The sequence below is a fragment of the Simochromis diagramma genome, unplaced genomic scaffold, assembly GCF_900408965.1.
Source record: "Simochromis diagramma unplaced genomic scaffold, fSimDia1.1 OVJJ01000031.1, whole genome shotgun sequence".
Classification (NCBI taxonomy): domain Eukaryota; kingdom Metazoa; phylum Chordata; class Actinopteri; order Cichliformes; family Cichlidae; genus Simochromis; species Simochromis diagramma.
Window position 1 is genome coordinate 1,124,223 of NW_024386983.1, and position 142,731 is coordinate 1,266,953.

The 142,731-nt window shown below is 43.6% G+C and overlaps 5 protein-coding genes across 10 annotated transcripts; 4 read left to right on the plus strand and 1 right to left on the minus strand.

The window, feature by feature from the left end:
* The first annotated feature begins 10,734 nt into the window (after nucleotides 1-10,734).
* On the plus strand, nucleotides 10,735-48,832 carry si:ch211-137a8.4 (neurofilament heavy polypeptide). 3 transcript variants are annotated; one of them, XM_040039698.1, is made up of 4 exons: nucleotides 10,735-10,981; nucleotides 39,740-41,311; nucleotides 43,508-44,041; nucleotides 48,031-48,832. In XM_040039698.1, exons 2-4 carry the CDS (start codon nucleotides 39,949-39,951, stop codon nucleotides 48,051-48,053), a joined length of 1,920 nt encoding a protein of 639 aa, XP_039895632.1. In that variant the 5' UTR covers nucleotides 10,735-10,981; nucleotides 39,740-39,948; the 3' UTR covers nucleotides 48,054-48,832. The 3 variants fall into 3 exon arrangements, with proteins under 3 accessions (XP_039895632.1, XP_039895631.1, XP_039895634.1); XM_040039697.1 differs by lacking the exon at nucleotides 10,735-10,981 and adding an exon at nucleotides 26,101-26,979; XM_040039700.1 differs by lacking the exon at nucleotides 10,735-10,981 and adding an exon at nucleotides 28,474-28,914.
* Nucleotides 48,833-59,231: 10,399 nt separating this feature from the next.
* zgc:162698 (uncharacterized protein LOC560165 homolog) lies at nucleotides 59,232-77,581 on the minus strand. 2 transcript variants are annotated; one of them, XM_040039674.1, is made up of 21 exons: nucleotides 77,386-77,581; nucleotides 73,137-73,209; nucleotides 72,604-72,698; nucleotides 71,067-71,180; nucleotides 70,914-70,970; nucleotides 70,614-70,667; nucleotides 69,930-69,968; nucleotides 69,707-69,827; nucleotides 68,822-68,883; nucleotides 68,532-68,715; nucleotides 68,347-68,446; nucleotides 66,302-66,395; nucleotides 64,766-64,834; nucleotides 64,273-64,381; nucleotides 64,140-64,198; nucleotides 63,838-63,941; nucleotides 63,678-63,751; nucleotides 63,205-63,266; nucleotides 62,555-62,607; nucleotides 62,435-62,465; nucleotides 59,232-59,762 (listed from the first exon to the last, which is right to left on the minus strand). In XM_040039674.1, exons 1-21 carry the CDS (start codon nucleotides 77,521-77,523, stop codon nucleotides 59,721-59,723), a joined length of 1,734 nt encoding a protein of 577 aa, XP_039895608.1. In that variant the 5' UTR covers nucleotides 77,524-77,581; the 3' UTR covers nucleotides 59,232-59,720. The 2 variants fall into 2 exon arrangements, with proteins under 2 accessions (XP_039895608.1, XP_039895607.1); XM_040039673.1 differs by lacking the exon at nucleotides 64,766-64,834 and adding an exon at nucleotides 66,140-66,214 and having other exon boundaries at nucleotides 77,386-77,580.
* A 2,053-nt stretch (nucleotides 77,582-79,634) lies between these two features.
* On the plus strand, nucleotides 79,635-87,545 carry LOC120738473 (calpain small subunit 1-like). The gene is made up of 11 exons (XM_040039742.1): nucleotides 79,635-79,767; nucleotides 81,176-81,234; nucleotides 81,317-81,353; nucleotides 81,740-81,832; nucleotides 84,862-84,919; nucleotides 85,050-85,114; nucleotides 85,264-85,332; nucleotides 85,426-85,504; nucleotides 85,722-85,838; nucleotides 86,467-86,525; nucleotides 87,246-87,545. Exons 2-11 carry the CDS (start codon nucleotides 81,188-81,190, stop codon nucleotides 87,270-87,272), a joined length of 651 nt encoding a protein of 216 aa, XP_039895676.1. The 5' UTR covers nucleotides 79,635-79,767; nucleotides 81,176-81,187; the 3' UTR covers nucleotides 87,273-87,545.
* A 1,530-nt stretch (nucleotides 87,546-89,075) lies between these two features.
* Nucleotides 89,076-102,440, plus strand: zgc:101731 (SNARE_SNAP25N and SNARE_SNAP23C domain-containing protein). 3 transcript variants are annotated; one of them, XM_040039708.1, is made up of 8 exons: nucleotides 89,076-89,157; nucleotides 92,425-92,581; nucleotides 95,978-96,019; nucleotides 96,690-96,738; nucleotides 97,013-97,130; nucleotides 99,157-99,303; nucleotides 99,588-99,732; nucleotides 101,173-102,440. In XM_040039708.1, the coding sequence occupies exons 2-8, from the start codon at nucleotides 92,498-92,500 to the stop codon at nucleotides 101,236-101,238; spliced, it is 651 nt and encodes a 216-aa protein (XP_039895642.1). In that variant the 5' UTR covers nucleotides 89,076-89,157; nucleotides 92,425-92,497; the 3' UTR covers nucleotides 101,239-102,440. The 3 variants fall into 3 exon arrangements, with proteins under 3 accessions (XP_039895642.1, XP_039895640.1, XP_039895641.1); XM_040039706.1 differs by lacking the exon at nucleotides 97,013-97,130 and adding an exon at nucleotides 98,120-98,231; XM_040039707.1 differs by lacking the exon at nucleotides 97,013-97,130 and adding an exon at nucleotides 98,120-98,231 and having other exon boundaries at nucleotides 89,081-89,144.
* Nucleotides 102,441-102,645: 205 nt separating this feature from the next.
* On the plus strand, nucleotides 102,646-111,472 carry LOC120738456 (uncharacterized serine-rich protein C215.13-like). Its single transcript, XM_040039705.1, has 7 exons — nucleotides 102,646-102,774; nucleotides 106,202-106,471; nucleotides 107,094-107,188; nucleotides 107,643-107,799; nucleotides 108,949-109,128; nucleotides 109,389-109,436; nucleotides 109,898-111,472. Exons 2-7 carry the CDS (start codon nucleotides 106,330-106,332, stop codon nucleotides 110,773-110,775), a joined length of 1,500 nt encoding a protein of 499 aa, XP_039895639.1. The 5' UTR covers nucleotides 102,646-102,774; nucleotides 106,202-106,329; the 3' UTR covers nucleotides 110,776-111,472.
* Nucleotides 111,473-142,731: the final 31,259 nt, after the last annotated feature.

Consider the following 142,731-nt stretch of genomic DNA (forward strand, 5'->3'; position numbering starts at 1 on the left):
CCCTTTCCCATGTCCTCCACCTGTTCCCTCTTCCTGCTTCCCTCTTCTTCTCACTGTTATGCTACCAGTCAACATTGATTAGATATTGAAGTTAATCTCGGCTAAACTCCTCCACTTACAGCCCGCACGTTTCAACCAGTCAGAGACCAGCTTGCTGCTGACTGGAAATCTAAACTGCATCCGTATTGGTCTGCAACAGCTGCATCCTGCTGCACGTGCGCACCGCATATCTGAAAATAAGCGAGCATGATAAGCGAGCGGGAAATTAATTTGACGGGTAGCACAAAGAGCTTGATGACACACACACAGCCCAACCCTCGACGTATACATGAGCTCACTGATGAGTGCACAGACATGTAGCCGAGCGTGAAGAGGCCATAGGTTTATAATGTACGCTCTCACCGACAGCTCGGTCTCACAGCTGAAAACCTGTTTGCTCATCTCCACAAACACAAATTAAGTGTAACAATGTTTCCATGACTTTTTCTTAGGACGCATCACCACACCAAGCCAGAAAATACAAAGGTCTGAAAAGGTTTCTGTTATATTTTCACCTAAACTGTGATGTCTGTCTATTGCTGAACTTAGTTTTGATTGATTAACCTGACAGGGAAGTTTTTATTGTCTAAAGCTTCTTCTTCTTGTTTCGACTGCTCCCTTTAGGGTTCACTACAGCGGATCGTGCTCCTCCATCATCACCAATAGCTGGTATCTATTAATGCAACAAGAACCAGACTGTCTCATGAGGTCTCTGTGGTCTTCCTCTTAGTCCCTGTGGTTAAAGTTCCTCCTCTCACTTCCACACTCTGGCGTTCCTTCTCTCTTGTTGCCTCCTAACACACCTTCCTCTTCTCCTCTTCCTTTGTCTTTGGTCATCAGCAGCACAGTTTCCACCCTGCTGGCCACCAGTGAACCCGGGGCGGGTGGTTCTGGAATGAAAATCTCACTCTTGATGATCCACATCATTGAACTGGCAAAGATTTTATGCATTTTGCCCTCTCTGACCCAATCCTAGGATCACCTTGCTTCGTGCCCCCTCTTTTAGTTTGGGACGTGGCGTGTTAGTGCACCTTAAATCTTTTAGATAAACATCAGTGAACAAATCTTGAAACCAAATGTCACTGAAATCACGCCAAAGTTCAGAATTATATCCATCAAAAGATTTGCAAGATACTGCATAACTGTTGCTTTTTGCCACCAGTTCAGCTCCGCCCACATGACGTGTCATCTCAGCTTGTGAACATAAAAAAAGCTCTACGCCAGAACAGTGTGGTGGGAGGGGCTTATCCAATTACTTTTCCTAACAGTTTGCCATCCCTAGGACCACTGACCGTCCCTAACACCGTTTATCAAGCCTGTCTGTCTCTGTGTCTGTCTGTCTCTCTGCTGTATCCATTTCTTTCCTGACATCCCAATGACTGTTATTTATTACCCGGCAGTGTCGGCTTTAGCCGAGCATGCCAAGGCTGGTCGCTCTGTCCTCAGGCAAACTCTCTCCCTCTTTCATTACCCATCTTTCTCACTTTATCGATGCCTCCCTCTCTCTCTCTCTCTCGTTTTATGCCACTGTCTGGCACATTCTGCATCTCATTTCTTCTTCCTCTGTCTTGCCGTCTGTCTGTTGTTATTCGCCTGTCGTGCTCCATCCTCTGTTTGTGTTTTTTCCCCCTCCATCGGCATCACTGTTTGCACACATACAGACACAGACTGCTGTCACCAGAGGCAGGAGGCTCTCTCCAGACACCTCTCTGTCTGGTGACATCCAGACGACATTGGATTGTGTGTGTTTGCTACGGGTGTGTGTTCACCCCCCTCTCTTTATTGAGATGGATGGATAGATAGATAGATAGATAGATAGATAGATAGATAGATAGATAGATAGATAGATAGATAGATAGATAGATAGATAGATAGGAAATAAGGGCTGTTTTCACTCATTAGAGATGGTATGTGGTAATGAAGAAATCAAAGAATGGAGTCAGGAGGTGGTGAGTGAGGGGAAGTGAGATGAAGTTCATGAAAGGGGGGATGAATGTGGAGGTGTGTGTACAGGGGGGGATGAGGGCAAGTAAGAAAGAGAGAGAGAGACTTGAGAGGGAATTAAAGATGAAACATGTTGGCATGTTTGTCAACTTTACCCTAAAGCTGTGTGTGAGTGTGTGTACAATTACAGCCACTTACAGCTGTGCAGCCCTAATTAGCCCTCAACACACACTCATTAGTCTACAGTGGAAGACCAAAAGAAGGATAATGTGGGCCAAAGTGGGATGGTCCCCTCACAATCACAAGGTCAAAGTGGGAAAGTCTATTCTCCTCTAGAGGGGAACATCCTAACGAATGTAGCTTCAATTAGGAAGACTTTCAGTTACGGTGTGCCAACCAATCCAGACACATCAAACATCATCCAGAGGCTTCAGGCTTGACCAAAGGGAAGCTGAATTATTAGGATAACAAGACACTTTTTCCTAAAATCATCTGTTACATCACCAAAATCAGACAACTGCTTGAGGATGACATGAAAAGGACCAAAAGCATCAGCCTTTCAGCCAAAAACCAAAAACTGGTTTCAGTCATTATGCAAATGTACTGTTTATAAGATTGAAACCTGCAGTCAGCTGAGACTGAAGAAGTCACCTGGATGAGTGACGAAACGTTTCTCCCACAAAACGCTACGTCCAGATGAACAGAATCAACTTTTGGAAAAACCGCAGTTCCTCTAATGTCCACATGAGGCTCCATAAATGTCATTCATCATTGCAAATATTCACCACAGTTTTAATCTTCGTTTGTAAGTTGTTCTCCTTCCAGCCCACAATAATACAAGCCCAAACCTCAACAAACCAACTTCATTACAAATACATAAACACCTCGGGGACTTTCTTCGCCCTGAAGTCATTTTCTCAAACACAGTGGAGTGCCAGACTGTGTGTCTCCTCCAGCAAGTTCCAATTTAGCTCTCACCTTATTTACTTTTCTTACCTAACCCCTTTATCGATTGATTTGGCTTCTTGGGAGCCAAAGCATGAAACCACCCAAAAATGTTGATTATTTAAAGTCATTATTTAAGAAAAAGTCCAATTCTATTTTTTTTCTTTTGCTTTGACATACACTTGAAATCTTCCTGCCGCTACTATAATTGTAAGAACCTTACCTGAGCACCAGTGAGCTTGTTGTGATCATAGACATAATGTACTTTACACAGTAAAGGATTCCCTGTTTTTATGTCTATTTAAACACTAATGGAGACCATAACTGAAAACAAAAACATCATGTTGTATTTAATAGGGCTTTAAAATATACATATACCCATGAAGGAAGTGTTTGCTAATGGAATAAATCAGATGAGCTGTTGGGTAATATTTTTTTACAGGCTCCTATACATTTTTTTAAACAAGCAGAGGAGTCACCCCCTATTAAAACTCTTAAGAGTAGTTTTAGTTTACTAGTTTTAATACTTAAACTTAAAACCACAGTAGAAGAAAAGGCAGAGTCAAAAACAAGAGCAATTAAAAATTCAAATAAGTAAAAAGAAGTGGTCCAGGTGAGAGCTTGAATTCATGCGATTGTGAATTCTGCCACCCAACTTATCTTTTAGTGTTGACACTTTTAGATTATTGTTGTTCCTCACAATTAAAAATCAGCGATAAAAAGACACACATCGCGCTTTTTGAAACCAAAGAAGTCGCCCCCTGCTGACCATTACTGAGAAAGGATGTTAACGGTGCTTCTGGCTTGGCTGCATTTTTCAGACCAGAAGCCATCTTAGCCTTTGTACTCAGAGTTTGCTTTTAATGCATATTTTAATTATGAAGGGATGTTTTTGTAGTTTTAGTGTCTAAATGTAACCAGACAGACAGAAAATGAAAAATGGCACGTTATAGCCAAAGGAAGATACGATAAAAGGTTATACAAAAAAGGTGATTCCTAATATGACTCAGACATTTTACTTTGAAGGTTATGTGACACAACCAGCTCTTAACATGCACCTTGTAGATTTTGCTGTGGCTCACATGGGAAATTAATTAACTTAAATTCAATTTAATTTTATTTATATAGTGCCAAATCACAACAACAGTTGCCTCAACGTGCTTTGTATTGTAAGCTTAAGGCTCTGCCTCCAATTGTACTTTTAAAGACCCCAGGAACCACAAGTAAACCTGCAGTCTGAGAGCAGTGCTCTGTTGGGTGATCTATAAGGACTTTCAGATAAAAATGGCCCTGATTATTCAAGATGTTATGAGAAGGATTTTAAATTTGATTCTTGATTTAACAGGAAGCCAATGAGAAGCCAGTATGGGTGAAATCTGCTCTCTCTTTCTAGTCCCTGTCAGGACTCTTGCTGCAGCATTTTGGATCAGCTGAAGGCTTTTCAGGGAGTTTTTAGGACTTCCTGATAATAATGAATTACAGTCGTCCAGCCTGGAAGTAATAAATGCATGAACTAGTTTTTCAGCGTCACTCTGAGACAGGATATTTCTAACTTTATAGATGTTGCACAAATGGAAGAACGCAGTCTTACATATTTGTTTAATATGTGCATTGAAGGACATGTCCTGGTCAAAAATGACTCCAAGGTTCCTCACAGCATTACTGGAGGCCAAGGTAATGCCATCCAGAGTAAGAATCTGCTTAGATACCATATTTCTAAGCTTTTCAGGGCCGAGTACAATAACCTCAGTTTTATCTGAATTAAGAAGCAGAAAGTTAGCGGCCATCCAGGTCTTTATGTCTTTAAGACATTCCTGCAGTTTAACTCATTGGTGTGTGTCATCTGGCTTCATGGACAGATAGAGCTGGGTGTCATCTGCATAGCAGTGTAAATGTATGCTATGTCTTCTAATGATGCTGCCTAAGGGAAGCATGTATAATGTAAACAGAATTGGTCCTAGCACTGAACCCTGTGGAACTCCATAATTAACCTCAGTGTGTGAAGAGGACTCTCCATTTACATGCACAAATTGGAGTCTGTAGCCACTTTTCCATAAGTACCTAGTCACAACACTCGAGTTGGATCGACTGGTTTTCCATTACAATCCGGTACTACCTAACATGTGTGGTTGTCATCATAGCAATGTGTCCAAGCATCATGCAACACGAACGCTACAAAACAGGTGGATGTCGAAGCAAGAATATACCTGCTGCTCGGTCTGTGGCTTTTCATCACACTCAGGGGAAAACAGCGTTGTTTCTTGTTCGCCGGGTTTCGAAATGGCCGTTTTAATTTTCATGAATGAGAAACTCTCATGAGTAGTGAAGCTACTGACCAGCCAGTCGGTGGCATGCAGTCTGGCAACATCACATTTTAGTACCTGCTTGGATCGCCTGGAATCCTGGGCGGGTACTAAAAAAGTACCTGGTACCAGGAACAATGGACCTAATGGAAAACTGTGGCCAACTGTGCTGAGTCGATCCGAATAGGTACTTATGGAAAAGGGGCTTGTTAGACAGATATAATTCTAACCACTGCAGGGCGGTGCCTTTGATACCTACAGGATGTTCAGATCACCGTAATAAAATATTATGGTCGACAGTATCAAACGCTGCACTGAGGTCTAGCAGGACAAGCGCAGAAATTAGTCCACTGTCAGAGGCCACTTGTAACCTTCACTGACGCTGCTTCTGTACTGTGATAAGCTAATGCTGAAATCCGACTGAAACTCTCTGCAGATGGTCAGTCGTTTTACAGCTGCTCTTTCAAGAATGTCAGAGATAAACAGAAGTTTGAAGGATACTGGCCTTGTCAGAGCAAGATCTTTAATCCCAAAAGTGTGATTAAAGTGGTGGGTTGGTTGAAAGTGCCTTGTTGTTTTTTTGGTGCCAAAAATGACTATATGTGGACCAATTCAGTTCAATTCAGTTTTATTTATACAGCATCAAATCACCAGAGAAAAACCAGAGAAAAACCCAACAATCATATGACCAAACATGAGCAAGCACTGTGGCGACAGTGGGGAGGAAAAACTCCCTACAGGGGCCTCATTCTGCTTTCTGCTACTACAGGAAGAGTCGCCCCCTGGTTGCCGTCAGACCGACTGCAGATTTCAGTTGCTTGCTTTGCGTTTTACTTCCCCAAACTTAAGACACAAAATCTGTCAGCCCGACAGACAGAATCAGACTCTCAGATTTTAAACCAGGTAGACATTTCTGGCGTAAACTGTACACGTATAAGTAGGACCTCCACACGTCAAACGTAACGTGCCCATCCCTCTGCTCTGAGGAATCCCACGGAGCAGCTGTGAATGGAATTACACGCTCACCTGAAAGCATCAGTGCATATTTATGTGTGTGTCAGTGCTCCTGGTCTCAAAGGCTCATTAGGTGAGCATATGGAGTGATGAGTGAAAAAGGTCTGCCGGTGATGGGGAACAGAAACAAGCCTGACTCAGCACTCCGGCTGCTGAATTACAGCTCGACGGTTTTACCTCTCTGCTTTTAATAGTAGAACACACTAAAACTCGCACGACCTACCTTCGAATATCCGAGATTTGTTTTATTGGTCCGCAGAGATTTTATGCAGTCTTTAAAAAGGTAGAAAATGATTTTAATTTGCCTTTTAACCTTTTTTTAATATACAGATAGGAAGTGTCCTCCGAGAGGAACGGACCTGTTACTGTGGGTCGCTGTGCAGGAGCAGTCAGGTGAAAATGATTTTTCCTCGGTTCAGTCGGGGATTTCAGCATGCTGTGACCCTGCAGGCAGTCTGAACCACTGGTAATAAAATGGAGACACATTAATTCCTGAAATGTTTCGAGATATCAGAGCGTGCAGTAGAACATCAATATATCATTACCACTTAAATGTCGAGACAGCAGTGTAATTACTGCAGACGAGAAAGCTGCCAGCCTCTATCAGTTCAGGAGATGTTTATATTCCCTCATGAAGATGCAGGATACTGAGAATGTGCTGCACATTTTAACCCCTTAAATCCAGCCACCGCTGATGATACTGCACCTGTTGTAGAGGTTCTGGACTCCAGATCTGATGCAACAAAAAACAACAATATTGCAAACGTTCCAGTCACAGCGGTGTTAGGTGGTAGAGTGTGCCTCACAGATTAGCTTTTTTGTTTCCTGTCAGGCTATTTGACCGGTAAACCAACATCACACTAATGACTTTCTCATCGGTACACACTAATAAGACAGTGTGTCACTTTGACTGCGAGGTTTATTTCTTGTTAGCCGACATATGAGCCAAAGGAAAAGGCAGCTAACATGATGAGTTGACTTTAAAAATGTCAACCAAACTTGCTACCTCAAAAAAGACTGACTGTGTAGGACTTCAAATGGATACGTTAAATACACTTAATATAATGATAATATAATATAATGAATACAAAACGTTACCTGATGAATCGTGATTTATGCTGAGACATTCAGAATTTGGTGATGTTGTCATGTCAGTATGGACTAAAAAGTTTACTTTTTTAGTCTTTTTCTGAATAATTAAGGACACATCAGATACACTTCATCTCCATCTATCTATCTGTAACATTTTTTTAATAAATAAACTCAGAAATTCACATGATTAAATGTGATCTATAAACCTAAGCCTGTGAGTCCACAGTATTTAAATTATGTTCTAACACTCTGTGATCTCACACTTTGCCTCATTCACATGCCCCATAACACCACAGTTACAGAAACACTACTTTTAATTAACATTTAATCATTAACCCTGAACACGAGCACTGACCAGGAGCCATTAACGGGCACGGTCCTGGTGGCCTGTTGCTGCTCTCGCTCCAAAAAAACAATGGAAAGCACAGTTAAACACATAAACATGACTAAACTAAGGCAGGTAAATATGAGTATTCTGTACTTTGAAAAACCAAGTATGAGTCACTGACTCAATATGAGTATAAATAAAGTTAAAGGCAGTCCACTGTGTGCATTTACAGTGTGAGGTCCTGTTTGCTCTGCTGGACTTTATATTGCTCACATTATGGCATGTTTGGCATCGTTAAAAAGACTGTCACGTTTTTTATGGTCAGAAGCTGTGGGCTGAGACATCTGCAGTCATGTTTCAAGTCTCATTGCTGCCAACGTCCAAAAACTTTGAACATTTTTTAGAACATCTTGTCAAAATGGCCAGATGTGCACCCCAGAAAACGGGGCTAGATCAGATTTTATGAGGGATACAATTCATGTGGAAATGTGCAGTCAAATAATACGTCTTCATCTGGTGACTTTTCTTAAACTATGAAAAAACAAGTTTGATTTCATCCACTAGGATCCTCTGTTGAATCTCCTTTGTTCTCTCCTTGGTACTCCTCCTTTGCCCATCCACTCCTTCCCCATGTCTCCTCTCCTCAGAGGCACAGAGGGGGGATGAGGGCAGAGCAGAGGTAAAGGAGGAGCAGGAGAAAAGGAGGCTGCTGGCTGTCATGTCAAATCATCATCAGCATCAGACTGCAGAGTCAACGGCACACTGAGTGACACATCCCTTTTCTGCTCGCTCACTCTCTCGTCTTCTTCGTGTCTCTTTTAAGATCCTTTAAGGGGTCGGCGTTGGACCGCGCTGTGTCTGCACGTGACAATTAACCCAGTCCCAAATGCTTTAGGCTTCAGAATAAAACAGCTACATTTCTTCTTTGCTCTGATCTGCAAACGAATGCACTGCAGTGTTGGGCAGTGGAGCAGACGTTTGTTTTTAAACTGGACTTATTTTTCTCATTAACAGCTCCTCATTTCAGAGTAGCTTTGCATGATCTTCTGTGGAAAGCAACCCATGTGAAATCTTTTTAGAATGAGCATGAGCATTTCTGGTGGGTCAATAGAAACTCTAAAAATTCATGCAGGGAAATTAAAAATCTTAACTGACACACAGCAGGGTCACTGAGTTGGGATAAATGGGATCAGTTGTAGTCAGTTCCAGCTCTATATTTTCATGCTCTTGCTAATAGATTTGCTTTGCATGATTCACAGTTCGAAATGATCCTTATTTGATTATACTGGGACTCGGTGCAGCCCCTCAGTTTATCAGCTGTCTGAAATAAACTGTTTTAGCCCCTCCCATTTTAAGCCAACAGCTTTTTTAATTGGCTGTCCCGCATAAACAACAAGTTTAAACAACAGGTGGGTGGAGCTTTGTGAGATGATCAGATTATGGATGGTCTCACTTTGTGATATCATCCAGAGCTAAGAGCAAAAAAACAAATAAACATAAATCTGTGTTTAGAGCAATGTCCAACAATATTCAGTTATAACTGTTAAGATCCAATGAATGCAGCTTATTGAACAGTTGGCATGGAGTGAATGTTTAGCAGAGACTGTGATTTGGTTTGGTCTGTGCAGAAATTCAGAGTTGTGTTATCAGTTAAGTCTGTGAAGCAGCTTTCTTATGACTCTCCTACATAAAATAAAGCTGGTGTGTCACACTACTGCAGTAGTTACAAGGAGTAAAGTGCAGTTGCTGTTTATTGCTCTGCAAACACACTTGAAATGCTGTAAAACCAACCGTATCATCCGTCGCTGCTGGACACTCCCCCAAAATGTCACATCAGGACAGCTTCTTCAGAAGCAGAGCGCAGTTAAAGGATGAAGATTATTAGACTGTGGTTGTGCCAAGTCTGTTCAGGTACATTAAAAACTAGAAATTTCGTGCCCAGAAACAGAAATGTGAATCTTTTGTCCTGTCTTGCTCCCCTGAACCCAACTGCTGAGGATTCTTCCCGGTAAAAGGGAGTTTTTCCTTCCCACTGTCACCAAGTTTTTGCTCATGAGGGTCATTTTTCAGTTTTCTACCTTTACTGCTGTTTACTGTAGATGCGATTTACTGCTATCTAAATAAAACTGAACTGCCTTGAATTAGTAAATTAACACTTGTGAATATTTTACAAACTGCTGTGAGACTGTTATTATCACAGTACAGCCAAATATTTTTGACACTGCCCCCTTCTGACAGCAGATCCTCTCTGCAGTCCGTAGCTTCCAGCGAGCTACCAATGAGCTGCCTCCACTGAGCTATCATTTCCCCTTAAAGTGGACCTCAGAGCAACTGCAGTTCTGCAGGTTTCCAGTTGTGCTGAAAGAAAAACTGCAGCCATAATGTACACACAGTAAAGATGCAGTGTGGACACAAAAGGAGGAAATCCAGAGAAGATCCGAGCTTTTTGTGCATATTTTAAATTTAGGAGGAAGGGGCCACCTCGCCCTGCACCCTCCTCTCTTTTTCTTCTTTTCTTGCATTGATGCTTTGCCCCCATTGTTCTCCGGCCTACACACACACACACACACACACACACACCTACACACACACACACACCTACACACACACACACACACACAAAGATGGAAAACAATGCGTGAAGCGTGAATGGAGCAGCCACCACAGGGAGAGTTGTAAGCTGCTGGCGCACAGAGGAGCGCCGCTGACTATCTCACTCCATCTGCTCCCTTTGTCTCTCACTCATCTCTCTCTCTTTTAATTCAAAGTTTGCACGCGCATCCCTCGCACGAGGGATGGAGAGAAAAATCATTTTCACATTTTCTCAGAAACATTTTTTTGGGCAGTCTAAGGAGGTGGAGTCGGGTGAAGTGATGGTGGTGAGGGTGGAGATGATGGGGCTCCTGGACAAGGGGCGCAGAAGGGGTGGTGGTCTTCGTGGTTGCTAGGGGCAACCAAATAACGTTGAGAGGTGAACGGTGTGTGTGTGTGTGTGTGTGTGTGTGTGTGTGTGTGTGTGTGTGTGTGTGTGAGTGAGAGAGAGAGAGAGAGAGAAGAACCTGCCAACGTCCCGCTGCTCAACCCCTCGCGCCAATTTCATCTCACACAATTGGCTGAGAGAGAGAGAGAGAGAGAGAGAGAGAGAGAGCGACGACGCAGGCAGACGCGCGAGCGAGCAACAGAGAGAGAGAGAGAGAGAGAGAGAGAGGATGGCTGGTAGGATTTAGCCCCGGCAGCGTCTTTTCCCGTCCAACACAACAAGCTTATTACCTTTCTGTCCACGCGCCTGGAAACGGATTTACGCACACGAAAGGAGGTTTGTTTGCCTCTTTTATTTCTGCATTTCTCCACTCTGACCATCACTCTGCCGAGTGGCACATCTCTGGCGTCTTATTCATGCTTTCCTGCTCACCTCTTAATGAGCGGAGGCTTTTATTTCGGCTGCAGTTGGAGGCTACAGGTCGCAGGAGTGTGTTTAATGGCGATTAGCCGGCGGGTAATTAGCCTTTAACGGTCATATTAACCTGGTAGTAGTAGTGGTGGAGGTGGTGGAGGCGGCGTGCGGGGCAGTGAGGGTGTGCTGATCTGGGGTCCTCGTGCGAGGGCTTGTTTTTGTCGGCGGTGACGGTTGCGGAGGGGGACAATGAACGGGGGCTGTTGTTTGGCGACGTCGCGCGCGCTTGTGCCCAAAAAGCCTTTGATCCAATTGCGTCTGTTTGCAAAGAGACACGTTTATATATATGTATTTACATAGATTTTTTTCTTTAATTGAGTGGGGGGGAACACAGGATGGTTGGGGTGTTTTTGTGACGTTATGGAGCCTCACAGGAGCTGTGTGTGATAGGTGATGATACTCGCGCGGGGCTTGCGGTTGATACTTTGATGTCACACGGAGCTGTTAATGTCTCTTCGTGCTTCCACGCGGCTCCAAGGGGCGTTTGTTGCTCTCCGGGACGGACGGTTAGGTCGGTCCCTGTGGCTCTGACATGTGTGTCTGTCATCTTCTCCTACTTGCGCGCGCGCGCGCCTGTGTGTGTTTCTGTTTTGAGCGCGTGCAGTCTGAAGAATATCCTACCACAAAAATAAAATCAGTGAATTAGAACAAATAATAATAATTTAAAAAACAACCCGTCGAGGCGCGTGAGGTTGTTTACGCGCCCGGGCAGCAGCGAGCGCAATAAACACAGAATCTCAGTCTGAATGCGCGCGCAGGAAGAAAAGAGACTGGAAAGGGGGCGGGGAGGGGAGAGGGCGCGTGAGGGTCTTTAAGCCATTTTCGATGAAGCGCGTGTTTAAAAAAAAAATGGTGCGCACATGGCGACAGACAGAATCACATCACAATCAGAGCCCAGCGTGCACGTGAGAAACGTAAACGAGGTCAGCGCGAGGAAAGCGGGAAAACTCGTGTATGTAGTGTCACTATCGGCTGTTTCCCGTCCTGTTGGCCCTGATGTGTCGAGGCTGGGGGTTAAAAGTGAGAAGTATGCCACTCTTTCTTCCTCCAACAATAGACAACGACGTGCTTGTTGGGAATCTGGCGCTTCACTTGTTTTGCTCAGTGATGGATTCTCTGCGAGCCCCCCTCTCTCTGTTGTTGTTGATCGTAAAGCCATGAACCCCTCACTCATTTGCTGCTTGTCTTGATTATGATTAAATTACCAGGTGGTGATTAATCGATCATTTAGCGGTTGTTTTGGGGGCCCATGTGCCGTCCATTGTTCCCCGTGTAAAGCTTTTCATAAAGACAAACTGAACTGGGTCCAGTTGGAGCTGAATGCGAATGTTTGCGCTGATATTTTTCTGTCCTTCCTGCATCGATGTGAAGTGTGTCTGCAGCAGGTGTAGTAAACACTGAAGTCTGCTGACCTTCTGGATCATCATGTTTTTATGGCTTTGTTCATATTCTGCAGTGTTTCAGCTCTGATTTGGATTTTTTTTTAATAACTTACAGAATTATCCTTTAAAACTGCAACATGGTGGTAGGATTTTAAACGTTTTCCCCTCCTTTGGTGTGTTTGGGAGGAAAGACGGAGGGGCACACGATTTAAAAACATGTCGCCATATTAGAAGCTTTTTTGCCCCCCAAAATGGAGGGGGGAGGAGGCTCAGAGAGGAGCTCATTAGCAATGCAAATTAGTTTTTTTCCCCTCTTCATCGGGGGCTCGGGCACCTGCTGTCTCGAGCATGCGCGCGGCTGGCTGGCTGGCTGGCTTCCTCCCCTCGTCGTCCTCCTCGGGCCTCGTGTGCGCGCCTCCCTCCCTCCTTCCCCCTGCCTCCTTCTCATTAGACTTATGTTCCATTTTCCACTGCGCGCACACGCTGCAGGAGCTTTGACGGATAAAGAATAAATAAATAAAATAAGAAGGAGGAGGAGAGCTCGTGCACTCCTCTCTCTCATGCAGCTTCTAGCAGAACATGGTGGAAATAAACGGAGGAAAAGAGGGGAAATAAAAATGTGGGAGGAGGGTTAGGGTTCAAGTTAAACTAGAAAAGGAAGAAGGACACAGAGCTAGGAGAGAGGAAAAAAGGAAGGAAAAGTGAAGAATGAGAGGTCACCTTATTTTAACTCAAATTTCACATTCACACAGCATAAAATATAGATAGTTGTGGTCTAACGCACATGTAGGGTTGTTTTATCTGCTTGGAAAGTCTGACGTCATACATTTACGGGTCCAAACGCTCCTTCAGGTTCTAAAATCAAACCAACCCTGAGACAGCACGCCAAATCCTTACAGCTCCCTCTGACTGAAAGATGCTAAAAAAGAAGAAATTAAAGCATACAGCTGTGCTACAACTCTGCAGCATTTTTATGTGATTTGCTCAACACTGTTGCCTATTGTTACACCCATTTTTATATATTTTAGGGTGCCGTCAGGTGGTCTGGTGCACTGCTCCCAGCTAAATGGCGCTAGGAGAGCCAAGCGTCTCCTCGTTCAGACGGCTCATGTCTGAAATGACTGATTTGTCACAGCAGCAGATTAAATTTAGAGTTTGGTGTTTAGACTCCGGGCTTGCTGTTTTTTTATGATGGATGTAAACATTGGTGCATGATGAGTAAACGTCTGCCCGGAGGCTACAGGTGGATGCTGGGGTGGTGGAGGGGTTGAAACAAGTCAGAGGAAACTTTCAGTGTGAGTTTTTTTGGAGTTGTGATCAAAGTGAAGTGGGCAGTATTTTCTATGTATTTCGTACTAAATTTAGCTTCCATAAGTTTATTAAGTACATTCAGTTTTAGTTTAGTTTTTAATAGATTATTAGATTATATATTGGTATTTATCAGGGAAAAAAATGTAGTAGATACTTTAGTCTGAATATTAGTCATAAACTGAATTCTCACATAGTTTCTCCTGTTTCTGTTATATTTTTCTTTATATGTCTTATTTAATTTAAATGATACTCTTCTTATGACACATTGTTTAGTTTTATTTTGTTCACCTTTAGTTTAGTTTCAGTTAAATAGATTAATCTTCCTCACACAAATGCGTCAGTATATCCGTCCAACATCTATAGATTTATTGATTTTAGCGCCTGATATTTACCTGATGTTGCCTGGATTTTGTGGCTTTATAATATTTGCACATTACATAAAGAAAGAAGTAGAAGTGGAAAAACTAGAAAACCAAAATAAACATGAAAAATTATCAGAACTCAACAGTCAAAGTTAAAATATCAGCATCCAACCCAAACTCATAGTGTTTACATTTTACCAACAGGTTTAGTTTGCTTTTGTCGATGGGAGGAAACTGTTGTACATACCAGTATGAATAAATCTGCAGAGTATTTGTATGTTTGCTGATATGGTTAAAGAATAAAACTGATGTCAGAATCTGACATTTATCACGTAAATTTTTCATGAGATAAATGTTTAAAGATCTGAAAAAGCTAAAAGGCTGCAGTTTGGTGTTTTTACATAACGATCAAAGGGAGGAAAAATGTCGCCATTAGCTTTGGTTGTTTTAAACATCGACGCTGGGACAGAATTCATAGTAAACACTGATTCATTGACGCACAGAAGATGGAAATCTGGACTAGAGCCCTGTGTTTTGATCGGTGTTGGCCTTGTCCACTGACATCGGCACAGAATAAAACGGCATTTACTGAAGTCAGAGCCGATGTCAGTTGCGTTACATCAGTTTTTCACCAAATTAATGGCGTTTAGTAAATATTTATGATTAAGATTTCTCTGTTTGTCTGCAGGAAAGGGGGATAAATAATAATCACTAATAGAGAGAGAGAGATGTCAGCTATTGGTCCAGTTGTGATGTCACACCCAGTTCTGATTTTTCTTACAAAAATCTGTGTATAACATGTCGAACGTTTAGTTTGACCTTTGACCCTAGGCTGCTCATCGTTGCACAGTCAGTATAACGTTTAAAAACATATTTCAAGTTTTGACTCAGTACCAACACGATATGGTCACCTTCAGCACACACGCAGTCCCAGCTTGTGTCAGAAAGAAGACTAATTAGCTGATAAGCAAAGGTTAATGGGCTGAATGATGAATGGGAGATAAATGAACGAACGCAGGAGACGAGAAGACGGGACGACAAAGATGAACGATAGACAAAAAAGACAAATTATTGTTGGGGTTAAAATGGCGAAAGTAAGAAGAGAAATGGGCAGGAAGCAATGACGAGGAGCAAAAGGATGGATGATGGCTTATAAGTGGAGGAACATGCATAAAGGAAAGAAGAGACCGATGCAGAGGATGGCACGGCAAATTAAAGAGACAGAAAAAGAAGAAAAGGGTAAGAATGAGGAGAAGAAATGAGGTTAAGAAGGAGAAAGAAGGCACAAAAGGAAACAGGAAGATGTTAACAATGAAAGATGGAGCAGAAGGATATTAGGAGCCAAAGAGACAGTGAAGAAAGGAGTGAAGAAATAAGAGAAGGGTAATAAATGGAAGGAAGGGAGGAATGAGAAGTGGTGAAGGAGGTCGCATTTAAAGGAAGATTAAAGGAGACAAAATAGTTGAGGGTGATAATGATCAATCAGTGAGTGAAATATAAATGACAGAAGTTTTGTGGGAACCCAGGAGGCAGCGTTCAGCATCACGTATCGCAGCTAACCGCGAACAATCAGCGAGGAAAATGGATGTACAGATGCCGAACGCGGCGAGCGCGATGGGAGAGCAGAGGAGGGGATTGTTTCCTCTGGTCACGCGTGGATCATGTGGTTGTTTTAAATTCAGTGAAATGCACAACATGTGCAAAGTCTTCGCTTTACTGTCATGCAAGACTACAATGGATCCACGAGTTTCTCCGTATACGCTCATCTTTACCGTTAAAAGGTCACCTGTTTAGCATCGATGGGAAATCCTTGGGATATGGCTAAACCCTGATTTCTGATTAGCTTAGTCATGCTCATTTTTTAAACTTCTCACCTTACAGCGTGTTTTTTTCAGCATGTTTGATTTATGTAATGCTCTGCATGTCTGCAGCGATGTATCTGCAGCATCGCTCTGGTAGGTCAGAAACAGAGTTTAGGATGTGAAGTGTCTGACCAGCGCTGCGTTTCTGGGTCGGATGCTGGTTGATTGATATGTTAGCTTATGCATTGCTCATTTTTTGGTATTAGCATTGTGATTGCGAACTAGTTGGCACATCACATACTCCCCCTGAAGTGTGACATGATGACAGCTTTTGTCAGACATCACCTGTGGCTTAGCAAAGGTGCCAGCTGACACAGCAGCGTTGGCTGCAGGGAGACCTACAAGGTGCACACTGGAAAGCTGTAGTAGTGGTGAGGACGTTTTGGCTCTAAAAACTGCCTGGTCAGGTGGAGGAAACAGTACTGGGTTAGATTGTAATGTTGTAGGCTGCATATAAGAATTGGACATAAACATTAGAGGACCTGCATTAGCTTCATTTTTCAGTCAAAAAGGTTGCTGTTTGATTCAAATCTGCCCCTTTGATGAAAAATGATGAGTTTGGAATGACCGCCCTGTCACCTTAACTCCCCAGAACGAGAATGGGCTGGTTAGCAACTTAAGGTGAAGACGCAGCTCGACTCACTGTCGTCTGAGCTGCAGATTCCAGCGTGTGCTGCAGACAAGTTAAAGTTAAAGAGTTAAAAACACTGAAGTGAATGGACGTGGATGTGACAGCGCCATTTCTAAAGCACCCCAGTCATAAGGGTTTTATATTGGCACATACTGGATGACACAGACACTCAGGTGTCTGGATTTGGGCTATAAATAAACTGGATTTTCAAAGCTGAAGAATATATGAGTAAGGAAATATTTAACTTAATTTAACTAAAGTCCAAACACGATGTCTTTAAGGAATGCTCTGCTGCATTTTGTTCACATTTCTCTGAGAATTTAACATTTTAAGAAGAGTTAAAATCTTTTGAAGAGATAACATTAGAAAAGGTGCAGAATTAACCAGAAATTCTCAAACTTTCTTTTAATAATCACCCCCTTGTTTCTTTGAATATTTGTGGCTGCTGAGACTGTTCATCCAACAAAACAAGTGATTTGGGGAAGTTTTGAGATGTTCCAGAACAAACTGGGAATAACTAAAAACAACAGCAACCTGCACCTCCGCAGCAGGTTTTGGCTCGTCGAGGTGGCTGTTGACTCGCATGTGTTTGTGTGTTGATGCTGAATGGCTGATATGAAGAGATTATTTGACCAGAAAATAAAATGTGGAGGAAAAAAAGAAAACCTCTGCTGGAAAGACTTAAGAGATAACATCAAATCGGTATTAAGCTACGCAGACAGATAGCGCTGCCATGGATAAAATATTTAGCTGGATTTCCAAATCAGCCTTTTCCCCCCACATTACTCTGAGAGTGTGTGTGTGTGTGTGTGTGTGTGTGTGTGTGTGTGTGTGTGTGTGTGTGTCTCCCCCCAAATCCTACCCAGCATGCCTGCGGAAAACAGGGTCAGGCCGGAGAAAAAAGAGAACGAGAGCGAGCACATGATGGGCAGATAAAGGCTCGTCTGTGTCAGAGGGAGAAGAGAGCAAGGAGGAGGAGGAGGGCAGGACGATGAAGGGGCCTCTCTGTTGAAGGAGGGAGTTCAGGCTCTATAGAAATCTCCCATGGCGGACAGAAACAAGGCATTTAGTCTGTGAGTCGGCCTCTGGAACGCCATAATAGGCTCTTATAATGATGCCACTATGGACAGGGACGAGAAAACACAGAATGTCCCTTTAAACTGAGCTTTTGGTGAGAAATGCCTGTAGTGTGAAGGAGGTGGATGAGCTGTTGGAGGGCCTGCAGTAACATGGACTCTCTGTTAAAGTCGACTTATCCTACTTTTCCTTACTTCATGGGCAAAGTTTTAAATACTGAGGTCAGAGTATGTACACGTAATCCCTGAAACCGAAGGTCAGACTTCTCTCTGCTCCCAGTGCTCAGTTTTTTACTCTTAGATGTCACAGACAGCAGATTTCCTCAATATGATCATTCACGCAGAGAAGCCACGCCCACCTGCAGTATAGACTTGCTTACGAGGGGCAGCCAATGAAAGGAAAATATGACAGATTTTTCTCCCAGGATTCAAAGTTTAAAAAAATATGTGAGTTATTAATTATGGGTGCCTAATGAATGGTCTTTAAAAATGCATGGTGAGTAAAAAGTGGATTGAAAGAAAATGATTAAAAAAAGAGGATAGAGTCTGAGGAAAAACATAAATCTACCCAGATTAAATTTATCTGTAAGTGTATCAAAGATTAATTTCATGAGTTGTGCTGAAATAACACTGAGCGAAGAAAAGAAAATCTTCCACTGTGACTATTAAACCATTAAATAGACCGAATATGCTTTTCTCTGTGATTTTTGTGAGGCACAGCCAATCAGAAGACAGTCGGCTTAAAGGAGGAGGAGCTAAAACAGCTTGTTTTAAATAGAATGTTCTGAGTTCACGCAGAACTGAGAAGGATTATTTTGAACTGTGAATCATGCAAAGCTACTCTATTAGGACTTCCAAGCATTGTTTTGGGGAATTTGGTTAATGCTCACACGTGAGTTCTCATATATTCACTTAATGAGCAACTGGTCTCTTTGGAAGGGAACTTAATTGGAAGTTAATAAGTGTTAACTGGAAATGTTATAGGTTTGCAAAAATTACATATTAAGTTTGGATTCCTGTGTTGAACCTTGAATATAAATCATTCTGTCGTTAAAGACGAGAAGCAGGGCTGATGGTTGGGGAAACTTGCCTATTGTTCAGATAATGTGGGAAGTAGTTTCACAGTTGGAATTGCAGTGGATGTTTTTCATTGTCCACGATGCATCTGTGCTTCCAGTCGCCCACGCTTCCTTCACGCCAAGCTTCAAACAGAAGATGCTGTCGTTTTGGTCTTTTCTGCAGCTTCGAATTTGAACATAAAATAAAAGCCTGACTTCTGAGAGAACGTCACATCTGTACAGCCTGGATTTCATTTTGACTTCTATAAAGAAAAACCTTTATTCTTCTCAGACTGTCAACAAATATCTGACCAGATAGAGGAAAATTCCTTCTTCCCAACTAGTGAATGATATGTTTTATTAGGACGAGCAGACAGCAGCTTCAGATCCAGGTATCCATTTAAATGAAGTCAGGAAATATACGACTTATTATCAGTCACGTATTTCATATGTGAAATATCGTCAACACTTTTCACAGGATTCTACATTAAATGTGTGTTTGTAACATGGTGAAAAGCTGTTTTCCTATTTAATTCAATTCAGTTCGGTTTAATTTACACAGCACCAAATCACAACAACAGTCGCCTCGAGGCGCTTTACATTGTAAGACCCTACAATAATACATACAGAGAAAAACCCAACAATCATATGACCCCCTATGAGCAAGCGCTTCCAGGTGTGCCTCAAGATTTTATGACATATTCAATATAATGCATCTTAAAGATAATGATATATGTATAGAAAACATTGTTTAAATCACTTCTGTCAGAGGGAAGTGTGGTCTGTTGGTTCACTGTTGGATGGTGGGAATTATGGGAGGGTAACACACATGCTCTGAACCACAAATAAGGTGCAGATGATCCACTGCCTAAAGAACAGAAAGGAAGTAAGTCCACTAAAATGGAATATTAATGCTTTGATCGGACATTTGAATGGGATATCAGTCCGATCCTGTCTTAAAAAGTTGGTTCAATTGACATTATTTGATTTCGTCACCTCGGATCAGCTCCACAACGTGTCTGTGAGGAGCAGTAAAGGAAGGTAAACTCCGAGTCAGAGGAGGAAAGTCAATAACAGCAGTTTCCTAATGACTCTCAAAGTTGAAATCAAACTATCAAATTTGTTGAATAACATTAAAATATTTTTGTTCCTAGTCTCTGCTTCACAGTCGGGGTTACAGCTTTTTAATTTGACACCATGATTACAGAACCCAGCATGAGCAGATACCAGAAGCAAAGGTATCAGTATTGGACCTGGAAGAAAATTGGATTGGTGCATCCCTAACTTGGACACCAAACATCCTTTCTATTCATAGGAGGGCTGAATCTGAACCAGACACAGGAAGATTGTGAATTAGACTGTGTCAGAGTGTGAGGTGATGCAGGCAAAGAGGAAGGCATCAAATCTGAATTTTGCATATGTGAGTACTGGTGTGATATGGTCAGAAAAGGTTTCACCTTTGTTGTGTCAGAGTTTAAAATATTGACAAATGATTAACAGCAAAGACGGAAAACACCGGGTCCAAATTCCAAGAGGGTCCATGCGGAGTGTTTGAGTCGGCCTTTCAGCTCTCCTGTGAAGGACTTCATCAGCTTCTAAAGCTGAAGATGCCGTTCGGATGAAACTTTTGCAGAGGACATAAGAAGTCGCCCAGTTTGTCTTGAGTCAAGCATATTAGCCCATCATGACCTGCATGGACCTACACACATATGTCTACAAGGAGAACCTCACACAGCTCTAACAGATCAATACAAACAATGAGCCGACAGCTCTGTTTCTTTTTTGTCTCCCAGATTGTGTGTTCATACTCTCCGGGTGTGGTGCAGATAAAATAAAACTCCTGATTTCAGCGTGTAAGAGAACCAGGAAGAAAAAACAGACCTTAAACTCTGACTTCACTGTGCATGGACAGTTTGGCCTCTGAGACTTCCTCCACTTGGCTAAATTAATGAATAACTTTCTCAAACAGAAACCGTCGCTGTAGTTCTTCAGTTAAAATGTAAACCGTGCTGTTAATCAAGCTGCAAGTGAAACAGCAGAGTCCAAAGTTACAGCGGTGCCCCGGGGATATAAATTAATCTTAAATACTGTCCTTACTCCTTGCTTGGCATCAGCCCAAATTAGTCTGGATTAGGACTGCTGGCTCCATCCTTCTTAAGATGGTGTGACAGAGACTTCCCCCTTTTAGGTTTTACTGGCTGTCAGAAGATTTCAGTGAGTTCAGACTCTAATGTCTGTGCCGTCTCCAAAAACTGCGTTTTTCTTTTAGTGGGTGCATAACAGTAAAGGTAATTATTCAGTTAGCTTTACTGGTATTCAGTTATTCAATTCCATATTTTTATTCATGGACTGTATCAGAGCAGCTTTGCATTATTCACTGTTCAAAATAATCCTTGTGTGTCTTGTGCTCGGTCTAAGTGCAACCACTCAATTCATCTTCTGTCTGACAGAAGTTGTTCTAGTCCCTCCCCCTTTTGGGATAACTTTTTTTCTGATGGGCGGTTCCATTTGTGCCTGAGATGACCATATTAGGGATATCCCCTCTCTATGACATCATATAGACCCAAAAGTCAAAAAAAGAGTTATAAATTGAGTGTTTAGAGCAGCCTGAGCTTTTCGCTCACTGGGATTGTTTTCATGTTAACCTTTATGTTTAATATGAGAGTTGACAAGTGGAACAAGATGCATATCTCCGTAAAAGGCTGATAAAACCAAGCTTCTACTTGGCCTCCACCAGTTTGGCTGAATGCTCTGTTTCTGCACTGTGCAGTAACAGTAACTTTGACTGGTTTTGATCATTTTAAATGGAGGCACCACGCTTTTATATCTACATACCTGCCAGTCCAGACAATAGTGTGGTTGAGCTGATGTATCAGTGTGTCCCGACAGCTAATATACAACAAAAAGTCATTATGTCCGCTTTTCTTCATCGAGTTCTTCGCCTTTCTCAACAGAACTCCACCTGGAACTGATTTAAACACAGAATGACTACAAGTTGCAGCTTTTTAACCTCTAGTGTCGAATCACTGCAAAAAGTAAACGCAGCACGACACAGATTTCTGTGCCATGGGTCTGAGTCTGGACACTGGTGACATTAGTTTGACTCCACTGTGGCCTTTTCTGCTGCTACCAGGGTCACAGCTGCCACAGAGGACTTCACGTTCGTGTCCTCTGAAAGTTTCTGGCAAAGCGAAAATGATCCATTGAGGTTTTTAAAGATGGTGAAACATGATTAAACAAAAGGCATTTTAGTGTTGTCTGCTAGGATAATGCACCTGGCTTTGAAGACGAGCCCCTTCTCACCAACTTTTAACCAACCTGCAGGCCCGAAAAAGCCAACACTGAAGTGCAGTTTCTCTAATGACCACTAGAGGCTGCCTCCAAATCTTCAAAATGCTACCCTTCAGCCTTCTAGTAGTTGCACCTGTGGTATCAATTGAAAGTCCTTGGTAACCTTAACACAGCTGAAGTGCTAAAGTTCAAAGTAATCCTTATTTACCGTCACATTAAAGGCTTTAATGGACCTTCATGAACTGCTGTGAGAGTTTGTTGGAATGACCCTGCTGCACAAATGTTCAAGAAAGCTGAGCAAGGGTCACATATCAGATGATTTTCAGAAACATTTTGGATCAATTGTGTTTGTTAGACTTGATTTTGATTAAACCAGCAGGAACTGCTGGTTCTGCTGCAAATCCATTTAAACAAGTTTTTATGTCGACACTGAAGATGTGTGAGGGAAGTCCTTCACAGGCAAACCCGTGTGAGGACACTGTGTGTGGTCTCTGCTGCTCCTGCAGATGGATCTAACATGCTTAAAGCATGTGCCGTGTCATTTGAAACTTTATGGCTCAGCGAAATCGTCCTGTCTCTTGACCCTCTGCACTCTGTGGTCAGAGATGAAGGTTAGTGTCAGAGCCAGACACCTGCCTGGAGTTGAACTGTTTTACCTTCGGCAGACAGGGTGGAGGTGACGGTGGTCCCGCGGCCCCACCGTGCATCAGGGTAGCATTTTAGATCAGAGAGCTTGTTTCATGGTTTTAATTTTAACGGCAATAAGGTCTGCGCTCAGTGGCTGTAAGGCCGGTGGTGGGGTATAAGAATAAGTCTGTCCTTTCTACTTCAGGTTCACCGGAGGCTTTAAAAAAGATGATGGTCTGGGTTAAAACAAACCCCGTGTCACAAACCTAATCGTCCATCTGTATACGTGTGGTTACACATGTGCAAAACAGCACTAGCGTAGCTTTTTAAGAGTCTTCTTCATAGACGTGGCCTTTTCAGTTCAGTTTTATTTACATAGCACCAAATCACAACAGCAGTCACCTCACGGTGCTTTACACTGTAAGGTAAAGAACCTGCGATAATGCAGAGAAAACCCCAACAATAAAAAAGGGGCTTCCATTGAGCAAGGCGACAGCGGGACAGAAAAACTCCCTTTTAACAGGATACACCTCTGACTGAACCAGGCTCAGGGACTCATCTGCTGCGGGACAAAGGACACTAAACATATTCTCTCATATCTTCATTTTCTTTGGTAAAACGTTGGCTCTGCCTTCCTGGATTTGATTATTTCTCACTGAGAGGCGTTGCTATCAAATCCAACAACCTTGAGTTTCAGGGCAAACTGTTTAACATGTCAGCATTCGGGGGATATTTACCCTCTTTTGTGGGCTCTTTTAAACTGAAGGATGAATCAGGAGGACAGCGGTCTCTTGTCTTTCTCTGCTCTTGTAGTGGTTGAATGTGTTGCTGTGTTGTTATTGCATTTCTGCAGATGTCACGGCCCTGTGGAGACTTAACACTGTACGTGTGATCTGTTTTTAATCCACAGTAGTAATGTGTTTTCCCCCCTCTCTCTCTTTATCTGCCTTGTAGCTACTCTCCTTTTTGCAGCTCTTTGGCAGATTGAGCTGAATTGAAGGGTTTTTGATTCAGCGTTGTGCCCTCATTACCATGCAGACCTATATTTTCAAAATACAATTCCCTAATTATCCGTGCTGTCGTAGTTCTGCATCAGGAGCAGGAGGGGTGCTCTGAAAAGGCTTTCATGTGCAGCGCAGTGAGGGTCCCGTTATTCTCAACTCCTTCATCAAAAAAGAAAGAAAGATTTGTGTGTGCTGGTTCAGATGAGAGCGTTTGTTCCTGGTTATTCAGGGAAAGAAAGAGCAGGAAGTCTTGCATTTTTGGGAGGATTGTTGAAGAACTGCAGCTGTTTTTTTTTTTTTAAAGGACCACCTATGAAAGCACAAATGAACAAGGGCCCAGCCAGCGGTGCATTACATGGATGGATCGCACTAATAATTGATATTTAGGTTCAAACGGTTAACTCATTGGCCAAGCTTCTTCTTCTGTAAATGCACCACCCTGAGAACTTTCTCATTTTCCTGACACGGGTGGATGCAAGGCTAGAAGATGAGCAGCCAACTGTCCTGCATGGTGGTGTGACCCTTTAAAGTTTACCCAGAATGCATTTTTTGAGGTGAAAACAGATGAAATTGGGTGACAATGCTTGTTTCTATTCCTTTGCTGACATTAGGGGCCAGATTTACTAAACGGGGCAAAGTATCACAAAAAGCCCAAATAGTTGTGATTTTATGGGGGATTTAAAGAAATTGTGCCGTTGTCTAAATCCAGGTGCTGTCAGTTCAGTTCAATATCAACAAATAAGTATTTAAATCAGTCTGCACACTGGATTTAAATATTCTTCCCTTGATATTTCGCAGCTTGAGAAAGGAAGTCCCAGAAACACACATCCAACAGGGTCAGCTGCAGAAAGCTCTGAATTCTCAGCTCTTACAGTCTTGTAGCTGCGCTGTCTTTGTAAATACAAACTTCTGCTTTTTGTCCTGGCACAGTGCGCTAGGAAATCCTAAACATTGTTCTTGTTTAACTGCGTTGTATAGCACTAAATTTTGAAAGACCAAAACCAACAGTGTGCTCCTCTGGTATTCACCCTGCAGGTTTTCCTGTTGCTTTTCATTCTTGCTGTTGAATTTACAGACAGGACGTCACCACACATATCCTTACAGTCAAATATTCAAAAACAAAGGGGAGATAAAGACATAAATGGAGGCAACTCTCAGACAGCAGCAGAGAGACTGTGTGGTCCCATGGGCTGAATCCAGTTTAAATTGGCTGCTTTCCTCGCTCAGGATTAGACCTGGGCTTAATACCTTTACACTAAAAGGCCTTTCCGTCCTCTCCGAGGGCAATCTGCTGCAGGAACACACCCGGCTTTTAATCCACAACAACAACAACAAGTGCGTGGCTGAAGCTGGCGGAGGCGAATCGCACCACGACGAGCTCAAAGTCTAGTTTAAAAAATAACAGAAATCTGGGAAATTATTAGACAGAGTAAATCGGTTCTTATGCAAACGAGGAAGCAGTTTCTGTTTCTGGCAGCCATCTTTGTTTTGGTCAAGGAAGGTGCAGCTTATGGGGAGCTTTCAAGTTCTTTAACAACAACCGGGTACGGGAGACTGGTGCCAATTAGATAAGTTCATTGACACAGATTGAATCAAGAACTGGTCTAAAAGCAGATTATTTCTTCTTCTATGGTTCTTTAATGTGAAGGTGCTGTTTTCCTCGCTGGTAACCGGAGTATCTTTGGATTTTGGTTGGATAAAATGGAGAATCTGAAGACTCCAGTTTGTTTTTATTTGACTTTATGATTGTGTCATGCAAAAACACCACCATGTCCAACTGTAAACCCCCCCCAACACACAATCAAGAAGAAACTGCAGCCATGCTATGAATATTACAGAGTACTCACACAACCTGCATGTTTGTAAATCGGATGATTTTATGGGTAAGAGGAAGGATTCCTGTTACAGACCATTATCTTATTAACAACTTGCCGTAACGTCACGTTCGTGGCTGAAGTTTTACTTGATCCAAGTACGTTTGTTATGTTGTTAAAAAATATTTCAACAAGTTCTCTTAAAACAAGTCAATAACTTTATCCTAATTATGTTTCATTTTAAATTATTAACACACTGTAGCAGAGCAGTAATGTTGCTGCGATTCACGCTCAGCTCCCAGGCGACCTGTGAATCCTCCAAAAAAATAAAGACTTGCTGTTTTTAAATGTTCATATTCATACAGTCGTGGGCAGCAGCCTGCAGTTAATTGCATTGTTGACCAGTGACGTGAACTAGCCTTCGAAACATTTCAGAATCGGTACGAAGCAAGCGAGCTATGCTGAGCTTAAGTCCGAGTACCGGAGGAAGCTGTGCAGTAAAGCTGCAGCAGTGCAAACTGGAATATGACTGAATTTTTATGTTTTCATTTGATAACTCGGAAAATGCATATTTACACTTTTCTGTTTGGTCCTAATTGGCTGTTAAGCCTGTTTGAACATGGATTGGAAAATGTGTTTGTCTCTTTCTTGTCCGTTTATCGCAGAGAATATTGAAGCTGCATTTCACGTTGATCTTGATCTTCTCCATCTTCAGGCTCTCGTCTGAAGCAGCAACTGAGCTGTTTTTTTGCTGTCATAATTTTAGTGGTTGTGATGTCTGTGAAGTGCAACACTCAGTTATTTTGCAGGTGAGCAAAATGATGTCACATCCTGCTGTTATGTGAGCGTGCTCAGAGCCTGAGGCCCGGGTTAGCAAAGGAAGCCGATGCTCATGTTTGGGGTGCCGTCATCTCTGACTGGGTTTTAGATTTCAGCAGCAAACCAGTGTTTGAAATTATTACTGAATATATTACCAAAATTATTCAGACTAATTATCATAAACAAATAGTTTCAAATGTATTAAATTAACCAGTAATGCTAATCCAACCAAAGCACCTTCAGACAGCAGAGGCAGGGTTCACTTTCTGTTCAGACTCACAGGAAACACCTCTGAGGAGCCTCCTTACCTTAAACCCTCCCACTGTGAAATCAGCTCCTGGCTTTACAATCAATCAACATGTGCTGCTTTGTGTTTTGCTTTGATCTGATTGGCTCACAGTCTCACAGTATGGTGGCCAGCAGGGACAAACTTTACAACCAGCAAGGAACAAAGAAGCAATTAGTCTCAATCAAGTAATCAAGGTGATCAGAGCAGCTGATTGAATTTAAATTCTTCTGTCATGTGTTGGGACGCGGTGTGGGATTTTTAGGCTCTGATTAATCCACCAAATGCTCTGATGTTACCTGCCGACACACGAAACGAGGCAAAATGAACTCCTGAGGTAAAGTCCTTGTTTTTGTTCAAATAATCCATTCGAGATTTTGGTTTCAGTTTCCCTGGTCCTGTTGAAATATGGCTCAAGGGTTTGGGTGCAACAGTAAGCTGCGTATTTGTGAAGCGTGATATGTTTGCTGCTCTGAAGCCAGAAATGAAATGACCACATGTGTGCCGGAGCCGGTTTTATACACACTTCTACTCCGGCCGCTGGTTTAAGCCCAGGTAGCTTCGCTCTGTGGTAGCTTTCAGTCGTTCTGGACTACTTCTATATTTTCTCTCGTGTTTAACAAGTGGACAAAACAACACTTTTATTCTGTTTAATATAATAACAATGAAAAACAGTTTTCAGTTCTTTATCTGTGGTGAAAACACAGTTTCTTTCTTCCATGTGATCCCAGCATCCTCCTCCGTCACACCAACCCTCAGCACGTCCTCCATCACTACATCCATCAGTCTTCTCTGAGGTCTTCCTCTTTCCCTCCTGGCTAGCTGGAGTCCAGCATATCCTCTCTCCCTCCTCCGCACATATCCAAGCCATCTCAGCCTCTCCGACTTTGAGCCGTCCCTGTGATGGACTCATTTCTGATCCCGTCCATCGTGGTCATTCCTAATAAAAATCTGGACATCTTCAGCGCTGCCTCCTGTCTTTCCGTCAGTGCCGCCATCTCCAAACCTTCCCTTTCCTTTTCTCTCTGCCAGTCACAAATCACCCGCTCCACCCTGCCTGCATGCTCTTCTTATCTGAATTTAAAAATTCAGTTTTCCATTATTTAATATTTTATCTACAATGAAAACAGAGGAAACTGTCTGGTGTTTGATGATGGATGCGTGGTTAAAAACGTACACCTTTTTATTTAATGGAATACTGATACCATTAAATCCCACCTTATCCTTGGGTTTTTAATGGTATGCGTGGAGTGAAAATACAAACTATACACGCCTGTGACGATACGAGGTTTTTGCATGAGGGACAAATCCACAGCCTTTAATTTTGACTTTACATGTTCCCTCTGTAATCTGTCATCCTCAGGCTGTTGATTCAGCAGGCGCCGGAATTTGTTGTCAAATGAGGTTGAATTGGTTTTGTCTGTACAGCGTTCAGCATATTAAAGACAGAGTTTTCTGTGACGTTATCAAGGTTAGTTCCTGATTTTTGCCACTTTCAATGCATCACGCTGTGTAAAGGCTGCTGTCCTGGGAAACGTCCCTCCCTGATCATCTCTCTGTTGTCGTCTTCCAGCTGTTTGTCTGAAGGCAGTTAAATTGTGAATGCTTTTGCCTTCGTCTCAGCCGCTATGCTCGGCCTCCGTCTCAGAGGTCACAGGTTCAATTCCCTCGGCAGCTGCTGTGTCCTGGAGGAAGATTTCGGCTCGTTATCGCTGTACTTCTGTCAGCTCTGTAAAGTGGACCTTTTCCTGCAGGCCTGGTTTCATTTAATGGTTTTTATTACAAAGCGCTGCAGAGTGCTGGAGTTCAGGGCTCGATATTTCATGAGTGTAACCTCACATCACCTGGAATGTCACCTTCACCGGTACTTTCACACAGTGAAGCTTATCGCTGTTGCATGACTTAACCTGTGAATGTCTGTTTGCTTTGTTATCTGTTATACTGTTACACATCTGGCTCCTCACAAAGTTTCAAGAAATCAAACAGAGGTTTTTTTTTTTTTTTTCCTGACCCTGCAACCTGATAACTTAGACAGTGGATTTTACTAATATGGTCATCTGAGACCCAGAAGCCCCGCCCACCTGTTTTTCAGACTGGGCAGCCAATCAGAAGAAAGCTAGCTTTCACTAAGGGCATGTTTTATAAGAAGCTTCTGCTTTTTTATCAGAAAGTTTATTTTTCTACCCCAACACATCCACTGGACAGTAACGAGTCTGCACCACGTGATTCTGAAATGTTTTCCAATGAAGTCACTCTGCTGGCGTCAAACTGAGTAAGCAGAGGTTTTTACTTCTAAGTGTGTGCTAACGTCGCGCTGTCAGACTGGGCTTTTGTCACTTTGGACTGAATAGTGTGGTGTTTGTGAGCAGCAGGAATTGTGGCCTTCAGCTGTTGGAGATGTTTGTGTTTGTGTGTCGGACACTTTGCTTCACATGCAGCTCAAACCAAGTTACAGTAATTTAATTTGCTGTAAAACCAGAAATAAAATGAGGTCAGGGGTAAAATCTACTCCATTACTAACAGAATTATGTAAATTAGCAGTGTGACGGGGAAAATGGTGGCGCATCTTATTTTTGCTGTTGTTTTGCTTCCCTTTAACAACAACTAACCTCCACAAAAGCTTCCAGGTACAGCGGCGACTGCTGAGTCAGTTATTGGACAGGAACCTGTGTTTCCATGTCATCTGTGACTTACTAAATAGATTACCCACAAATCCTCTCTGATCAGACGTTGAGCTGTGGACCATCTTTGTCACCGATAACTAAACAATAACCAGACAAATAAGAGAGCGAGCGACGAGCACCTGTATAAATATATTTAAAAATCAAAGTTAAGTTGTAAAGTCTTCAATGATCAGCATGTTATTTGTTGAGATTATACTTTAGAGATTTCCAACATAATGTCCCAGGGACAGAAAATGAATGAATAAAACATTACTTTATGTTAGGGCTGCAGCCTTCAACTATTACAGTAATTCAATATTTATTCTATCAATGAATGAGAAAGCAATAATAACTATTAAAAAGAGAAACACAAGCCTTTTAACATCAATTAAATAGTTTAACTGCACATAATAATGTTAAAAGCAACTAAACCTTTTGTTGTTACTTAATATTTTTGAAAGAGAACATTTTCATAAATGCAAAAATAATGACAAATGCAGTAAAATGAAATGGCCATTACTTTGTCTTCTTGGAGAGCTTTCTTACTAATGCAGGAAAGCATGTTGTACCTCATCAATGGGGTGTGTGTGTGTGTGTGTGTGTGTGTGTGTGTGTGTGTGTGTGTGTGTGTGTGTGTGTGTGTGTGTGTGTGTGTGTGTGTGTGTGTGTGTGTGTGTCATGAATGATTTATATTAATCTAAAAATTGCAAATAATATTACTAAAGCCTTGAAATGAATCCAGTGCCCCCCGTGCCCCCCTTTAGATGCTCCCCTGATTATTGGAGGTATGACAGCGATGGAAAGTGGGACGGCTGCTGATTTAAACACGTAACAGTTCATCTACATACATGCACTTATATTCTACTGTAGGTTTACTGTAGAGTTTTCACTGTGTAAAACAAACAGTAACGTGTACACAGACTCAGCCTCGACATTAAACTAGTTACAAGCTGACAACTGAGTCGTTTGCATCAAGTTTTTAAATTTTTTTTTATTTTAAATAGCTGAGTAATTCAAGTCACGCGACGAGTCGTTGGAGCCTTTTTTATATACTCAGCTTTATGTATAACACTACAACATACTGTAGATTTATGTCGCCTGTTTAATCTGTGACACAGCTTTATCATAAATGTGAAGGCTACACCGCGCCCTCTTTAGAGTCCCTGCTGCATGCTGCTGTCTTCTAGAAAAAGAGAGGAAGGACATCTGTATTCTTGCGTTTACAAAAAGTAAGATCAACTTAAACTAAACCAGCAGTTTATCTGAATAAGCAGAAGTTTAGTTTCAGGTTTTACTTCAGGTTTGCCGTCTCTATAAAAGAAAGCAGTGCTGAATGTGAAGCGGCTCCACCAGAAGCTTCATCTGCACTGCTGCTGTGTTATCAACCTTTCTGTTGAGCAAAACAAAGACTGCTTGAATCTTAGGATATGTCCTGGTCACACATGTGCCCCTCAATACATGTAACGGTCCATCTGGTTCAAATGTGAGCGACACGCTGTACGGCCCTGAATCATCAGCGTCGGCTTCCTGCTGTGTTTTCTGCTTCACTAAGAACAGTCTCTTTATTTCATTAACCTCAGGCATTTCCTTTAATGTGACAGCAGGAAAAATCTAATTGTTAACAATGAAACTCTACTTAAACTTAACGTTGAATTTTAATTTATATAGCGCCAAATTAGAACAACAGTCACCTGGTACAGACTTGGTTATGCAGACAAATCAAATCATAATCAGCAATCAAACGACTAAACATTTGGCGACAGTGGGAAGGGAAAAAAAAACTCCCTTTTAACAGGAAGCAACCTTTGGCAGAACCAGGCACAGTGGGCGGAGCCATCTCCTGCAACAGGGTGGGTGTGGACTGAGATTGCTATGCCTACTTAGGTGTTGCAGGTTGGAAAATGTCTTGAAAGTAAAAGCTGGTTTAGTCTTTGTGGGCAGTATTTGTGTTGTTGATCATGTTCGTACAGATCAGAACAGAATCGGAGTGAATGGCAGCTGCATTGAACCATATTTTTGTCGTTACTGGAAGTAAAAGTATCCACGAGCGCTTCAGTTCCTCAGAAGGTTTAAATGTGGAGCTTGACAGTGAGTGTGAAACCTGCGAAGGGTTGGCTGAGGAAGCTGAGTGGTGTATTTGTGTGTGGATGCAGCACTGAGTGTTTTTACGTGTCCATGTTGGCATCAGGAAGGTGTGAAGAGGAGGGCTATTATCGCAGTGTGAAGTGGAAAACTGTGATTGGCCATTCTGACGCTTCCCCATTGACCCCCATTATAGCTGCATTAACGGGCGTCCTGCAGGATTAGATTGCCATCACAGAGAGTGAAAACACATGCAGCTGGAAATGCACCCGAGAGACGCCGAAGGCCCTCGCATGATGACAAAGTTATCTGCGCCAGCGACGGTTTACCTCCAGAACTTTCAAACTTTCTAATATGAACAGAGTAAATCTCTGCAGACAGGTGAGAAGGGAGACGATGGTGTTCACTGTAGGGCTGCCACAAACGATTATTCTGATAGTCGACTGGTCACCGATTATTTTATTTTATTTTTTTTGCGATTAGTCGACTAATCAGATCATCATCCATTGGACGTAAACGTACAGCTTATTGCACCAGCAGCATCTGCTCTTATATAACTATCATTAGCTTACAGCTTTAAGTGTGTAAGGTCTGTGCTAACTAAAAATAAAGACAAGATGATAGTTTATTAAATTTTAATGAAGTTTGCAGATTGTTTCGGTGAAGTTTAATAAACTCCTTGCTATCTAAAATATAACAGGACACCGGAGTATATTCTCGAGCATCTCACACTTCTGATGATCAGCTGTCTGCTTGACGTTTATTCAGCTGTGTAAAAACTTTAATCTCAGCCAAACAGATTTACTCAGGAACAAATAAAATACTGAAAAAAAGCCAAACAATAACATTTTTAAGTTATCTAAGTGACTTATATATGTTTAACCTGAGTAATGAAAGACGGCGGTGGGTTTGAAAACGATTTGCTGGGAGTCCGGTGTTCTCACGGCTCTAGTGAGCCTAGCCCCCGGCTAGCTATCGAGCTAGTGGGTAACAGACGTCTCCGAAAACGTCGGAGCGCTTTTGAAAGTATGCGGTGTCTTGATAAACTGAGCAGATATTTGAGGTTTACACAGCTACATTCTCGCCTGAACATATATGTTAAACGTTTATTTTGTGACCCAGAAAGAATAATAAGAGTAATATTAAAACTAACTAGCTGCCGCCATTGTTGGAAACTGAGCTGGGCTGCGCTATGAATTCTGGGACACAGCTTCTTCTTCTTCGGGGTTTAACGGCAGCTGGCATCCTTGTACATGCAGTGCTGCCATCTTCTGTTTCAGTCCGTTATTACACTCTTAAATCCTGCTACTTATTCCTGCGTCTTTTGGGATCTTACAAAGCTTCAAACGACGCGTCGACTATTAAATTAGTCGTCGACGATTTTGATAGTCGACGTAATCGTGACTAGTCGACTAATCGTGGCAGCCCTAATTCACTGGTACATAAATATTAGATTTCTGCTTCAGTTGGCGTAGATGATGGATTAAATGTTCCCTTTCTGTCAGGTAATCTACAAAATGTACATACTGAACATGGACAGAGCCACTGATTAGTGAAGTCCAACCTCTGACTCCTTAACTGAGCATTTTCACAGCCGCCATGTTTGTTTTGTGGTAATCTAAACCAAAATGTGTAAAATGAGGATCATGTTGTTTTAAATAAGACTTGAAACCATAAACCAGGCTTTACATAAACCTTTGGATTAATCATTGATTGGTTAGCGTGAGCGTCTTACTGCTTTCAGTTCGAGTCACATGGTTTTCTCCTTTCCTGCTCTCAGTCTCACTGCGAGCACACCTCCGTGCACAAAGAGTGGAGCAGATTTTAATCACAATGAAGATGCAAGAAAAGCTGTTAGCATGTTAGTGTGAAATGCTTTCTAACTGCTGATGCTTTGCTGTTAGCTTCCGTCATGCAGTGTTAGCTCTCCTCTCACCTACAGCATAATCATATAAAGCTACAGAGGCAAAATTGATTCCACTTTTGTGTGGACACGTGTTTAAATGTTGCGTCCGGCTATCTTGCCCTAACCTTAACTGTGCATCGAGTTGGCTCTGAAATAATAAAGATGTTTGTTGCAAGTTGCCAAAGACTGATGGAAAACAAATCAAGTAAATTGCTAGTGAACACTACGCAGCTTTCGGATGTATTCATTAAAATGTTTTCTCATTACGTTGATAAAAATGAATTCATTACATCCTCCCAAACTGTATTTGCTGTTCCAAATTGGTAGTTCATGAATTAGAAATATGCTTCAGCTCGCAGCAGTGTTGCTGTGTTTACGGTTACGATACAAAGAGGTTTCGAGTCTCATGCGTCTCACTCAGTCAGTGTTGTGCGTTGACTCCACATATTACACACATCCTAAGCTCTGACTGTGCAGCTGTGCTTTTGCTTTCTGTTGGAATTGAAGTGCAGTTGTGTGTTTTCGGTCTTTTGCATGCAGTTAAACTTTGACTCCCGGCCGTACGGTGCTCACAGACAGACTGCATCATAGAGTCTGTACCAGCCCGGCACAGAAGGTGACTCATCCCAGCTGCTTCATGTGCCTAAAATGTATTATTATCGACAATGCTCAACTTAACTCACAGCTGCACAAATGCAACACATCATGTTGGTCCTTTGAGTCTTCACTTGACCTTGACAAACTACACCGCATCCACTCCCTTCGTTTAAACCTTTCCAAGATGCCGGCGTCACGATAGCGGTCGTTGCTCATGTTAAACGAAGACGGTCGTTTTCTCGTACCAGTCAGGAGCAGTGTAATCAAAAGAGATTTTATTTTTTCATATTTCCCCAAGACCTCAGAGCAGAACGAGGCAATGAAGGCAGATATATTTATAAAGTCAGGAACAATATTTTAAAAAGGGAGGCTGGGGTGAGGTGGGCTGCACAGCTGGTTGCAGATGTGACTGTAGGTTAAATTAACATTAATAGATCCCAACTGTGGCAGGTCTGAACCAACACTGTGGTCGATTCCATTCTCTTTACTTCATTAGACCAAATTTTAATTATTTCTTCAAATACTTTCCGGAGACACGAGCTTCAGGACTTTTCTCAGTTTCCAGAACTTGTGGTGTTGAGTTTTTACGCAGTGGTATGGTGGTGGATTGCCAAGCGGCTTGCAGAAGCAAATGTAGGTGGTCTTAAGCATCTTGGCTCAGTGTCCTTTATGATATTTGCCATTGATATGTCTAGAAGGAAGTCGGCTAAACCACCAGATGATGTGGGCTGAAACCAGATGAGCTGATCTGCCGAGCTTGACTTCATGGCCTGCCTGAGTGAAGGTTATGCTTGATTGAATCAATTAGATTTTAAATGTTGCTGAAATGTGTGGCTGACTCCTACTTCCTGTGGCAAACATTGAGGACATCAGCATTTAAATGTATCATTTGACTAGTTATGGGGACATGTGCTCTGTTACAATAAATAAAAACGGTGAATTTGGGTCTAACAATCAGAAAGATGAATATAAAGCTGATAAACCGGGAGAGATGAAGACTGACAAACAGGTTGGAGGAAAAAGGTGAACGAGAACAAACGTGATATAAAAGATGCCGAAAGAAGAAGCTGGCATCACAAAAGACACGAAGGCAAAAACGAGACTGTGACGGCAGGAGAGACGGAAAGAGTGAAATGAATAACTGAATGTGGCTGAGAGGAAAAAGGAAGGAGGATGAATTAAAGTGAAAAGGAAGAGACAGATGACAACACAAAGGAGAGGCAAAAACACCCAAAGACAAAGATTTAATGAGAGGGAGAGAATAAAGACGAGTGCAAGAAGAGAGAGGAAAACAAACGAGAACGAAAGAGACGGCCGAGAAAAAACCAGACAGACGGAGGTGAATGGTAAGAGGCAAACGAACAGAAAGAGACGATTCACAATCAGCCCATGTCTGCGCCACTCCTCCTCCTCCTCTTCCTCCCCTTCCTCGCTCCCTCCCTCCATTTTGTCGTCGTCCTCTGTCTGATGCTGTTCCAACACCTCGGGGCTTCAGCCTCACATCCACCATCCAACACGCTAATGCTCCTCTGCTGCAGCGTAATCAGACGCCAGCAAGAAACACAACAAAAACACAATCCATCCAAAATAAAGAGCGACTGAAACAAAGCCCCGGCTCGTCTCGTGTGGGCGAACGTGCCTCAAACATCGAGGTAGAACCCAGCAGAAAGTTGGATCAACTGATGCTATAATGTCTGTTTAAAGCTGCAGTGATGAGGATTTTTATTCTCCCGTGTCGCCGTGCAATTAATCCTTAAATCCCGTTTAATGAATCCGTGGTTGAGATGATCGGTCACCTCTAATTCACAGCAGAGCAACTTTTTCTCACCGGTCCTGTTTTATTTGAAGCACTTGTCCGCTCTCTGAAGGCCTTGGCTGAATGCTGATGTTCAGTGTTCTTTGAATCAGTTTATTAAAAATGTAAAGAACGGTCTGTTAGGTTATGTCAGTTTTGAAGCTCAGCGTTACGGCAAATGAGGAGCGTGAGACGAGTTTCAGACTTTGTTAGAAGCTTTAAAGACGGGATTGAAACGGCTTTCAGATGCAGACATGAAGGGTTAGGGTTACCCCTCTCTGGTCTGCTTAAACAATCAATAAATAACAATTAATGTGTGGCCCAGGTGTGCCCCACATCTGCATTTCTGGTAAGTATTGAGACCTTTGTGCCAGACCTCCCTCACGCAGGTAGATCCCCTAAACTATAAAGTCCAGCTCCTGACTTTTTAGGGCTTGTTGGACCCTCGTGATACCTGCTGTATTCCAGCTCATGAAATCTAGGGTAGGGGTACGTACCATAACCTCATGTCATGTCACAAAACACATAAATAACCTGGTAGCCTAGAACACAAAACCAGTGGCTGACACTACTACTCTTTGTTTAAAGTCCAGTGGATTTGATTCGATCCAAAGAACATCCCTAAAATCCCACAGGTCTGATTCTTTGGTAGATTTTGTAAGACTCACTTAAATGATTAATAATGATCAATATTAAAGTGAAAACAGCCAAAACAAAGCAGCCTGCAATGGAAAAACAGATGGTGGTGCCAGTGTCCATCAGTCTGTACGACTTGTTGTACTTTGGCATCAATCAGCGGCGCATCAATGAAATTATTCTATTTTTCATCCTGTAAAAACACGGAACTGAAATGACATATCGAAGTAAACCCGAGTCGATGTTTGCTTGGGAAGTATTTTGATGAAACCAAGCCCATCGGCGTCTGAATTATTGATAAGCAGAATATTTGATCAAGAGCTTCTTAATCTCTGTCCAAACTCAGCTGCTAATGTGATGTTTCCAAACAGTCTGAGCGAAAGCGTCGCCAGATGAAGGAAAGACAAACCAATTATTGGAAGAACGGGACCAAGATGGCTGATATTTGACAAACCGTGATGAAGTCCAGAGAGCTGGAGTTAAATCAGTCAGCTCCAGCTGGGGGGGTAGTATAAAGGTGAATGCATGTGCTGAGCGTCATGTGGCTGCTAGCCTAATTTGTGTTTATTTCGGCTAAATGACGCAGTGATTTTAATATTGTGTGATAGCGGAGGTGTATGTGTTTCTATCCCTAGGCTACAACCTTCAGGGGCTCAGAAACCAGCCACATGGTCACATTTATTTCTGCCAATGCTTTTATTTTGTCTCTTGGATTTTAACTCTAATGTTGCTGCTTTTTCCAGTCACTTCATATAATTTGTGTATATTTTTTATTTTTATTAAATGCTGCCCTTCTTTAAAATGCACCAAATAAATGAATAACAGCCAGTCAGGCCCATTCTTGACATTGGTAAAGGTGAAAAAATATTCACCATTTGAGCTTCCAGATTCAATAACTCAGACATGAAATGATACAAAACCTCTTTCTGACTGCGGTAAAGTCCAGTACAGCATGAAAAACACGAGTAAGAAGTGACCATTGTGGCTAAGGCAGCCACGGCTATAAAAGTATTTATTCAAATATATTTTTGCATAATTCAGGGCAGTTTTTATTGCCCGACTGTACGGCCCACAGCTGCACACACAGTCTGGTGCCAAGCTTCCTAGCTGGATAATTTTGATGTCGATTGTTACAGCTTGGACATCATAGTCAGACTTCCAGGTCTGAGGCTGGAACAAGGCTGATTGCTCCCTCTTGGTTAAGGAGTTGTTGTCCCAAGCAAGGAGCTGAAGTATCCTGAGTTCTTGTTAATGAGTGATGGGAAGGAAGGTGCAAGACCGACGGACTGACGTGCCATCCGACGTTCGCAGTCAGTATATTTGTGGCAACGAGAGAACTGAGCTGAGCTCACACGACCACCAGCTGTGGGTCGCGGCCAAAAGAGTATAATCTCAGCTAAGAGTGCAAGAAAGGAGCTTCCTCTGAAGGGCGTGAAGGTGACTCTGATGAAGGAGATGGCGAGAGGAGATCCGGGCATCTCTGCTGAGACTGCTGCAAGCAGCAAAGAAGTGATGCATGGATGAAGCACTTCGACGCCGTCCTCTGTCGCCACAATCTTTTATTACAACGATTAGTTTAGCAAAAAAGGGCTTTTATCACCTGCTCTCACCAAACCTTTGAAGCGTCAACACTGGCAGGCATGAATATATAAATGAGTGAGTCGGTCAGGCCGGGACACAGCACTTTGGGGCAAAGCCACATAATGTTGGTATCAAATGTCACAGCGAAGGTAGTAAAGATAACACGTCATTTAGATGTGGCACTATGTCGCAGGGAGCTCTTTGCTCTTCCCACAGATTTCCTTTCGTTCGTATTTCCTCCGAGCAATGTCAGCGAGGTCTGTCGCAGGTGTGCAGATGTGCACACATCACTCAGTAACTGCTCTCTGTGATTGCCGTCCGTTATATCTGAGAGCCCTCGTGGCTTTTTGCTGCATTGTTTTGTTTCTAGTTATTGTTTCTGCATAATGACGGGGTTTCGCTTTTTGTGTGCGTAGGTATGAAATTGAACTTGATTTGAACTAAAACCAGCAGCAGTTTATGTCATTCACTCTAGAGTAAGATGGTTGCGACAACGTGCAAAGGTAAAAGCAGTGCTGTAAAATTAGTGATTGGGGTGGCCGGGTAAACCAAGCGTCTAACACAAACGCTTCGTGTCGTCCTCACCGGGATTTATTTATGTAAATCCAAATCTTTACTACAGAGGTGTTGAACAACAAATCAGACGGCCCGTAAATCTGCCTCTCGCGCCGCTCAGCCATCACGGGATAATGAGCGCAAGTCATCCGTCCCATCAGCAAGCCAGAAAGACAGGCAGTCGACCAGTAAGCCATCCAGTTGGCCGGTCAGTCAGTTGTGGCAACAGCATAGTGTGAGATTATCTGGAGCATGTGATGTATGTGTTTACACCTCGCTCCCCCCGTCTGCCTCTCCTCTGTGTGATTGTCTCTCCACCTGAGTGCCTCTCCATCGGCGTCTGACTCACTCTTTTCACCTTCTCCTCTGAGAGTGTGCGACTGTGCGCACTAAACGTCTGGACTCTCAGAGCTGAAAATTACTCTGCGTCGGCACTCGTGCACCCGTGTGTGTGAGTCATTGATCTGCTGATTCATTCATTAAACTGTCAAAATGTGTTACAACCGAGGAATGTTTGGAAGCAGCAGTCTGGTCGTGTTTTATAGTTTTCCTCAATGAAAACAAACCACACCAGCAGCACACTGATCTCACCAGCAGGTGTTTCATGTGCGTCTCTCAGAACAAGACGGACAGTGTCTAATTGGTGCCACGTACCAAACATATAAAATACACGATGATTACCCAAAATGTACTTTTGCTGAGTCAGTGCTTGTGTTCTTATACATCATAAAGAACACAATTGGTGTCAATTTATGATTGAAGCTAACATCCCGTCCCACTCTCCTGTGATGCTGATGGCTGATGGGGTTGTAAAAAAAAATAAATAAATCGTGCTGAACGACAACAAGCAAAGCAACAAATGCGTTACAAGATCCTGTGAGCGCGACACCGAGGCCTTCCACTTCTGTGTAGGTTTTGCATTTCATCCTTTTCAAGGTGTGTTGCGTGTATTTATATCTTTGTGTGGCCCAAAAATTGCAAGTTTACTGTACTTATAGGGACCAAAATCCAAGTCGCACAAGTTGAAGGAATTTTAGAGACAAAATATGTGGTTTTAGTGTCAGGGTTACAGTTAGGCTATGTTTAGGGTAAGGTTAGTGTGTGTGTGTCTGATTAGGAAACATGCCTGTATTTTGTGTCCTGCTGAGATTCCTTATCATGTTACACTTCATTCCTCATTCGGTGCACAGTCCACACCAGACTCATTGAGCGCCTATGGTGTTGCTTCAGACTATTAACCATCTGTCTCTCGCTCTCTCTCCCTTTTTTTTTCCTCCTGCAGGAGTTTGGAGGTCTAGTAGGATGCTGAGTATCTTTCCTCCTCGCCACTGCTCTCAACCCTGCTCTCCATGACCTGAGAGCGCCACCACAGCGGGAGGAACGAAACACTAGAGAGAGAGAGAGGAAGAGGAGGACAGAAGGCCAGGGAAGAAAGGCAGGCCGGAAGGAAGAGACTTTTTTTGTTGTTATTGTTTGGTTTCCCTTTCTGAGATGGCGGCAACGGAGGCCAGCACAGCACCAGTGGTCCAGGAAGATGGAAAAAGCACCGAAAATAAGCCAGCAGAGGTGGAGCAAGCGGCCAAAAACGCCAACACGAGCTCAGAGACTGTCAAAGACGAGGCTGTCGATAAAGACGGCACAGCCGTCAACAGCGAGGTTGTCGAAAACAAAGAGACTGTGAATAACGACACAGCGGTGGCGGACACAGTGGGAACTGAGGAGGGGGGAGCCGCGGCGGCAGGCGAGGATGCGCCGCCGCCTCAGAGCTCCGAAAACACCACTTCCTCTGAACCCAAGACCTCGTTCCTGGACTCCTTCCTCAACAAGAGTGGCCTGGGAAAGGTGATGGGTGGAAGGAAGAAGAAGGAGCAGAGCGCCCCCGCGGCTGGAGGCGAGGAGGGCGCGGCTGAAGGAGGGGAGAAAGAGGCCGACAAAGGAGGGGAGGAAGCTGCAGCGGCAGCACCGGAGGGAGGAGCAGAAGGAGGTGCAGAAGGTGAGGCGGCGACAGAGAAGGCTGCGGAAAATGGAGAGAAGGAAGACGAGAAGAAAGCGGAGAAGGGCAAACCAGCGGAGGCGAAATCCACAGTTCGAGATTTGATCAGGAAGCCTGTGGCGAGAATCTTCTCCCATCGCAGCACTGAGAAGAAGGAGGGCGCCGCTGCAGAGCCCCAGAAACCAGTAAAGGTCCGGTCCAAGTCTCTGGATCGGCTGGAAGATCCCGAAGCACTTAACACCACTGCAGACTCCATCGTAGAGGAAGGAGGAGCAGTGGGAGGTGCAGAAGGGGAACAGAAAGCCTCGGCCTCTTCAGCAACCACTAAGCACATGAAGCGCTGGCACTCCTTCAAGAAGCTCATGGCTCAGAAGGCACACAAGAAGACTGGAGGAGGTGAGGATGGGAAAGAGGAAGGAGCAGAGGGAGAAGGAGGTGGCGGAGACTCCTCCACACTTGACTCCAAAGAGTCAGGCCAGAAGAGGTGGAAGCTCAAACGCTCCTGGACCTTCCAGGGCTTGAAGAGGGACACCTCCATGTCCGGCATCAGCGGCAAGGCCAAGGGCTCCGACAAAGACTCCGCTGAAAACGCCAAGCCCGAGGAGCCTGCAGGAGGAGCTGAGGGAGGAGAGGAAGCAGCTAAGGCAGAGGGAGGAGCAGAGGAGGGCAAGACAGAGGGAGGGGAGGAGAAGGAGAAAGCAGAGGGAGGTGAGGAGGAGAAGGCGGCGGCAGCGGGTGGAACAGTGACACAACACGCCAACGAGATCTGGACCTCCTTCAAGAAGCGGGTCATCCCCAAGAGCAAACGCACCAACACGGAGTGCCACCCCGGAGGCGAGGAGGAGGCGCCTGCGGCCTCGGGTGAGTCAGCGCAGAGTCGAGCGCGCGAACATAACTGGTCTTTACGAAGTCTTCATCTGACCTCAGTCACCCTGACGTCAGCCAGCCAAAGCAGTCGCAACCGTCTTTATCCAGGCTGTCTGTGAAGCATGTGCAGGTCCAGTGGCTGCAGGTGTGTAACTGCATTCTGCAGGTATGTGGGCGTTAATGTGGGAGGAGCCAAGGCTGATAAGTTAGCCACACTCGGCAGACTCTTGCTTTAATTTAGGCTTGTTTTACTCATAAATGCAGAATTTTAACGGCTTCAACTCTGCACATCAAGATGTTCTTCTAAAGGACAGGGTGTGGGCATGTTGGTGGTTGTTACGCTCATCAACTCTTGAAACTTTAGAGGTTCCTCTTTAAAACCCCTCCATCCATCCATTCGCTTCTGCTCAGACAGTTTTTAAAATTATAACCAAATGAAACTCATTTAATATCTCGCCAGTTATCACATGACCTGCACTGGGGGTTTGGCCTTTAGATTGAGAATCGCTGCACTTTGGGCGTCGTCATTTCCAGGTTTCTGCTTCATGATCTTTTGGAGGAAGTTAAAGCGAGCAGAGATGTATTAAGAGTCTGACTGCAGGTCTTAAGCGTTGCTGTGTTTTTGTCAGCGCCACAGTTGGACACGTTTAAAAATTCAGCTTCTGAAGCCGGCAGCTTGTTTGCACTCGTTTCAGTCTGTCGCTCTCCACCAAGGACACGCAGGAGTTAAAGGCTTGCTAACTCTGGGGGAGGTAATGTAATTGAACATTGTCCCAAATAAAATATTCAACGGGTGATGTGAAATTCAAATTACAGCCTAACTTAGGTCAACAGAAGAGACTAAATTAAGCTTTACTTTCTGCTCTTTCTTCACAAGAACACAGCAGAGTGAAAATGAGAGATTTGTTTCTTTAATGGCTCAGAAAATATTCCACCTTCTTTGGTTCAGAGTTGAAATTTCATGTTGTAATTTTAAAAATCTCAAGTTTGTTCTTGTTTTTTTTTTTGCTTTAAGATAAGAAAAACTTTATTCATTGGGAAACATGGCAGCTCAAATATTCACCACAACCTGAAAAAAACTTAAATAACATGATGTCATTGTTATCCAAAAGGGCTTATTCCTGTTCCTGCCTTTCACAATAAAAGACCTCAACAGAAACAGTGTAATGATCCTTGGATGATCTGATATCGTCATGATGGTGTTGTTCCCAGATCATCATGAAAATGTTGTTCCAGGATCAACATTGCAAGTGACCAATCACATTGTTGTGACGTTATTCTTTTGCGCGCCAAGCCATTTGTGCATTTATGAAATTCCAAATTTTGCAAGTACAATATCAGTTCTGCTTACCGTTTACCGTTTATTAAAGGGTCAGGGTCAGGGTCCGTTGATCGGCGGGCAGAAGCTTCTCGCAGCTTAAGTACAGTTTTTTGTTTTACGTCGGTTTTTCCCGAAGTCGCAAAAGTATGACGTCACAACATTCTGATTGGTCACTTGCAATGTTGATCCTGGAACAACATTTAGTATGATGATCTGGGAACAACACCAACACGACGATATCAGATCGTGCAATGATCCTTAACGTAGAAGAAGGAAAATCTTAAAAAAGAAACCAAACTACAGAAATATCAGAAGCACTTTACAAAATAGACTCGACAGCTTATCTTTGGTTTTACTACTTATCAACTGTTTTCTTCAAAAGGAAATGAACATTTGTCTTTTTGTTTGAAGAATGTGATTGAATGAATTTCATGAATGTTTGCCAAGTGTAAGAAAGGACCACATTAGCAAAATTAATGAAATCCTAAAACAAGAAGAAAGGGATGTATTTGATAAGACGTGATATGATAAGGACTTACAGTCTTCAGTGTAATTAGATTAAATGTTGGCACCGCGCTGGGTGAGCAGCGGCGTGAATACGATAACGTGAGAATGAGGCTACGTGGGATTTTTACATTGATGCCATAGGTGGAGCTACTAAAAATATCGGACAAGTTAGAAGCTTAGAGATCTGGACCTCAAAGACGAGGTCAGACTCTAATATTTTTAATCAATAAATTTGTTTTTAGTAATATAAATATTTGCTAACACTTGATAAACACTTCTTCCACTCACCTGCTGTAATCCTGTGCGACTAATTGATGCACACCCTGATGAACTTTAACCTCAAATGCTTTTTTCCACTCCAGGTGAGGAAGGCGCCACAGAGGACGGCAAAGACGGAAAGTCGGCCAAAGCCAAGCGCTCACATTTTGGCCGTGCGGTTTCCCTGAAGAACTTCATCATGCGAAAGGGCAAGTCCACCAGTGTGGACACGGGCGAGGGCGCCAAGGAGGAGGAGGCCGCAGAGGGAGGAGAGGCAGCGGCGGCGGCGACAGAGGAGGGAGGCGCTGACGGCGAAGCTGCCGCAGCGACCGCGGAGGCCAACGACAAAGATGCAGCGACGGCAGCTGAGAAGACACCAGCGGAGGAGAGTGGAGCGGAGGTGGCGAAGGAGCCGGAGAAGGAGCCGGAGAAGACGACGGCCGAAGCTCCGGTGACCAACGGGGAGAACGGCTGCTCCAACGGCACAGAGGAGGAGAACGCCACACATAATCACCAGGAGGAGGAGGAGGAGGAAAAGACGACGGGGAGCAGCCCCATGAAGAAGAGCAAGGAGGCGGGAGGGGTGAAAGATGAGGCCAACGCCAAGATCATCAACGCCACGGCGGCCGTGAACAGCGGTGAGTTAGAGCACGCCGACCGGGACTCTGACGAGCCTCAGAACAGCAGCAGCAGCAAAGACGGAGAAGCTAACGGCAAACGGCAAGAAGCGCTAACAAACGATAGCAATAAACGCGCCGCACACAGGGACCGCCAGACGCAGATAGCATTAGCTGTTAGCGGGGAGAAGGGGGAAGGGCAGGGGGTGGCGGAGTCTCCGCAGAATGGAGGTTGTCACGATGCTGAAGATTCACATGACCAGAGAGAGGGTGAGGAGGAGGAAATGAGGAAGAGGGATCTAAGAGAGGTGGCCGTGGTCATTGTTCAAAACGTGATGTCAGCAGCAACCGACCAATTAGAGAAGGAGCTGTGTGTGGACAATGGGTTAAACGGGTGCTATGATGCCGACGCCCGATACTAGGAACACACACACACGTGATACAGTGAAATGTGACAATGTAAAGTAACACACACGTTAGCACAGATTAGCACAGACGTGGCGATCATGGAGCTCTGAGGGGAGGAGCCTATCTTTGTGCAACGACTGAAAGCAGGAGGAGGAGCAGTCTCCTCAAATGTCACAAATACAAAAAAATCTGATTCAGAATGAAAACAAATGAAAAGCAGGAAAACAGCTGACGCCTGCAGGCGCTCCAGAGTTTAGCACTGAGATGTAAACTGAACTTTGTCTGCGGTGACTTAACAAACATGCAGTTACTGAATCTGAAACAGGATTTCCTTTGAACTTTGAAATTCAATAAGAAGACACGATTTGAAAGAATTGAATTTAATTTATTTAGTTTAAGTAATAAATTTTTTTGGTGATTAGACTCAGATGAAGCTCCACAGCAGGTCAGAGTCGTGGTGAAAGATTGGCCTGGAGCAGAGTCATGAAGACTTAGCTGAGTTTAATAGTGTGGTCAGAAGAGATGATGTATAGTCTAGCAGCCCAAACACCTGAGAGCGCAGGTAGATGAGTGAATACAGATGTTTCTTACTGAACCTGTACAATAAGAGGTTAAAGAGCTGCAGGTGGCTGTTTGAAGCCCCAATCCAACCAGCTGCTGGCCTCCGTGGTGACAGAGACCTGCACCGCAGCCGGGGTAAAATCTAGCCTATGGTCACCGTTTGCGTTACACTCTGATATCACCACAGCCCTGTAACACTGGCGCTCGACTCACTGCAGTCTCCTGCTGAAATACAGGTGTGACGGCAAACTCGAGCTGCTGGGACTGATGGTTCAAAGCTGTTTGAAAGGTTACCGTTTCACCCCGCCTGCATTCAGTCGTTAAGCTAAGCTAGGCTAACCGTGACCAGCTCCATATTCAGCCCACGCACTGACTGACGCTGTTTACCTGTACGTTGAAAGGTGCACGCACAGAACCACGCACTGTATTTATAGGCATGCCAGCTTTTCTGGGCGATCGCTCAGTAAACATAACAGTTCTTCCTGAATCCCTTTAAGTAAGTCGTAGAGTAGATGTTTGCTCAGCAGCGAATCACCTGCGAGTGTTCAGCAGAGAGGGAGAGTTCATGCACAGATGAGCAGCAAAAAGCCATCAACGGTGACCGGGACTCAGGTGGCGAGCGCGGGAGGAAGCCGGCTGCTCGTGGACGTGTATGAAAATGTAAATATCAGATCATCTGCTCTGCGGCACATCCCGTTAGAGCTAATTTGATGTTGAAGTCGCTTTGGTAGGTTTTGACCCACACACGAGAGGATCGAGGACAGGCACGAGGAAGTGTGACGATGGAGGTGAAATTTAGCATCTCCTGACATTTGGAGCCTTTTCTCTTCTTTACGTGGGGGCGGTCTGCTCCCTGGACTTGCTCTTTTCCTTCCTGTTCCCACCACTTCCCCCGTTCCCACCAGGGGGCCGGCAGGAGCTGCTGGACGCTGAGCAGTAGGAGGTGAAGTGCCTGCGAACCAGAAGGTGCTCTGTTTCCTCCTCCATTATTTATCACTTTCAGCCTCCTCTTCATTCAAGCGCTACATGAGGCTCGGTGTCCAGCGAGCGCCTCGCTTTGATCTCTTGCAGCCCGGCAGATGCTCGCAGAGAGGATCGCAGCTCCTCCTGCTGCTGCTGTGCTGTTCACGGGGAGTCTCTTTGAAGCTCCAAGTCTTTTGCTAAAATGAGCTCGGTTTAACGCCCAGTGTTTAGGACAGTGTGCCGAGCTGTCTGCGACACCAGCAGCTGGGCTCTGCTGAAACGCTCGGTGAAGGGTTTTTATTTGGTGGCACAAAGAACAAGCATGGAAATAAATGCCATACCAAAACAGATGAAAATTTCAGCTCTGATAATTAGTTCAGATTTTTGGATGAAGCATCTAAAATTTCACTCAGCAAAACTTCATGGACCGTCTGCTAGCATGAATGACCTCACAGCAGCCGTATTATTGGTCACATGATGCCATTAAAAATACTCCAAAAGGCTCCAACAGCACAAACGCGACCCAGAGGTCCAGTTCAGGGACTCCAGTTAGCTGAGGTGAAGCCTAGCAGACCACTAGCACCTACAGCCACCTGTGTCACCGTCCACCTGTCAGTCAAAGAGGCCACGCCCCTAACCCCTAATTGGTGGTGAGACCAGTGTCTGTATCAGCCTGTAAACGTGCTTCTTTCTGATGTAAAGTTGCACATTTTAACACCGACTCTGTTTTTGGCACTTCGGCGTTGTGCTTTCAGTTTCCAGCCCTCTAACTGGCTGCTTGGTTGACATACTGGTGGAGCTTCCAACTGAAAATGCTGCAGCTTTTTAAGGCTAAGTGTGTGATGAGCAGAGAAGGTGAGAGGTTTGGAAACCAAATAAATGATGTGGCACAGCTCTTGGAGAAAGACTCAGATGTCTTTACATCTGTAGTAACAGAATTACCATGTTTGTGCATTTAAACCTCCTTTCTTCTCCGGCCAGTGCAGAGTTGGTTTCTCTGTTATTTTCCTTATGGATGCTGTGCAAGTCCAAACTGCCGTCGATAACGCAGGAAGATTAATTTGTGGAAAGTCTCAAGTTCAGTGCATGAAGTGTTATTGTAACCGTCACTGCATTGATAATATAAAAACGCATCTTTTGGGTCTGAAGTGAAGCCAGTGCACAAGTGCCTTAAAGCTGCATTCTTTCTGCAGGGGGCTGCAGCTCACACTTCGGGAATCAGTGATGCAGAAATGTTTTAAAAGCCTTTTAACGTTGGCAAAATAAAGCAAGGAGTTAATTTAGTAATTTATGGCCACGTTGGACTCAGAAAAGGATGTTAATCCAATGAGCTTGCAGTGTGCTTCAGTTTGTGTGCTCACTCATCACATCTGGTCTCAAAACGCAGAGGTGGCGACGGTGAAAAACGTCTCGAGGCGTTAAACAGGACTTGATGTGCTGAGTCCGTCTTTCGTACGTGTGCTGGATTCGGATCAGATTGGATACCGTGCTGACTCGCGGCTCCATCTTGTGGTTCAAACTGGAATAACGTGAAAACGCAGCTCCGTGATCGCACAAGCTTCTGTGCATCCTGCTGCTAGTTTTACACGAATCACGTTTAAGGCACCGGTTTTGTCACAGCGCTTCGACCTCTGACCTCGATCCTCAGGTGGCTTCTAGCTCTCACTAGCTGTAGCTGAGACAGCAACGGGAGAGAAAAGCTGGGTCTGGACAGACTCTCCTCCCTCGCTCGCTCTCGGAGGTTTTTCTGTGTGAGCGAGGCAAAGACAGGCTGCGGTGGGTGGTCGGGTTTATTTACTAGAGGGCAAATCTCCTCCTCAAGGTCACGAGCACAAAGAGCACAAGCACAGGTAGAGTAGCTGTCACGTGATCCTCCATGATGTGACGACTCATTGTTGTCCTCGTCAGCTGTCGTTGTGTTGTGTTGTTCTGCTCTGTGTGCGTCCTGTGAGACCAACCTCCTCGTACTAAACCACTGAACACACGCGCAGCATTTAACCCTTTTATGTGACTGTTGCTTCTTCTTTTTTCCAATTTTTTAATCCTTTTTTTCGATCTCTTCTGTTATCATTTACCAGACAAAAAGGCGGGAAACGTGTGAGGCCACACAAAGAGGATTAGAACTGCCCGGGATTCGCTGAGCAAGGAGCTCTGAGCCCCACCCCCCCCAACTCCTCCACTTTCTTGTCCTCTTATTTCCTCCCCGTCCTCCTCCTCTCTCCCTTCATCCCTCCCAATAAATGGAGTAATCACGTGTTATCAAACCAACATGAGAAACGAGAGACGGAGAGAAAGATGCAATTCATGTAGATGAGAAGAAAAATGATTACTCGGAAAGCAATAATTCAAGCCCTTCTTTTTGTCCATCCATCCTTCATCCATCCTTCATCCATCCACCCCCTCTGTCCGATACAAACATCCAGTCTTTTCTTTTCTTAATCCTTTCTTTGCTTGTCTGTGAGATTTTATATTGTCTACGAGAGAAAATGAAGAATAAAAAATGAAAATCGAGACATTCCACTTTCCTCCCCCTTCTCTTCCCGAAGCTCTACCGACTCCTGATTGGTGGATTACATAAAAAAAAAAAAAAAAAAAAAAAAGAGAGAGAGAAAAAGACTGTTAGTTTTATATCGACGGCCATTTTGGTTTGTAGTCCCCCCTCTCCTCCTCCTCCTCTTCCTCCTCCTCTTCTACTTCTTCCTCCCCATCTTTGCCCCCCGTAGATATTTGACAGTACAGCAGGACCATGTTGCTTCCATATATAAACCGCCCCAAGGACTGCCACTTCCCCACCAACACTGCAATGTCTTCAGCTCTGTGTGTTTAATGTTTTTAGACTGTTATATTGTGTACATGAATTTAAAACGAAGAAAAAAAAAAAAAAGGAAAATCCGTCATTGAATATTAAAGTCAAACTGTTTCTTTTTGTTTGTTTTGTTCCCGTTTGGTTTCAATTCTTCTTTTGTTTTTATTTTTTAAAAACATCTTCTCACTGTTACCGACGATTATGCTGTAATTAAAATAATAATAATAATAATAATGATGTTTTGTTGGTCCAAGTTTTCACATGTCCGCTAGCAAATTGTCAAGAAAAGAAATAGTACAATAAAGACTAAAATCTAACAACTAAACTGCAGGTTTCTATTTTTATCTGCACGCCTGAAGGCTCCTATGGTTTGAGGGGAGGGCGGGGCGATATGCTGAAATATGATTGGGCGCTCGTTAATCTGCATATCGATAATCTCATCCTTTTACGTAACGGGTGGAATAATACGAGATTTCTTTGTATTAAAGTAGATCTGCGTGTATTATCTGGCAGCAGGCGGCTGCTGCTTCCTGTGGACGGTCCAGGACGTCCGTATGCCGGACGCTGGTGTCGCACAGGTGGATCAAAACTTTATAAAGGACTCGGCGACCTCTGCAACATCTTTATCTTAAATAAAGCATCACGTTTGTGCAAGTAGAGTGAAAGCAGTCCACGCTGTCAGTAGCCATTTAGCGTATTCATTTTAGTTCTAGTTAATGAAGCTGTGCAAAGTTTAACTGTCACGTTCCCTCAGTTACACAGAAGGGCCTCATAGTGGCTGAAATCCAGGATGAAGCAAGAATGCAGATCATAAAATAATGTTTGTTCATGAACAACAGAAGCAGAATGAATGTTTTATATAAACGTGCTTAAACTCATCACACAACAGGTGAGGGCTTGCAGGACCTGACACCATCACACAACAGGAAACAGGCTAGTTCATGATCCTATCATTTGGGGCTTGATACCCATTCTCAGGGTGGGGGTGATGGCGTCTCCCCCCTGACCTGCCGTCCTGGCTCCTCCTCGCCGTAGCGTGATGTCCCTCATCAATCTCTAGCCGTGAGAGTGGTCCCCTCCTCCACACAGCTGGAATTGAACTTGCAACTCCCACTCCAAAGGCATGTAGTCTTACTACTACACTATCCAGTAGGATCCAATCGGTTCACTCTGAGGGAAAACTAAAGGACATAAATGTAATTTTCCATGACTGATGCTGGATTGTGATAACTGCTTTGGTGTTTTAAAACAGGAAATCATTTTAGCTCCATTCACTCTCATCATCGAGGATTTGGTCCTGCTGAGTTTCAGCCAATATCTGAGCAACATTTATAAAAGAAAGTGGAATGTCGGAGCAGCAGTGTAGATCCCCTTTGTAAGAACAGCATTTGACTTGCCTGATGTTGTTACTCCTAAATCAAATGGGTCTCAAAGGGTGGAGGGGAGGGGCTAAGAGACGAGGGCCGTGCAGCAGAAAATCGTGTGCTGTATATATGTAGAAGGTTTACTGGTGGAGATTAGAGAGTCGAGCTTCCAGTGTCCGGGTGAAGGTCCGCGGGCCAAACGTTGACACTCACGGCAGCAGTAATAACACATGTCTCGCCGTCTGTGAAGTGTGTGATGGTGATAATTCCCCGCTGTCAGTTAAAATCGGCAGCATACTGTCTCGCTGTCAGGCCAAATCTCTGGGATTATGTTATTACAGCCATAATGTGGGAGTACAGTAGCCGAGCGTGTGCACACACACACGGAAACACCCTGAGGAAAACTGCTGCTTTGTCATTTAAAGACATCTTAATGGACGGCGTGTGTTAATACCCGCTCATGTTGGGAACAGCTCTGAATAGCAGATGGAGACGATGTCGGAATAACAGCTCGGTGGTTAAAGTCGTCTTTTTCTGAGTTCAGGTCAAAGACGGGAAAAAACAGGCCGAACAGACGGATTACAAATCGGGATTATAACGCAGAGACACCAGCTGCTAATTACAGAGCAACACCTACACGAACGGGGCCCACAGGCCTCTGCTTTTAGGATTAAAGTAACACCAGCGCACAGACTAACATCCAGGCTCCAGCAGCCGTCCTCAAGTTTGGACGAATTCTATTCTTCATTTCATTAAAGACAGATAACCCAAATTTGAATGTTTTATTTAAAGAAACCCTTTCTGCTCATGCTCAGTGCCAGTTTTTCATGCTTTGCATGATTCACAGTTTGAAACTAATTGAGGCTTTACTGGCTTTTTAAAAGTGTACTTGGACACAAATTCTTTAGCTTTCTTAGTTCGGACTCTGCTAGAGCAGCTTTGCATAAGTCCTTGTTCAAAATAAACCATCTTATTCTGAGGCTCGGTGTAACTTTTTAGTTCATCGTCCGGGTTCTCTGCGCTAACTGTGCCAGAATAAAATAGAAATAGCAGACAGCAGGAATAAATGACATACAGTGTAAATATATACAATCAAGGAGGAAACAAAATAGTTGTACTCAGAGGCGAATAGAGTCTGAGTGGCCTGAGTGATGATTCGTGGGTGGGTGGAGAGGGGAGGGGTTTGTTAGCAGTCTGATGGCCCAGGGGAGGAAGCTGTTAGTGAGTCTGGAGGTGTGGACCTGACTGACCTCAGGTGCATCGGGTCAAGCAGGCGGTGGGCGGGGATGCCAGGGCTCTGTGATGGGCCTGCTTTACCTGAAACAGGAAGATGGCAATGGTCCAGGTTAGAGCAGGGGGACATGGCCAAAAATATTTATCACGATATACATTTGAAAATTTGCGATAACAATATAACTGACAATATAACTGACACGAGACAAAATACTTTACAACGCCACAACTTTATTAGTGCACCATCAGTGCATTTTCACTTAAACAAGCAGCTGTTTTTTATCTGCATTAAAGTTATATAAAAACGTAACAGTGCAAATGCAACTTCCTCGCTGACAGTTTAACCAAAAGGCATTTCCAGTGGAAACTGGCCGACATGTCCTCAGCATAACCATGTGTAATATCCACAAAACTTAAAAAGAGGTTAAACACACACAATATGGTAATATCAGGGGTCGGCAACCCCGGGCACGCCGCAGCTGGCACACGAAGGGTTAACTGATGGCACGACCATAGCTGGACTGTGATTTTTCGTTTTTATGGGTCAATGATTTTTTTATTTTATTTTATTCTTTGGTAACGGTATAAACAGTGAGAGGTGGTCGATTGGCCAGATGCTGGTCAATGTGTAACAATAACTCAGTTGTTTGGTGGTGGCTGTGGCGGAGCTTCCACTCAGGCCAGCGGGTGGATGAGGGAAAGGGGAGGCAGGAGGAGGAGAGACCCGAGGCGGCCGCTGGTCCGAGTGTCAGGTGAACTGAACTTCAGGTAAGAAGTTCTGACCTGCAGTCCCTCTGGGTCAGATATAAACCAAGTTTAGGTGGAGTTTATTTTTGTTGTGCTGACTTTTTACAGTCAGTTACAATAACTCGTACTGCGTGAGCTAGCATGACGGAGTTTCTATACAGCTGGGTGGTGCTATGATGTCACTGATAGTGAACTTTATTTTATTCATAAGGTTAGTTAGTAGAGTTGCCAACCGTCCTGTACAAAACGGAATCGTCCCGCATTCAGAGAAAATATTACTCGTTTTGTGTTGAGCTGAGAAGGAACACAGTTTGTCCCGGGCCAGGTAGGATGGATTCCCAGAACACCGGACTTCAGCTACAATGAAAAAGACACAAAGCTGGAGTTATTCTGTGTTTACGCTGCACAGATGCCTCTTCTCCTCTCTCTCCTGTTCCTACTTCAATCATGAAACTGATCAATGATCAGCTGATCGGCTTTTCTCTCTTGTTTGTTTATCGCCCACTTTGCGCCAGAAACAGGAAACCAGCGGATGTTGCGCTAAACAACAGCAGCACGTTTAAGCTTGATCAGCTGTTGTTAGAATTTATTTCATATTAATTTCAATTATCAGCTGATGTTTGCTGGAGCCACAGCTGTAAAAACTGCGGGCAATAGCGCACTGCTGGCACGTCTCTGCGCACAGAGAATCTGCGTTGCACACAAACAAAATCTGACCTGAATTGAAATTAACATTAAAACTTTAACAATTGTGTTTTGCAGTGTTAGTCAGTGAGTGACTGGCTGCTCCTGTATGGGATCAGAACGATGCCACCTTATCCCACAGTCCAGACTCATGTGATTCACATCCGTATATACGCAGCTAATCAACGTCGCTGACAGGCTATGACGCGTCCTTATGTGCCGACACCGGTGTTTTAGCAAAGCGGCTGATGTGGAGTGAAGCCACGTTAATGACAACATGAACAACCATTGGAGATGTGAGCAGGACAGACGGAACAACTGACGGGAAAAGTGTGGACTTTATACCAGTTTTTAAATTGTGTTGATAGAACACGTAAAACCAGAGTTATGATAAAAATATCTGCAATGTTTGTTTTTCTTCCTGAATACTGTCGTTGTTTATATTTGGAAAACGCTCGAAAGCCTGTGAGCAAAACCAACCCCCCGCCCAGCCTTTCCTATTGGTGTAAAAATGTACCATGTGGACCAATCAATGGCAACATGGTATTTAGTTGTTTAGGGAGGGGGAAGTTTTAGGAGTGACGGCGTGTTTTGAGATGTGAGAGATTTGCAACGTTTAGCGCAAATCTTGTGTAGTTAGTGTGTAGTTAGTGTGTAGTTAGTGTGTAGTGTAGTCAGTAGTTTTGTTGTGTGTGTCAGAACAATGAGGCGACTGCTGAGTGTTACAGGTGTTACAGCAGTGATACGTCTGCTGCTGTCAGGCCTGCAGGTATCAGGCTGTTGTTCTCCTTCATCTCATAGTGGACAGAAATGATTTTTTGGAGCGGCACAAATAATTTGTGTGGCATCAGATTTGATGCAGAGCAGCTGATTGTTCTGTAAATAGTTTGAAATGTTTATTTAAAAACACCTTGGCTGCATTTTTAGGTAAAAGCTGCAAAAAACTTTGTTGTTTGCATGACTCAGTAACTTTTTTGAAGAAGTAACTATATAATTAATTGCCCAACATTGGTCATTATTTACTGTATTTTGCAGACAGAGTTACAGACTCTCTCCTAGACCACAGACTCACAATACAAGTCAGAGCTTTATTTAAAAAAAAGAAAAGAAAGAAAGTTGTGTTTTCAAAATTGGAGTTCAAGTTATTTTTCCTTCCAATAGTGTTAACATGCTACACAGGTCAGGAACTAGATTTGTTTAAATTGTCACTGTAACTGGGCTAAAGCAGTTAATTAAAAGTTGTCTAACATAAATGTAAACGCTGTAATGTGATTATTTTAATAAACATGTAACTTGGATGCTGGCGTGACCACAGTGCACACGTCTGCTGTTGCTCACAGTGGTCCAAGTGTTCGCTCAGACACATGAAACATTAGAGGGAACATTGGTCATGATGTCGGTTTGGATATGTGGTGAGAGGGAAACATGAAGATGAAACCAGGAGATGTCCTTACTGAACCATCAGAGCTGTGATGGAGAAACAGGTTTACCTTTTAGGTGACATGAATGAGTTGAAGTTATGAACTGTTTCTGAGAGACAAATAACACCAGGATCTGTTTCTAAGTAGCTGACAGCTGGTAACTGTGCAGGGGCGGGTCTAGCAAAGTGTTGCCAGGGGGGCAGGTAGGGCATTAACAGGGAGAGGGGGGCACAAAGAAATACTTTTCTTTCTTATTCTCATTTAAAAAGTCTCGCTTTTATTAAATAATTATCTGAATCTTACAACCAAAGCTTTTATCTGATGTAAAATGCATAGAAATCATACATATACCAACAAGACAGCGTACATCACTGTCACAACAGCGTTTGCTTTCATTCAAAGGCTTTATGGCTTTAATACCTGGGGGGCCGGTCTCTAGTCAAAATGCGCGGGCTGTTTTTTTGTCCCAGTCCAGCCCTGGGCACGACAGGCAGTGAGTTAATCTGAGAAGGTGCATTAAAAAAATAAATGGCCGGGCCAGCGGTGCACATTGCAAATCAGCTCGCATAGACACATTAGTTGTGCCGCTTCTTAATGACGGTATCTTAGCTAACAACCCCAACTACCAGATTCAACTTGTAATTGGCTAAAAATCACTTTGAGCGATGAAATTTCCACATTCCAACACTTCAAATGCTTCAGCAGCTGTGCGCTCAGCGCAGCATCAGCACCACGGAAACACACGGATACATCCGTGTCAAAGTTTGCAGAACTACAGACGCAGCTGGAATCCACAGCTGTGCGTGTTCATGGAGCTGCATGTTCACCTGCTGGACGTCACTACCTGACAGGTTTAACTGTCTTCAGAACATTGCAGAGGCCTTATTGACAGTATTTGGCTCTACATGTCTGTGTGAGCAGATTTTCTCTCACGTGAGTCCTCAGGTAGCCTCTGAATGCTGGACACTCTGAGACCCGTGTCTCTGAGTGGGAGACCAGAGATCACATTAACATGTGTATCCCTGTATTAACAAACATGCCATATTGGCCCAGTTTATTTTTCTTATCATTGTTGTGAGGAGACCATAAATAGCATTTGCATTTTCTGTTGTACAGTTCATTTGCTGTTATGGATAAAAAGTCTGTTTTTGTTTCAAAATAGCTGATAACTATTCGCTGACAGCTGCCAACATCTGCAAACAAATATAATTCTATAAAGTTCTATATAATGTGTAACTGTTAATATAGAGCGTTATTAAATTTATTGCTAATGCAATCATATGGCACACTGACTGCTGAGCAAATTGTAGATGCACTCGTCATCAGAAAGGTTACCGACCCCTGCGGTAACATTATGTTGAAGCACAGTACATATCACTCTGCGAGGCTCCGCCTACGACAGCCGTAACGCTCCGACAATCCATCAAGCGGTGCGGCTTCGTAGCTTAGCAAAGTCGTACTAAAACATTTGACAGATTTTCGAGCGCCGTGCACATAAAATCGTTTCGAGGTCAGTAAACACGACCAGAGTTCATACATAAGGCACACGGGGTTATAAGGGGCTCTGTCGACTTTCAGAAAAATCAAAGGATGATTTTAAGTGTGCCGTATTTTCCAAACAACACGGTAATAACGACGGCCCGCTAGCATGCTCTACCAAAAATAGTGCTTTGTTGTGTATCTGACGGACGAAAGCTAAACCAGTTCCACACCACTGAAGCTGCAGCATTTTTACAAACCAGTTCAGGTTCATCTGTTTAGTTCAACGATCCGCTTTCTCCGCCATGTGCGTATGAAAACAAAGGCACAGCGCATGCGCGTTTTACCCAAATTGATATTTCATTTTCTTATCGTTGCCCAACATTATTACTGTGAACGGTATGATATGGCCCAGCCCTACACCAGGTGAGGTCATATTCCACCTGTTCTCCATTTACAGTGAGAGTTGAGTGGACCTGTCTGTGCCTGCTGACGTCCATTATGAGACGTCAGCTTCAGGTTATTCTCTTTGCAGCAGCGGGACAAGTTCTCTACCTCCACCCTGTACGCCGTCTCATCTCAGAGGGGGCAGAACGCAGCTCTGCAGGGATCCGGGAGGTGCGGGCCGAGTCGGGCTGATTGAGGCCGGTTTGTTTGGAAGATCCAGGAGCAGATGGTGGTGGTGGTGGCATCCTCCATGGAGGACTACCCGGTTATCCCCCTCGAGGGAGGGGGGTAGACGGGTAGTCTATTCTGTGTAAAAGTCATTAGACAACCAATCAGAACAACCAATAAAGCCAATAAACAATAAATGTCATAAGATGCAAATATCAATAAACACATAAGAATTGAAATATGTGAGTAAAATCAGAATTTAGGGGCAAAGCTCATAACTTACTTTTTATTAACAACTTCTGATTTTTTTTAAAAAGCAAACGGCAAAATAATTTTACAGACTGAAGTGGAAAACAAAGTTTCTCCCCAACATCACAGCTGATACAAAAACACACTTTTCAAAGAGACAAACGGTCATCGCCGCAGACGACTGAGCGACTCCTGCGTCCACAGTTCAGCAGGAACAGATGTTTGGTTTTTACTTTTCATCTAAATTTAACGGCCCCGTAATCACACACTGCTGCACGAACGCTGCGCACATACTCCAGTGTAAAGCTCAAAGCCTGCATTACATGGATTTTATTTATGTGACGCACTTTTCATCTGTAACAGCTGCTGCTCGCTGGATTTAAAATGAGACAATGCTCGCTGTCAGACCCGTCTTATCTGCTCGGGATTTGCTGTAGGTCCACTTCATGAGAGCAGCTGCATTATGTAAGAAAACACAAAACACTGAATATGACTCGGGATCAGCAGCCCTCCAAAATAAAAGTCCAGCCTCAAACCTCACTGAGAAAAAGATGAAAGTGGAGCTGATTTCTGTGAAAGCGAGCGAGCGCTGCAGGCTGATGGGAGCGGGCAGCACACAGGGAGAGTTTTCCTGCAGCTGATCCGGGCGATTCATGGAGCATTTAGTCCATCCAGACGAGTCAGCGTCAACACTTTAACTGAAACACACACACACACACACACACACAGGGCTGTGTAAAGAGTGTGTGTGGCTGAGAGAGAAGACACTGCAGGCGGCCGAACAGACAGATAAAAAGATGGTGCAAAGTTTGAATAGGAGACATTTTCCCGGGGCTGAAGCACAGACTGGATATCTGGAAATAGGAAGAAGCCTCCAGGGTTTCTTCCTGTTAAAAGGGAGCTTTTTCTTCCCACTGTCGCCAAAGTGCTGCTCATAGGGGGTCATATGATTGTTCGGGTTTATCTATTTATGTATTATTGTAGGGTCTACCTTTCAATATAAACCACCTTGAGGTGACTGTTGTTGTGATTTGGCGCGGTATAAATAAAACTGAATTGAATATAAAAGATGGATGCAGCCATTGTGACATCATTAGCCAAGTCCTCCAAAAGCTGCAGTTCCTCCAGGGTCCACTCGAGGCTCCAAAAGTGAGTCAGCGGCAGTTTTGTTTCAAACGCTTTGCCTTTAAAAAAAAATTCTCTTATGCAGTGAAGAGTAACCAGAGGTAATTTTACCGGCAAACAAATCAATTTGAAATATACTGAAAGAATCCTCAGAGACCGACTTCCTGCAAATATCCAGGAACAATCTGCTGAGAACCTGTGCACCTTCCAGCATGATGGAGCTCCATGTCACAAAACATGATCTGAAGTTTGCAGAAATCTTGAAACTTTGGATTCATGGGCAGGAAAATTCCCGTGTCGTAATCTGACCCAGAATCTTTGGTCGGTGGTTGGACGAGGAGAAGCCGACAAAGCGACCAACAGGCTGAAACACTGATCGGGCAAGAATGGATCTAACAAGTCGTGACAGTGAACCAAGTGTGGGGACTGGACTGGTTCTTAACTGCACACTCAAAGGGCTTCATCCAGCGTGTCTCACTGACACGAGCACCGTTTCTAACATTCACACTGCCGTGGATGCATCTGAGAGCACTTTGGGGTTCGGTGCCTTTCAGAGGAATACTCTGGCATGCAGACTATCAACCTTCCAGGTAGATGACCATAAATTTGTCGATACAACCAGAGTTTGGAGAATTTACTACTTTGGTGTGTCTGAGTGTTTGCCAGGTTCATTTAGACTTGTAAAAAATCTGACAGGGGCTCCGCGGGGCTGTGATTCATACATTCAGTTGGCAGGAGAAAGGTCGCTGGGTCAAGCCAGAGCCACAATTCCCCTGTGAGGTTGCATCAGGAAGGGAATCCAGCGTAAATCTGCAAAATCAAACCACCTGCTGTGAAACCTTTTGTGGCAGAGGATCAGCAGAACTAGCTTTAAACTTCTCAGTCTGACAGAAAACACTGAAAGGAGCCGAAACAAGTAAATCGACAAGTTAAAAACTGCCACAGGCAGCTCCAGCCTGGCACCTCGGCTAATTCCAGTCCCTGAACTGGACCTTGTTTGTACCGTTGGAGCCTTTTTAATGACATCATCTGACCAATTATATGGCTGCTGTGAGGTTACTGTAGTAACCATGAAGTCTGAGTGAAAGTCGAGGACTTTATTTGGATGTGACTCAGCGCTAATTAGCAGGTATCTGTGATGTGAGCGTGTTAGCCATGTTAGCTAATAATGCGGCACCTCAGCTCTCATCCAAATACAGCCCCCGCTGGCTCCAAACAGACAACATTTAGGAAAGCATCTTTTATATACAGTCTATGATTTTACCCCCAGCCAGACTCTGAGGTCTGATTTTTGGCGTTATGATCGAATAATAGACCTAAATTATCACCAAAGACAGACCGCGCCGTTTCGTTTTCCTGCTCCTTTCTGTGCAGTAGCGAAACTCTGTGCGTCGGGGCCTCGTCGCACGTTTACGGCATCTGAACCGGAGCCTGCAGAAGGCGTCAAACTCAAACAAGCCGTCTCAGCACAGGAAGGACGTTAAGTTATGAATTAATAATGAGAATTAAACGAGCTCCACGAAAACACAAAACTGGCATGAAAGACAAACTTCAGCTTCATCAGAAATACTCCATGTTTACTCACATTTTACTTTTATGATTCACAATTTAAGTCTCTGCAGGTTGAAGAAATCAAAACACAATTTTTTCATTCAGCTTAAAAAACCAAACAAACCAAAAAAGCCCCCAAAACCCACTGCAGTGAGGAGACAGACACCTGCGCGTGTAAACGTGAAAAATCCAACAAACACAAAACATTTAACGCTAAATCGGTCAAAATATACTGTTCGTGTATGCAGAGTATACAGAGAGGCGTATAAGTACAAACAGGAAATAAAAGGATCTGAGCATCAACTCTGCTCCCAGCGTATGTACAGGTCAAGGCTTACAAAGCTCATAAGTTCAGGGATGAAATCACACGGCGACAGTGAGCTCTCGCTCCCATCGGTTCCCTCCTTCATCTCTCCCTCCTCCTCGTCACGTGGGCGTACCTCTCGGTGATGCCACAGTCTCTTGGTTTTTAAAAAAAGCTCCTCTTTTGTGCTTCACTCCATCTTGGACATCTCAAACTTGGTCGTCATCGTTTCCTGCAACAGAAAACACACCAGCACGTTTATAGTTTCAGGAGCTTTAACCCACAGACTGTTGAAGCGTCCACCTTAGAGCAGACGCACGGCCTCAGAGCTCCTGAAAATCATCTATATCATATCTTACAGAAAGACAGATTTATGAAGGATTTACATCCTTTTGACTCGACGCTGGAATATCGTCTGCAGGCTGCTCCACTCCTGCACGGCCACACGGGGAATTTTGTGTTTTTGTTAAAATTACTGGAGCTGACCTCACTGAAATTTGCACCTTTTGCAGACTCAGCCCGGCGAGCTGGACTGGACCCTCTGGTGGTTCTGGTCCCACGTGACCCCTGCTTTACATTCTCAAGCAGTCAAAATGTTTCCACAGCAGGACAGTGGAGCTCAGCGTGGACGTAAACAGCGATGGTCCTGAGTGGATCTACAGCCTAAACCTTCTGCTCAGAACCGGCCTTTCTGACAGCTCGGTGCACTCTCTGAGCGACAACCTGCAGAGGTCAGCACCATTTACAAATATTAAAAAGCTCTTTTACATCAGGTTATTTCAGGCTCGGGGATTAAGGAAGGTCAGAGAGCAGCTTCTGTCTTCACCTCCGTGTTTTCATGAGAGACACTGAGGAGCGTTTCAAACAAAGCAGGAATCTTCACACGCTGGCTCAGCTGCCAGAATCCAGGTTAACAGGATTTATTCAGGTAGCAAAACAACACAAAGCGTCGGGGTGACGGCAGGTGAGGCAGAATTTCCTCCTCAATCGTGATGAATTGCGTAATTTACCATAACAGGCAGGTTGGGTTCAGATTCAGCCCTCGTTTATCTCTTAAATAACAAGAACGCGTTACATAATCTACCAAAAGGAGGTGACGAGCAGGGAGTTAAAGGCATTATTTCCCCTTAATTTAACCCTTTGATGAGCCGGCTTCATTACGTACACGCCCATTATCCTCGCTGGCAGAACGAAGCCCGCTCGCCCTGCGGGGAACAGAGCGTGTGCACACTTCATATCTTCTGTGGGTTTTAATACCCCTCTGCGTTCATATGGCCGCTTATGTAAGAAATTGATTTTACATAAGAGGCACTTTGTTGATTGCCGGACGCCTTAAAGAGGCTCGGTTTGGAGACGAGAGAGTAAATAATTTGGAAAATGGTTTGAATGAACAGCCAACAGAGGACACGAGGAAAAACACAGACGGATATTAAAACGAGCGCGGCGTCTGCTGGACGTCAGTCTGAGGCCACGGGAGCATTTTTACTGATCACACAAACAATGATGAGAAAAAATACAAATTTGTTTTTATTCAGAGGATCATTAACAGCTGCAGCGCACACACACACACACACACACACACACACACACGTGTCTGTCGCGTCACATCTTTCTGCTCACCATGACAACACAGAGGACGATAAACAACAGTATGACGTAACCAGCAGCACAGGGTGTCTACTGTGGGTCTGCTGCCCCCTGCTGCTCATAAGCTCTGTCTGTGTGTGTGTGTGTGTGTGTGTGTGTGTGTGTGTGTGTGTGTGTGTGTGTGTGTGTGTGTGTGTGTGTGTACACCTGTCTAGAGATCTTTGTGGGGACCAACAGTGGCCGTCCTCACGAGTCTGAGGGCATTTTTGAGACTCAAAATGTGGTTTTAGAGTCAGGGTTACAGTTAGCCTGAACCTATCCATAACCTGAGGGTTAGGGTTAGCAGCTAGGGAAAGCATTATGTAAATTAGATGTCCTCACAAACAAAACATGAAAACGAGAATGTGTGTGTGTGTGTGTGTGTTTCTCAATAAGTTCGAGTTTGTTCACCGAGCTCTCCGAGTAAACTCAGTAAGACTGCAGGTGAGAACAGTTTGACGCTCTGTGGTCTCCAGAGGGAGATCCACCCAAACCACCACAGCTTTACTTCACAAATGAATACAAAGTGATAATGATGATAACGTGGAGTTTCAGGGTGAATCACAGAAATGAAAACACTATTTAAACCCTGCAGCTTCGTTCCACTGGTTCAGTTTCTCTTTTAAATGCAAATATATTTAATATGTTAAAGTTGATTTTTTTAGCCCTCTATAACAGAAACATAGTTTATAATAGAAACATCTGCTTGACTTTGCACCTGATCCCAGAGGAGCTGGGCGCCTTGTACTCTAAAGTATAAAAGATGTGACCTTTAAAAATGATATATTCCTGTGGATTTCAAAGTTTTACAGACTTCAGAATTTCAATTAACTGGAAAAGAAACTGTTTATTGACATTAAATGAGCTCTGATGGCTCAAATGCGATACCTCGCAGCCCATGAGGGGACCCCACACTCTCTGGGGACCTTTCGGGACTTCTCATGTCCAGAGACACTTCCTGCATTTCTCTTTAACGCAGATAAACAGACTCAGGTGATAAAGCTGCGTGCTGCTTGATTTTGTCGTTGTTACCTGCAGGTTATTGTCAGTAACGATGACGATCTCATTTATTATTTATCTGTTAGCGGCCTCAAACACAATTTTCAAACTGTGATAAAGTTTAAACTTTAATAACTAAACCATCAGCTGGTCAGATCCCAGTGCGTCTACTCCGGGTACCATTTGTACCTTTGTGCTCTAAATTCTCCACAGTGACGGAGAAAGTTTCATTTTATGTTTGAAGTGATGTCAAATTTTTTCAGTGAAGTGAAAGTTTACCTCGTCAGAGTCCAGCAGGGGCGGCAGGGCGCTGCGAGGAAGGGAAAACACGTTCAGTGTCACATTTCTGATTTACAATAATCAGCAGATTCACACTGATTAACGCTCGTCACGACTTACACATCTGCAATAGATGACGGGATGTTCTCCTCAACCCACTTCAGGTCCTCATCCTAAGGAGATTAAACATGAGGGATCATGCTGCATGATGCAAATAGAAGATTTTCCTTTGAACACTAAACATGGGTTCATCAGCTGTTACAGAAACTGTGACTGAATGCAGTAAAATAAGCAGCTACCACGACTGAACAATAATCCGTTTAGTAAAAACTTTAGTGAGTAAAGTTAAAAAAAAAGGATATAAAAAAAGAAAAATAAGTTTTAGTTTCTAATCCATTCAACGGATCCAAAAAAATTAAGATAACGCTGGAGCACCAAAAGCTGCAGTTCCTCTGACGTCCACCGGAGGCTCCAGCTGCTGACAGTCATGTTAAAACGTTACAGCACAAATGAAGCACGTTTACAGCCTGATACAAAGAAATACGCTTTTGTCTCCGCAGCTAACTTCCTCCTTCATTACTGTAATTTTTTTAAATAAATCATTAGTTCACATTTTATTGAGCAACTTTTCTGGACTGTGTTTGTGCTGTTGGTGCCTTTAGGACCATTTTAATGCCACAATCTGACCAGTAACACAGCTGCTGCGAGGTTCCTGTACAAACCACTAACACGGGCTGATGTCTGGCGGTGTTCGGATTCCTCTGACTCACCACTTTGTTAGCTTTGGCTGAGCCGTTGGCCTCATTCTTCACGCCCCTCATCTTCATCCCCTCTGGAGACACAAAGGAGTGAAAAACAAACAAACCGTGAGAAAAATAATAAAACGTAGACGATCGTTTACCAGAGGTACCTCACACATGTGCAGCATGGCTCCTGTTCCAATGATGGAAACGTATTTAACATCGTTAACGTGTTAAAAAAGAGTTTCTAATAATGAGGTCACAGCTGCTCCTCAAAGCTCTTGTTAATGAGGGGCATCCAATCAGAAGTAGGCTGGTTTAAAGGGCTAAAAGCTAAAACGGCTCGCCTTAGACGGAGGATGGACTGAGTATCAGATATCGGATTATTATGAAGAGTGAATCATGGAGTTGAAGAATAAACCGAACGAATCCACTTTAATGGATTCATTTCATCTCAGGCTAAACAGAAAGAGGAGAGAAGTGAGGCGGGTGTGCATTCTGACCAAAAGCCTCGTTCATCATGGGCTCCTTCTCCTCTTCATCGCTCTCTTCATCCACCAGAGGACTGAAGGCGTACCTGTTACAGACACAGAGGACACGGCTTTACTTTACAGACACAAACTGGAGACTGGGGATTAAAAAAACCCCAAAACAACATCCCACCTCTGGTTATTGGCTGACGGTCGCCATAGAAACATAATGACCAATAGGATGATGGAGAACAAGAAACGCCAGAAAGCGTCATCTATCCACAGCTCCCTCCAGTCCTGCAGAGAGAGAGAGATTCAGCAGTGAGGAAGAAAAAACAAACTCTGTTCAGAGAATAAATCGAATTAATCGTAATTCTTCTCATTTTTGCAGTTAAATATTCTCCAATGAAATTTACCAACCAAATGAAAGCAAGAAATGAAAGAGAGAGAAGCTGGAGAGCAGCTTTAACTGAATCCAAGCGCTGAAGAACTTACAGACTGACATTTGGACATCCTGAAGGTCTTCGTGGTCCAGATGATGAAGATGACCGACGCTGAAAAGCACACAAACAGCCTTAAAACAAGGACATGAAAATAAAATGTTAAACACAAAGAGAACTTTGAATACCTATGACAGCAAAGATGAGCGTGTTGGTGAAGTGTCTGTAGAGCAAGAGCTTCACCACGTTCCTCCTGAGGCGCAGCAGCTTCATCGTCTGAATCAGGCTCACAAAGATGTGACGACACGGTCAAGGAACTTCACCAAGAGGAAGACTGAAACTTGTCATGCAACATTCACTTCACACGCAGGACAATTTAATACTTTAACACTCAGCTAACATCCACTCCCTCCCTGCCACTGCACAGGTAGGAACAACCCAACAGCAGACGCACCTGTCGGATTTTCTCTGTGCCGATCACGCTTTGAGTTCTCCTGGTGCTTCAGGGTAACTCTCAAAACGGACCCTCTGATGTTTAAGGACACCTCTGATTCAAGGGTCCATGTATCAGTTAGCTCTGGCTAAATATGTAACAAAGCAGCAAGGTGGAAACAAGTGAAAAAGAAAGGGAGAGAAAGCCAAACTTTCACTAGAAAGGGGGGAAGGTGCAGCGGCGGATATCCACCAGCAGAGGGTAGAGTCGAGCACAGCCAGAGGAATAGCAGCCAGGAGCACTACATCATCTTCAGCCTGGAGAGGGAAAGACAGGAGAAGACACGGAGGATGAGGCGAAGGAGACAAAATGAAGAGGAAGAGGAGGGACGCAAGAAAGCAGGAAGGGAAGGAAAAGAACGGAGGAAGTAAACAGAAAAGAGAAGGGTGAGAGGAAGAAGAGAAATGCACACACAGCCCACCCACACGCAGCACAGCGAACAGCTTCTGTTCAGTCTAAAAGGTTTGTTTTGCTCATCAGGGTGCAGCAGGTGGGTGGAGTTTATTCATCATCCCTCATGTCGCTCCATCATTGGATATTTTAGTGGGTCGGACGCATTTACATCCCCCAGCAGGGAAAAACAAACAGGAAGAGACAAACAGGAGGACCCGGTGTGTTCAGAGATGTATCGCCCTCTGGTGGCTGCAGCTGAAACAGCCGCTTCGTTTGGACTTTAAATTTAGACTTAAATGTGTCATAAAATATTAAGTCAGTTGAATTCTGTGGTTTTTTTGCTTTGCTGAATTTTTTATTATAAATTCAGTTTTTACTTTAATTTATGCTTATTTTAGTTTATGGGATGGTCCATTTTTACCTCATTGACGTTTTCATTTTGCTTATTGTTATTTTTATCTGATTGGACTCGTTTCAGCTATTTCTTATACATCCGGTGTGTTTTACTTCATTTTGACTGCTGTAACTTTCCCCCCCACAGTCGAAGACTTTTGGTGACCTGCCACTGACGAGGGCTCAGGCTTCTAAATAAAATAAAATCTTGTAAGAAATGTGTTTGTCCAAGAAAAGGCATGAAACAGGAAAAAGAAACCTTCACTGCCGATGCTCCCTGGATGCATTTGACACCTAGTTTAGGTCCGTGTAGCTCAAATGTGCAGAGCAGAAACATTTGGGGCTCAGCTTTAAGCCTGCAGAGATTTACCGAACCAAAGCTTCGGCACGGAGCTCGCAGCTTTGAGCCGTCCACTCAAACCAATTATGCACGGACACCTCGCTCTGGCATTTCAAATAAATTAACGCTCCTAATGGAAGCTAACACGGCCACAACAGGTGCAAAAGAGACTCTTGTCTGCATTAAATTAAGAAAAACCCTCGGCATGATTCATTTCAATACTCTCCTCCCAAAACGATGACTCTGAGAGGAAAACCCCTACAAACACAAAAAGATGCCTCCCCACGCCGATGCCTCTTTATTAAATCCTGACAGTGTGGTCATTAATACATTCTTCAGTGATTTATGTGCACTTATGTGTGACGGATTTTATTTAGTTTTCAAAAGATTAATTAAGCGTGAGAGGATGATTCTCTTAATACACGTTAAAGGATATCCACCAGACAACACAGGAATCAGTGAAGGCCAGCACTATGTCACACAAAACTCTACTGCTGGTGTCCCCTCGATCCTGCAGAGAAAAACATGTCAGACACACACACACACACACACACACACACACACACACACACAGTACTGCAGCGCTCTTGGGACTCACAGCGTTGACTCTTAAGAGTCCCTCGATGATGGAGAAGATCAGGTAGAGCAGACCAACGCCAACGACTCTGTGCAGCAGAGCGCCGAGTCTCGGCCTGCGGGAGAGAAACGAGAAATGTCACTGTGTGTGTGAACTGTACCTGGAGATAATGACCGCTATATAAAATGAGTTGGATCAGGTGGCAAGGGATGGCGCTGGACAGACCTGTCACGCCAAAATGTATAGTGAGGGTGTGTTGGTAACGCCTAGCAGAGGCCCAGTCTGCGAGATCTTCAGCTTCAACAGCATTCTGAGGGAGACTGGGGACATTGAGTCCGGATGGACCACGTTCAGCATCTCCACTGTCGAAGCCGCTGCACTGAGCTGCAACTGCAAGGTAGTTGGTGCCTGTCGTGGTGGTAACCCCCGCACCAAATGGTGGACACCAGATGTGAAGGAGCCACCAAGCTCTGATAGGAGTATGAATGCATCGGGGAGCAAGTGGGGAGCAAGTGGGGAGCAAGTGTATTCGGCATGCAGACAGGAGCCAGGGATCGAACCACCAACCGATCAACAGATGACCTGCTCTACCTCCTGAGCTACCCCAGTTGTATTCCAACTACAGGGGGAATCACACTCCTCGGCCTCCCTGGGAAAGTCTATGCCAGGGTGCTGGAAAAAAGAGTTAGTCCATTAGTCGAACCTCGGATACAGGAGGAACAATGCGGTTTTCATCCTGGTCATAGATCACTGGACCAGCCCTTTACCCTCACAAGGATACTTGCGGGTGCATGGGAGTTTGCCCACCAATCTACATGTGTTTTATGGACTTGGAGAAGGCATTCGACCGTGTCCCTCAGATGGAATCAGAAACACTTTCAGTGGATCTCAAAGTTCTTTCAGTTCGCCGCTTGACTGCATTTCCACAGTGGTGACATTAATAGAAAACTATGGGAGGATTCCCCATCTGCAAACATGGCGGTTATCCCTTAAACCGCGAAACACAAGCAAGTTCTGGGATCTGCTACAGAGACTCTTATCTTCCTCCTTGTTTAAAGCTGGAATCAAACTTTTTTTGTTTAGTGAATGAAATTTAAAAAATGCAAAGAGTATGCTTTTGACATGACATCGATTCTGAGCCAGGTAAACAAACAACAACCTGTAACCCAATCACGTAGCCGCACTGATCTGAGGATGGAGTTGTGCGCCATTTCTTTTTGGGTTTTCTAACTTTCCTTGATGCATGATATAAATTTTAATGGAGTCCGTTCAGTCCTCTGGTTGGATCAGCAGAACTGACAATAGCATCAGCGGTCTGCATTTAAAAGTAATGTCATGTGACGCTGCACAGAACAGAAAGGGGAGGAAATCGTATTTTTGAGCAAAGTCAGCAAAATGTTTTGATTATTTTATGAGACTTGACTGGAGACTCGACACAAGCAATTTTTATATCCTGTTATTATGTAACTAAAGGTAAGACTTTCTCCTTTACGTCGAGGATTCAAAATAATACGAAGCACTCTGGACCCATCCAGGACTTCATAGATGTAGTTTCAGGGCTGAAAAGCGACACCATCGCATAAGAGCCTCAAACCTGCACTCTTTCTAAAGACCAGCAGGGGGCTCCTCTGGTTCCAAAGACTTCTGATTACATAGAACAGCGTTTCCCAACGTTTTGGAGCCACAGCACATATTTCACATTAGTAAAATCACATAGGACACCACCAGACAAAAATGTCACAAAAAGCTTTTTTGTTTCCCAGTACACCTTTTTTGCAACAACAACAAAACAATTTCCAGGCCTAAATGAACATTTATGGTATTTTTCTACGATGATGCTGGGCTACAGCTCCATCTGGTGGCAAACGGGTGCATAACATTACCGGCACTAGGCTCATAAATCTGCTAACTGGCTTCAGCTAAGCTGCTGGGTTTTTAACTGCACAGCTGGAGGTTTTCAGACACATCAGCCTCAGAGTCGGTCCTTCCTTCTACTACAGAGGAGGTTCTCACAGTGGAAACATATAAAGCACCCGCCAGCCGTCAGTAACAGCTGTGAAACTCACTTGACGATGCCGTATCCCAGACTGGCGATGATCACCAGCACTCTGGCCAGAGTTCTCTTCACTGCAGAGAGCACCTCAGCAAACACCACCGCCCCGGTGACTGCAGGAGGACACGTGACACAGGATATTCATCACAGCTCTGTCACGCACCACGTGGGCCACCACCTGTGTGCGTCTTTGTCTACCTGACACGCCTTCATATCTGAGGCTCTGGAACTCGGCATAGTAAACGGCTTTCTCCAACATGCCCAGGAAGATGACACCTCCGATCCAGAACTGAATCCGGAGCAGGTCCCTCCAGTAACACGCGGACAGAACCAACCAGAGCACGGCGAGCAGCACGTACACGATGCACATCACCATGTAGAACTGGAAGAAAGGAGCGACAGGAAGTAAATGACTTATTGCTGCATTTTAAATACCAGAGCAAATAAATATCATTTTAATTTCTCTGCGTGCACGTGTTTGCTCTTACCATCATCAGAGGCCATTCGGACGCCGATATAAAGCCATGTGGACCCTTCATACTGATCTCGACTGCAAATACAAACAGAGTGGGTATCAGACGGTGGCTAAAAGCATTATATAAAGTAGCCTCTGCTCACTGAACATCAGAGCAGACCATCCAACTCCTCTCAACATAGCTCCATGTTACAGTCCTCTACTCGACCAATCAGCCTCCTTTAGCAAATACTAGCTTTAAACACAAACAAACAAACAAACAAAAAAACCCCAAAAAACAGGCAGAATCAGCCTCACTCTAAAACAAACTGAAGGACATGAAAGTCATTTTATTTCAGTTTGGACGTGTTATGGATGCTGGATTTGAGAAAAACCAAATCAAAGATGTTCTTTTGTTGTACAGAAGCAGGTTTAAATGGTTGTTTTTCACCAGTTTAGTTTCATTTACACCAGGGGTGTCCAACTCCAGGCCTCGAGGGCCGGTGTCCTGCTGGGTTTAGATGCGTCCTTGATCCAGGATGTGGATTTAGATGTGATTCAGGAGTGTTGACCCAGGGTGAGATCTAAAACTTGCAGGACACCGGCCCTCGAGGCCTGGAGTTGGACACCCCTGATTTACGCCTTTGATTGAGGACCAGCTCTCGAGCGCCCCCTGCAGCAACACCAGGTGAACTGCAGTTGATGTTTCTCAAATTCGCTCTGATTAGACTTCACTGACACGCTGGTTGAAATGTTTTATTTAAAAAGCCTGTTATTGTGATTTTGAATGATTTCATTATGAGACACAGACTTAACATATTTTAATTACAATTGTAAATCTCATTGATTGTTAACTAAATCCTGAGACTAATGCAGACAGCTGTCTGTGTTTGTGTTTTATGTATGTGCGTGCACTGACGCTTCAGGTTCCATGGATTTTTGGGACTAGACTGCTTGTTCTTGTCTTCGACTTTGAGGATGAACATGTAGGGTCCGTCATCCCAGCTCTGAGCCACCGCATCGAAACCAGGATTCCCAGCCTGAGCAACAGCGGAGAGAGAGCAGCTTTTACATCAATTTAAAGAAGCCTCCACCTGGATGTCCTGGGATCACAAGATAATCTTTCAGGAATAGCAGCTGACCTGTTTTTGATCTTTGACGGTGTCGTTCGTCTTTGCTGACTGTGAGACAAAGAAGAACAACGTTAGTTAAACTGACTCAAACACTCGACTTCGTCCCATGAAGCGTTTCGTAATTTGGTCCAAAACATGAACAATGACATCATTTCCTATTCTTCCATTAACTGAAGACAACAGATAAGCAAACACACAAATCAGGACATCACAAAGCTTTGTTTGCTGCCACAGCAGAGAAAGTAAAGGTACTTTCAGCTGCTCCCACAATTATTTAAATTTATTATCAACATAATTTCCTTAAATGTTAAGGAGCCCTGGTTCCAGACCGGGCGGAGGCAGAAGCCCAGGCTCAGAGGGGCACAAACTAGTGTAGCTCTCATACTGATCCTAGATGAGGAACAGGAGCGTGGGGTTAGAAAGGGCGTGAGGTAGGGTGCACAATCTGTGGAGGGTGAAGCTGAGAGCAGCAGCTGTTTGTACGAGCGTGGAAAGAGCTTATCTCAGCTTCTGCTGTTCGTTATTTTACACATTAACTGTTGGTCTGACACTGTGTATTTATGCAGGCATGCAATTACATTTTCTGCATGCTCCCCTTTATGCTCAGTGAATGCGCATTCATATCTTTGTGGGGACCAAAATCCTTGTCCCCACAAGATATGAATACCCAACGCGTGTGCATGATGTGCTCACCTGTGGCTTTGGAGCCTCTCTCTTTCGTCTCCCTGAAGCGTTTCCTGTGCTTGGCTGAAATACAAACAGCAGCTTAAACCAACCGGACAAACCAGAAAAGGTGTGTGAGCAAAGCGGCCATGATGATTCTCATCAGACATGCAGAGCATGTAAAACACGCGCAGTCTGAGACACACCTCAAAGGGTCAAACTGGGAGTACAGTCAGTACACGGAGCTGAAGCTAGCTGCCGAGACAAAGGGCCGTAGAGCTTCAGGTGTTTGGCTTTTTTGATCGTGAAGAACAGAAGGAAAAAGCTCACCTGTGCCTGCTGCAGTGGTGTCAGTGGATGTATCGCCTCCGATTGATTCAGGTTGAACTGAGTCATAAAACAAACACGCCCGTCTTAGCGTTCAATCACCACACAGACACTTCATTCAGTATTTGCACTGTATGTGCGCGTGTGTGTGTTCACCTTGGGGTTCTGATGGTCACAGTGGATTGTATCATACGTGTGTGAAGAATAGGACCCAGTTCCTCCTTCTCTCTTGACGCTCTCGGACATGGAGTACTCTTTTGCCAGGTCTTTCTGCAGATGGCACACATGTGATCATTTGACATGTTGGATCCTGAGACGAGACTCAGTGTTGTCACACTTATAGCAGTCCGAGGATTATGAATTTAAAAAAAACAATTAAAACTGTGATTGTTGTTATTGCATTTCAGTGGGAAAGCAACTAGATGACAGAAAAAAGAAAATGAAACGTGAAAACTGAATCCTGATTGTTTGGGAACGCTCCTGTGTGGAGTGTAAACAGAAGGAGGACAGACGCAGCGAGGCCCAAAGGTCTGGGGTAGGGATGCCATCTTTGTAGTCTTTACCCGCAGACCATCAGATTACACGTATATGTGGGGTGTGTGTGTCAACTCAAGCATATCAACATTGTCTGAGGTTTGCAACACTTCCTGTTGGAGAAGTGTTGCATCAACTCGTCTGCAGCAGAGCCAAAGTTTTACTGCCCTTCAAAAAAAGCATTGTGTTTGTATTTTAAAATATTAATGCAAATTAACTAATAGAATATATCCTTTCACTTTAAGTCAGAATGTTATGACATCCTGGAAAGAAATATGGTCTTATGCACCCCATGCCCACCTTTAGATTCACCCCTGCTTCTTGCAGGTATCACTGCCGTAGACAGTTTATCATATCAGAAGAAGTTTACAGCTCATCTGCATATTTTAATGCAGCTTCTTTTTTCTCTGTGTGGATGAAGCATCTACAGAGTTCTCCTTCCTTCACGCTGAAGCTTGTGGATCAGGTGCTTTGCTTTAAAGGTGACTACGGGAACAAGCACCGCTCGCTTGGATCACCTCTGCTTCCTCGCTGTGTTCCTGTGTGTGTGGACAGACTCCACATTAACCTGCTTGCTCATAGGAGGTCATGTAATTGGTGGGTTTTTCTCTGTACATATTACTGTAGGGTCGACCTTAAAATATAAAGCGCCTTGAGGCGACTGTTGTTGTGATTTGGTGCTATATGACAACATCATCCTCACTGCTGATGTTGTGTTATCAGTGTTGCTGTTAAGAAACTGCAGCCTGTGTGGTCAGAGCCGTAAATAAAGCACAAAAAATGTGCACTGAAGATCCTTTTTTTTAAAGTCAAGTTATACATCACCTCCTTACTGATCCTGTCCCGTTATTTGTATTATTCAATGAATAATGGTTGGAGTTAATACGTCTGTTAAACCCTTAAAGCTGAACGTCTGCACTTCACGTGACTGTCTGACTCGGGGTAGTGCACAAAGGCAAAACTGTCCACAAACTTCCAACCCTAACTGTTAATCAGTAATGATGTTGGGACTCTGTGTTTTTGAGCGTCTGTGTGCGACAAAGTTACAGGTTAAAAGAAAATACTCAGATCATCTGTAGAAGTTTGCAGAAGTCCAAAACATGGATGTAGTGAATACTCCAAATAAGCAGTTTCCAGAGAAGAAAGCAGAGCGTCTTACGTTCAGGTTGAAGACTTCGTCGCTGCAGCGCGAGCTCCTCAGATACCAGGAAATGTCCAGGATCGGGTGAGACGAGGTGCAGTCTTTTGATACAACTGCACACACAAACAAACCAAATTAACTCACTTCTAGGCCGCAATGCTGTTCCACTTGTTATTTTCTTTATTTCACTTCATAATTTTAACCTGACCCAGTGTTTCTAAACCAATGCTCAAAGTCAGCTTTCTTCTGATTGGCTATCCTTCATTAACAAAACATTTGAAGAGTGGGTGGGTGGAGCTTCTGTCCTCTCAGACAGACACACAGGTAAACCTGAAAGTGTCTGCCTACATTTAATATGAACACGTGATATGTTCTGTAAAATAAAGTTTAATAAGTCCACTTTAAGTAAGCTTTATGTTTCAGAATGTGAGACATTACAGTTTCTGCTTCTGCCTGCACAGCAAACATAAACTGGACTTTTTGGACAAACCCAAACGTTATTATCCAACTCTGTAAAATAAAGATTTAAGAAAGAAGAAACATCTGCTTACATTTGATACTGATAAAGCTGTTATTGAACAGAGTTTTACTGTAGAAGAAGTACGTCTGGTCCTCCAGGACAGCCTGAAACAAACAAAGAAAATCCATTTTTATTCTCTGACAGTTAATTAAGTCACAACTAGGGCTGCCACAAACGATTATTCTGATAGTCGACTAGTCAGATCATCATCCATTGGACGTACAGCTTATTGCACCAGCAGCATCTGCTCATATATAACTATCATTGGCTTACAGCTTTAAGTGTGTAAGGTCTGTGCTAACTAACAATAAAGACAAGATGATAGTTTATTAAACTTTTAATGACATTTGCAGATTGTCTCGGTGGAGTTTAATAAATTTGTCCGTCTGTTCTTTCTATCTAAATATAACAGGACACCGGAGTAAACTCTCGACCGTCTCACACTTCTGTTTAATCAGTTTTCTGTTTGACGTTTATTCAGCTGTGTGAAAATTATAACTTTAATCTCAGCCAAACAATAATATTTTTAAGTTATCTAAGTGACTTCTATATCATGTTTAACCTGAGTAGGCACAGATCTGAAAACCATGTGCCGGGAGGTCGCTGTTCTCGCCGGCTCTAGTGAGGCTTGAACCCGAGCTAGCTACGAGCTGGTGGGTAACAGACGTCTCCGTGTGTTTCGTGGACGTTGTCGTGTTTGTCGGGGAGAAAACTTACAAACTTACAGTACAGCACTACAGAGTCACACTGCTGGTGATTGATGTACTGTACAGGAGAGACGGCACGGAGGAGATCGACAACGATCTACAGCCGATCGGGACGCACAACACAATGCGCTTTAAAAAAAAAAAAAAAAGCATGCAAAACTGCACTAAAATAAAATCAGCGCGACCGCGAAAGGTGGACCGCGTTATAGCGAGCGACTGCTGTAACTGTGAAGATAAGTCACAACATACCCTTCATAAATAAAACATGTAGAGACCCTGACCAGCAATCATTCATGCATTTTTATATTCTGTGGCTTTTAAACACTTTGATCACTTGGTCAGGACCAGATATCTGTTTCATTATGTTCTGATGTGAAAAACCTCACAGCTAACACAAGGTGGGCTTTGTTTTTACATGACTTGTAAAATGTGTTGATTAATTATGATCTTTACTCATCTCCTGGCAGACTAAAGCCTGTAACCTGCAGGTTTATTGTTTGTAAGCGGTCCCAGTCCGATATTTCCAGCTGCCCACACAAACACAGTGCCCTCCATCCAGCCGTGGTCCCTCCCTAAAGTCGATAAATTCAGGGTTTTTCTGCATACAAGTTCCACCAAAGGAAAATCACCAGGACTGTGATAAAACTATTTCGCTATACTCCTAAAAACACTCATTTGCAGCCCCGTGTGTGAAGCATTAAAGGAAATACAAATTTCAGCCCCTGAGCTGGGAGATGCCTGTTATCGTGTTACTCTGTGTTAACCGATGATCTGAGGCCTTCGCTTTGGCAGTTGATAACAACATCAGTGGTTCATGTTCCTGTTTTTGGAAAGGTGGCTTACAGTGTTTGGGAACTTTGTGTATTTAATTCCACACCACTGCTGGTTGTGCAGATTAAAAACTGTGGTACAGTGTCAAGGCTCGCAAAATTTCTAAATCCCTGGCAGCCCTTCGGGCCGGCACTCTGCAGTTTTTGTAAAAATAAATTCAAGTAGCCCGAATAAAAAAGAGAGCATTTTTCTATGTTTTGTTTCCCGTTTTGTTTCCGTTGTAACAGAAACAAAAATTAATCAAAAAATTGTTACAATATAAATCACAACAACTGTATAAAAATGACAATCATCAACTCAAACACTTGGTTCTGATTGAACAGAAATTCCTATGAACTTGTAAGAACTGCGTAGGACATGAATCTGACATTTCCACTGGAGTCACTGGTAAGAGGCAAGTGGAACCAACATCTGGGACATTTGCTTTTTGAAGTTTGCTAAATCTGGCCAGTGGTAGGTCACTCTTTGCTACACAGCACGCGGCTCTAAACAGCTTTGTCAGGACTTGTTCTTGTGCTCGGTTCATTTTTAGAATATTTTTTGCAATTGCTGTTCGTTCTGGGAAAGATACTGCAGACTGGGCAATAATGCATTTCTTGCATTTCTCATGGGTTCTAATGGGGTCTTTCTTAAAATTACTGGTCCCAGTAACAAAGGCGCTTGTCGACGACTCACAACACACCTGCAGAACATCATGTTATTTAGCTCGTCATGTTCCAGCCACAGAAATTCTTTTGTCCATTTTGCCTCATAGTCTGATTTGTCATAACTTTTCCGTTTCGTGGTCGGCTTTTCTTTGGCTGCCCCCTCTTCACCCTGACCTGTCTTATTTGGCTGAGCAGAACTAAAATACCGGCTTGAATCCTGCTGCTTTTACACAGGCACTCACATAACGCTCAGCGATTCTCTGCGCGATCAACCTCTCACATGTTTAAGCTGCGGGAGATTTCACTTGTCATGTTTGCGTAGTAAGCTAACGATTGATAAGACGATGTCAGAGGAATTGGTGCGCAATTAATCGTCACCAATCAGTGCTGTCGCTCTCTACACGCCGTTCGCGCGATCGCAAAGTGAAAGTAAAAAAACAAGCGCAAATTCAAACGCGATTTCAATATGTCACATAGTGACAGTGGCTCACCGATGCCAATGACATAATTACTCAGCTACATTTTCCAAAGAATGCAAAAGCATTGACATATATTTTCCTATGATACCCTGGGACGTGGCACGGTGGTTAGCACTGTTGCCGCACAGCAAGAAGGTCCTGAGTTCCACCATCAGGCCGGGGTCTTTCTGTGTGGAGTTTGCATGTTCTCCCCGTGTTTGTGTGGGTTCCCTCCGGGTACTCCGGCTTCCTCCCACCGTCCAAAGACATGCAGCTTGTGGGGATAGGTTAATTGGATAATCCAAATTGCCACTAGGTGTGAATGTGCGAATGAATGTGAGTGTGAATGGTTGTCTGTCCCTGTGTGTTGGCCCTGCGACAGACTGGCGACCTGTTCAGGGTGTACCCCGCCTCTCGCCATATGACAGCTGGCAACCCTGAAAAGCGGAATGGATGGATGGATGGACCCCGGGACGTCGGGCTAGTGATTTTGCGAGCCCTGACAGTGTTGTCTTTGTGCATCAGCTTTGATATTAACCCGCAGCATTGATGACTCTGGTTTATCATTAACCTGCATACTGTAAGTCTGGGTTTCCAGTGCACAGTCACAGCTTTACAGTCTTCTGCAGACTAATGCATGTAACAGGTGGACAGACTGTGCTTACAGCCCAACCAATGCAGGATTTCTCAGACCCACAGCGATTAAAAATCGGATCTATCAGCAGATATTGTGTCCTTTAAGACACACAAAACTTCGTCTCCTCAGACATGTCCTGCTCTCATACTTCTCTGTCACCTCCTCACGCAGGTCTTCTGCATCTGCTTTTCTGGCTCCACAGACTCAAACATCACATGTGTGGAGCTGTTTCTCAGCATGAAGCCATACTGCTGCTCGCTGATTATCACCTCTCTTTAACCTGCTCACGACTCTTTCCCACACTTTTTATTGTTTTGCTCATCAGCTGTATTCCACTGTAGTTACTGCAGCTCTGTACATCACGCTTGTCCTTGAAAAGTACCAGCACCGCTTCTGCATTGCTCAGGCATCTTCTCATCCTACAGGACTGTGTTGAACAGTCCGGTTAAAAAGCCTGCTGGCCTCCACGTGTGTCATCTGAAGCGTCCACTTGCAGTCTTCAAAGCTGCCGTCACTGTCTTTCTTACCAATCCTCTTCCCGATTCACCAACTGTCCTCCAGTCTCTCTTCACGATAACTCAAAGTACTCCTTCTGTCCTCTCAGCAGAATCTTTACACGAGGCTTTTTATCAGAGAGGACCACAAACACACACGTTAAATCCTATATTAGCGGCATCAGACGAGCGGCTGGTATCGGCCTGTTTCACATATACGCGAGTAACTGGTGATTTTAGTTGATATCAAACGTCTTCATGGCGCAGCTGGTTATCACAGGATCGTTCGTGTTGAGTGACGCGCCACTACTTTCACTTTAGCTAACGTTAGCCGTTAGCGGCGTAACGATTATGGCGCAGGGCAAACAGAGCGGCATTTTAGCGGCTGCTTCGCAGCTGAAACACGTTTTATCTGCTCAAAGCTCCTCTCCGCTCCAACCCGGTCATCACAGAACCTAAATGAACCATCACAGAATCACAGCGGGAGGTACGAGCAGGAAACTCACGCTATTGATGTTCAGGTCCCACTTCCCCGGTTCCGACACGGCCGCCACCGGCCAGCTCGCTTCCGCCAGCATCAGCAGGACCAGAGCCCAGCACCGGAGTCCCGGACCGGTCCGACCCGGACCCGTGAAGCTCGCCATTTGAGCCAACAGGAAGACGAGATCGACAACTCACAAGCTCCTGAACACTTCCTGCTTCCGGGTGACGTGCACGTAGCGCAATGACTCTTCAGGGGAGACGTAATAAAATAAACTTAAATAAAATAAACTTAATAAATAAATAAATAAATAACTTAATAAATAAACGTAATAAATAACTTAATAAATAAACTTAAATAAATAAATAAACTTAAATAAAATAAAATACATTTGCATTGTTTCTTTTCAAGAACGCGTTGTTGTTTAGGACAGGGAGAGATCTTTTTTTTTTACTTATCTGAGAACATTATTTATGAAATCGTAATAAAATAAATTAATTAAAAGTTAGAAATTAAGAGAAATGACTACAAGAGAACGTAAAACATCCAAACTAACTGGTAGCGACGAGCACTACAGGGCAGCCTCAGGCATTGTTGCTGTTGTTGTTTTACACGTGCAGTTCTTTACTTTCACCACTGGAGGGCAGTGAAAGCTCTTTCATTACCGTTTTGTTAAACAGCCCATTGGTTCATTTTCCTTACAGACACTGGATTGCCCAATCAGATCTCTATAATTCGCTGTGCGCTCAGCAACTTGTAGACAAAGTTTGGTGTGGAAAAAGTTGTGAGAAGGTGGAGCTGAAAGCTAAGAGCAAACAATACAAAGAAACTAAAAAGAGATGCAGTAAAATGTGTCAAATTAACGACACGTTAGCTGTCGGTGCTGCTGCACCCTGAACAGCAGTACCAACAACAACCAGTAACTGATGGCAACCAGGCCTCTCAGTGACAAGAGGCTGGAGCTGCACCGGCTCTGGAGAAGCGAGAAACATCCGGTTATACCGCATGAAGAAATCATTTATGCGAGGTTTACACTTCATGTTATCACCGCCAAAGGATACAGACATAGTTTTAAACGCACAATCATAAAAATGAAGAAAATAAATGTGATAAAACATAATCAATTTATTAATTAAACAGAAAATACAATTAAATAAATAAAATGCTATTTTCTGCTAAACTTCCTCCTTAAAAACCACAAACTTAGATAAAATAAAACAAATGCAATCAACTATCAACAATACAATAATATAAAATAAATATTTATAAAATACAAACACAAAGTAAAATAATACAAAATAATTAAATTATAAATGCATTAAAATTAATAACTAAAGTCAAATGAAAAGAACAAAAATAAATCAAATCATAAAACCTTATAAAATACATAAACAGCAGAGGATTCATCTAAAGAACTGGAGAATAATTCAGTGCAAGTTATTTCAATCCACACTTCTCTGCTTCAGAGTAAATAATGATAGTGATGCCTTTAATAATGTCTCTGTAAACGTGTGTTTATGAGGAAGTCTTTGTCACGATGTCAGCTGTAGTAACATCAGGAATGATGTGATCTTCAGTTCTCGAAGCTGAGACACAAGCTGAGCTCCACAGAGAGGCTGGAGCTGTCAGAGGAGGCGTTTAAAGGTGGGAGACGTAAAACAGGTCAGCCAGCTCTTTAACAGACACACCCACTGAAACAGGAAAGATGGAACATATCTGAAATATTTCTGGCAGTAATCAGCTGATGGATCAGTGGCTAGAATGTTCCTTTTACGTCCCACCTTGTCCAGCATGATCTTTTCCTGAAATCTGAAAAGTTCCAGGTCTGAAGTCTGTGAGTCAAAAGAAACGCAGACAACATTTACCAGGTTATCAGAGGATAATAAACCACCCACATCATTTCACATCACGTCGAATATAAAAACATTAACGTGTTCATGTGCCCCGGGCAGGAAAGGCTGACCATGTCCACAGCAACACTCAGGTAAGCTGTGGACGATGCTCAGTTGGACCCAAAGTGTGTCAGGATAATATCCCCCACACCACCACTCCACCAGCAGCCTGACGTGCGTTTACAGACAGGCTGAATCCACGCTTCCAAACTCTGATCGTTGAAACTCACCAGAACAGCTAATATGAGGTGAGGTCTCCTCTGTTGGTGATGAGTCATTTGACCCGTGGGCCCCTGAACGCACCACGTATTTGAACTCTAGAGGGCGCTAGGATCTGGCGGCCTGCCCGTGCATATGTGCGTGTGTTTGGGGAGGGGTTGATGACGCATTGAAAAAGAACGCTGTCAGTGGGCTCGCCCTGCAGTTCCTCCGTGTCCGTGTTCCCCGCAGTCCGTGATCGTCTCTGTCGCCGGCTCCGCGGTCTCTGCCTCCGTCTGTCCTCAGCTGAAGCTTCTGTAAGTACCACAAAGCTGCTCTGTGTCCTGTGTGCTGGCTTTGCCTCAGCTGTGTAAAGTGCAGAATTGTGCATGCTGTCCCACCCACCCGGTGGAAATTTACAAAACAAGGTTAAAGTGGGGAAAACAACCCAGAACACGGAGGCATGGAAAGATTACCGAGGGTGAGATAAGACAGGAGCTGTGAGCCTTCAGTACCGACGGAGCCTCCTCCCGCCGCTGACGCTGCGCTTTATTTAAGAAAACATGGCACAAAATGGACAAGTGTGTGTGTGTGTGTGTGTGTGTGTGTGTGTGTGTGTGTGTGTGTGTGTGTGTGTGTGTGTGTGTGTGTGTGTGTGTGTTACTAATATGTTTAATACTCTTGTTTGAATGAATCCAAATACACTTAAAGTACAAGTACTCAGTCTGCATAATCGTTACTACTACATAAAAGTTACTACATGAATTACTGATTCATTCATATTTGATTATCGGTTAATTTGGTCAGATTACTCACACTGGAAAATTGTGAGTTCCCTTTAAAAAGAAGAAAAATGTCTTTTACATTTGATCAATGAGCTGTGAGTTGAATTCGTCTGAGAAAGCTGAATAAAGCCAATCCAGCGGTGGGAGGGATGCTGGGCTGGATGGAACCTGAGAACTGTTCCAGACACAATCATTTAATCTGAATAATAATCGTTGAGTTTGTTGTTTTAATAATCTCTGAGAGCCAAAATGAGCTCAGTGGATAAATTACATTTACTCATGAACTGCTCCAGCTTCAGGTATAATAATAAGCACTGTGTCTTTGCAAGAGTCAGCAAAATAAGAAGTAACAGAAGCTGTAAAGTAGAATAACATAGAAATACTTGAGTGAAGTACACTAAAATATTAGATCAGTAAAATGCTCGAGTACATGTACTTGGTTAGATTCCAGCACAGGTCGTATTCGTAAGACTGACAGTAGCGTTTCATGTTGGGTTCATATTCATATTTCAGGAGGGGTGGTGCCACCATGTGTCCCCTCTCTGGACACGGCCCTGCCTCTGAATGCAGTTTGGAGCCTGATGAGTTAGTTGAAAATATTTAAAGCATGTAGTTTAATGAATCAGTGTTTGTTCTCTTTATATGATTATTTCTCCATGATGATGTTATTAATATGAAAACGGGCTATAATCAGAAGTATATAATCACGTTATGTTATCATATAGTTATCATATTATTATTATAATAGTTATTATCTATGACATCATACTGATCAAAGAGTATAAAAACGTTAACTTTAATGAAACTTCTGCGTGAGTTCGTCTGCAGTCGGCGGTTTCTGTCTCGACCTCGGTGTTCAGTTCATTTACAGCCAGTACGGTGAAAAACCTCCCGCAGATTTCACGTATCAGTGTCGATTAAAGTCTTCGGTCTTTTTCAGATCGACGCCAAAATGTTTCTGTTGAAAGGAGTGATCGGGAGCGTCATCAAATCTGTGACGTGAGCACACTTTTTCTATCAGTTTCTACTCGAGTGTTTATGCTGAGCTAGGCTAACCGAGCCTGTGATTTCTTCCCCACAGCGACATCGACCCGTCTCAGTTCATGCCGTCAGACCCTGTAAGTACTCTGTAAAGTCTGTCCTAATGCAGCCTCCAGCATTTCTAATGAAAGCACAGGTAGATTTGCGTCAATGAGAAACGGGAAAAATAGATCCCAGATCAAATTTCTGGTTGTGTGCAGCACCTGAATGTCGATGAACAAGTTTTAATATTTAATGTAGCAGAAACAGAAAGATGTTTTGTCTTGTTCCTGTTAACAACTGATGACACACAGTGGATAACTCTGAGCTTATGTGCATCGCTTGAACCTTGAACTGTGTGACTGAAGCGACGCCCTCTCAGTGGAAGATTTTATGTGCAAACAAACACACAAACTGTCCAAACACAGTTGGAGGGAGGATGTGTGTGAGTGTGTGACCTAACAGAAGCTTCCTCTGTGTGCAGCCTCCTCCCCGCAGACCTCTGCAGTTCGCTGAGGCCAATGAGAGCGAAGAGGAGAAACAGTTTCGGAGGGTTTTCAAACAGCTGGCTGGAGAAGTGAGTGCACCTGTGTCCTGATGCTCTTCTCTTTAAACCAGGCTTAAAGCATTGTTGGGGGCGTGGCCTCTTTCACTAAACTTTTAAAGTCACTGGGGTGTCTGCAGAAAGATCAGCGGCACATGCCCCTTAAATCAGCTTGTTCTGGTGGGTAGAAAGTGTATTTAGGCTCATCTGCATAGACTGGGTAACACCTGTGCACTCCGTGTTTGTGCTCTGGTGCCTGTTTGGAGCATTTTTAGTAAAAACGGTGAAGCAGGACCTGCAGAGGGTTGGCGTGACAGAGGAGGACGGTAGAGATGGAGGCAGGTGCTCTGCTGTGGTGACCCCTCATAGAAGACGTAGAAAACCTGAAGGGTGAAGTATAAGTAGTCAAGGTGAGAAAATGGACAGGGGACCGGATAGACGGGATAGCTCGTTCAGTTCATAAATATCTCATAACATTGTAGAAAGGCCTTTTCTGGATATCGGACCTTTAACAGAAAAATAAAAACTGTGCGCAACGAGCTCGAACCAGCTCAACAGCTCTGGAGTTTGCACAGCAGTGAACTAACTGCCAGTTTGCACTTCTAAACTTCAACCGCCTGTTTTTGACCCGTGAAACGAGAAACTCCTGTAGCAGGGCGCGGCTGTACGCTCAAGTATCATCCCTCACAATAAGGACAGACATGGTTTCTGTGTGCTCTGCAGGTCGTATACAATAGAAGGATGGGTGTAGATGGGTGCATGCTTTATCTGTGCATTTACACTAGAAAATACTAAACGCACTTACAGTGCTTCCATCTGTATTGCTGACTAGAGGGATGCAGTATAGAAGCAGGAAAACTACAAGATCAGGAATCAATTGTGTGTCGTGTAAATCTGCAGCCACAGAGTCCAAAGATAAGAACACAGAGCTGGAAATGAGGAGCTTTAAAGAGTCGCAATTTGGTCGTCTCAGGAGCACAAGGGGAAGCCGACTCTGTGCGGTCGGTTGTGTATCAGTCCCCGAGTCACGTGGGCCCCTGACTGTAAACCAGGCGCAGATGTGCTTGGATGTTACAGCTGCAGGTTGAAACTCTGAGTGCAGCGCTGAGACGTCCTCGCACCATTACAGCCAACCGGGAAAGATCGTTATTGGTCAGATAATGTCATTAAAAATGCTCCAACAGCACAAACACAGTGCAGCTCAGGGACTCCAACTAGCAGACAGACAGCAGCTACCTGTGCCGCCATCCACCTGTCAGAGGCCACGCCCCTAATAATGCACACTTTAAGCCTTAATGCAGTTTAAATGGGTGAACTCTAAATACATTCAGCCCCTGTACCTGAAGGGGAAATTATCTGTGGAGACCAAAACTTCCAAACCAAAGAATCAAAGATGACTGAAAAAATAAAGAGAGCCGGAGGAAACTGAATTACCCTTAACATCACTGACTTCAACGTGATGAGGTGAAGAGTATTTCCTACTTTTTTATCGAAGCGAATGTGTGTGTGTTGGTGTGTTTCCAGCCACTGACCTCACCGTATCCATGTCAGAGAGCCTTAAATATGATTTACAGGTTTGTAAATGAAGTTAGTGAGAGCAGAGAAAGCTCCAGAGCTGTTGTTACTGTGCACTAGTGATTGTCTTTAATGTGCTTCTTCCTGGCCCTCTGTACAGTCTACACTTCACTCTGAGATGTGCTTCATCTCAGAGTGGATCAGGAAATGCCACCGGTGTAAAATTCAGCCAAATCAAACACGGAGCCGCAGTCTGTGGAAGGCCTGGTGAATAAAGGAGCAGCTTTTTCCTGCTTTTTAATTACAGCGTGCGGTTCTGTCACAGACATAAACAGTGAACTCGTTCGGTGAATCCTCTGACAAACATGTGGAAACTGCAGTTCGCTGCAGGGCGTGTTACACAGAGAACTCCCTCTCTGCATTCCTGCCATTGTCTGGCACAGCCGCAGTCATGCTGTGTGTGTGTGTGTGTGTTTCTTCCACTCATCTGATGGGCGTGTGCACCAGTTAGACCAGAACACAGCCGGTTCTCGGCTAAACCAACAGCAGTAATAACTGCTGTGACAGAGGCTTGTAGTAAAGTATGCTCCTCCCATTTGCTTCAGGCGGGTGGAGTCAGGAGGCTGTGAAAGGTGAGTACTTTGTGGAAATTTCCAGCAGTTTAGTTTACCCTTAACATCACTAAGGGGAGCCCGTCAGGTGACCGGGGCTGATGCTGTCGATGAGTTTGCAAAGCATGAAAACTTTGAGAACAGGCCTGGTTGTATCTGAAGAGAAGGAAGACCTCAGACTCAGAAAGGAAACGGAAGAAAGGATTTCTGTTCTGAAGCTTAACGTTGGGCCCAGATGTGATGAACACCTGCAGCTTTGTTAGGTCTGCAGGGCCACCTTATAAGGCCCAGTATACTTGCAGTAACACATACTGGGCCCACCTCGTTATCTTTGGCTCACAGAACAGTTTTTAGTGCCATAAATGCTCCTGATTCAGTACAGTGTTTGTCACGTGTGGTTTGTTCGTACTTTTTTACAGTTAGATGTAAATAGTGGAAAAATGAAGTAAAAAGAAGAAGGAAAAGAGATTGAAGTGACTCAAGTGGCCGTGACTAAGAGTTTAGAGCTTCAGAGAAAGCTCGGGAAACATCCCAGCTCACTGCCGGATGAACATTTGATTCGAAGTCGAGGTTTGTGAGCCGATCGGCCAGCATGTGAAAATAAATCTTTCCCGCTCACCCCGTGGCCTTGGAGCCCAGCTCACAGCTACAGGCTTTCATCGCGTGAAGAAAAAGAGTTTTTGAGGAAGCCGCGTCCGGAACTTTTAGCGCTGCTTCTCTGTGTTTTGGTTGTGTGTTGTTGGCAACAGTGACTGCAGTGAGTCAGACGCTCGATCGAAGGCTTTGGTTTGAGTCATTCTGTGAGGCTGTGACTAACTCTGTTATCAGGGGACTTACTGTGTGGAGAACTCATACGCTGTGTGTGTGTGTGTGTGTGTGTGCGTGTGTGTGTGTGTGTGTGTGTGTGTGTGTGTGCGTGTGTGCGTGTGTCTCCAGGACATGGAGGTGAGCCCCAATGAACTGATGAACATCTTGAATAAAGTGGTCTGCAAACGTGAGTCCGGTTTCCTTCTGCAGCTCATTAAATCGTTCTTATTGTTATTTTCTAGTTTCAGTGTTTTGTGTGTTTGCAGTAAATTTGTATTTTAACTAAGCTGAACTGAAGTTGTGGATCTGTCGTTCAGATGGGAAGCTGAAGACCGACGGCTTCAGCAGTGAGTCCTGCAGGAGTATGGTTGCTGTGATGGACGTATCCTTCCACAAAACATAGTGCAGACTGAACACAGTAATCTCAGTGGTTGCAGAATTAGTAGCAGCAGATCAGAAAATCAACCGTCACGGTTCTCAGTGAGTTCTGCTTGTGTTGCTGAGTTTGACCTTTGACCTGGCTCCCATCAGAGTGACAGCACAGGAAAACTGGGCTTCCACGAGTTCAAGTACCTCTGGAATAACATCAAGAGATGGCAGGTCGGTCGGGAGCAGCCGTGCAGATGCACTCTGACTGTTTCCACGCTGGTTTTATGTTTGTGTTGTTTATTATTTGTTGTGTCTTGTTTTCAGGGCATCTACATTAACTATGACACCGATAACTCAGGTGTGATCAGCGCTAGCGAGGTGCCTGGTGCCTTCAAGGCTGCAGGTAAGAAGTGTGTGTGTGTGTGTGTGTGTGTGTGTGTGTGTGTGTGTGTGTGTGTGTGTGTGTGTGTGTGTGTGTGTGTGTGTGTGTGTGTGTTCATACATTTGTTGGGACCAAAACCTGGACGTTCACTGTACTTGTGGGAACCAAAGACGTTTGAGTGTGTGTAGTTTCATACTAAGTGTGTGTGTGTGTGTGTGTGTGTGTGTGTGTTTTGCAGGCTTCCCGCTGAATGACCAGCTCTACAAGATGATTATCCGTCGCTATAGTGATGAGAATGGTGATATGGACTTTGACAATTTCATTGGCTGCCTGGTGCGACTGGACGCCATGTGCAGTGAGTCTCTCTTCACCCTGTGATTTCAGATATGCGTGCGCTCGGCTGTCCGACCGTCTTATTTTCAGCTTTACGTTTCTGAACACGTAAAGTTTGTATAATGATGTGTTTAACTTTCCTCACCTGTGAACAGCTGTACATGCTGTACATGACGTGTTGTCCCTACGTCTTTGTCTCTCTTATGCATAATAGAAGTTGTTAGTGTATCTCCAGTGTGTTGCTGCGTGGGGTGTGGTGAACCCATTTGCACGAGTCTATTCTCAGAGGAGAGACAAACCCAGCCTCAGGGGGTCAAAGCTATTGTAGCTAGTGGACCAATCCCAAGCCCAGATAAACAGGAGGGCTGTGTTAAAGTTCAAATCTGTGCTACACCAAAACATGTGGATCCGTCCACTGTGGCAATCCCCTGGGAAACAAGGGACCAGCCTGAAGCACCTAGTTCATCTCTAACCTACACCAAACTCCTCCTCCCTCCTCATCCACCCAAGAAACACAAAGCACAGAAGAAAAAAAATCTTTATGTCAAAATGACATAAAGTGTGTGTGTGTGTGTGTGTGTGTGTGTGTGTGTGTGTGTGTGTGTGTGTGTGTGTGTGTGTGTGTGTGTGTGTGTGTGTGTGTGTTGCAGGAGCGTTCAAGACGTTGGATAAGGACAACAGCGGCACCATCGATCTGGACGTCAAGGAGGTAAAACCCAGACTGGTCCACTTCAGAATGTTTTCTAATTCTCTCGATTCTGAAGTTTAGACACTGAATGGACGAGTGTGGTAAAAGTAGGAACGTGTGTGTCAGCTCACAGGGGAAAAGATCCAAACACAGGAGACGAGGGCGCATCAAATTCATCAAGGGGCAGGCAAGCAAAATGGGTGGGGGTCAGGTCAAAGGTCAAAGACGAGAACGAGATTAGAAATGCACGGAAACAGTCTGAAGTAGGAAAAGAAAACATGATTAATATTTTGAAATGATATGGAGCAGAAAAAAACATGAGGTGGAGACGGATTTACTGACCGTGAACCACAGGACAAAAAAAACTAGTGCCTTAAATCTGTATTTTTTCTAATATCCACTAGGGGGCAACATTTCTTCTTCTTCATTGATTGGGTTATGGTCAGAGTCGCTAGTTTCAAGTCTTTTTGAGCAAAGCATCCTTTGATTTCGTAATTCTGGCCTGATGATGAGTGCACAGTCTCCCTCAGTCAGAAATGCTCAGCTCGAGGCTCAGCGAGCAGTAATGGCCACATCGTTCTTTTCTGGTCTGGTTGGAAATGAACTTGAATGGCACAGAAGTCTGTAGGAAACATCGGTCAGCTCCTGGGGTGACAATCAAACTGAAACTATAAAACCGAGGAGGACAGAGGACGGCTTGTGGTCGCATGTAAACACTGACGGTCTCTTTCTTCCTCACAGTGGCTTCAGCTCACGATGTATTCGTGAGGCGACGGAGGGAAGCCTCTCCATAGCTTCTCACACCTTCTCCTTCCTCTCACTCAACCCGCGATGCCCAGTTATCGTCTTCATCTCTGTAACGGGACCAAAACGCCGGCACTGAGCAGACACGAAGGGAAAGCTCGTGCTGCCGTTGCACTCTCCGGCGCTGCGGCATCTCTGTTAAAGATTTCTGTTCTTTTGTCTCTAAATGAATTTTATTAGGCTGAAAGTTTGATGACTCTGAATGTTTGAAAGAATAAACTGACACAGCTGATGCTACAGTTGTCCTTTTCTCTGAGTTTTCATGCACGCTTTGTCCTTGTTCATGCACGTGACCACATGTGATGTTACACTCATTCTTCTGATCGGGAATATTTTTTACTGCATCAAATTTCAAAGCTCAACTTCAGCCTGCCGAGGTTCTTCTGCAGCCCCGAACCTTTAGTGGCAGCTCTGCTCGTCTCGCAAGTGAAAGATGAAATATTGCTTTTACGTTTTCATTCATTCATTTTGACTTTTAAAGACACTTTACAACACCTTACTTGTTGAGCTTGATTCTTTCATCTGAATGTGAGACATGAGACAGGCTTAAAACCATGGCTGTTTTATTCTTTCACTTAAACTGTGAACATTTCTTGGAAATTTGAAGCGAAGTTACAAAACCTGAGTTGAAATGTCCTTCAGAAAATGTGTTGACGAATCCTAAAAGATTTTATTGTACAGAAACCAAAAGGATGATCGGCTTATGGATCCTAATGGTGTAACTTATCCTCCAAGTTTAACCTGTGAGATGCAAAACATTCAAAAGGTTTGACATTTTCTCTTCAGCTTATTTGTTACCCGGTGCAGTACCGTCAGAGCCCACCAGGGGGCTTCAGTTCATAAGCGGTCACACCAGGCATGAAAGGTTGTTGAAGAGAGGCTGAGAGCGCCTCTGGCAGGTGTCTGAAAAACAAAAGCTTAATGAAAACTGTTTTTACACAGTCTTCAACTTCAGTTTGAATTTGGTTAAAAGTGGAGGGTCGTCTCTGTCCTCGACACCTGAGGTCCGCACACCTCGTTAGGAAACGATGAATTTGATGTTCAGAGAAACACCACGTGACAAACACCACGTGACTGACATTTAGACAAGTATAAAGACTTTTCCGGTCATGTTTAAAAAATGATGAGCGCCTGTGTGGCTGTTTGATCACAACTATTTTACAAACATGTCATTTAAAAAAGTCAAATGTTTGAACACACCGCTCAAACCACTGAACGTGACATACGTGTCTGCTAAACTTTCACCTTTTAAACCAACTTCATCCCAGTTTTAGGCTTCAGTCATGTCCAGTGTGCCATTTAGACACCTTTGGACAGGGTTTCTAATGCTTTGTTCAGCGGATAAACGGATAAAGTGAAATCAAATGAGAAAAACACCATCACTATGACGTCACTAAGAGAGCATTAACACATGGGGGGTAATGTGTTTGACAAACGCAGGAAAGATGCAGATTTCATGGTTCAAAGCTTTCAAGCTTCAAAACAATCAAAGCAGGATTTGTTAATTATGAAAATATTTGCTAAACTGTCAGGATGCGAGCAGAGCTTCCTGCTGACCAGCGCTGAAAACACACCCATCGTTTACCCTTAAACATGTCGCTGGTTCCTCCACCTTCAGCTGCGTCCTCGTGCTGGAGAGAGGCGTTCAAAGCCGCTGCTCTCTGACGTCACGCTCAGGAAGAAAGTTTGGGTTGCTGTTTGTTGGGGGGCGGGGCCTGTGCGGAGGAGGGGAGCGGTGATGCTGAGGAGGAGTAACCGAGGAAGAGCAACAGGTTTCAGTGTGCTGATGGGTTCACGAGGACAGAGCACGAGCGTATGAAGAGGACCGGATGAAAGGTACGGAGCACAGGTTCGTATGGATGTCATCTCTGAAAAGAGGCAGCTTCAAAAAAACTGTTTTTATTTCAAATGTAAAAGTTGGTCATCAGAGTGACCCAGAGGTGGGAAGTAACGAAGTAGAAGTTCCAGGTATCTCTACTTAACTCGAGCGCTTCTTGTTACTTTTTACTTTTACTCCCCACATTTTTAAACTACTATCTCTACTTTTACTCTTTACGTTTTAAAACAGACCCGTTACTTTAAGTTCATTCATATTGTGTGTGCTCGGTGTTAAACAGGGCCGGTGTTCCAGATTAACTGGTGTCACAGGTTAACTGGTGACGGTCAAACAGGCAATAAAAAAATAAATATTTCATCTGTGAGATTAATTCAAACAGACTCCGTCTTTTTGCTCTTGAACAATCAAATACTAAAAACTGTCGCGAGTGTACCTGGTGATATTCTCACGCACGAGTTGACCGCGAAAACGGCAAACAAACATACGTCACCACGCCGATTCACAGGGCAGCACGATGAGGAGAATCCTGTCTTCGTTATCATCCCCATCACTCCGTGTCAGCCTCACAGCTAAGGCTGCAGTTTGATTCGTGTACACGTAAATGAACTGCCTGTGACCAGGTGAGCCTGTGACGCACACCTGCACCTGCTGTCACCACAGAACCAGAGGTAGCCAAGAAATCACAAAGCGGTCAAAAAACAGTAGAGGAACAAAAGACAGCATGGTACCCGGATGTTTGATTTTAAAAAAAAATATATCCAAAGAGCATTTTTGTGGTAAACTTACAAGAGTGATGTCACTATATGAGGGAAGTAGCTGCTCAGAACAGGTTGTACCATATGAAAAGTCTCCTTTTACCTAAATTTGATCCCAGGCTCATCTTCTAAAATAATTTTCTAACGTAGTCGTGAAAAAGATTTTGAATTATATTAATGCTCTAAACTGACCAGAACAAACAGTCGTACTGAAGAAAAGAAGCTTTAAATTGTGACACTTGGAGTGGGTGTAAAAGAGATTTCAAGTTTTCTACAGGTCCTGAAACTGTCACACGACTATCTCATCTACTTAAAAAGTTGTAAATGGTCAAAAATGTTGGGAATAATAATTAAAAAACATTAAATTTCAGCCCGCCTCTGTCCTCTGAGGGCTGTTAATGCAGAAATTATGAAGGTAAAGTCTTTCATGGCTTCATTAAACATGTTAAAGCTGATTGTGACGGGGTGAGGTGGGCAGCACCGAAGAGCCAATATTTAAGGAGGAATAATTAGTTTAGTGTCGAAAACAGATTTTCAGACTCATCTGGAGCCCAGGACAAAAACAGATTTACCACATGAAAAAAGATTTGTGCTGAATTTCAGTTTTCCAAAGTGGTAAAACAAATATTTAGACTCTTTAGTAAAATTCACAATCCCCTTAAATAATAGTAAAAAGTTGTAATATGAAAATATGAATCATACTTGTGGATTTGAGCTGGAGAAGATTTTAATGACTTGTATAGTGCAGGTATCTTTATCTATAGTAGTACTGTGTAGTACATTAATACATCATATTTTGGGGGATGTGCCATGTGATGCCCCGCCCACTTTTGGGCACTCCTGAACATGAATGCTCATTATTATTCCTGTGATTAGGAAGCAGTGCCAAAGCCTGCATGTTTGTGTGTGTTGGTTATTTGTCTCTGGTCACTCTTAGCTAAGCGTGCATCACTTTAACGTGACAGCTGGAGGAGATGCTGGTGATGATCGTCAAGCTAAAGGAGGTGACTCTGTCAAGTGTTACAGAAAATCTAGTTTACAGTCAACCTGATGAACATCGGCCTTTAAAAGCCGAACACAGTCGTTTTCTTCTCTGTGTTGTGTCCCAGACTGAATACCTCTGTCTATTTTAGCAGTTTCATTTTGTAGACTAAAAGATTTATCAGGTTATGATTTATAATATTTAAAACTGGTTTTTTTAATATCAAGAGCATCGTGGCTCATTTGTTCTTTTCTTCTTTCTTGTTGTTCCTCTTCTTTATTCCAGCAGGTGGTGATTAGTGGTTAGGGCTAATTATGATGCTGCAGCCTGATCACACAAAGAGAAGTGTGTGTGTGTGTGTGTGTGTGAGGACTCAACACCTGGTTAGAAGCTGACATTGTGTGGACTCCTAATTACAGAGGAGGCAGTTGTTGTAAGAGTGAGGAGGGATTCGTTTTAGGCGTTTGTGAGAGCCGACGGCCGCACTGCATTCATGCAGATACTGTAACACTTTATAACTGAATTTGGTCTTTTCTAAACAGCCTTTGTGGGAGTTGTGCGAAGACCGTGTGTCTTGCCATCACAAGAATAACATCCAGTGAAAGAGGACGAAAATTCCTACCATTTCTTATTTGAATGATATATGCAGAGAGAACGATCTGAGCAGGAAACAACGGGAAAGCAGGTTAAAAAGAATATGTGTGTGATGTCATCACTCTGCAGGGCAAACTGAAACTGGAGGTAAAAAACAGAGATTCACTCATATGAGCTTTGTTTTAGATGAAAATAATTTTGACTTGATATTAATGCTCAAACTAAGTCGTGCTTAAGAAAAGCAGATTCAGAGTGGGGGTAAAACTGAGCACTGAAACCTGAAAATGTTGTGTGAATATATCTCCTCTTCTTCAAAAGTTAGAAGAGCTCCAAAGGCTGAAAATATAACTAAAAAGCAGCCAGTTTCAGACCCAGCCCTGTGCCCTATAAGGGCATTAAATGACTTATTCAGACTAAGCTAACCTGAGAGTTCATCCTTCTTCCTGTTTGGCCATTTGAATTGCTTGTGGTTTTAGCTGAAGATGATTTTAGTGTAATTTAGTGTGTTGGGTGTTTATGAAGAGCAGTGAATCACAAAGAAGCTAGCCTTTAAGGCTGGAGGAAGGAGCTAAGAGAGCTTGTTTTAGACAAGAGACGCTGCATCAAAGCCCGTGTTAGACAAAGAAGGATTATTCTGAACTGTGGATGTTTCAGAACTATTCTTTTGATAGGAAATGAGTATTATGGGTCCCCTTGACCTTTCACATTCATGTGTGCAAAAGGCTGCTGCAGCTGATGTTTTGAGTGCTAACTGGCTGACTGTTGACAGTTACAGTAACTGCCATTATAACGAAACAGTCTGTTGGAAATAAAAGTAACTGTTTCTTAAAAAATAAATGTGGTTATCCTGAAGCGTGTTTGTGTAAGAGCCTGTGCTGCGCGTCTGCCTGCCTGGCGTCTATTGTCAGTCATGAAAAATAATCATGGCCTCACTCTCACCCTCTCCAGCTGTTAAAGACACCTGATGCTGCAGTCTGATCCGCTCACCTGGGACTGAACACACACACACACACAAACAAACATGGCTGCTAACGCACGTTCAGACCCGCCCATCCTCACAGAGCAGGAGGAGTTACAGAGAAGAGCCAATCAGGTCACAGATGAGGTAAGAGGGTTATGATGGTAAATAAGTGTTTTATTAATTATTAACAACCACACATAGAAATGGCCGTTTACTTGTTACCCTTGTATCCAGTGCACATTAACCTGATAACAGCCGTTGACTCACCTGTTTGTGTAATTTACCTACTTTTCTCATGCCTAAAACCCTCCTGTGATTTAAACCGTCAACGACGGTCCTTCACCATTTTCAGTCTTAAGCCTTTTCTCCCTGACTGAAAGAAGATCTTTGGTCATCTCACCACGTCCTTAGTTTCCTTTGACTGGACAAAACATGTGCTGCAGACATGAAATATACTCCCCTCTTGTAAACGTTACTTACAAATTTGTGCCATCTCAAAAAAATGTCACAATTCATGTCCATGAGCATGAACAAATAAACAATATATCTCACGACCCGGCTGTAAATCCGGGAGCAGGAAGTCAACAAACGTGACAACATAAATGAAGGTTTGGAGGAAAATGAAGGTTTGGAATTCTGGAATTTTGTTGTTTATAAAAAGTGAAATAATTTCTTGATATCTTTTAACCTCTTTTGTCCCAACGTAAAAACTTGTTGTATAAGAACTAAAGGACCAAACAAAGTTGTTCTAGTTGTGTCTGTGTAGCATATGGCTAAAAGCACAACCATATCTGTGAAGTGTATAACTCGAGCTGTGGTCTCTCTGTGGAGGCGAAAGGACTTCCTCAGCTCCACTAACCTCTAAATGTGGACACAGATTAGTTCGTATGAGACGGCACATCTGAAACATCAGGTTCAAGGACATGAAATTCATTTCCAGAATCACAAATGAATAAATTAGATGTTCGGAGTATTTCATAGACTGCCTTGAATCAGCAGGGGGATTTAAGTGATTCTACTTAAAAATAAAAACGTATTATTTCTTTTTTATATAGTGAATTTTATCAGGGATGCCAAATATTTCCTTTCAGTGCAGCCCACCATATGGAGAGCAAAAACTGCGAAGAAAGAGGGGCTATAATACACTTTACACTGTATTTTGCTTAAGGAAACATTATGTTGCAAGTCATTAATAATGAATCAGACTGCATACCATGACCAGTTATGGAGTATGGAGCTCCATACTGAGCCAGGGCTGTCTTTGGGCTCTAGGCTGGCTTCAGAAAAAGAAAACGTTTGAATAATGCATACAGAGAAAAACCCAACAATCATATGACCCCCTGTGAGCAGCACTTTGGCAACAGTGGGAAGGAAAAACTCCCTTTTAACAGGAAGAAACCTCCAGCAGAACCAGGCTCAGGCCATAAAAAGACATGGATAAAGACATGCTGTGGAAGAGATTAATAACAAGTATGATTCGATGCAGAGAGGTCTATTAACACATAGTGAGTGAAGAAGAAACACCCAGTGCATCATGGGAATCCCCCAGCAGGGCTGGAGTACCTGGAACGTCTAGTACCGCAGGAGCGTCATTCCACTGGATTTCACCCGTAACCCGGCACGTAGCATTAGAACGCGGAAGGTCACCTTTCGCGTTCCTCAGGAACACCGCAGGACGTGACAAAACGTCGGCATGTTACGCCTCGGGAGTGAGAACGGTCTGTCTAATCTTAAAAGCAGTGATAGTTTTCAACAGTTACCTCAAGGAGCATTTTGTTGCACGACCTTACAATCCTACACAATATCATCATGAGCGGAGAAAAATACAATCTAACAGTGGTGATACGGACGGGAGCGAGTCACAGCAGCATCCTCAGCTTATACCCCGGAGAGCGTGTCACACTCTGTGTGTCAGTCAGAGAAACCTAATGAGGATAATTATAATTAGAGCATCTCAGCAATAAAACCAAGAATTCATAATAAACAAACTGGCAAGAAGAGTGACGCAAACTACTACACAACCTGCTGAGCCACAGAGGACACAGCCCTGCCTGAGGGGAGGGCCTCTTCAAGGGCACCTGGCTCACCTGGTTGCCTTGGAGACAGCTGGTCTCCAGGTGCAACTGTCTGGCACAGATGAGCTCACAACACACACAGACACAGACACAGACACACACACACACACACGCACGCACTCACTCCCTGGTGTTTAAAGGCTACTGCAGGTCAGAGACATGTGTCACCTCATCATCCCATCAGTGGGGAAATCCCAGAGGACTGACATGATATTTACACAACACACACACACACACACACACACACACACACACACACACACACACACACACATACAGACCTAGGGGTAGATAAACAGGCAGCTAGCAGTTTCTGCACATAACTGATGTAGACTGTATCCTACTATAACCTGTAATAACTCCTTAATGACACAAAGACGATTTTGATGGAAAGTTAAAAGTTCTTTTAACTAGAAATGACTTTCTAAACACATCAGATATCTTACTTGTTCCTGCTCCCATGTGTCACCCTTTACATTTGGAGCTGAAACTATAACACATTCCACAATACTGATGCTCAGAGATGGTTTCTGAACAATAGTGAGGAACGAGAACAAGTTGTAGCTTTAGATTTTCACACTTGGTGCGAGTGTAAAATGAGTTCGACTGCATTTTTGACAGAGCTTAAATGTGTTTTTACACCCTCAAGCTTAATATTAAAATGTAGAATATTAACTTACTACCAGCTGCTGTCATTGTTCAGCTGATGATAAGAAATTGCATCAATATCTGGTATAATGGAGGACGAGGTCTATCTCGCCCCTGTAGGCGGCCACGGGTGCGCACGGACCGGTTTAGGTCCGACAGTATTTTCACGGACCGGCCTTTAAGGTGTCCCGGATAAATACAACAAAATAAAACCAGTACTGGTTCCAAAAAGAAATAAGATTTAGTCATAACACACGGGAAAAGACCCAGAGAAACGAGTTAACCATAAAAACCTGGTACCAAACGACTCACGGACCGGTACCGGTCTGTGGCCCAGGGGTTGGGGACCACTGCCCTACCAGAGGCCTGGAAGCTTGAGCTTCCTGTGTAGTGTGTGTTTAGGGTGGTGATCCACACCACTGACAGGACCATTAAGACCACCCTCCCCACTTTGCAGGACAGCTACATGAAACGATTCACCTGCATCGTCTGCTGAATGAGGAGCAGCTTCTGACCTCACACCATCACACTGTTAAATCAGACTGAAAGACCTCCGAGACTCAGAGTCACTCTTGCACTTCTGTTACTGTCGCACCGTTTCTTATGTTGGTTGGATGCATTTAATGTATTTCTTTAAGTTATGTGTAGCTGCAGAGGGGAATTTAAAGACTTCACTGTAGGTTATACTAAACTTTAACTGTTTGTATAACTAAGAACAAAATTAAAGCTACAGAAATGACTTAATGGGCAAGCAGTTCACAAGCTCATGTAATGTGTTGAATGTTAAATATTGAAGCAGTGATTTTGTGTCTTTCAGTCACTGGAGAGCACGCGGCGGATGGTTCAGTTGGTTGAGGAGGTACACACACACACACACACACACACACACACACACACACACACACACACACACACACACACACACACACACACACACACACACACACAATATAATCTAACAAAGACCCCCACAGTGATGGAGTGATGAAGCACAAACCTCACTGTGAACTTTGTCATCATCATCTGTGAATTAGCCTGCTGTGTTTCCACATGAGGAAATGGCCAGAGATCCATGTCAGGATGACTCTAACAAAGACGGCTGCAGTGTTATGATTAAGTTTAAGCTCCTGGAAAATGATTTTGGACAAACGACGGCCGGGAGAGCAGAACAGTGAGGAAAGCAGGAAAGGATGTTTTTTCATTACTCCATAATGCACAGCATTCATGCCAAGTGCTCATACGTCCTCTATCCATAACAGCCATTTGTTTACTTTTAGTCACTGTGATCAGGATCGAGGTCATGTGATCTTACTGCAGATAAACAGTTTAGGCAGTCTTACCTTGTTGGCTTTTTACCGTAAATCTAAAATAGAAAGAATTTAAAGAAGTGAGCAGGAGCTCAGTGGATCGCCACGTGGCGTCTGCAGCAAACGTCTTTAAATCGATTTCCATATGTGCAATAAAAACCTGTTTGGAAACGTCGCTGGGGCTCCTGTCAGTAACGGGTTGTTATGTGTTCCCTCCTCCAGAGTAAAGATGTTGGGATCAGGACTGTGGTGATGTTGGATGAACAAGGAGGTAAACAGGTTTTTCTTGGCTTAAATGTAAAGACTTGTCTTGACCATGAAATTTGAAATTTGCTGGGTTTTTTTGTTCCTCAGAAATTTGTGTTTATTCTTAAATTTCTCATTGTATCAAGTTTTTTTCTCATAATTGAGCCTTTTTGTGTAAATATCCCTGATTTGAGCTTTTGGTTTGGAAGCCTTGCCAGTACACATTGTGTAAACATGCCCATCTCTGTATTGATCTCTGCTCCTGCTGTGGCAACACCATAAAACTCCCGTTCAAACAGAGCAGTTGGAGCGTATTGAGGAGGGTATGGACTCCATCAACAGGGACATGAGAGAGGCAGAGAAGAATCTGACAGACATGGCCCAGTGCTGTGGCCTTTGTATCTGGCCACTCAGGAAGTAGGTCCAGGAACCTGCGTCTTTATCCAAACAGGCCCTAAAAAGCCCCGTACTGGTGCCCAGTTCCATTAAATGTGTTGCAGTGTTTATCAAATGTGATTAGATTATCAGACTCCTTCAGCAACGATAATCGTAATCAGTCGTCATCATCATAATAATCAGGGGCTTAAATTACTCGATAAGCCATCCTGACTGAATGATGTCACTCTCTGCTCGTTTCCTTTTGCCCAAGTATTAAACTCAAAGTTGTTTTTTTATTTAATAATTAGTTTTAATTGATCCATTAAGAAGAAAATAATGCCAAAATACAAAGAATGCATGTTTTTACTAATAGATGTTCAGTGAATCAAGATCTGAATGATATATATGAACAAACTATTTGGTAAAAGCCTTCAGGATGTGAATAACTACACGTTTGCTGTTTCTGAAGCAGAGATTTTTTGGCTTGAAGGATCAGAAAAATCTCATTTATAGACAAAGGCCTGTAAAAATGAACTCGATATAACAGATAAGCTCTGCATCTCTTGCATCTGATGTCTGTTTATAGCAGAACGGTGACAATGAAGAGTTTTCTAACTGCATGTGACTAAAAATACCTAAATTTGGATTTAGAAGACACATCTGTAGAGATGTTCCTTAAAATCTTCTTTAAAAGAAGCACAGATGCAGAAACATCCTTCGTACATAGCCCGAGAGAAGACAACAGAATGGAAGTGGGCACCGAGGTCAAAGGTCGTTGGCTCTGCACCGTTTGGTCCAGCGTGCTGTTAGCATTTAGCGCAGCGTGGTGGTGTTCTGTTTCACGTTTCTGGTGGCTGGTTTTTCAGTTCATAGTGCAGCCGCGTGGAAATACTTTGTGATTTTTTTCTTTTATTCCACCTCCCTCCTCCTCTCTTCTGCCTCCATTCTTCTCGTTACGTTCAACCTTATTTCCTGCTTTCTTTCACCTTTGCTCTTCCTTCATCCTGCTCCGCCGCATCCTCTCATAGAGCAGTTGGAGCGAATAGAGGAGGGCTTGGATCAGATCAACTCTGATATGAAGGAGGCAGAGAAAAACCTGACTGACCTGGGCAAGTGCTGTGGTCTCTGCTCCTGTGATAAGTAGGTGGAGCTGTGTGTGGCGTGTGTGTGAGTGTGTGTTTGTCTGTAAACATTATCCAGAGGTAAGTATGTGAGATGTAGTCATAAAATTATGGGAATCTATTTGTAAAAACCTAAATTATACCTGATTCACAGCCCTGGGCCACGTTTACTGCAGCGGCTTCACCACAAACCTCAGATTTATACAAAAGGCACTTTTCCACCATATCAAAGCGATCTGTCAGCTCGGTCCTGTTATTATAATGTTAATAGAGTTGAATTGGTCCTGTAAGGTCAGGCTGCAACATTCAAACACCATCACAATGAGCAGCCATCTTATTCACCAGTTTTTTCTGGCGATTTCACACTTTCAGGGCTCGGCGTTGGTGTTATGGCTGCTGCCGTGTTGGAAGTGACCATATTTGTAGTTTTTGGCACTTCTATGCCCAGACGTTACTCACAAAGACAGAAAACCAAACATAGCAGGAAAGCTAAACTGAGTGTTCTTCTTAAAGAAACCACTCTGAAGTGCAGATCTAAATGTGATATAGTTCTTGTTCTTCCCCAAACGCACTGATCAGGATGATCCCAGTGATACCAGTGAGCACTGGAGGTAAAATAGATGTTTCCAGTAAGGTGCTTTAACATACAGTGCGACGCTGACAAGGAGCAAATAGCCTCCTGAGATTTAAACATGAGAAAACTCTTCAGATTTGGTTCATTAGTTGCTTTTAGCTTTTGCTGTCGGCTTGCTTTGCTGCTCTGATTTGCTCTGAAGTGGTCCAGCGCCATGTTTGTCGTGTTTTATGGTATAAATGGACCCTTGGTGTACCCGTACTGTAGCTGCAGGAGCAGTATGGGTACGCTGTGGTTCTCACGTTTCATGTTTAACAGACTTCACTCATTAAAATCGACATCCATGGGGTCATCACTCTTTCTCTTCCAGACTAAAGGCTTTTGAGGAGAGTGGGGCATACAAGGCAGTTTGGGGCAGAGCCTCAAGCCAGGATGGCGTTGTAGCCAATCAGCCGCCGTCATCTCGGGTCGTGGATGAGAGAGAGCAGATGATTATGAGTGGAGGATACATACGAAGGTAGGGAGAGAGTGACACACAGAGTTTAGTGGAGTGTGTTATTGTGTGAGCTGAGAGATGGCAGCTGCATACACGGTTTGTGTGTGTCTGAGTGTGTGTGTCTGAGTGTGTGTGTGTGTGTGTGTCTGAGTGTGTGTGTGTGTCTGTGTTTGCTCTTCTTTACAGCAAACTGACATCTAATACTTAAGCCATCACACACAGGCAGCTGGTCAAACACAAACACAAAAACTTGCACACTTCTTTGCAGCATTAATGTTTTCCTGCTTTATTCCTGCCCGTGTCAGGGCGACCGGCGACGCCCGCGAGGACGAGATGGAGGAGAACCTGGCACATGTGGGCAGCATCGTCGGAAATCTGAAGAGCATGGCCCTGGACATTGGCAACGAGCTGGAAACACAGAATTCCCAAATCGACCGCATACAGGGAAAGGTACCGCCGTCCTGTTCTGCATGTACACCTCAGTGTGTACTAATCAAATACAATTCATTTCACCAGACTCTGTTAAATGTAACAATTTGAGGGCGCTGGTTTAGCTCGCTGGGATGAACGTGCAACCATATGCCGGGTTTGAATCCGACCTGTAGCCTTTGCCGCATGCCTTCCCCTCTGCTTTCATGTCACTCTTTACTATATCGCTCAAATAAAGCCAGATAAAGAGTAAATAGTCGATGATTACTTTTACAAGACTCTCAAAGCACCTCGTAGTAAACTCAGGTAGGGATTCAGAAGAGTAGGAGGCCAAGGAAGACATTAAGTTCTTAACTCCCACCAGGTCAGGGTTAGAGTTGGATTTTGTTTTAGCCACATGATGAATAGACACGTTTTACAAAACTGGAGGACTTTACATAAAAGCTTTTCCTTTGACATGTTCTAGACCGGTGAAACTCTGTGAAAACAGCCGCACCAAGAACATGCCAGCAAACCTCAGACTCCTGTATCTGGTTTGGCATCCAGTTCTCCAAGAACCCAGTTAAAAAATAGCATGGAGCTCATGTAAAAGACAGCGTTATACAGAGAAGAAGCACTAACAATGGTAAACAGTCAAACAAAAGGGCAATAGCTTCTCAAGACTATACTTGAATAAAAGCAACTGAAAATAGGTTCATCTTCAAAGTTGATTTCACAGGTTCTTATGTAGGAGGGCAGACTATTCCAGAGTCTGGAAGCAATGAGAGCGTGGCCTGGTCACCGTTAGGGGAGAATTCCCAGAAGTTGTTGGGATAATGATGGAGGCAAAATAGGCAGTTAACAGACCTGAGCAGCCATAAACAGGAGTGACGTGCTGTCTTTTCTTTGTACCAGTTAAAAGTCAAGCTGCTGTACACTGAACTATGTGAAATAGAGAGTGAGAGTGGAATTGGGCAATCTTATATACAGAGTTGCAGTAGACCAGCTGAGAGGTAGGTAAGGGGGGGAGAGCTGTTTCCAGATCCTTTAGTCAGACGGAGTTCCGTGAGTTTCACACGGATCCATCTGGGATCTTAGTGAGGAGAGAAAAGAGGAATTATGGCAGTTCATCTCAGGCTTGTGCCCAGAGAGGGAGATGAATGAAATCAATAATGTGGCTTTTTACCTGACAGAAGCAGTTTGTGCTCTTCCCTTTGAGTCAGAGATGAAAGCAGCACAGGAACTTGTGCTAACAGCACTAAAGCTAAGAATTCTTATCTATGAACAGTTCCTTCTGAGCAGGAGGTGTTTGATTATATTCACCCTACTGTGTGTTGTTGGACTGTGGAGCTTGCCGAGCTCTTCCAGTGCAATTAAGCAAACCTGAAAGTGAAAGATAGATGGAGAGCACAGCTGTTTGTGCCTGCCTACCACATTCTTGTTAACACTTCCTTGTTCTTTCTTTTTTCCCATCCTCTGCAGGCTAATCTCAACGTTACCCGAATCAGCGCTGCCAACCAGAAGGCTACCAACCTCATGAAACGATAGAAGTGCTCTTCCAGTCTTTTTCTATTAAACTGTGCTTTTGCGTGCCGTGCCAATATGCTGACCCTGTTATTTTAAACCTCCCATTACTCACTTTTGACAGTGAAATGTGCTGTAAAACTCATCTAGAGGCCGTAAAGGGTTTAAAGTGGAGCTCTTTATTCCGTAACCCGTATTTTAACATTCCTGTTCGTTCCCCAGATATCATAATAGAAAGTCGTAGTTTTGTTTATTTGTATAAAATGTGACCTATGATTATTATAAGTCAGTTTGCAATGCAATGCACGCTCTGTTTTACCCCTCAGCGTGGCCTCCTTTAGCTCTTGGGAACCTTTAATGGTCCCTGTGGGGAAAAAATGGGTCACTCCAGCAGCACCATCACTGCCAGCAGTAGCAGTAGAGAGCACAATCACACAAATACGTCAATTTGTGTGAAGAGCGGCTGTCCCTGCTGTGGTGATATGAAACATGAGCCCATACGTCGCCTTTTCCATCTGCCGGACGGACAGGGGAATAACGGCATCTGTGCAGCAAAATGTTCTGAAAAGCAACCAGTCCAGTCCCAAATTACACAACCCTGTAATTCCACTTTCTCCAAAATCTGCCACTGTGGATGAAACACGTATGTGACGGCGCCCTCTGTCGGCCCAGCCGGGTATTGCCCAGAAGAAGGAAACACGTATTTCCCCACAATAGAGGATCTCTGGCGACACCAAGCGGACGCAAGCGGAACATGCATTCTTCCTGGCCTCTCCCATCTCCCTTCTGTCTCCATGTTGATAGAAAATGGTGGTGACACCAAGAGACGTTGTTGCTGATTTTACGACCCTGTCTCTCAGTCGTGCACATCAAAGGTTTGCTGACAATGCCAAAAGTCACCATATCCTAAATGATTTGTACTTGATGTCTGTGTTTGTAATGTTAGCCAATCAGGGAGATCCTTAAGTAAACTATGCTGTCTTTTTATTAGCTGCTAGGTTTGAAATCGTCCATTGGGTAGAAGCTGTTTTTTGTTTAATTATGTACTGATGAGTAATATAGTACAAATCATAGAAGTGTAGATGATGCTGACCTATGTTGACCTAAAAAGGCCTTCATGTGCGTAACTACAAGGTAACTACTACAGCTGAGGATCACTTGTGTGTGTTTGCTACGATGAAATGTTGAAATGTGAACGTAATGAATAAAAAAAATGTGCGCAGGAATATAGCGTACGTGATTTTGGGACTAATTAATTATGTGAGGCGGGAGGAGGGGCTGTGAGGGTGATGGTAGTCATTAAATATTCACCGTGTGGCTGAACGTGCAGACTTCGTGAGTTTGGTGACTGGTGTGTTGGGAATGGGAGTGACTGGTGCATACGCGTCTGCGGCACATGGGGGCGCGCAGCGGCCTGAAAATGTTGCGCGTTCGAGGAAGAAGAAGGAAAAAAACCACACGCGCTGCGTGAATAGAGTCTGCGCAATTCGCTTGTTCTCGTCACTCCGAACTTTCGGGAGAACCACGAAGGAAGGAGGGGAGAACAGCGCCATTTGCCTGGTAATTATTTACAGCATATGCGGCCTTTTAAAAAACACTGCACGTCACGCGGAATCCGCAATAGCAGCCCGCACGGGCGGCGTTTTCGCGCAAAGCGTACGAACGTGCTACAGTGCGAAATAAAAGCGTAGCGCCGAGCTAGCAGGCGTCTCCTCCAGCTCTGACACCGACAGTTGGAGCGCAAAGACACTGCACAGCTCCGCTTGTAATGTTCGCGATAATCCGGCTCGTGGTTACGGAAATTCGCAGGATTCGCACGTCTCGTCGTTTTCACGCAGCACCGGTTCAGCCCCGCGTAGCTAACAGACGCGGAGGAGTCGGGTGGGCAGCTCCCCGTGTGAACCATCAGGCACGAGCTCAACAAAGACACAGCACGGTCGCAGCTGATTGGTTCGCGTGGGTCACGTGGCCTGGTAGAACGCAATGTTTATCAGGTATTTAATGAGATCTTGAACATTAGTACGCTCTCGTGGATGTTTACAGCCAGCCAATCAGCGCCGGTCCGAACTCCGTGACGTAAACAGAATTCAACAGATTAACTAAAAGAAACAAAGTAACTAATAAAAGCTGCACTGACATGGTTATTTACTTTGTAACTACTTGATATATGGATACACACATACATGTGTATGTAGAGGAATTTCCTACTCACACGTGTGGGTGTCTTTAGGCTTCCTCAGAAAGTAGAAAAAGAATAATTTCTGAAAGACAGGAAAACAGTGTTCGTGTATATTAAAGTACAGCCAGGAGAGGGCAGTATGGGGACACGAGCTGAAGGAAAAACGAGATGTTCTCGTCCACAGCCATGAAAGCGGCCCCTGTCCAACACTGCAGGTGGTTTTCCTGAAATCTGCACTGGCTGTTTATGGTTCAGTCACCCTGAAAACAGTCCACAGTCTGCTACGCGTGCAGCACTTTTTGTCTGTGTTGCTAATTAAAATTAAGTTTTCACAACATAAAATCCAGTTCTCAGAAGTCTTGTGTGTCAAAGCAGGAGACGTAGGTTCGGTTCAGCTGCACAGCTGTGGCTCAGGTGATAACATCTGTGAAGTCCAGTTTTATATGAATTCGTCGCAGTCGCTAAATTTGTATTTTTTTTTTTTTTTTTTAAAGTATGTAGAAGGATTTTTGAGAACATAATTTTGTAACCTTTAAATTGTGAGCTGCAGGTACATTTAAAAGTGCCAGTGGATGACTGGACTACCTGCTTCTGCAGTCATTTTTAAAATTGGGAACATACTTGAAACATGCATGAAATATTTATGAAACTGTATGAAGAAAGTTTTGTCTCACAACTTGTAAAAAGAAAATGCCAAATTCTATATTCATCACTTCAAAAATATTTGTTTCAGTGGATCAGTTAGTGCCGCTGGGACCAGAAAATTGGTCCAGTGAATAAAAATGTTTTGATTTTTTTCTTTTGTCTGAAGAAATTTAATGGTTTCACAGACTTAGAAGAAACAACAGCTCACAATAGGGGAAAAAAAACAATATTGCTCAGATTCCTACAGAAACTGCTCACTCCACAGCTTGGTAGCTTGTAATATGAACGTATTAGGTGTACCAGTGCTCTAAATGCTCACTCTAAACTTGAGTGGGCAGATATACTTGGCTGGCCATTAACATACAAAGCTTGGAGGAATGGGACTGCTATCACTTCCCGTGATCCAAGACAGTAGTTACGCCTCTTTTCCGCTGGTATCTACTCGTCTTAACTCGGTTGTTAGGTTTTTCCATTAGGTAGTAGTACCTGGTACTGGTTACTTTTTTAGTACCTGTTCAGTGGGGGTTGCAAGTAGGGTTGGGTTTAAAAAATTGATTTTCCGATTCAAATCGATTTCAGTTTGAATAATGCGATATGGATTCATTCAATCCTGAGTCGACTCAGGTTAAAGCTAACGAAACTATTTCAACAACCACTAACAGCTAAAACAGCAAACGATTAAAAAGCAGGTAATCCGATAAAGATGTAAACCCGACGGCACGCACAATTCACTGAACCAGCAACAAAAGAAGATCAAAACCGCTTCACGTTTAGAAACATCGTCATGGATACACTCTTGTTTTGGCAGTTTTGCTTCCACCACGATAAAATTACACTTCCTGCACAGCTCTCTCTCTCTCTGTACTCAGAGACCAGTTTAGCATCAAAAATCTGTTTTCTGGATTATTTGCTTGCTTACTATGCACCAGTCTACCGTTGTGTACAGCGCTGTCTGCCACACATGACCTCCGACAAGAAGCCTCGTTTCTGTTCGATCCTAAAGAAATGTAAACTTTTACAAATGATGTCAAATAACTTTGCTTCACTTCAGCAGCATCAGGTCATGTTCAGATGTTGATTCATGGTTTTCTTCAGTTTTTTTTTTCTACTGCAGAATATTTTAAGGTTTTCTGCTATAAAAAGCCAGGACAGGAAAATCTGCTTCATGTTTTTGTGTTTTATCCTCAGTTACTTTGACACAAAGGCCTCTGATGAAGTCTCAGAGTGTCAGCTTTGTTTTTATACATAGATATAAAATATGGATGTACTGATAAATGATCAGAATTATAATATTTCTGACTGTCTGAGTCAAAATCAAATTGAATCAAATCGGCACCTTGTGAATCAGAATTGAATCGGTCATGGAAATCCTTGACGATAACCAGCCCTAGTTGCAAAAATGTGACGTCGACAGACTGCATGCTGGTGACTGGCCAGGCTGTGGCGTTGCTCGCTGAGTCATGAGATTGTCTCCTTCAAAGAAATCAAAACCGCCATTTTTTTGAATCTCGGCCACAAACTCAAACAAACACAACATCCAACACTCTGGTCCCCGAGTCTGACAGAAAGCCAGAGACTGAGCAGCAGGTGTAGCATCACCTCGAAATCCTCTTTTTGTGTTTGTGTCATATAAACATGACATCACAAGACTTTCAGCCACGTTACTTTGATGACCACATGCACATTTAGGTGGTGCTCGTTTGCAGTGTAAATCGACCCAAACTGATCAGTCAAATCGAGTCATGGAGTCCATCCGACCCAGGCCTGCATCACAGCATGGGAAAATATGAGCCAGGAAGCAGCACAACTAGCTGATTAGCAATGACTGAATTTTCAGAATAAGAGCGAGGGTTAGGAGACTGTTTAGTGTAACTCAATGATGTTATTATCTTACATGGATTAAATCTCACATTAGTCAAAATGTACTCATCTGTTTACGCTGAAATTTAAAGTTATTTTGTATAAAATGAAAAGATAAACTTCGATCTGCACAAAAGCTTATTAAGGAGCTTATTTAGAGCAATAATAAGGAATAGTTTTTAAACGGAGTGAAATATTTTGTATGCTTATGAAGCAGAGATGCTATTTCTGCCTGCTTATAATTCATTTTATCCTCCATATTTCTTTTCTTTCATCGTTTTTTCCTCTGTGTTTTTTCTGCAGGTCCTGTGCAGCCAGCCAGGCGTGTCTAGTCCCGACTGGCAGCTGGATCAGGATCAGCTAGTCGTGGAGGGCGGTGAATTTGGACTCGGTCTCTGTTTTAGTGGGCCGTCCGAGGCAGCGGTGGAGCCATGTCAGCCACGTGGCGTGAGGACGATGAGGAACTGAGGGTGGGAGGAGTAAAAGGAGCATTGAAAGCCAAACCGAGGTTCTCCTTCACTGAGGTCAAGCTGCTGCTGGAGGCGGTGAAGAGGAACAGATACATCATCCTCAGTGAGTAGGAATAAAAAAGTAGATTAGTTCTTTTCTATTTAGGAGGAAAGTCTTCGAGGAGCTGTTCGTAATAAAACGTGTGCCGTTGAGGCCATTCTGGTACGACCTACTGACCGTCCTGTTGGTCGTGTTTATCATGCGAGTGTTGAGCTCCTCAAATCTCTCATCGCATAGGCCGATGGACGCCAGCTTCGCCGCCTTGGGCTGCATTTGGTGACAGTGATCTGTATTCTGCTGCAAAATGCACTCCAGCCGACTGGCAGCAGGTGGAGAGCTGCTTCTGATGCTGCTCTGTCGCCCTGCTCAGAGGCTGCAGTCAGAATCCCTCCATCCTTTTGTTTTTGTCATCACGGCGTTTGGGCAGTTAAAACACATCCGAGGGACATTTTTTAATATTGTTTAGTTCAGGAACCCCTGACACCACTGATACAATCAGTCAGATGTCAAACATAACATTTGATTTTATTGTGAAGTTACAGGATGTTTTACTGGTCAGTCTGCTCTCTCTCTGTTTTTAGTGCACTGTGCTTTTAAAGATCCTTACCAGCAGAGGGAGCACGTGGGTCACCTTTTACAGGACTGCTGTGATTTAATACTTGAGACTGATTCGTTCTCTCTGTAGGGAAGTTTAACCAAGGTGTGTCGGCTGAAACGAAGAAACAGACGTGGGTCGAGATCACCAATCAGATCAACGGTCTGGGAGAGAATCACAGAGAGGTTTGTTTTACATCATTCTCAGCTCCAGAAAGTCCTTCGAAAGATGATTTGTGAAGTTCGCACAGTTCAGAAAAGCCCTGATCTGTCCTTCAACGTTTTGTTTTTCTGCATTACGTTATTAATTTATTCAAAGTCATGTAAAAAGAATCAGTTCTCCCAGATGAGCGAATTAATAGATAAGGCCATTCAGTCCTGCCACACCATGCTGCCCTCTGCTGTTTGAACACAAAGGCTGTATAAAACCTTTGCAGTTATACTCATACCAAACTTAACAATCACATAAGCTGAAAGTCTTCACTTCAGGATGCGATAGATTTAATTTTTTTTATCGTTTGTGCTTCATAAACTGACCGGCGGATTGTCGACAGTAGTTTAAGAACTTGCAGCAGTTGCAGGCAGTGTGATGGATGGGATATGTCACTCAGCACTCCTCAAAGGTTTCGTTTCCACTCAGGTGCGTCAGATCATGAAGAAATGGGCAGACCTCAAATGTGATGGGAAGCGACGCATTGCAGCGCTGCGGGGTCCCAACGGCACAACCCTGAGGAAGAAGAAACTGGGCCCCGTGGAGAGGATGGTCCATAAGATACTGATGATGAGTCCTAGAGGAGGTGAGGCGAGGCATAGAGCAACTCGGGGTTTAATCAGATTGTCCATTTTCTTTCTTGGGAAGGTTTCTAAGTGAGTGAAGTGACCCAGAAGTATCAGAGTTTCAGCCACAATAAGAGCTGTTCAACTCCAAATCCGAAGGAAAGGCGCTTCACTGCTGCCTCCTTTCGCAAAGGATGCACTAAAACCCATCCTTTAGGAAAGGAAACAAGATGATGCCATCCAGCCCGTGATGAAAACACGTGTTCGTTTCACTTCACTGCTTTATAAATTCTTTAATGTAATAGTCCTTTTTACCTCATAAAAGGCTGATGTTCTTCAGAGATTAGTCTCACCCCAAGCTGCCGTCACGTCACTGCATGCGTTGGCGTTTCAACCAGACCTCATTTTTGTTTGTTTTTCAGAAATTTGTCTCGACTTCACAGGTTTCTCCTGGTTTTTCTCACTGTGCCACTCAGCTGTCAGTGACCCAGCACCTGCTAGTGAGGTGATCTGTTGTTCGACAGCTTCACGGCGCATTAACGCCACCTTCTGGCAGCAGAGATGCTCTGCATCCTGCTAGGTGGCTGTAAAAACTGGTCTAAATTCGTACAGCTGATTTTACAACTGACTCGAGTTACAGCGTCGTGCATCACTGACACTGGTGTATATTTCATATTGCTGTGGCTTCAGTGTGTGTGTTCTGTTCTGTTGTTTATTTTATTACAGATTTAATGTGCTGTGTACACAAACTGTGGTTAGAAAGTGTTTTTATCAGCCTGCCGGGGGCTGTGTACTTCCTGGGTCAAGTGCTAAAAGTCTAGAGAAGCGTTGTACTCAGCACCGCCCCTAGAGGCTAAGGAAAATCACTGCATGCACAAACTGACTTCCTGAACTGAGTAATCTGTCTGATGTATTCTTTGCTGCTCATGTGTGAAAAGCTGCAGCTGGAAGCTGATCACATTACTGGCAGCCAATCAGCAGATGCGCTCTGTCCGCTGCCTCTCAAAGGCATTTCACTCTGCAGGATGGCGCTGCATTGTTAGCGTGGTCAGTGTAAAACTGAGAGAGGAGGTTACAGTGATATTTAAAAAAAGGCATCAGATATATCTATGAGGATCCGTCCAGTCAGAGTATCAGAATTTACTCAGATTTCATGTGTTGGTTTTCAGACGGCGACAGCGACCTGGACCTGGGAGAAGACGACGACTTCTCAAAGATGTGCAGTAAAGGGCTACCCTCCAACAGTTCCCCCTACTCCTACCTCAGTCTGACAGACGGCACTCACACTTTATCAGGAGGACCCTCTTTTGAAATTTCACCTCTCTCCTCACCTGAAAAAGAACTTGGCGGTGAGTAAAGAAAAAGCTCAGGCACCTCGATCGAGGGTTATTTGGACCAGACTCTGAGGTGTAAACCATGGAGCTTCAGGGTCCTGTTTTACATTTAATATAAATATGAAACGGTTGGTTGTGAGACTGATCTCCCATCGTCACCGACGTACAAATCGATTGTTTAAGAAGAAAAAAAAAGTTCTTATATCCAGTTCAGATGTCAAAGCCTTCTTGAGGCCTTCTTGGACATTTTCATGACGTTCTCATGTTTTTTGCAGGAGATCCTTTCCACTCCTCGTCTGACTTTGACCTGGGTGACGATGGAGGTAAGGACACTGTTGATACTTAAAATAAACCATGCAGTCCAACTTTTGGCTGCAAGTGTTAAAAATCATACATAATGTGCATTAAATGAATATGAATCAGGCATGACGTGGGTGTTTGAAAATGTTGTGAGGTCCTGTAAACTTCCTGCTTTCATTTGGCACAAGCATGAATGTCATACCTGAGCCTCGGCCATAATCTGATGGAGGCAGTGAAGTGAGGAATAAGAAATGAAAACCCTGAACATTCATCTTCTAGATTTGTGCGTTTCTAAGAAAAGCAGGCTTCCTGTAAAATGTGGAGAAACACGATGTAAACATCTAAACGGTGCGGTTTCTTCTGTCCTCGTTTTAATCTGGTGACAGCATCAATGACAGTAATGAGAGTTTGCATCACCCTGCATGTTTCAGTGCTGCTCCTTTAAAGAATAAACTGATCCTCCTGTGGCGTTTGTCCTTCACAGAACACATGATGGATTTTGATGAAAACGATGACTCCATGTTCTCCTACCCTTCCTCCGTCCGGCCACCCCCCACCTCCCTCGATCCTCTGCCCGATAACGCCCTGATGAGGGTGAAGCCCGTCTACACGTACTCCCGAAGCAGCAACGGCCAGATCCAAACCATCCAGAACTCCTCCTCCTCCAGCAGACCTCCACCCGAACCTTCCTCCTCCTCAGTGGCTTCCACGTCCTCTGGCTTTCCTTTGGCTTCTGATTCAGAAGCTGCTTCATCCTCTGCTGTCCCCCCACCATCACGGTCCCCCAGCACCTCCAACAGACCTGGCTCCGCCCTCCCTGCTCCCTCTCCATTCTCTCCTCCATCATCTTCCTCTGCACCTGCTGCAGCCAATGGTGCGTCCTCTCACCTTCGACCTTCTACCTCAATTCCACCACCTGCAGCTTCCTCCGCTTTCTCAACAGTCACCTCTGCCACTATTTCTTCTTCTTCTCGAAGCCAGCCTCCTCCCTCCTCCTCCATCTTTCCACGCAGTGCTCCCACCTCAGGCTCAAGCCTATCGGACCCTCTCCCAGCTGGAGCGTCCTCACGCAGGGCACACGAGCAGGTCGCCCAGGTGGCGTCTCAAAGCCTGCAGCAGCAGCGGGCCAGCAGGATGCTCCTGACCTCGGTGTCTCAGTCTCTGGAGACGTTGGCTCAATCGGTCCAGCTGCTCGTGGAGAGCCAGCATGAGTTCGTGCAGGAGTCCCTGCAGCTCCAGCGGGAGACCGTGGACATCCTGAGGGATTTCTCCAACACTGCACTAACCATGCTGAGAGACAAGGCCAGCAGCGGGCAGCTGGCCCACCATCACCACCGACATCATCCCGCCTCGCACTTCTGAAGCCCAGAGGGAGAAAGGACAGGTTTGAGCAGTGCGAGGAGCTTCTCATCAGTCGGGAGTCTTTCTGGTGGGTGTTCCTGTTTGCTGCACACAAAAGCTGCTTTCCACTGGTGACTCGAGCACACGCAGATTTAGGCCCAGAGCTCAATTTTATTTATGTGCCTAAATCCTGTTTCGTTTTTTCCCTTTTTCTAGTTTTATTTGTGTCAAATTCTAAAAGTTTTCCACACTGTAATAATCAGCATTTCTGATGGTGCTGAGCTGCTGTAGTCTCACAACCGCCGTGAACATTTCCACACAAACCCAGAGTGACCGAGCGCATTTACAGGAGATGATACACTACGTGGTGCAAGGACACGATCTGCAGTTTGATAATTCTGCTTCCTGTGTGGACATGAGAGGAGAACACTAACCCTGCATCTGATCTCCAGAGCCAGGCTCAAGAGTCACGGCGCTCTTAAACTCAGACTGGCTCCTTTACAGTTTCCTGAAACACCAGAGGAGCAACACCTGGGGACAGGTGGGACAGGTGCTTCATGTCTGTAGTAAATTAGGATAAATTGTTGAGCAGAAGGAACCTGTTTTGTTGGGGTTACTGCTGAATTTCGCTGCTGCTGATGAAACTTTAGCTGTAATTGACCAATAGATGAACTGAATCTCTTTCCCTCATTAAAAACAAACAGTTCTCTTTTGGTAATCTGTGTAATCTGCTTACAGAATGCATTCATGCACAAAATCAGATAAACTTCACTGTAGACACAAACAACACACCCAGAGCGTGCAGCATAATAAAGTACCTAAAACAGGAGGCAGCAGATATTAACGACTGATTCACAAACCGGTTCCCTTTAACCCAGTCAGGGTCTAAGCAGCCGTGCAGTTTTCAATAGAAGCTCCGCCTTTTATTGAACAAAGCTATAAAATTGTAAATGTGCAACCCAACAGTATCCAAAGTTTCCTGACTGTAAACCATTACAGGAGGATTAACTGCTGCAGGTGACCGTGACACCGCATCATAATGTAAATGGGAAAAACAAATGTGAGCTGACAGAGTCTCTTATATCTTTATAAATGTACTTTTGCAGCCTGGGCACCTTCTTTGTGTGCTTCCTGAAACTAACATAAATCAGATATTGTAGCTCTGTAACTTGTGCTGTGACTCACACGTGAATCTTTAACTTATTTGCCTGTTTTAAGGACGGAGAAAAGCAAAGTTTCACAAAACGTTAAAAGTCCAGTCGCTTTTCTTTCCAGGCTCTTTAGAGTACCGTGCCTTGCACTTAGGGAGGAACACCCTTCGACTGGAGTATGAAAAGGAATCAAGGAAACTAGCGGATTATAGAAACCATCTCCGTTTCAACCTAAGATGCACACAAAGCAGACTTATTTCCAAGAGTTTGCACCCTGGATCCACGGTGAGGCGACACAGAATGGCGTTGCTTCTGTGGCGAGCACAAAACCAACCTCTAGGTGAAAGGATGGGGCGGGTCACTATAGATGCACTCCACAACAAGATCAGATTCTGCAGGAACTCAAACCCATACTCTCTCCTATGTTAGAAGACATTTTTGGGTTTGTGGACAAGGCTAAGCTCACATTTAAGGAAAAGAAAGACAACTCCAAAAATTCCATACTTCCCTAACACAAACTTATATTTCCCAGTCTAGACAATACAAACAAGAACAGGAAGACGTCACAGCCGAGGACAGTCAGGAAAAATGGGTGACGAACTTTTCAGGCAGGACTCTCACTGAAGCTGAACAGGAGATGCCAGCCAAACGACTCAGTTTTTGCCATTTCTCCACAACAGCTGCCCGTAGTGGATGACATCACAGCCACGGAAACCGCCATAAGGATTAATAAAGTAACAACCCGAAGCAGCGAATCAGGGTGAAGGTTTCACCCACCCTCTCCACTACAAAAGTTCCTCCATCTAACCTCACGATACAAGAAAAGAAGGCCGTCGCTGAGCAAAGATCAACTTCAAGAAACTTTAAGAAATCCAGTCACTTTTCTTTCCAAGCTCCTTAAAGACTGTTTTCTAAATGCTGGGTGTCCCCTCTGTAAACCTGCACCAGGACGTGGCTGTACTCCATTTATATTTATAACTGCTTATATCAAGCAGAAGTGGGCTGAGGACAGAACCCTGTGGAACACCTGTCAGAGGTTACTTTTCATTATTGGAGAACAACATCACATTTCCCAATTAGATAAGATTTAAACTTATTTTTTCTAATAAAATCCTGCAGTAAGCTTAGAAAGTTCATGTCATGGTTTAATGTGTCAGATGCTTTTTTAAGACTGAGAAAAACCAACACACGATTGAAGTTGTTCAATCAGAAGTGACCGTCTCTGTGGAATAATGAGCTTCTGATTATTCCACTGATTCCCACTTTAGATGCAAAGGTTAGGAAGTTACAAAAAGGAAGGCTTTACTTCCTGTGTCAGGGCACGTTAACGCTGTAGAGACGGTGCCCACAGTGTTTTCGCTGTGGGGTGGTTCTCACCTTTACCTGTCATTTAAAAGGTGGAACTGGGAGGCATCAGCAGCACAGCTGCAGCTTAAACAGGGGAGAACTTGAGCCTCCTCGTGCCAAAGCTCACTTCCTGTTAGACGTCTACTATCAACTGTTCTTCTAGCCCAGATTTAATTTAGATAACAGCGCAGTGGCGACATCAGTCGTGCCCAGTATTTAGATGTTTCCTATGGAGTTATTGTGGATTTAAATCCCAGCTACAAAGATTTAAACGTCTGAATGTCTGCATTTCCAGCCGGTTGTTGGCAGGTGCTGTAAATCTTATTTAATGTAGTTCAAAATCCTGCCTTCTTTAAACTTTGCATTCCCAGGGACTGTTGAAACCTTTACTCGATTTTCTCCTTGACATAAACCAGTGAATAGAGTTGAGTTGATAAACAATATTAATAAACTGTCTTGAGCAGTATTATTACTCTTCCATTTTCTGGAAAATAAAGACCGAGCTTCCACCTTAACCATCACTTTAAAGGCTCAGTCACACATCAGCACTGAATCAATGCTTGATGGATGTTCCAGGCAGTCAAACGTCTCTGCTAAATGTCTCGTCAGCCGTCGTGGTTTTTGCACGAAGAAGTTATTCTCTCTTCTGCAAGAGTTTATTCCACAAACACCAAACTTCTTTGCTTATACTGGTTTTCATTCTCCGTGTGATTATAGTTTATTCTGGTGTCCACTCAGTTTTTCAAACTGCTGCTGTACCAGAACAAAACACCTACTGCGGCTTTTTAAGTGGTATTGATGTAAAATAACGTCGGCCACAAGTAGAGTTGATGGACCAAAAAATCCAAAATGACTGAAAGCAAAGAACAAACAAAACAAGAAATTCAAGAAACATCCAACAGAACCAGGTCAATAAAATCAAATCTATAAATGAGTAAAAAACAATTGTTGTTAAAATATGTTAAAATATTTAACTTTACAGCAGAAATAAATATTTACAGCCAACTATAGAAAACAGCTTTTATTTTTTAAATAGGTGACGTATAGCTTGCTCTGCAGAGGAGACCGACTGAGACGTCTGCTTCAGTTTCAGTCGGTGAAATTCTTGCATTTTGTAATTCTGTTGCTCATCACTAATCAGCTGGTGTTTGTCTTTGCATTCTCCAAAACAACAAATCTTAAAAATGTGGAGATCAGAAAGCAGCGAGCGTGGATGTGACTGTCCTGAATATTCAGTCTGTAGCAGGACATCAAACTTGTTTTACGCTGTGGGCCACATGAAGCCCAATTTGATCTAATCTTCCTTAATAACCTGTAAAAAATGTCACTCAGAGGAATGACATCATCAGTCTTGCATCTTGTTAAGAAAAAGTTTTCAACCACTGTAACACTCCGCTAACACAAGGCACAAGTGTTAGCGGGGAGAGACCTTCCTCCTGGGAATGTTCCTCCTCTCCAGGTCCTCCATGCTTCCACCAGGCTGGCTGCTTCCTAATTGCACAGTGAGCTTTTCCTTCTGAGACCCACACAGAAACAGGTTCCCAGTGCACACATGACCTGATTAAAAATGGATCCTCCTTCCAATGATGAGTAGATTATTTTAAAAAAACAGAAGCAGTGAGTCTCAACACCGGTTTCTCCTGTTTCCCCTTTCTAGAGAAGGGCCGCAAACCCACAACATTCATCTACCCCGGTACTCGACTCCAAATAGCTAGCAGCTGGATTAGAGGAGAATTTTAACTCCCACATATCTGAAAACACGGATCCAGCGTTTTGTAGGAGATTGGGAGATGGCTTAGTGGGTCAGCATTCAGCAGTGATGGAGCACTGGTACCAGCACAGACCTTACTGCACGCATCGGTAAATGGCAGATGTGACTGCCGTAACCACAGATTCAGTTTTCAGTCAGTGAACATTCATATATTCTCAAACAGTTTTTAATTTTGCAGGGAGGTCCTTACAGAGCGTGTACAGACATGCAACAGGTTAGGTTCTTTTCCCGATAATAAATCAATGTGCACAAAAGCGCAGGTGAATGATCAATCAGCTTCCTCTGAAACATTTGTAGAAGATTCTACGGAGCTCAATTGGATAATGAAAGGGTTTCTACAGAAGCCAAAAACAGTAGCTGTGAAAATAATTGTTAAAACTGCATCTACTTAAACCTACAGACCAGTCAGTGACCCTGGCAACCACTGGTTGCTGGGTATCAGTAGAGTTAAACTGGCTGTTGACAGGTTGCTGTGCTTTTATGTCTTGTCTGCAAATACTTGCAAACTACTCACCAAGTGTTAGTGAAACTGTGAAAAGTACAATTCAAACAGGAAATGGAGAGTGTGACTTTCAAAGTAAAAGCTGTGTCCTCTGGATCATGTTAGATTAGATTAGATGAAACTTTATTAATCCCTCGGGCGGGTTCCTCCGGGAAATTTGGTTTCCAATAGCACAGCACCGACAGAAGTTACAGAATGTGAGCAGAAATATACCATATATACACATATATGTAACTACAGAGACATATATAAATACAGTGTACAAAAGGAAAATAGAATAAATAGGAATAAGAATACAAGGGAATTGCACATTTCAAGTATTGTGAGTCTATTGCATCGTTGGATATTAACAAAAAGTATTCCACAGTGAAGAGGCACTACAGCTTGCTTGTTCCCCCTCCTTTGTCCTCCTGTCTCCCCTCCCTCTCCCCTCCAGAGAGGAGTTAAACAGTCTGATGGCGTGTGGGACAAAGGAGTTTTTAAGTCTGTTGGTTCTTGTCTTTGTGAGAAGCAACCTGTCACTGAACAGACTCCTCTGGTTGTTTATGGCCGTGTGCAGAGGATGCCCAGCATTGTTCATAATGTCCAGCAGTTTCTTTAGTGTCCTTTTCTCTGCCACTGACACCGGAGTGTCCAGCTTCATGCCGACCACAGAGCCAGCCTTCCTGATCAGTTTTCTCCAGCCTGGATGAGTCCTTCTTTAGTTTGTTAGTTGTTAGTTTTACGTTGAAGGCGAACGCTCTCCATTTCTTGTTTGAATTGTACTTTCTTGGCAAGCAGTTGGAGAGTGTTTGTAGACAAATCAACATCTTCCATACAAACCACAGGTGACGATGACTGTTTGCTATTGACCACACCAGTCAAAGAGGGTTTCTGTGTAGCAACCAGTTAAGGTCATTATTCCCTAGTGACCAGTGGTTACCAAGCAGCATCTAGGCTTGTGACACTGAGGCCTTAAATTAGGGGTGAGGGAACTCCAGGCCTCAAGGGCTGGTGTCCTGCAGGTTTCAGATGTGTCCTAATAGTGTGAATGCCTCACATTCTTGAGGCCTGGGGTTTTCCACCCCGCCTTAGCTGTTGGATTTGGGAGGGAGGATGTAGTTACCATTTTATTTAGTGGATTCGCTGAAAAAATACTAATACCCCCATGGTTGTATTTTAATCTTTTGCCTTAATTACTGCTAAAAGTAGTTGAGCAGTCAAACAAGAGCACTGGGGACCCGGCCCTGTAGAATCAGTACCATCAGAGTGGGGCGCCTTTGTTGACCATAATTTCAGAATTTATACAGGAGATAGTTTTAAAGGATGCATCATTGTAAGGAATCCCAAAGGGCATCAGAGAGAAATAACCTTATAAACCTGAGGCTGTACTGGATTAGAACTAGATTCTTTTCCTTTGATGCAAAAACTTGATGTATTACTGATTTGATTGTAGGAAAGTGGTCCAAGTACGTAGTTCTTCTCTTTAAACTTGGTGACAGATTCTGTTTCTTCTTTGCTCTTTTCTGCAAAGTTGTTCAAATGAGTTCCCTGCAGATGAGTATTTTTGGAAAATTGGGGGGGAAATAGGGACCCCGAAGTCAGTACTGGGGATATGAGTGTTGAGGCAGATGAACAGAAAAGTGCTTTAGTAGCAGCTTTTTCCAGTACGAGCGGTTAGATATTACTTTTCCTTCAGGAGGCACACAGCGGTCGAGATAACAAGGCAGATTGATGCTTGTGTAGAAGGGTCAGCATATCTTTCATCATGGGTCCCATTTCAGTGCCCGAGGAAGCTGTCGAGAGCAAAGAGGCGTTAGCCGGGGCTGAGAAGGAAGATTGTTTTATTCCTGAAATTAATAACTCTAATTTGGGTGGTTGGAGCTTCAGAGGAAACCTGCAGTAGGTGTTTATTGAGAAATAAGAGCCCCGAGACACATGGATGCTCCTCCGGCTGTTCGGGAGTGTCAGAGGCAGCAGATGGGGAGTCTCTTTCTTCCAAGTACTGATCCAGTTGGAATGAGGGCTCATCTGGTGGCTCAACCACACCTGCTGAGGTGTGATAGAGCTGTACTGATTAAACATGCATCTACACACATTTCTGTCAGAAATCTGGTTTTGTGTTAACGTAAAAAAGCAAACAGGGCAGGAAACTGTGTGGCTAGGGTTGTGAGGAACATGCATGAGTTTGTGCAGCTTGCTAGCTAACAGCAAACCACAGGCTGTAACTTTTAAAAGTTCTTAGCAAGACCGCCGTTATTGTTCTCACACTCGAGACAAAGAACCCAAGCAGAGAAGAAGCACTGTGTGTCCTGTATGTGAGGTCAGCCTCGCCCACCTCCCTGCCTGAACGGGGACCCAGTGTGGGCCGGGCCGTCAGTCTTTAATCCGCAGAAGATTATAAACAAGACGAATCAATGGCTCTGTCTGAAGATGCTCTCTCAGCTACTCAGTGACTGTGTTTGAACCACACAGGGACAAATCTTACATATCCTCAACCAAATCTTCCCTTTTTAAAATGATCTATCAAATATCTAAGGTTCATATTAAACATGGCCACAGTTTCAAACGATGGTGTCAGTGTATGTTCCAGTAATCCCAGTGAAACGACTGCTCAGGCTGCGGCACTTTTTTCTAGTCTTGGCTCTGTATGACGCAGCAGCCCGTCCATCATGTGCCAAACCTGCTTGTTAAGGGCTGATCCAGTGAAAGCTAGCTTACAGAAGCAGCTAATGTTTATATAATAAAGATTACAGCTGGTTTTCTTAGATTTGTAGTGCACATATGTGACATTTTTGCACTCATGTTATAAGGCCCTCACTATGTGCCTGTGATTCTGTTCATGTGGATGTAGCGTTTTCAGTGGGAAACACGTCACTGACAGATGGACCCTTAGGCCCCCTCCTCCATTCAGAGATGGTCTTTCCCTTTTCACGTAAATGGCCTCCTTGACTCCGCCCTCAAACCAGCGTTCCTCCCTGTCCAGGATGTGTACATCCTCATCATTGAAAGAGTGTCCACTGGCCTGTAGGTGTAAATAGACTGCGGCGTCCTGGCCTCGTGAAGTGGCTCTTCCGTGTTGTGTCATCCGCTTCGCCAGAGGTTGATTGGTTTCCCCGATGTATAAAACCTGCCTGTGACACTAACTTTAACTGTGTTATTTATTGTAGGCTGTATTCTCCCAGTGATGAACAGAATCAACGTTCTCGGACTATTTTTCTTCTGCATCCTGCAGCTCACCTGGTCGTCCACCCGCCGGCGGCTTCAAGTCAAGCTCGCTCACAGAGACTGCAGCCTTTCTTGCCATAAAACTGGATCAGAACCTAAGACTTGAGTCGAATACATCAAAAATTGTTTTGGCTAAAAAAACCAACCCAAACCAAACTTTGGAACATTAAATTTTTATGCAAATTGGAAATGGTCCATCAGAACGTTTTCTTTGATTCGCGGTGGAATGGCACATCTTTGTCCTTCATGTACACAATGTGTAAAACGTGTGTTGGACTAATCTACCCTCGGATCTCTCGCTCTCCCCGTCTCCTGCCTTTCAACCTTTTGTGTTCATTTTCGTTTGGAAAATCCGATAAAACCAACAGTCGTCGTTTCCCCTCTTCTAAAACACATAACTCAGATTTTGTGAATTTAAGGCATTGATAAACTTGCCTCATCGGACTCTGATAAACCTTTTCTTTCGACAGAAATGCTAATAATCAATCGCTCCACCACTCTCTCCCTCTCAGGGTCTCTCTGCTCCAAACAGTGATAAAGTCTCCTGCTACTTTCCTTTGAAATGTTCAGAAAACCAAATGTTCCTCTTGAATTCTTCACAGGCTCGCTGACAGACTCCATGTTTTAATAATTCACTTTGTTTCTTTATCTTCCTCCAGCCTCCATTTGTTCCTTATTGTCTTCATTTTCTGTATTTGGTGGAGACAGAAAAGACGAAATGAGATTTCTTTTCTTTAAATCTGTCATTTCCGCCTGTGACACCTCCCTCGACAAACCGCTGATAATACAAAATTAAACCAAATTATGATGCTCATTCAAAGCTGGTGAGTAACTTGTGTCCTTTGTGGGTTTTTGATAACACTGCTTTACAACATATCAAATAATTATCTGGATTATTTTTCTGTTCAAAGTCAATACGCTGTATGACGTTTACACAATTGTTCTCCAGCTGGATCTTGAACAGAAGACGCTGATTCTTACAGTCATTCCCAAAAATCTGTCGCAATGACGCACAACTCTCAATGCAGCACCCTGTGCACTAGTGTGAAATAATGAAAATAGCCCAGCATGTCTGCGGTATTATAACTGATCTAACTGACCACTCAGAGACTGAAAGCCACGTTCTAATCATTCATGGCCAATAACTGGGTTTCCTGGGAGGAGCTGCCTGGAAGTTTTCTGCATCTATATTCAGACAAACATGAGGTTTTTGTACTAGAAGACCACGTTTTCCCTATAATGACTTTTCTGCATTGGCTCCCTGTTAAATCCAGATTTGGATTCATAATCCTTCTCCTCACATGCAAACGCTTTAATAATCAGGTCCGGTCATAACTTAACATCCATTACCTCGCTGTTGCAGTCCCCTGAAGTATTTAAAAGTAGAAAGGGGGGCAGAGCCTTCAGTTTTCAGGCCCCTCTTCTGTGGAACCAGCTTCCAGTTTGGATTCAGGAGACAGACACTATCTCTACTTTCAAGATTAGGCTTCAAACTTTCCTTTTTGCTAAAGCATATAGTTAGGGCTGGACCAGGTGACCCTGAATCCTCCCTTAGTTATGCTGCCGAAGGTTCTTCCTGTTAAAAGGGAGTTTTTCCTTCCCACTGTCGCCAAAGTGCTTGCTCATAGGGGGTCATATGATTGTTGGGTTTTTCTCTGTTTCTATGAAGCGCCTTGAGGCAACTTTTGTTGTGATTTGGCGCTATATAAATAAAACTGAATTGAATTGTGCAGAAAAAGTAAATGTATTGTCCATATCCACACTGCAGACTGCGCCACTATTTTCCTTTTCCAGGCACACAAACTGAGGAAGGCAAAGAGAGGAGGTGAACCCAACTGGTTTTCCTGGGTCATGGAGACAAAATTACCCCCCAAACATTCCTGATGATCTGTCCAGGTGCATCAAGATGATGTATGTTCAAAGAAATGAGCACTGATTGTGGATATTTATTCAATTCCCTTAGGCTGAATGTTTGCATACACAACTTGTCTCTCTCTCCCTGTGTGTGTGTGTGTGTGTGTGTGTGTGTGTGTGTGTGTGTGTGTGTGTGTGTGTGTTGGATTGCCACTAAACAAACAACAATCAGCTAGCAGGTTGTTGCCTGCAGGCAGCTTGTTGTAAAGTCAATACCTGTGAAATTGAGAGTCATCATTTTGCTGCAAGTATTTTATCTCCACTGACACAAAGAAACAAAATGACTTCATAATGTGTGTACAAGGCAAAACACACACACACACACACACACACACACACACACACACACACACACACACACACACACACACACACACAAGACAAAGTTTGTTGCTTAAAGCTGAATAAAATCAAAAGTATGTGCACTCGTTAAAACTACACACTGGAGTTGTTTATATTTTTTGCCAGCTTCACTGATTGTGTTTTTTCCTTCTGCTTTACATGGATCTATTATAAGGTTCATTTCTGAACTTAATTACTTTTGCATTGTTTTACTTGGATTGGAGGCGCGCGTTTCTCTCCTTGTGTTTGTGTTGTTTTTGTTTCAATCTTATTTCCTAATTTTGTTATGACAGATAGAAATGTAATTATTAGCATTCCGATTTAAGGAAACACGTGTGCTGCTCTCAAGTATTTGTTGGGAGAGCACATTATAGATGTTTTCACATAAGAAAATATGAGGAGTTAAGCTGAGCCAAATCTGTCCTTTTCCACGTGGCCCACCGCAGGAGAGTGTTCGTATCAGACGAGGTCACACTAGTGGAAATAAATGAGGATGCTACGTCTGTTGAACTTGCAGAAGGAAGGAACCAGACAGAAACCCTCTGAGCTGAGAAATGAAGCCAGCAGGGAAGTGGCAAAAGCTGCAGTTCTTCTAATATCCACTTCAACTGAATGCAAGAGTGAGTCCGTCCCTACAGACTCTCGTGCATGAACACCTGTAAAAGCAGATTTGGCCTGACGGTTTGCACCTTCGTTACAGCTGAGCAAGGTCAGATGTTTTTATGACTCACCCATGTGACGCTGTAGTTTTGACTGATGGGTTTTCTGAGAAACACCTGAGAGTGTGTTTGTTCTCTTTTTTGATCATTTATTCAATTTTAGTTTCTGTTGTGACCATTAGAGGCATTTAGATGTTATTAACACTTACAGTTAGGTCCATATATATCTGGACACTGACACAAGTTTTATTTTTTTTGCTTGTTTACTGAAACATATTCCAGTTATAGTTATATAATGGACATGGACGTAATGTGCAGACTCTCAGCTTTTATTTGAGGGTGTCCACACTCAAATAGGATGAAGGGTTAGAAGTTTCAGCTCCTTAACATGTGCCACCATCTTTTTAAAGTGAACAAATGTAATTAGAAAATTGACTCAAAGACTATTTCATGGGCTTTTGTTATGTTATTATAGATTAAGCAGATAAAAAGCCTCATTTCCACACTAATAAGAAACCCCTTCACAACACCAGGAGGAAGGTGTATCGATATCCAAGTCTACAGGAAATAGAAGACTGCATGAAAGTAGATGCAGAGAGTTCAGTGCAAGATGCAAACCACTCATAAGCCTCAAGAACAGAAAGGCTAGATTGGCTAATAAACATCCAAAGAAGCCGGCATAGTTCTAGTAAAACATGCTTTGGACAGATGAAACCGAGATCAACCAGAAGACGAAGGTATGGTGAAGGCGCGGAACAGCTCATGATCCCAAGCATACACATCATCTGTAAAGCACGGCGGAGGCGGTGCGATGGCTGCCGTGGCACCGGGACACTAGTGTTTATTGATGACACAGGACAGAAGCAGCCGAACGAAGTCAGAGGTGTTCGGAGACATCACATCCAGGTAAACGTACAGTGGTAACATAAAGAACCAAAAAAGAACCAAAATGATGACTCTGTTCCCTCTGCTCTAAATCTCATTCATGCGACCTGAATCCTTTCACATCTCCACCCAATCAGAGACCCTCATCCAAGTCTCCACCTGCTTCATCTCTACAGCCACCAGCAGCCCGTGCTACTTCCTGTCATTGTTGGGGTCCACCTTGATACACAGCGTCGTTGGACCTATCGGTCTAATTGCTGCAGTTATCACTCAAACTGCACTTTAGAGCTCGGGTCTTTCAAATGCTCTCTCTTTAGTGGAATACAGTAGTTACAAAGCTGTGCTGACTGAAAGGAAAGCTATTCGTGCCATGTACCCATAAAAAGGAGGTTATTGATATTTTGCCATGTGAGTGAACTGGGTGCTGAAACAGGTTAGAATAAGCATGATCAAGAAATATATACTTTACATACTTTAATGAGTCCTTACTGCACTGCTTCACAGTGTTATGCAGCTTCGTGCATGTGGTCCGATGAAGTAAGAGAGGGAAATGAAACTGAGGAAAAAGTGACTCAGATCAGAAAAAAGGGGGAGGAGAGAAAGAGAGGCGCACTCGATCCATAACCAGACACCGTACACATCACTGCTGAGCCGTGACTCCACATGAACCTCTGCTTTTCTTCCACATAATTGGCTTCTAAAACAAAGCAGAGGTCTGGAGGTCATCTAAGATCATTTATTATACAAGCAGATGCAGACTCTCTGGATATTCACTTTGTGTTTTCAAACTGGTATTCAAGACATCAGAGAGCAGAGAGAATGAGTTTGCATCTCTCTGCAGGATAGCTGTTATCTGTTTGTGTGTTGTTGTTTGGGGGGCAGAGTTCCTGCATTATGCAAGAGGTGGGTGATGAACCCTCACGAGAGGGCGGCTGAGCTGAGCTGAGCTGAGACTCCGTGACCCGTTTTAGGAGAGCATGCATTATACAGCACCGGTCCTCCGACTTCTTCTCTTGTCTAAGCTGCTGCAGTGCTGAAAACATCTTTTAAAAAAGTGTCTGTCACTGGGGAATCAGTCCAACCCTCAGCTGTTGTACTGCTGTACTCCCCCACTCATGTCCTAAAATACTCACTTCAGTCACAACAACTCATCCAGAAAGCTGTCTCGTCTGCTGCCTCCCCAACATTCTCCTGTGTCTCCCAGTTGTCCTAAACTCCCCTCTCCTGGCTCACTGTAAAACCTCGTGTCAAATCTGAAAAGCTAATGTTGGTCACGCCTCACATGCGTTCTGCAGATTCAAGCTTCACCACATTTAATATGAGTGTCTCTTTTATTCAAAAATGAGAACAGAGGCACAAAAATAAAATGGGAGAAAACCAGAAGTGTTGATATGTAAGAAATCTAGAAGCAAGCACTAACATTTAATTTTAACTTGTTGAGCTGCAGAAGTTCCTGCCCTGACAAGGTTGGAGTTTGAATTCACTTCGTCAAATTCAAACTTCCAGACTGACAGAACTTTGCTAATGGTTGATTTGTGGAACCACATTTTTGCAGATCAGAATGTAAACTGGGATTTCTGAGGTGTTTAGGGAGAGAGTTCACCAAAATAATGTGTTGGAAGCAAAACAAATGATTATTATAGCTGGTGCTTTTTGTTTGAGTTGTACTTTTTGTGTAAGTAACACCTGGCAGAAGGAGGCAAACAGTTTTCAGTTTTATTTGTCATATGCAAGTTAGCACAGGGTCAACATTGCAATGAAATGTATCTGACGAGCAGCAGACAGTAACTCAGCAGTATAGTAAGTAAAAAAATAGTGAGAGCAAAATGTTTATAATATATAGTAAAAAGTTAACAGGATAAATACATATATAGAAATATATGTACACACTTGTGAATTGATAAAGGAAATCTTAGGAATGTAATGTGTGTGTGGGGGCGGGGACAATGGGATATTGCACATGAGATAAAGTCACTGTCACTGTGTTAAAGTCAAAATGAATGGAGACCAACAAAAAGCCAAACATCCCTCTTCCACAGTCCCACCGCAGAGCTGCAGTCAAACCAGGAGAAAGCTGCAGGAGGCAGCATGTAGCGCGGTAACTTCGAGGCTTTCACTGTGATAAAGGTTCACGTCTTACTGTGGTACATTGCCATGGTAACTCAAAGATGCTGAACTTGCTTTGTAGTTTGGGTGAATAAAGCTGCTGTGCTCACAGGCAGAGCCGTGTACCACAATTAGAGACACGCCCCCTCTCCATGTATCAAGAGTAGAGCAAAAACACCTTAAACTGATATCTACAGCAGGAGTGGGAACTCCAGGCCTCAACGGCCGGCGTCCTGCAGGTTTCAGATACGACCCTGGGTCAACACAGCTGACAGAATATAAGACAGCATCTTCTGAGTTTCTGGAGGAACTGATTTTGAAGAACACAAAGGTGTCACTGAGGACAAAACACCTCCAGTTTAGGTAACTTGATTAATATTTGGTGAAGCCATAAACATCAGCTAATGCCTGCCTGGCCTTTTTAACCAAGCTGACAGCAGCATGTGGATGACAGAATTTAAAGTGTATCCTGATATAATCCCTTTAGAAATCCTTCCTCGCTGTCACCTTGGCTCTTTTCTAATTTTAAAAGTCGTCTTTGTTGTTACTCCTCTTTCCTAGTTCACTCAGAGGTTGCTCACATCACTGCTGGTTTACTGAGATAATGACTTACTGAATATATTTAGCCTTTGCGTGACCAGACATGCCTTTCTGAGTCTGAGGGTTCATCCATCTCAGCCAGGTTCAGTGATATTTTATATGAATATGACTGTGCGATGTCTATTTTGGCCTGTCAGCAACGCAGATGCTTTTCCTCAAACACACACAAATCAAACAGGCAGCCAGGAAAAGTTGAAGAGCCCTGCCAGCTTCATACAGTGATGTGTCAAAAGTGCATGTGCCAGGATGAAGATGAGCTGAAATATATATTGGCAGCTTTTGGTTTTATGTTTGGATAATATGAAAACGTGTGCCACCCTTAGCTAATAGCATCAGTCCATATCTGCCTGCACACTTCTCACTCTTCCTCAGACCATCGTGATCTCTGAGGGCTCACAGTCGGGGCGATTGTGGCTCAAGAGTTGGGAGTTCGCCTTGTAATCGGAAGGTTGCCGGTTTGAGCCCCGGCTTGGACAATGTAGCTTGTCATCACCAGTGTGTGGATGACTGGATGTGTAAAGTGCTTTGGGGTCCTTAGGGACTAGTAAAGCGCTATACAAATACAGGCCATTTACAGTCGAGGCCTCATTCATCCAGCATCCTGACATACAGGATGTTACACAGCACTACTGCACGATCCCTTCATCTGATTTACATCACTTTACAACCTAGGTTTAATTTGCAGAAGCTGGGTAACAGAAATCGTACAAGTGATTTGGTTTCATAACCTCCAACATTTGAATATTTGGCCATATTTAGATTTTCCTTTTCATGTCTTCTGTTTAAAATGGTCAGACTAAACTGGTAACACGAGCAGCAGGTACACAAGCACTGGCTGAACTTTGAAAGGAAGACCAGAATCCTACCTCTTCTATTATCTTGTATCCTCCGAAGTCATGACACAAATCATCAAGAGAAGATGTCGTTTTTATGTCTTCTAAAGACGTTTGTCGCCTCTTACCACAAGACAGATTCATGTCAGGGAGGAAAAAGTGACGTTTTCATGATTGACAGATAGACCGTCCTGTGGAGGGATCATCCTCTCCCCAGCCACCACCTTTAGCTCTTCTGAGGTGTATGTAAGGCAGGTATGACTCAGGTTCTCCTCTCAGGCCGGCTGAACTGGCTCCTTTCGATGGACCCTCCTGAATGACTCGAGTTCCTCACCCCATCTCTGAGCCTGCACAGCCTTCTGCAGAAGCTCATTTCCTGCGCTTGTATTGGTGAGACAGACCCTGAGTCCAATGATGGAATAGCCTGCAACAGTGGTGTCGATACCCAGCACTCCCGAAGAGCCAGCCACAGGAGAACCTGCAGTTAAGTCCAAAATGTACCAGAAAGAAAGACTAAACAAGCTGGAGATTAGTCAGATGATCTAAAACAATCCTTACTTTGTCACGATGATGCTCTCGCTTCATTAATATCTGCAGTTAGCTAGTCTGCCAGCTAAATTACACAATAACAGTTAAATTGAGCAAAAATCTTTGCTCATATTTTAAATGCACGTGTTTTGTCATTTAGCACATCCACTAAAAGCTAAGACTAAAAGAAATTAAGATTTTATTATGATGTCCAATAAAGAATTTTAAATCGAACAAAATTTGAATGCTTCCCTGTTATTTCTTCTTCATCACTTCTTTGGTCAAAGGTCAAAGCAGATAATTGTTAAATTGGTCTGATTATCTCTTTTCCTCCAGCTTGTTCACTTCCTACCAGGCATCAGCTAATGGAGCCCAGAATGAGGTTTTTGTGATACTTTGTAACACACACACACAAAATACACAGATCTGTAACAGATTTGGAGAGAAACCGCGCCTTCCTCCAACCAGACTAACTCCTCCATTTATCTCTGTCTGGAGGCCACTCCAGTTAATGATGCAGGACGTTTCCTAACGAGGTGCTTTAATGAGCTGACCTAACAATGAGGCATCCCTTCAGTCTGATGGCCTCGGCTCTGCTCTGTCGGGCCTGACGTCATTTCTCGTCTTCGTGTCAGAAAGCAACATAGCGTGCAGTCCAGTCATCCTTCAGTCTCTGTGGGCAGGACTGATGACTTTTCGTCTCGCTGACCGAAACAGAATCGTTCCAACGTGTCAGCGCTGTGACCTTAGAGCTCAAAGAGGTGTGCGTGGCATGGGACGGAGCAGTCACTGGTTTAAAGTGGATAAATCTGAGCAACTTTGTGTGTCTGCTGTGTCTCTGCACGAAGCCCCTGAGTGAACCCTGTGCTTACACTAAAACCTTGCTGCCTTCGACAGAAATACAAGCCTGTTAAACCAGTCATATTTTATTAAGGCACTGTTGCAGCTGATGGTTGTAAGCAACCTGGACGAGATGAAGCTGCTCTCTCGTACGGGAAGAGGCAAGGGTATCGTGTTTAGCTCTGCACTGAGTACAGATCTGACAGTTTGGCCGAGTGTGTAATCATCTGTAGATTAGTCACATTCCCATCCCACATTTGAATTTTCTGGACACAGCGGTGTTTCTGTTCAGAGGAATAATAACTGTAAGGGTCTGAGTGTGCGCGTTTGGTCAGGGCAGGGCACTGGAAGCTAAAAAACAGACATCAGTTCAAACCTAACACAGTGAAAGCAACCCCTCTCCTCCTGTCTTCAGGCACCGGTCAACCCACCAGGATGATCGCTTTGCTCACCGCCATCTTGTCTCACAGTCACTTGTGTTTTTTAACGCCATAAAGGTGCAGGAAGCTGCGGCAGTGTTCTCCTGAAGGTGTCGCCACTCAGAAAACATTACCACATAAGTGCTGATGTAGGAGAAGAAGAAATCAAAACCGAAAGACAAGACTTTGAAATCTCCCTCTGTACATCTGGATGTCTCTGTATTGTACACTTGAATCATACAGTCCTTACTTTGTTATGATGAGGCTATTGTAGACCTGTGTCAACTTAGCTGGGGCAACCACAACGCACCAGAGCGCACCACACGCCACCAAGGCTGTGCAACACATGATGTGACATGAGAGCATAATGGCTCCATCCTATCAGGCAGCATCATTAGAAGACATAGCATAACATTTACACTGCTATGCAGATGACACCCAGCTCTATCTGTCCATGAAGCCAGATAACACACACCAATGAGTTAAACTGCAGGAATGTCTTAAAGACATAAAGACCTGGATGGCCGCTAACTTTCTGCTTCTTAATCCAGATCAAACTGAGGTTATTGTACTCGGCCCTGAAAATCTTAGAAATATGGTATCTAAGCAGATTCTTACTCTGGATGGCATTACCTTGGCCTCCAGTAACGCTGTGAGGAACCTTGGAGTCATTTTTGACCAGGACATGTCCTTCAATGCACATATTAAACAAATATGTAAGACTGCGTTCTTCCATTTGTGCAACATCTCTAAAATTAGAAATATCCTGTCTCAGAGTGACGCTGAAAAACCAGTTCATGCTTTTATTACTTCCAGGCTGGACGACTGTAATTCATTATTATCAGGATGTCCAAAAAACTCGCTGAAAAGCCTTCAACTAATCCAAAATGCTGCAGCAAGAGTCCTGACAGGGACTAGAAAGAGAGCAGATTTCTCCTGTTTTGGCTTCCTGTTAAATCCAGAATTGAATTCAAAATCCTGCTCCTCACATACAAGGTCTTAAATAATCAAGCCCCATCTTATCTTAATGACCTTGTAGTACCATATCACCCTATTAGAGCGCTTCGCTCTCGCTCTGCAGGCCTACTTGTTGTTCCTAGAGTATTTAAAAGTAGAATGGGAGGCAGAGCCTTCAGTTTTCAGGCCCCTCTTCTGTGGAACCAGCTTCCAGTTTGGATTCAGGAGACAGACACTATCTCTACTTTCAAGATTAGGCTTCAAACTTTCCTTTTTGCTAAAGCATATAGTTAGGGCTGGACCAGGTGACCCTGAATCCTCCCTTAGTTATGCTGCAATAGGTGTAGGCTGCCGAGGATTCCCATGATGCAAAGTGCTTGCTCATAGGGGGTCATATGATTGTTGGGTTTTTCTCTGTATGTATTATTGTAGGATATACTGTGCAATATAAAGCGCCTTGAGGCGACTGTTGTTGTGATTTGGCGCTATATAAATAAAATTGAATTGAATTATCTGCATCCTGTCCAGTAACGGCTCTCCTGTTGCTCATTTGTATCATTTTTGTAAATTCTGCCATCTTCTGGCTGCAGGTGGCGCCTGTCTCTGTGAGCGAGCTTGACTTGAATCTACAACTTTTTTTTTACTTTCCTTGTTCCATTAACAACAGCTAGACCTGTGAAGCTGAGAGGAAAGCTACTTTCTTTGGTTGTCATTCTCACCGTTAACCCTGAGGTCTCTGACCGAACACTGATGGGAGAAGGAGCATGCTGCGGTCACTCTGCAAACATATGACTTTATAAATATGATGCATTACATCAGATTACAGCAGAAATATTCATCTATTTATCACTGATGGACATTTTTCTGCAGAATAATTTGTTTTTAGATATTTAAATAAAAATTGCTACTAGTACACTGCAGTTAGGTGTACTGCTGGTTTCTTAAAGAAATGGTTCTAGAAATTCCTCCACTGCTGGCAACGTTTTGATGATGAGATGAAACATCTATGAAACAAATCCAAACAGGAGGGAGAACAGAAAGCTGAAGATGTGCAGGAGACGTGGAAATCATGAAACACCATGTTTTAGTCTCAGACTGAATTATTTCTGCTTGCTCTTCTGAAAAAGATCCAATCATCCATATTACGAGTTCTTGTTAGCACGGCACACTTATTGTTGGCTGTGATCTAGTGTCACTAAATCTACTATAGTTTATAAAATGAACCAATGAGACAGCCCCGTTCTTGTCACTTCATTTGAAGTATGAGCTAAAGGTAAATCACGGCATTGTTAGATGTCACTGACAACATAAACAACAGATTAATTTGCCTGCCTTTGTGTTCTGGAGCTGTTCAATGAGCAGTTTTTACAGTCAAATGCTGTTCCTGGCTTTAAGAGCTCCAAGCTCTAAATAACACACTGTCAGAGCACATTACCGAGAGCAAAGCAGATGAGGTGTATAAGTGAAACAATACCCGGATATGAGGATTTATTAGGGGAAAATGATTTGGAAATGACCGAAAACCAAAGCTGCCATCAACAGTGAAAAATAATCTGTGACTCTGAGTTAATGGAGCCATTTACAGCACATATGGCCGGTCAATAAAAGCCTCGCAGTAAGCAGCAGAGAGCCAGCACGACATATGGCTTTAAATAGCTGGTTAGCTAGTTAGCCAACAAGGTTGTATTATGACAGATGGTTTGGTTAAAGCACAGTAGCCCTGCGGCTCGTTGGCTGAAGAGAGCTTTGCAATTCCAGTTTCTCCACTGAATCTGTTTTTTCTTCACGTTGTGTCTCCTTTGTTTTCCATCTAAGACACATGATGGACATTCCTCAGTGAACGTAAAGAATCAGTCTGTTCATGGTTTTTCTGCTCTTTGTTTACAACAGTCAAAAGTTTTTACTCTTTCATTTTTGTCTCTCTTAACTTTCCTCATGAGTACACGCTGCTGCCCTTTGGCCAAGCTCCTGTGGGATTGTACCAAATGGGCTAGGGGAGAGGGGGAAATGTTTGGAAGATTCAAATTCAATTCAATAAAACTTTATTGATCCCGAAGGTTGACTCTGAAGGAAATTGGGTGGCAAGATATGTTTTGTCTGAGTAATTTGAGATGGTGTAAACTCTTTTGGATGTATATAACAACCGAGCCATAGCAGCAATCCAGCTCTCTCCATTTTAAGGCGTGGCTGAGCTCACCCTCACTGTGCTACAGCCCTGTCACACACAGATCCAGGTCAAAATGTTTGCTCGTCCCAAAGTAAACAGTTGGTCTAAATACTGCATGAAAAAGTAAGAAAAACTTTTTCCTCTTTGAAAATTTCAGCTCAGTAAACTTGACTGAGAAATGCATCACTCGAGTGTGACATCAAGTTTGAGCTTTTGCAGCGCACAGAAGCATTTATGTAACACCGCATCCATTTTTCAGTAGTTTGTCTGAGATGTCATGTGGACGACGTACTCGTGCTGACGTTTTCAGGAGAGTGTCACAAAAGATGGCTGAAAAGCTGAGAGCTGCATTTTTTATAAAGCGAAAGACATTAAATGTTCATTATTGTCACAAACATGCTGCAGCCACAAAATCTTTGGGTAGTCGATTGTTAGAAATTCATTTGAATTAAACATAAAAGCATATATATATATATATATATATATATATATATATATAATATATTTTTTTAAAGGTCAAGTCAAGTGGCTTTACTGTCGTTCCAACCATGTGCAGCGGTACAGTACACAGTGAAACGAGACAACGTACCTCCGAGACCATGGTGCTACATATGACAGACCAACACAGGACTACATGAAATGCAAGTGTGCAAAAAAAGAAAACAAAGACAAAGCAATACAACATTTTTGGACAGCTTTATAGTTGTGCAGGATAAATGTGTCAAAGCTGTAATGAAAATGCAAACTTAAAGTAGAAAACAATCAGAAATAGTTGGTGAGAGTCACGTGTGGCAAAAGATTTCATTGTTTATACACATTAGTAATGTTGGTCGGCTCGTTTAAACTTATAGTAAAGAGACCAACTAAAATATTTATTAAGTTTATTAAATTATGTATTTAACAAAAAATGAATCAAAATGCAAATTGTGTTCGAAAAAATTAGGAAAACCTCGGTGTCAGTAGCAGGCAGGTGCTGCTATAATGAAATGCTCCTGACTAACTGTGTGAGCACCTCTATGGAAGTAGAAGAACTCTGGTCTGAAGTTTTTAGGTGAGATTTAACACAAGTCAGGACATCAGCTGAGAAGCAACCGTGCATCAGCCTGGGAAAGGTTATGAGGGCATTTTTCTACAGTGAAAAACATGATTTACACGTAGAAAACATTCAAGAGAACAGCTAATCTTCCCACGAGTGGATGTCCCAACAATTTCTCCCCAAGCTCCGACTCTGGGATGCATCAGCTGCAGCTGTCAGCACGGCAGTGGAGGGGAACACTGCAGTCAGTGATGGGACCATCAAGCTTGGACCAAACTGGGTCATCAACAGGACAACGATCCAAAGCACAGCAGACAACTAATTGGACCATTGCAGCAACTTAATTCTTTCCTTTTTCAGCCAAAGTCCAGACCTCAGGTTAAATAAGATGATGCGATGGGACCTTCAAAGAACTGTGCATAAATCAGTGCATGCAAATGCAATGAACTGAAGGAACGCTGTCAAGAACAGCGGGCCAGAACTCCTCCAGAAAGACGTGAGAGGCTGAGGAAGTCATTCAAGAAACCATCGCTGCTGCTAAAGGAGGTTTTAAAGATGCTGGTAGAGCGGAGTGCATCTTCACTTAGAGTTTGTCATGACACAGTGGACTTCATCATGTTGGTCATCTCAGGTTGTATTTATCTCATTTTAAGACCTGCTGACTCTTTTAATAGAAAAACAACCCCTGAGACTGACCCACAGATGATGCACTTATATTTAACTCAGCATATTCAGGATGCACTGACGTGCTGATAATGAGCTCCAGAATACAGATGATAAGACACGAGGGTGTGAAGCCGATGAATGTATTGTGTGTTTAAAGCCACTGTTGTGTCTTCAGATATGCAACACTGGCACGATGAGCTGTGTTGAGAATAGATTCCTGGATATACATCAGAGTCAAAGAGAATATAGTTTGGGATTGCTTGCAAAATTATAATATTGCGGTTAATGGGTGTAAGAATACAAAATAGAAAATAGGCCTGGAATGGGAACAAAGAACTGGGGTGCAGGGCAGGAGGGGCAGACAAAGGGCAAACGGACACTACCTTAAAAGGAGATGGGGGGAGGAGACCAGAGGTTATAACTGTAACTGTTGTGTGGAGTTCTTTAGATCAGCCTTTAGCATGGACGCAGTGTGCTGATCTCCAGATGCATCTGTAAGAATAATGTGTAATAAAAGGATTGAGTGAAACATGGAAACATCTCAGCGTGATCTCTACCAGGACCAAAAGAATCGCAGAGACCGCCGTTGTCTCTACAGCTGTTTGTCACAGTTTTGATAAAACGTGGATTGTCCGCTTAGACAGAAATCCAGTTACCTTTTTTATTTTTTTGTCTTTTTAGACATGTGGTGAAAGTGTCATAAGGAAGTAATCCCTCAAAAGTGTGACAGTGACGTCTTCTAATTTAGGCGGTCATTGGTTGGTTAATTTTAAAACGTGATTGGATGTAATTAAAAGTGGCACATGCTGTAAACGAAGCTAGGTGAAGACTGCGATATGTGCAAACGGCCTATTACAGATATGACAAATTAGACTATTATCCTTCAAGTACACGCGAGGCTTCACAGCACGAGTGTGTATTGTACGAGTACACACTCGAGTGCGCACAAATCAAGTTGTCTTCCGCTTTACTGTGTTTGTGTGTCTGTCTTGCTTCTTCCATCCTGTTAGCATCAGTCCCGTCAACAGATGATGCGTGTTGTCAATCACACAAAGCTTTTTACAGGGTTTACACAAACCCACGTAACTGAGCCGTGTCATCGGCAGTTGTCGCGTGAAGCCATGCGTGCACGTTAATAACATCTGGAAGACAGCCAACACTAAATGTTTCTGTTATGCAAATACCCCACAGAGTACGTTTCATTCGTTTCTAAGACGTGTGAAAGGCTAATCTGGATTTCACGTCATGTTTCTGTGCGATGAATGACGGCACGCGCGTATGCTGCATATGGATCGCTGATTATTTTCACTTCCTCAGACTGTGGGTGACAGACACAGGCATGACACGTCTCTCACCAGGACTTGCTCATTAGTGGCTGATGGAGGGACTCCTCTTCCACGCATGAAGGTTTGGCACATGCGACACAGACACACACTGCAAAGAGTTCAACCCAATTAGAGTTTCAATTACGATCCGTTTCGGGGTCATCGTCACTTTGTGAATCTCATTACATTTAGCTGCTGTTCACCATCCAAAACAAGTGAGCAGGTACTTCATTTCTGCTGCATGTGGGTGAATAACGTCCCTTTCCTATAAACTCCTGTTTAACTTGCTTCACACTGCTGCAAAATGGCAGCAGGGCTGTCAGCCCAATGTGTTCCCTTTCCTTTTTTCCATTCGAGGTGTTCTTCAGCACAGCGTCTGAGGTTTTTCCGTTTTGGTCAGCACTTTTCTCTCCAAGCGGCTGCACTGTGCCAACAGCTTTTGTCATCGTGAAGCTCGAGTTTTTATCACCAAACACCGGGAAGAATCAGCAGCTCGCAGGATTCACCTGCTGCCACCCGCAACCTGGAGACAGCAGGGACATCCGGGACACTTTGACACGTCTGAGGAAAAACAAACTTGGAGTGTTTTTGCGTGGTTAATGTGTTTGAGCAAAGATGAGAACGCAATTATCACACCTACAGGTTACTGCAGCAGTTTCACACACAGGTGTCGCAGCTCTATGTCTTTATCTAATGTGTGAATAGAGCAGAAAATAGGTGGGATGGAGGATGTAAGCACAGGAGACCCCAGCTGGCAGCCGGATACTCAAGTCTTATTGGCTTATTTTTAGGAAAAGGTTGTGGTTTGGTTTAAATATTCACAACATGAAGCCTGCACAATGAAAAACGTTTTAAACATGATGCCTATGGGTCCTTTAAAAATGTCTCATGACCGCCTGACGTGTCCCGGCACAGATGCCGAAGGATACTTTGTGCATATATGAGACATCGGCAGTTTTGACACTTGCAGCATGAGAGGCAGCTGAAGCTCCCTGCAGGAAAAATCAGATCTCAAACGTACCCACTGTTTTTGTGGGAGCTACTTTATTCTCTACATCCCACTTGTAATACATTTGATTATCTTTCATTTTTATGCATTTCTGTTAAACAGAATATTAACGTCAGACAAAGCAAACAGATGAAACGCAGCTGCTGCTTGCTGTGCATCCTTCAACACCGTGGAGGTGTGGCGTGCACGGAGGAAAAGCAGAGCAGTACACGACACAGTGGCACACTTTTCTCATATGTTCAATAAAACCACGTTTGACTTAATGTTTTATGAAGGCGAGGAGGAAAATCAAGACCTTAATAAATGTTGTATCTGCTGCTCATGATCAGGAAAACACAAGCTGAGTCTTCTTTGCTCTGCTGCTGTGACTACGGCGCCGGTTTTGTTCGGTATGTTTTCACAGAGCTGTTGTTGAAGCACTTTTGCATGCTTTGTGCACTCTTTGCACCTTGAGCTGCTGCATGTGTGGAAGCTGTGGAGGCTCGTGCATCATGGACATGATGGAAACCAAAACCGCTGTGACTTCATGTGTATCCTGGTCCACACAGTTGTATGGGAGCTTTAGCTCTCTGCTGACTTTATTATGTTCTTGCATGCATTTCATACTCAGCTGATCTTTTCACATTTTCTGTAAAGTCCTACATTAGGCAGCTGTACCAAACATTGCATTGTCTTCAAAAGTGAGTCGCAACAGACAGACCAATCTCCAACTTTACAGCAGAAATAAACATGTTTAGCTTGCCACTAAAAGTTTTGGCCTCTGCAGCTGTTTTTGTCCTTCGTAACAGCTGCAGGGGTTCAGGTGGACACTGATGAAGCTTAAAGTTGGGGGTGTGGCAGCTTTAACTAACAGATAGCTTCTAGCCGGGGCTTCACCTCCTCTAACTGGAGCCCCTGAGCTGGACCTCTGGTGCTCCGTGCTGTTGGAGGCTTCTGGAGCCTTTTTGATGCAATTATTTGACAAATCCTATGACTGCTGTGTGATTAATTGCACAAACAGACTATCCAATTAGTCTGTGCACCAGTTTTGTTCAGGTGCAGATACCTTACACTTAACCCTGCTATGTAATTATGGTGCTTCTTGCTCCAAAAGGAGAAATGGCTGCAGTGAAAATGCTGAGAACCGGTGCTTAAGAATGAGATGCTGTGCTGTTTGTCTAATACATGCAGTGTGTGGTTGTGTGCGTGGCTGCAGCAGTGGACAGAATGTCAACTACGGCTATTTCATTTAGAAAAATGTGTGGTGTAAACCGCAGGGGGCTAACGGTCATCCTCGTGGAGCATCTTTATCAAAATTTTAGACACGTGATTTGCAGTCATCAGTGGCAACAGTTAATTGACTCTAATCATCTCATTAATGACACTGGAGATCAGAATGGCCCCTAACTGTTGCTCACTCATTCACGATGAGCACAGTTCCACCCTTTTCCTCCTCTTTCCATCTTATGCAAACACGACAGAGACGCTTAATTTTTATATAGCTGCATGTTTGTGTAAAAGAAGATGAATTATCATTAGGGCTGAATTTGCTGGAGGCAAAATAATAATGAAAATGAACAGAGGAAAGCAACATGACTCTGTGACCTCTGAGAACCACTTTGTTTGTTAGGTTATAGAACAATGCAGACAATACTCAGGATTAACACCCAGGTGTGTATGTGCAGGTTCACTCCGTGCCAGGAAAAACGCCGGTGCCTGAAGATTAAAAACGACCGCGCACACCTCGGGGAGTAAAGACATGTGTGGCTCTCCAGCCTGAGCTTTACTTAAAATGCTTCTCAACAGGACAGTTCTGGGGGCTCTCTAATGATAACCGCCCCCTGGGGTGCTGCCTGGTAATGACATACCTTTAAAGGGAGTATAATTAGATTTTCTCATACTGTTAGTACACGTTTCACCACTAGCTGGCAGTGTTTTATCAGAAATTGTTAGTGTAGTTGCCCCTGTAGTTATAAACAGTAAAATGAGATATTTGCCCTGATGCTGGGCAGCGGTTAGCACCCTCTTCTTACTGCAGGAAGCTTCTGATTTTAGACTTCCTGTGCAGGTTGGACGTTCTCCCACAGGACAAAGACATCGTTGTTATGTAACTGGAGAGTCTGAGTTGGCCATATGTGTGCCTGTGTGAAGGTCCTTTGATGGACCGGAGCCCAGGCTCTCACTCTGTGACAGCTGGGATAGAGTTCAGCTCTAAAGCGATTAAGAAGATTGATGGTCTAAAATCCTCCAGCGGACAGTTTGGGAGATGGCTAAGAAGTGCTAATCACACACAGCAACTGTATCGTTACTTTTGTACGTTAACCCCGCACAATCTAAGCTCTGGGGATCTTTTAATAGACAAGAACTACAACCTTTAATGAAAGGCTACTGTTGAATTTATTACATGATATTATATTCTTCCCCCCCCAAAAATAATAAATATTTGACAAGAATGGAACCTCGTGGAAAATTTACTATAGGCGGTTTTACCCTTTGAGCTGATGTCTGTCCACTTGTGTCCAATAATTAATCACTAGTTAATCAGGGACAAATGATGGAGCATTATTAGCTACCAACTTGTCAGTAGCCGATGCTGTATGATATTGTATGACCCAATATGAGTGCATGAGGAAAGTGTTCACTAAGGTCAGGCCCGAGGGGCTTTTTCTTTTTTCATGTTGTCACAGGTATCGCCCCCTGGTGACCAAACAAGAAAAGGTAGGATGGAGGTTTAAGGTATCTGGATGCTGACTTGATGTGCCAGACCTGGAAGCCACAACTGCGTCTCCCTAACAGGGAGTTGCAAAGGAGAAATGATTGCTATTTTCTTTACTCGCCGAGTATACGAGAAACTGCCATCGGCTGACCAACACGTTGTTTATTTCAGCCTCAGACAGTAACAGTGCTGCGTGCACTAAATACTGCATTTCGTACTGAAACTTAACACATACTTTGGCAACAATAGTCTTGCTCTACCAAAGCCACAGGTAAGCTAGAAGAAACCTAGAAGCTGAGGAGGACTGAAGGAGGAGGAAAAGTCAATTTGCAGCTGGTTGATGATTAAATTTAGGTTCCAATAAAGGTAACTGGCTTGACGATTACTTGATATATGAAATGTCAAACTCCAAACTGAAAAATGTCTGCGTGGATCTGGTGGAAATGATGACAAATTTACCAGCAAACTACTTTTTGGATCTCTGAGTGTGAATAATGATTGCTTTATACTTCTGGACTTATTGCATGATGGATAACTGTGCAAAATCCACACCACCCACACCTTCCCAAAGTTGGAGAGGCTGTGTCTGTGTCCCACAATCTGATTGGCCAGCTGTGTGAAAGACATTGTTCCTCTCGCACTTTTCTCATTTGCTGCACGTCCCTTTGTGGCACTTGTGTTGGAACATTCTTTGATTTCCAGCATCAATATGTTGTGAAAGCCCATAAACCCGCCCCAGTGCTAACTATAAACCAAAGTGGGGAATAGATGCATGAATCAGCACATGAAAAAAATCTAACTAGAAGAAGTGCACTTCACACAATGACAGCAGAGCACCAAACATGCAGGGCTGTTTGGAGAACTTTCCAACCAAACCATTTTTAGCAGCCCCCTGAGGAAAATGCCCAGTAGAGAAGTCTCCTGAGAACTACATGCATTTTTATTTTTGCATTTGCATTGTTAATGGTTCAGTCACACCAGGGTCAAAATAGGAAAGAAACCTCCACTTGTCTCCAAACAACTGTGATGTGATTCGGATTAACTGCAGTCGCTCTCAGACGGGCTGGAGGAGGTCTGCAAATAACTGCAGCCTAATCTATAAATACAGACAGATGGGCAACTTGTTGCAATTGTGAGTGCAGTTTGTCTGTGACGCTTCTCTTGGCAGGAGGGGATTGGACTTAACTGGCTGTATTTTTATAGACAAACAGGGCTATGAGCCCCAGAGTCGCTTTGCAGTGAAATCAGTCCTGTATGTCACGATTTGGGAGGTCAAGGTCAAGTTTATTTATATAGCACATTACCAAAAGTCCATGCTGCACAAGGTGCTTAGCAATGTGAAATGCCACTAAAATAAATAAAATGCACAACAATGATCCAGTAAAGACAGTTAAAACTAAAATGTTTAGATCGATGTGTTTTAAAAGCCAGGCCAAAAAATGCAACAATTTAAAATGTTCGAGTGTTTGTGCAGATCCAATATTAAGAGGAAGACTAGTGTAGAGTCTGCCACAGAGCGGCTCTGTGGCCGCAAGGCTTAAGTTTAGTCCGTGGAGTAGTTAAGGTTAGTTTTGACCTGGACCTCACAATTCTTTCTGGAGCATAAACAAATAGGAGCTCAGACGGGTAAGAAGGGGCTCGACCGTTAAGTCGTTTATGAACAAAAAGTAAGATTTTAAACTGGATCCTGTAAGGAACAGGACGCCAGTGTAGAGAAGCCAAGACTGGGGTAATATGCGCCTTCAGTTTTGTGCCAGCAGCTGCATTTTGGACCAACTGGAGACGATGCAGAGAGGCCTGGTCCAAACCAAAGTACAGACCATTGCAGTAGTCCAGTCTGCGAGTCAGGAACAGATGAATGACATGGGAGGAATTTCTGTTTATAAAGACATAAACAGATTTGCAGATTTTGTTCATTTCTCACCAACAGGAGTAAGTACAGTAATTGACAACCTGACCCCATAACATGCAGACTGATAGTGTTGTGAGCTGACATGAATCTGGAAAATGTTTAAGGAGGACACTGATTTAATTGTATTTTATTTTTGGGCACAGTGAATTATTAGAGTTTTACTATTTCCGGGAGGTTAGAGTTCTGACTGGCTCATGATGTCATCAGTAAGCACAAAAAGAAAACAAACAACAAACAGTGCGAGGCGAGAGAGTACAGGCGTTGATGGGATGCTACGTGTAGTGGCGATTCCTTTTGTTTGACCAACCAAACATCCAAAAATTTAAATTTCACAAGCCACTGCTGCACTGAGATAATATTTTGTACGCAGGTAAAAGAAGTCCACTGTCCAAACTTGAAAATTGCGCTTTATGGTGTATTTATCCAGTTTGGTAAGCAACAACAAGATCTGGTAAAAAAACCATAGGCCCACCCCAGTGCATGCTGGTCCTATACCAGTCGCTTTATTTATAGAAAAATGGCCTCACAGTTCTTCCTGACTGACTTAACAAGATAAACAACAAAACAAAACAATGAAACGAGTATTACCTACAAATATAACTTGTGAATAACCCCCAAAATATAAGTAAACCAACAACAACAACAACAAACTTTAACAAATTTCAAAATAATAAAAAGAAAGAACAAATAGCTCCAACATTGTGCTTCATGTAAACTCCAAACCTGAACTGAGGAAAATAGAAAAAAGTTGCCAAAAGCAGAATGGAGTCATGTCTCTGAGGGTGCAACAACAGCAGACTGAAAACTAAAACCACCGTTAAACTCACAAAAAGGAAAAAAAGACTCTGAAAGTAAGACGTGAACGAGCTTCACTGCGTCATGCTACTCACTGATTAATCTTCTTCCCTTTGCAGAACAATTACATGCATGCATAATCTTCAGTGCCACGCGCTGCTATTTTAGAAGTCCCCTAAGGATAGTTTAACGTTGTCGCTATTTCAGATTCAGAGAGAAAGTCTTCATCGTATGCTGATGTTCATCCTCACTTTTGTCTTTAAGAAGGGCAGCTCTGCACATTAAAAGGCTCCAAGGTGATCCATGTGAAACAAAGAAAAACAGCCGTGCCAATATCGCCCTCTTTCCTCATAAAGAGCCCCAGGAGAGGTTTGGCAGGATTCACAACCCAAAACATGACTCATTTAAACTCTGCACATTCCCGATGGATGTTGGACTTCTAGGTGCAGACGTGGAAAGAAAGCGGCCATATTTGTTGGTCTTGGGATCTCATCAAGCAACGACCTCCAGCTTTCAGAGGCTGGATAGTTGAGTGAGAATGAACAAATAGGCGAGTGTCTGTCCCAGGCTGGCGGATGACTTACTGCCCTGAGTGAAGGAGTTCAAATATCTTATGGTATCTCTTGTTCACAAGTCGGGGGAGAAGAATTGGCAGGCAGGCTGGTGCAGCGTCTGATGTAATGGCTACAGTACAGGTCTGCTGTAGACTCTCCTGGTGATTTTTGTGATCTGTCTTCCTATGCTTCTCTATGGCCACGAGCTGTTACTGTGACTGAAAGAACGAGATTGCAAAAACAAGAAGCAGAGACAAGTTTCTGTAAAAAGATGTACCAAAGACACGGTGAGGAGCAGGACCATTCAGGAGAATCTCAGAACAGAGCCACTCCTCTACATGAAAGGAGGTACAGCCTGATGGATGCCTCCTGGTTGTGGTGTTTTGTGCTTGTCTGACTGGGGGACACTCCAGGGCAGATGCGGGACATGCTCATGTCTCACAGTTTGCTCGGAGACATCTCGGTGTCCCCCAGTCAGAAGCTACTGGTTAGCTCTGCAACCCTAACCTGGATAAACAGGTGAAAATGTACAGATGGAGTATTTTTGGCAGCAGTGATGGTAAAACACCTAAACACGCAGGTGTTCAGTCAATTTAAAGCATGTATGTATATATGTATGTACTGATGTACAGATTTGACTAATAAATCACTTAGCAGACTGGTGGCTCCAATGATGCTGAGCAGTAGGACAGATGCCCCCACAGTTTAGATGCTGGTGGGTGAGCAGATGGCAGGTGGAGACTTGAATGAGGGTCTCTGAGCATCCAGGATAAACTGGAGAACGTTAAAGAAATGAGAGTCTGAGAGGCAGAACGAAAGCATGGCAGTGAATTTTAAAGAACAGGAGGAAGTCTGTGATTGGTTCATAGAGACGATTATTGAATCAGAGTGATGACAGCAGAACTGTGTTTGACAGCAAGGGCAAAAGAATCAATGAGAATGAACGCAGGAAGGCGAGAGCACACAGAGAGCTCCGCCGAACTTCAGTTCAATTATAGCTTCATAAGAGAGAACATGATGTAAACCCCTCAGCTTTATGACAGAGGAAGAGGAAAATTAAAATCTTACAACTGGCTGCTTTTTACAGTCCTTCAGCTGTTTTCCTTATGCTTTTCCTGGCACGGATATCAGAAAGAAAACTGAGCAACCGTTGCTGCCAAAATTCGTGACAAAACAAAAAAATCCAGTCCAATAAGCACCATGTTCATTTAACTTTTCTAAAGGAACCCTACCGCCACCTGTGGTCACGAGCTGTGGGTAGACTAAAAGAACGAGATCGCAGATACAAGCAGCAGAAATGAGCTTCCTCTGAAGGGTGGCTGGCCTCTCCCTTAGAGATAGGGTGAGAAGTTTAGCCATCAGGGAGGGGCTCAGAGTAGAGCCGCTGCTCCTCCACATCCAAAGGAGCCAGCTGAGGTGGTGCGGGCGGCTGACAAGGATGCCTCCTGGGCGCCTCCTGGGTGAGGTGTTCCGGGCATGTCCCACCGGGAGGAAGCCCCAGGCCAGACCCAGGACACGCTGGAGAGATTATATCTCTCGGCTGGCCTGGGAACGCCTTGGTGTTCCTCTGGACAAGCTGAAGGAGGTGGCTGTGGAGAGCGAGCTCTGGGCTTCTCTGCTTAGGCTGCTGCCCCACGACCCGGCCCTTGAAGAAGATAGATGGATGGATGGATTTCTAAAGGAACATATAGTTTGATAAAGTCTTGCAGGTCCCATCATGGAGACATAACTAAATCAAACTAGGAAGCATGGAGACA

Excerpts from the sequence above, each read along its gene's own strand:
- si:ch211-137a8.4 (XM_040039698.1), top strand. The coding sequence starts at position 39,949 with ATGGCGGCAACGGAGGCCAGCACAGCACCAGTGGTCCAGGAAGATGGA. Across the intron at positions 41,312-43,507 it reads GGAGGCGCCTGCGGCCTCGG|GTGAGGAAGGCGCCACAGAG; the intron begins GTGAGTCAGCGC and ends TTTCCACTCCAG. Across the intron at positions 44,042-48,030 it reads CACGGCGGCCGTGAACAGCG|ACAAAAAGGCGGGAAACGTG; the intron begins GTGAGTTAGAGC and ends ATCATTTACCAG.
- zgc:162698 (XM_040039673.1), bottom strand. The coding sequence starts at position 77,523 with ATGGCGAGCTTCACGGGTCCGGGTCGGACCGGTCCGGGACTCCGGTGC. Across the intron at positions 72,699-73,136 it reads CAGCTTTATCAGTATCAAAT|TTGTATCAAAAGACTGCACC; the intron begins GTAAGCAGATGT and ends TTGTGTGTGCAG. Across the intron at positions 66,396-68,346 it reads CTGGGATACGGCATCGTCAA|GCCGAGACTCGGCGCTCTGC; the intron begins GTGAGTTTCACA and ends TCTCTCCCGCAG.
- LOC120738473 (XM_040039742.1), top strand. The coding sequence starts at position 81,188 with ATGTTTCTGTTGAAAGGAGTGATCGGGAGCGTCATCAAATCTGTGAC. Across the intron at positions 85,115-85,263 it reads GTATGGTTGCTGTGATGGAC|AGTGACAGCACAGGAAAACT; the intron begins GTATCCTTCCAC and ends GGCTCCCATCAG. Across the intron at positions 85,839-86,466 it reads GCGACTGGACGCCATGTGCA|GAGCGTTCAAGACGTTGGAT; the intron begins GTGAGTCTCTCT and ends TGTGTGTTGCAG.
- zgc:101731 (XM_040039708.1), top strand. The coding sequence starts at position 92,498 with ATGGCTGCTAACGCACGTTCAGACCCGCCCATCCTCACAGAGCAGGAG. Across the intron at positions 97,131-99,156 it reads TGTATCTGGCCACTCAGGAA|ACTAAAGGCTTTTGAGGAGA; the intron begins GTAGGTCCAGGA and ends TTTCTCTTCCAG. Across the intron at positions 99,304-99,587 it reads AGTGGAGGATACATACGAAG|GGCGACCGGCGACGCCCGCG; the intron begins GTAGGGAGAGAG and ends TGCCCGTGTCAG.
- LOC120738456 (XM_040039705.1), top strand. The coding sequence starts at position 106,330 with ATGTCAGCCACGTGGCGTGAGGACGATGAGGAACTGAGGGTGGGAGGA. Across the intron at positions 107,189-107,642 it reads TGGGAGAGAATCACAGAGAG|GTGCGTCAGATCATGAAGAA; the intron begins GTTTGTTTTACA and ends GTTTCCACTCAG. Across the intron at positions 109,437-109,897 it reads TGACCTGGGTGACGATGGAG|AACACATGATGGATTTTGAT; the intron begins GTAAGGACACTG and ends TGTCCTTCACAG.